The sequence below is a fragment of the Nycticebus coucang genome, chromosome 4 (assembly GCF_027406575.1).
Source record: "Nycticebus coucang isolate mNycCou1 chromosome 4, mNycCou1.pri, whole genome shotgun sequence".
NCBI classification, from domain to species: domain Eukaryota; kingdom Metazoa; phylum Chordata; class Mammalia; order Primates; family Lorisidae; genus Nycticebus; species Nycticebus coucang.
This window is the reverse complement of record NC_069783.1, coordinates 143,156,073-143,299,363: the sequence shown is the minus strand read 5'-3', so window position 1 is coordinate 143,299,363 and position 143,291 is coordinate 143,156,073. Positions and strand designations below refer to the sequence as shown.

Genomic DNA, 143,291 nt, shown 5'->3' with positions numbered 1-143,291 from the left:
TGTCTTTTTCTGTTTGTTTGTTTGTTTGTTTGTTTTATTTTGTTTTATTTAGCAGGTCCAGGCTGAGTTCAAACCCACCAACACCGGTACAGGGGGCCAGCACTCTAACCATTGAGCTATAGGTACCCAGCCAATTTTAAATAATTTTTAAAAATAGAGACAAGATCTCACTATGCTGCCCAGGGTAGTCTCAAACTCCTGGCCTCAACCAATATTCTTGCCTCAGCCTCCCAAAGTACTGGGATTTTGAAAAGTTAAGTGGATGAAAATATGGATATCTAAAACACTCCATCTTATGTTCTTATTCACTAAATTCTTCTACGGAAATGGTCTCAGATTTGTTCTCTGTGACATCTGTGAGAAAAATGACAGCAAATATTATTGTACGCATTTTGTAGGTGTAGAATGACTTGCCTCAGTTCACATAGAAAGTCTTTGATCCAGGTATTCTTTCTCAATTGTTTGCCTAGCATGCAGAATACTGATTATGAGATTTTTTTTTTTTTTTTTTGAGATAGAGTCTCAAGCTGTTGCCCTGGGTAGAGTGCCGTGGTGTCGTAACTCATAGCAACCTCCAACTCTTGGGCTTAAGTGGACCTCTTGCCTCAGTTCTTCTATTTTTAGTGGAGACAGCCTCATTTTTGCTCAGGCTGTTCATGAACTCGTGAACTCAAGCAATCCACCTGCCTTGGCCTCCCAGGGTGCTAGGATTACAGGCATGAGCCACCAAGCCCAGCCTGACTATAAGCTTTGAACACCTGGGTTCAAGTTCTAACTCAATCTCTTCAAGATTTTTTATGTAATTTAGGTTTTATAACCAGAGAGATTTGAAGATGGTTAATATTTCTAAGCTACAGTCATTTTCTCTGCAAAATGAAGTTAGTAATTCAACCTACCATATGGGAGATAATTGTATGAGTAAGTGAGGTGACAAATGCAAAAACTCAGAACTATGCTTACGTAGTAAACAGACAAAATATGTTAACTATTATCAGTGTTGTTTTCTACCTGAATAAATAGATAAATGAATTCTGTTGAAGAGAAAGTTTATTAGATTATGTTTTTTGAATCAAGAATTCAGTTTCAGCTTTCATTTCCGGCATTGATATTGGGTGAATGTGATTCCTATGTAGTACACATAATTGGCTGCTTTCCTGTGAGCTGTGAAAGTGGTTGTGCTATTGAATGGCACTGATTGTGTCCCTGTTGAGTTCTACAGCATTGTGACTGTTACAGGAAACTTGATGAACAGGAAGTGCCTGAACAGAATTGCTGTCTGCTTCGTAGCCCTGAAGGGTCAGAGACTGAAAAATCAGAGATGGCCCTGATAAGTCTCAGCCTTCCAACCTGGGCAGCCCTTCTACTGGAAGTCTTACTTCCCTGCTCAGCAGGTAGACTGTTTTAAAAGAGATGGCCCTGATAAGTCTCAGCCTTCCAACTGTCAAGTCTGAGTAATAACCTTCAAGCACCAGACTAGATGTTTGTGTTGTTTATCTCTCCCTAGTATGCAAAGATATCCCTCATACATACACAAAATCCTTAGACCAAAAGCCTATGGCTTTAGTTTGCCTTGAAGGAATTTGTATTGTCTACAATATATAGGCCAGTTTCTACCAATAAAATGTTCAAATGCTGTCTATCTGCGAAGCTTTGTATATTGTATTTGGTGGAATTTTGGTTCCCGGGGAGTCAATACTTGTCTCTTGCTTCTAATATGTCTACAGGGGTCTCTATCCCAGGTTTGAACTCACTTTGACCCTCATTTTGACCCCCATTTAATGCCTTACTATTTAATCATATGATGATTGAACTTTTTTATTTTGAGACTGAGTCTCACTCTGTTGTCCAGGCTATTGGAATCAGCCTAGCTTATAACAACTTCAAACTCCTGGTTTCAAATGATCCTCCTGCCTCAGCTGCCTAAGGAGTTGGGACTACAAGTACTGCCACAATGCCGGCTGGGTTGTTTTTTTTTTTTTTAATTTTTGTCTTTAGTAGAAACAGGGTCTCACTCTTGCTCAGGCTGGACATGAACTCCTGAGCTCAAGTGATCCTTCCACCTCAGCTTTCTAGAGTGCTAGGATTACAGGGATGAGCCACCATGCCCAGGCATGATTGAACATTTTTGTTTTCACATTTTTTATTTCCTATAAATTGTAAATTCCTTAGTTCCTGCCTGTAAGATCATAAAGTTTTTTGGACCAAACACAGTTGATACTTCATACATATTTTTAATAAATGGTTATTGTTGTGCCCAAGTCACAAGATCCCCCACATAAATCACCCGGAGACCAAGTCTTTATTTATAAGCTTGAGCCTGGGCTCCTTGGTCCTGGTGCAGCAGGAGAGCAGAGAAACCCTCATCTCGAAAAGGAGGGAGGATTTTAAGGGTACAGAAAGGATAGAAAAAGGAGGGGGTGTGAGGTGAGCTGCTGGGGCGAGCTAATAGGGGTCTAGGGGACTGAGCAGTATTTGTCCTTGGGTGTCTGGGAGAGTGTTGCTATCACTCGGAGCAGACATTATGCAAGGGCACAGATCATGGGGCAAGGACAGGGGGGCAGGGAAGGGAGCAGGTTGCCTAATGCCTTTGGTATGCAGCTGCAAAATGAAGACTGAGGGACAAGATGAAGTTAGTTTTAACAAAATGGAGTTAACTTGGTCGTTACAGTTATGTTAAAAATTAAAATGTGAGATGAGGAAATTTCCAGGAAAATGCCCTTATTTTCTGCTTTTAGAAATCAAAAGAATGTCTCATTATGGTGTTGGCCCTTTCCCCATAATTGCATTTTTTTTAATGATGCATTTTTCAAGCTCCTCCTCATATGGCAAGCAATGCATAACTGTATGTGAAGTCCCTTAATTAGGGACTAAGTTGCTAAAGTAATTTCTAAAGTTATCATTATTTACTATGTATGAGATTTTTTTTTAAGGAGCCAAAAATGTGTTTTGTGTCAGGGGAACTTAATTTGGGGCTAGGTTTTTGATTATTTAACTTGCTCCAGAGTTGCAAAGTGTTTTGTTTTGAAGAAGGGAGTGAAAGAGAAAGTGGTTGAAGTCTGAAAAAGTATTTGAAGTTTTATTCTATTTAAGGCAAATTATTATAATTCTATTTAAATAAAACCAGTAAAGAAAATGTCAAACTTTAAGAATACTAGTTTCTTCCCAGCTACTCGGGAGGCTGAGGTAAGAGAATCGCTTAACCCAAGAGTTTGAGGTTGCTGTGATGCCACGGCACTCTACTGAGGGCCACATAGTAAGACTCTGACTCAAAAAAAAAAAAAAAAAAAAAAAGAATACTCATTTCCTGTGAAATGTGAGAGGAAGGAAGAAAGTCAGCACCAATTTCAGAAATCTGATTCTAACAACAGGTCATCTCTAAATGAGGTAAATCTTGGAATCACCTCCAACTTTAAAACCATTACTGTGCACCAAGTCATATGCTAGATTCTGGGAAAAAGACGAAGTACTATTTTATCTCCAAGTGAGAGAGACAAACCTCTCTCCTGTGTCTGCACCCATATTAGAATTCTAACAGTCCTCACTTCTGCTCTCCAAACTTCAAATAAGGGGTTAGAGCCAGGAGCCAGGACTTTAGTAAAAGCACCAGAAATATTCTCAGAGTTCCACATTTTCCTAAGAGTGATACACACTGAAGAGTTGTGAAATAAGTCACTTGGGTTCTGTTATAGTAGTATTTGAAGATAATAATTTAACATGCTGACTTTAACACACTATGTGTCTTTCTCCATGTGTGCGTACAGGATAGACCTTCTAGATTATTGACTGTGTTTGCCCATTGCTGACCTAAAGGGCTATTCACTTGCAGCAATACCTTCTCTGCTAAGTTGAATTGCTCAACTCTTAAAACCCTTCCTACAGAAATTTCAGAGTCATCTCTGATTCCATGGCAGCCCCCACATGATAGAGTGGTGAATTAATTGTCAAACATGGAAGAAAGGATACTGAAAGTTGAGCAGAAATGGCAACATTTTGGAGTAAATATCCAATGGAACAAATGTGTGTTCTGCCTGCCGCCCTAACTGGTGCTCATTTTTTTTTATCTTTTCAGTGGGATTTATTTACGTTTAAGTAAAAGTAGCAAATGTTACATAAGTTATTTCTTTAAGAACATTTAATTTATACAACTACATTGTTATCAAGCAACATTTATGGAATGTGCCCTGGATCTGGGATATTGAACTTTGTAACTATTGTAGCATTCTCTTTTCCAAGTTTAAACATGACCTTGTGCAGTGAAGAAGCATGGCTTCTCATTGTAGAGTTATCATGTATGACAACCTGACCTGCAGGAAGGCTTTGGGTGTTTAATCTTCTATTGATTTACAAAATGATTTGTGTGTGTGATTATTCAACCCATATGATTGTTTCAACTCATTTTTCTTCTGCTGTGATTAAAATAAATCAGCTAAAACTAAGCTGTTTAGCAACATAGTCAACCAAATAGATATGACGTTATATCTTCTATAGGATGTCTTAGGCGATATTGATGTTTTATATTACACATATGTAGTTAATATACTTTGGGCAATAAAAAGTTAAAACATGTCTGGTAAACAAACAAAAAGAAAATTCTGAAAATCAATGCATTGTTTTAATAATCCCCCAAACCTGGATTTGTGTGTGTGTGTGTTAGAGTAGAGTCATATTAAAATATAAAAATCTTGACACCTGCAAGATTTTTTTCATATTCCTATTTTATACATTTTTAGATAATGGAATAATTCTATAATTTTATTGCTAAAATCTTACTACTTGTTAGTCATGATTATCAGATTTTCATTATTATCTGAATTTGCTGCTCTCATATTTGTGAACATCGATTATTTCACTGTTTACTTTTCCAAACATGTACTTACACTAAGATTCAAAAACTCTAAAGAGGAGTCATTGATAATAATAAATGTATAATGATCAGTTGGGACAATGAATAATCTTAAAGATTGAAATTTTTGTTGCTATGATAAGGATTCTGACTATCCAGTTAAGTTAGCTGTACAGAGTAGTATGGGGGGATCAGGAAATGCATGTTTCCAAAAAATGATATTGCACGCTTATTTGATTGGGAGAAATTCTCTGGTCTGATGCATCACTGGTATTTAGGAGGGATTCTACCTACATGCAGCTTCTTCAGCGAGCTTGTTGGTCCCTCAGGGAGCCCAGTGATGATACGATGTCTTACAGCTTGTCACTGCAGATGTCTGTCTCTGCTCACTGCCAGAAGGGTTGCAGATTCTCCACAAAATCCAATGCTAGATTTAGAACTGAAGGAGCTTTGTTACAGATACCTGTAATACCAAAATAATCTACTTAATATCCTGAGAGTTAGGATTTTTGCTTAAATTTGGCTTCTTGGTACAGTTGTTTAGCTTTTGCCCTATCATACTCCTAATTGAAACATCATCCATATTGGTAAATAATTGTTTTGTTACTCCTATGATTTCTTGAACTTCATTCTGATTCATAGCTGGTTTTACGGCTTTGTCCCTTGAAGTACAGGATTTTGTTCCCGTCAGGCTGTGTGTGGCCATATATTCATTTGTGTATAGCACTTGCATTAAGTCATTAATAAACTTCTGAGGCTTGCTCTTATTACAACGGGCAATCTGCCATTTCTCAATCTTGAACTGCTTCTTATCAGCCTGATGCTCTTCCTCAGCCTTCAAGGAAACTGGTGAACTGCAATTAGAATTAGAGTTACTGCATGTTGAAGTAAATGAATCTGGGGAGGAGTTGTTTGTTGCTCTCCAGGGGGTGGATGCAGACGTAGACGTGGTTCCTACACCTTTAAGCAGGGCTTCTGCCATACCAACCAGCTCTGCAAACTGGGTGACTGCCTGTGGTAACACTTGAAGCATGACCAAAGACTGTCCAAGTCCGCTGTTTTCTTTTCGTGTTTGTTAGTTTTCTTTCAGGCTTTTTATTTTGGTGCACAATTCCTCCTTAGACAGTTCTGCTAAGGGCTCTTCATCCTCACTGGAGATCTCACCGGGCAGAAAGGCATTTCCCGAATATGGGTCTCTCGGTCCTTTATCCAGGTCATTATTTGCATGTTCTGAGTTCATTGTCTCTGTCCTTTTCCTCTTTCTTTTTCTAAAAGCTTGAGTATTGGCAATTTCATCTGTTGGAAAGATCATCTGCATTTTCTCAATTTGTTATCAAAGATTTTCTGAGATGGTAGGAGGAAGGAATGTCCATGTAGATGATGCTATTCTGCACGTGGCCCAAAAGTTAATGTTTTCCCGGGCTGCCTGCTCCAAAGCCCCAGCCTCGGGGCTGGGCGCAGGGAGGTGGGAGGTAGGGGGAGCACCGCCAGGAGGCTCCCGCCAGTGCCTCGCCGTTCCCCCTGGCTCCGTGGCACCCCCTGACTCCGTACTCCCCAGCAGTTCGGCCTAGTAAGGCTGGACAGGCGAAGGCCCCCAGGTGTCCACGAAGCGAAGAGGTGCCTGGCCAGTGCACCTGAGGACAGTGCAGACAGGCCGGCGGCCCCGCGGGAGGGCACTGGGCGCTGGGCGCTCACTCCCGAGCGCAGCCCGCGGCCGCCGCCGCAGGTGCCGCAGCTGCCGCAGGCATGTCCGCGCACCCCGCAGCAGCCTCCTGGCCGTGCTGTCCAACTGGTGATCATTTTGCAGGTCAATTGTGTTTCTTGGAAGCAGTACTGCTGGGGGGAAGAAGAATATCTCTGGGATTTCAGCTTGGAGGAAGACGAGTTCAGGCTGCCAGAACTGAACTAGCACTTCTGAATGTGCCAAGAGGCGAGGCCCTGTGACGTCCTTGGGAAGCTCCGGGGCGCCCCTACCATAATGGGCTGCTGGAGTCCTGAGGCTACCCTAGTCTGTGGCCGAAATCTTGCTCTGCTAAGGGCGGGAGGGATGTTCTGGTGTGAGACAGTTGTATCTCTGTGGGGAGGGGGTTTGGGCTCAGGGACTGTGGGCAACAGCTCACCCTGACCGCATGGAGCCAGCCCCAGCATAATAAAGGTTGCTGCGTAAACAAAGGTTGTCGTAGATAAAGGGTGGGGGCGGGGCACACAGTTGCCGTGGGTGCTAGCGCTGCGGAGCTGCCATAAGAGTTCCGACTCTCATTGGCACCGGAGCCTCTGGACATTATGTCCCTACTGCGACTGTGGACCCCACGGGTCCTTCTCACGGAGCAATTGTTGTGGCTGCTGATACTGGCAGCTGCTATTTGGAGGTGGCCCCCTGACAGGGTCCAGCCTACCTCCGAATCCCCAGGGCCGAAAGAGCCCTGGTCTTCCCTCTCTTCCGATCTCTCACCCGAATCCCCTCATGTGCCTACACCCCCAGCAGATCCTGGGGACTTTGATTACCTGGGATCTTCTGCTCCTTCCCACTTGGTGGCTTCACCTCAGGAGTTGCCTGAGAATTTGGCTCCATTCCAGGACACTGATTCAGCTCAAGAGCTACCTCAAGGGCCAGATAGGGTTACTATTCTACGTCGTCGGCTTCTGAGGAATAAGCTAAGGAGACGACGAAGCCCTCCAGAGGTGGTTCCAACGCCCGGTTGGGATCAGAACCCAGTCCTAACTCTGCCTCCTCAACTCATAAGCAAGATTCAAACTGTAAGTCCAGATGAGGTTACAGCTCAGTGTCCATTCGTGGACACGAATTCAGCTCAAGAGGTACTTCAAGCGGCAGATAGGCTTACTATTCCATGTCGTCGGCTTCTGAGGAATAAGCTAAGGAGACGACGAAGCCCTCCAGAGGTGGTTCCAACGCCCGGTTGGGATCAGAACCCAGTCCTAACTCTGCCTCCTCAACTCATAAGCAAGATTCAAACTGTAAGTCCAGATGAGGTTACAGCTCAGTGTCCATTCGTGGACACGAATTCAGCTCAAGAGGTACTTCAAGCGGCAGATAGGCTTACTATTCCATGTCGTCGGCTTCTGAGGAATAAGCTAAGGAGACGACGAAGCCCTCCAGAGGTGGTTCCAACGCCCGGTTGGGATCAGAACCCAGTCCTAACTCTGCCTCCTCAACTCATAAGCAAGATTCAAACTGTAAGTCCAGATGAGGTTACAGCTCAGTGTCCATTCGTGGACACGGATTCAGCTCAAGAGGTACTTCAAGCGGCAGATAGGCTTACTATTCCATGTCGTCGGCTTCTGAGGAATAAGCTAAGGAGACGACGAAGCCCTCCAGAGGTGGTTCCAACGCCCGGTTGGGATCAGAACCCTGTCCTAACTCTGCGTCCTCAACTCATAAGGAAGATTCAAACTGTAAGTCCAGATGAGGTTATAGCTCACCAGGCATTTGAAATACTTGTTCCACCTCTAGATAGTCACAGTTCAAAACCAACAACATTCATTGTTTCACCAAAGAACCTGAAGGAAGATCTAGCTCAACATCCACAGGTCACTAAAGTGGTTGGAGCTCTAGACCAATTTGAATCAAAATCTCGGTCTTACAAACAAATTCTGCAGAATGACGATTATACAGATCAAAGTATGGATTTACTTTACCCTGGCAGCATACCTCTGGGATTTGTGAGAAACCCAGAGGTGGCTCAAGAGGCCCGTGCACAAGGTGAACTTTCTCAGGAGGAGACCCCAACTCAACATCTAGAACATCCTGAGGAGGAGAAACCTTCTGCCACCCCACAAGAGACCCCAACTGAGTCTCCAGGCTCTCCTGCAGAGGCTGGACATTGCCCCAGTGAGGAAGAGCAGCCACCTCAGCCTTTTGTGTCTCCGGGGGAGATTGAACCTTCTCAAATACAGCAGGAGGCCACAGTTCAAATATTTCTATAGAACAGATATCTAGAAATGGAATGGTTGATATGAGGACAATGTAGGTATTAAATTTTAATTGTCCTCAAAAAAGTTGTGCCAACTTATACTATACTCAACCGAATATGACAGCCTTTTTCCACTGAGTATTCTCCAACTCTTTGCTGATATGATGGGTGAACAAAAAGGGTCTTTTCTGATTACTCTCGAATTTAAATACCTTTATTTGTTAAAAGTTGGTGAACATTTGTGTTTCTTCTGAGTTTTCTGTCCTTTATCCATTTTCCTTTTGAATTATTTTCATCATTTTCTTATTAATTTATTAAAGCAGTCAATTTAGATTACATACATAAATACAGTAGTTTGTGTGTCATCAGTTCAACTTGTATAGGCGATCTCTGAGTTTTCATTTTTGAAAATAGAGATGTCATTTTATTTTCCATGAAAGTTTGTCCCCTTGTAATATGATTCCATTTATATAAAGTTCAGGAAGAGGCAAACTAAAGTATGTTGTGTGTGACTGACATGTAACAGGTGAAACTATATTTTGAAAACAAGGAAATTACTATAAAAGTTAAGATAGTGGTTATCTTCAGAGGTCAGAGAGAGGGTTGTGATTGGAAAGGGCCACACGAGCTTCTGGATGCTCATGGTACTCTTTCTTGACGTGATGATATTACATGGGTACCTGCTTTACAATTATTTAAACTGAACATTTAAGTTATATGCATTTTATGCGCATTGTATTTCTCAAAAAAAAAAAAAAAACAAAAAACATTTTTTAAATGCGGGGAAAAGCCTAATGACTTCACTTGTAGCCTGACATAGGTCCATGTGGGCCTTTAATAATAACATTTGGGGCTCGGTGCCTGTAGCTCAAGCGGCTAAGGCGCCAGACACATACACCAGAGCTGGCAGGTTCAAATCCACCCTGGGCCTGCCAAACAACAATGACAACTACAACCAAAAAATAACTGGGTGTTGTGGCGGGCACCTGTAGTCCCAGCTACTTGGGAGACTGAGGCAAGAGAATCTCTTAAGCCCAGGAGTTGGAGGTTGCTGTGAGCTGTGATGCCACAGCACTCTACCCAGGATGACAGCTTGAGGCTCTGTCTCAAAAAAAGCAACAACAACAACAAAAAAAAAAAAATTGGGGGGAAAGAGACGAGGAAATGGCAGTTCTGCTGGTCTTGATTAGAACGAGAGTTGGGTTCTAACAGGGTTGTTGTGATCTAGAGAGTAGGCATTAAATATAAAATTTGGTGGGAATAGTGGGTAGGGGTGTGTGTGTGTAGAGATTTGGACACAAAAAGGAAAATGTGAAAAAAGGTTTGAATGAAAACAAAGCAGATGTTGCCACCTTGAAATTAAATAAGAATGAGTGTATTCAATTGGCACCATTACCCAGGTTTCCTCCACAGATAGGAGTTAGTCCGATATGGCAAATTGTTTGCATTTTTATTTAGAAATAACCTCTTCCTTTACACTGTTGGTGGGACTGCAAACTAATTCTACCTCTTTGGAAAGAAGTATGGAGAATCCTCAAAGAACTCAAATTAGATCTCCCATTTGATTCCTCAATCCCACTATTAGTCATGTATCCAGAAGAAAAAAAAAATCATTCTATCATAAAGACATTTGTACTAGGTTGTTTATCGCAGCTCAATTTACAATTGGCCAAATTTGGAAACAACCTAAATGCCACCAACCCAGGAATGGATATACCAAACTGTGGTATATGTATACCATGGAATACTATTCAGCCATTAAAAAAGATGGGGACATTACATCTTTTGTATTAATCTGGATGGAATTGAAACACATTCTTCTTAGTAAAGTATCAGAGTGGAGAAGCAGGAATCCAATGTCCTCAATACTAACATGAGGCCAGTAGATAATCTGATACATTCCCACATAAGAGAAAAACTCAAATCAATTCAAGGTCTGGGATGGGGAAAGAGGGAGCAGGGAGAGGGGAAGGAGGAGGATGGAGGTGCTCCCACTCAATGGGCCCAAAGTTCGAGTGCATGGCACACTTCTTGGGGGCAGTACACAATTATAAGAGGAACTCTACCTAACTAATGCAAACATTGTAACCTATTTCTTTGTGCCCTCAGATTAACCCGAAACAATAATAAAATCTTAAAAAAGAAATAACAAATAACCTTATCCTTTTTCAGAATTCTCAGTGAAAATCATTTGACCGAATTACATAAAGATTCATTTGAAGGCCTGCTATCCCTCCAGTATTTAATCATATTTATTTATGAGCTTTTAGTGATATTATCTGTAAAGTGAATCAGGGGTTCAAATTAGATAATCTCTAAAACTTCTTTCAGCAATAAAATGCTGCAGTTCTCTAAATCCGTGTAGCGTTTTAGCCCGTCTCTAGCCCATCTCTGTGCATTTTTAGTTTTTAAAATCATATAGATAAGATACGGATAGAAAAAAACTTTGCTTATAAGGAAAAAGTGGTAATAACATCTGAGCATTATTGACACCCATTGAACCTCGTTTTATAAGTTTTATATATCATCTGCTTATATTTATATTTAGTCTACAACCCATAGAGCAAATCTAATCCACAGTCTGTTTTTATTTACAGCCTGTAAGTTAAGAATGGCTTTTACATTTTTAAAGGGTCTGTAAAAGAAAAAGAAAGACAAGAATATGCAACAGAGACCATATGTGACCTACAAAGCCTAAAGTATTACTATTTAGCCTTCAGAAAAAGGCTAAATTTGGGTGGCGCCTGTGGCTCGAAGGAGTAGAGTGCCAGCCCTAGGTGCCGGAGGTGGTGGGTTCAAACCCAGCCCCGGCGAAAAAAAATGCAAACAAAAAAAAAAGAAAGAAAGAAAGAAAAAGGATTTGAAAAAGTTGGTTTAGTAGCATGAGAAGAATTAAACTGTAAGTTGTTGCTCAAAGGAAAGGAAAGGAAAATATAGACCATCTACACTAGTTTGAATACCATTAATCCAGAAGTTTTTGATAATTTAATCTGAATTAATTAACATTTAACTATTAAATAAGCAGATGAATTATAAAGAATAAATACATTTAAGAATATAAAATATTAAAGAATATTAAATATTTAATATAAGAACATGATATTAAAATCATATAGAAATGATTTAATTTAATCATATATTAAATATATATATTTAAGAGAATAGGCTGGCAGTGAGGATTTCATAGCAGAAATTACTATACTCTTATTGAAAATAGTTGTTTAAGGACAGGTGCAGTGGCTCACACCTGTAATCCTGGCACTCTGGGAGTCCAGGGTAGGAGGATCCCTTGAGCTCATGTGTTCGAGTGCAGCCTAATTGAGAGTGAGACTCCCTGGGGAATCTTCCCTGGCAAGGGGAAGGAAGGAGGCGCCAATGTCTAGGGATGAAGGCATGTTTGTCCAAGAGCCTTGATGGATTAGTAGCAAGAAAGCCAGGCCAGGGGAGAAGGCTTGTCCAAATGTCCTGGTTACTGATTAGCCAAATCTCAGAGATTCTCTCTGCAAGGGGGGAATCAGAGGGGCAATTAACCCATTTGAAAGAAAGGTCAAGATAAATACTTCTCTAATCCTGCAGTTTAAAAAGATAGCAAGTTGGGTTTCTGGAGCCTTCACTGGCTTACTGGAGAGCAACCCCAGAGGATGGGACATGAAAAGGAAGGGCTAGAACAAGAGAGGCACTAATATTTATAGAACCCTTACTATAGAATCATAGGGATCCATCCACCAGCCCCCTAGAAGAGGAATTGTGACCCTCCCCCTTCCCTAAGCCCATTTTGTCCAGGGAGGAAATCTGGTCTCAGATAGGTTAAGTGCTTTCCCAAGGTCACGAAGAAGCTGCAAAGAAAAAGCTTTTTCTTCATGCAACAGGTACAGCCTTTTCCTTGCAAAAGGTAATGGCTGCTCCGGGCTAGAGAAAGTTCAGGCCTGACCGGCAGGAAGCCCTGACCGGCAGGAAGCCCTGTGACCTAGCGCCTGCGGAGGTCACAGGCAAGCCGGCTCCAGGACAGAGAGCAGGGTTTCAGGGCGCGGTGCCCCTGCTCCCAGACGACTGTGTGCCAGTAGGGTGTGAAAAGGTCAGGCTGGGGTGGGGGTCAATGGGCAGCTTCCCTTCCCAGGGGCCCACCCGTGTCCCCGGGCGGCGCTGCCACCCAGGCGGGGACCACGCCGGCCTGCCTGCACGCAGGCCACTGCCTGAATCCCAGCCGGGCGCCTCTGCCCACAGAAGACCAGCGCAGCGGAGCGCAGGCCTGATCCCGAGGACGCGGCCACAGCCCAGGCGTCGGGGACTCCAATCGCTGCCCTTCTCATGCCCCCGGTTGTCCCTGTGCTCCCTTCTCCCGGGGCTCAGTCTCGCTCGTCGCACTAACGCCCCACTGTCCACCTCCGGGGCCTTCAACCCGCACAGATGTCTAGATCCTAGCAGCGCCAAGCTGGGTATCCCAGATCCCCAGCGATCCCTCAGCTCCCGGCCACCAGATCTGCTTTTGGAATCCACTCTCAAGGATCAGACCGGCGTAGGAGAGACGGGGATCCTCTCGCTCCCCGCCCGGAATCACTCTACGCCCTCACTCCTGGCTGGGGATCCAGGGGGACCCCAGGCCGCCGCCGCCTGATCCCCTTCTTGGATCGACTCTCTAGTCGCCAGCCAGATGGCGCGGGATCCATTGGATGCCCTGTGCGGGATCTTCCCGCGGGATCCATTCCCAAGTCTCGGGAAACAGATTCTCTGACTTGCAACCAGAATCCTCCCTCCCAGCGGATCCAGAGCCCAGAGAGATCCTCCGGGTCCCCGCCTCTTCCCTGGCCAACTTTGCCAACTTTTCTCTCGGGGCCCCGGCCGAGCAGAAACTTGGCAGCCTTCCCCCTCGGCTGCCTCCCCTGACTCCTGGTGGGTCAGGACTGGGGGCAACTGGCCAGCCCCCACCCCCGGCGACCGCTGAGCAACCTACCCTGCAGCCGTTTCCGGCCCGCGCCGCGCCGCGCCGCCACCTGCCCGCAGCCCGCGGCACCTGCCCGCGCCGCCAGCGGCCCTGCGCAGCCCAGCCTGCTGGGGGCGGGGCCTGGGGCAGGGAAGCGCCCCCGTCGCCATGGGAACTGCGGCGGCGGCGCCTGCGCGGAGGGGCTCCGGATGGAGCACTGCTCATAGGACCCGAGCCACTGCCTTGCGCCTGGGCCTGGGGACTGTCCGGCGGGTCAGAGGTCGGGAGTCTTCCCGGGACACACCAGCCGGAAGCTCTCTCGCCCCTCGAATCCCGACCCTGGTGTGTCCGACTAGGAACGTCACTTAACGGTCCCCGGAGTATCCGCAGGCACCATCTAGGTCTGCGCCCCGCAAAGCCTAAGGCAGCCCGGCGCTTGGTAAAGTCTGATCCAGCGAATCGCCGGGGCTGCGGGCGCCTGCCCGGGAGCGGCAAGGTCTGCGCGAGGCGTTGGCGCCCCCTCGCGGCAAGCACAGGCGCCTACCGTGTGAGAAGCCTCCTGCTGTTGTGCTAGGGTAAGGGTTGTGGGGTCATGGCTATAGAGACTTGCGGACGAGTTGACAGAATCATAGGTCACCCCTGGAACAGAAAATGCCTGTTCTGATATCCTTTACAAATTTCATTCAACAGATCTTTATTAAGCACTTACTGTACATCGGGTGCTGGAGACATAGCGGTGAAGCTGCTGGCAAGATCCAGGCTTTGTGAAGCTTACAAATATTGAAAAAAACAGGGCGGCGCCTGAGGCTCAGTGAGCAGGGCGCCGGCCCCATATACCGAGGGTGGCGGGTTCAAACCCAGCCCCGGCCAAACTACAACAAAAAAATAGCTGGGCGTTGTGGCGGGCGCCTGTAGTCCCAGCTGCTCGGGAGGCTGAGGCAAGAGAATTGCCTAAGCCCAGGAGTTGGAGGTTGCTGTGAGCTGTGGCCATGGCACTCTACTGACGGCAATAAAGTGAAACTCTGTCTCTACAAAAAAAAAAAAAGAAAGAAAAGAAAAGAAAAAAACAATTGCATGAGTAAATGGAGTTGCATTTGTGACATGTCCTCCTAAGGAAGATGTGCAAAGCATGAATAACCAGAGGCCCTAAAATCATATGTGCCTTTATTGTAAGTCGGCTGGATTTCACTAAAGAGAGAGAAAAAAAACTTCACATTGTGTGGCTTCAGAATTGACAGGAGCCCTTTTGCCTCATCTTTCTCCTAAGTTGTTGAGGTATGTTGTGTGTGTGTGTGTGGCACAAGGGCGGCTCCCGTTGCACATCCTTTTCCACCACAACCTTTTTGAAGTTGGGATCTCCACCCCCATTTTATCAACAGCCTGAGGCTCCCTAGCAGACTCTCCCATAGTGATGAAATCCAGAAATGGTGGGGGTGGTGAGGCAGAGGCTTCATCAAGTCTTTTATGTTTTAGGACGGTCTCCTTTATCATCTGGATATCTTGAGCATAATAATGGATAGGACCAAACCCAGTGGCTTTTACCTATGACTGCCACTTCCAAGAGAAGTCTGTGAGGTCAGGAACGAATTGAAAATTAAAATCCCTCAAATCCACCTTAAGTGGTGCTTTTATATGGTACATGTATGTTAGTTACATGAGCAAAGATAAATCATTTATTGTCTGCTCTTCTCTCTAGAACTTCTCAAGGAGAGACTTTTGTCTCTTATTCACTCCCCTGATTTCCAGTGCCTAGAGCAGAGCTCCACACACAGTAGGTGATGGATGAATAGATGCTGGGTGCATGAATAACCTGCTGCTCCTTCTCCTCCCTAACTTTAGAGCAGGGGTGTCCAACCTGTGGCCCCTGAGCCGCACACTGATCTCGTGAGGACTTTTTTTGCTTGTCTGTGGTATTGCAAAGTATGCCGGACCTTTTTCTTTTGCTAATCAGCTCTCCCTAGTGCTTGTGTATATACTGTATGGCCAGAGAAGAAGTTCCAATGTGTAATAGAGAAAAGACAAGGTTGGACGCACCTGCTAGAGAACTTCTTATCTCTGGTGGGAAAATTCCCATGAACAAGAATAAGTGGGCTGAAGGTTCTGCTTAACTAAATATTCCATGTTTCTCAGACAACTGAGTTTTCTGTCATGGCACTTTCTATCTCAGAACATAAACACTGAAGGGAATTAGTCATCCTTCCACCTCTCCCTAAGGCCCATTCCTCACCCTTGCAAGGCCCCCAAACCCAGATGTGTCCCCAGCCTTGACCACCTGCCCAAAAAGATATCCTCCAGCCCAGTCCAGTGTTTCAGCTTTTCCATCCCTCTCCAGCTTTGGGTGGGTGTGTGTGTCCAGAAGTGCCAAACTACAACTCCCAGCGTCCTCCTGGCCCCAGAAAGGGTGGTTCTTCCTAGTTCAGCTTGGCCTTAGCGGGCTCCCCCTGCATTCCTGTGTGCTCCCTCTCAGTGATTGTACCCTGATCAAAGAGGTGTCAGGTTGTACACTGTTTCTACAGCCACTACCCCCGCCCCTCCTGTCAGCTCTGGATTTTCTCTTCCTGAGGACAGAAGGCAATGCCACCACCCAGAGCCCTTCCCAAACCTCTTTTCTATGCCCTTCTGTCCCCTTCTCCAGGAAATCTGTCCTGATTAGACTGCCTGTTCTCAGAATCTTTGGCAGCTCTGCCCAGTAGAATTTTCTGCAGTGATAGAGGTGTTCTATGTCTGCACAGTCCAACATTGCCCACAAATGACTATGGAGCACTGGAAATGAGGTCAGCGGAACTGAGGAAATAAATCTTAAATTTTGTTTCATTTTAATTAATTTAAATAGTCACATGCCGCCATAGCTACTGTATTGAATTGTACAGCTCCACAACCCACACGCTCCTTGGCAGAGACCACGTTTATGCATTTCTTTTCTTTTTTCTTTTCTTTTTTTTTGCAGTTTTTGGCCGGGGCTGGGTTTGAACCCACCACCTCTAGCATATGGGGCTGGCGCCCTACTCCTTTGAGCCACAGGTGCTGCCCGTTTATGCATTTTTGTTGGTGCATATTTATCCATTTTGTTTTTCCTGTAATTTACCTGGTTCATGAGAGGGAGAGCCAGTATATTTGAAATGTTTTCCCTCAACACAAATCCTTTGCCCACGCCATGCCCTCTGCTAATAATACTTTGCCCTGGGGCGGCACCTGTGGCTCAGTGGGTAGGGCGCCGGCCCCATATACCGAGGGTGGCGGGTTCAAACCCGGCCCCGGCCAAACTGCAACCAAAAAATAGCTGGGCGTTGTGGTCTTGTAGTCCCAGCTACTCGGGACGCTGAGGCAAGAGAATCACTTAAGCCCAGGAGTTGGAGGTTGCTGTGAGCTGTGTGAGGCCACTGCACTCTACCGAGGGCCATAAAGTGAGACTCTCTCTCTCTACAAAAAAAAAAAAAGAATACTTTGCCCTCTGCCTGTCCACCATCTGGTTAACAACTACATGTCCCTCAGACCTTAGATTCTTCCTCTGAAACACCATCCCTGACTACCAAGACTGATTAGGTGTCACAGCCTCTTAGTCTTGTGCACCCCCCTCCTCCATTAAACTCTGATTATACTGAGTATAATTTCACAATTACTTCTCTCTCACTTTCTAGGTCCTTGAGGGCAGAGACTAGCATAGTACCCGAAACCCAGTTGACAATATTCATGGCAATCAATGTTAAAAAAGTGTTTTCACATGATAGGACCTAGTGCCTGATTCAGTAATGATACTAATGAAAGTACTTAGCTTGTGCTGTCTTGTTAAATACCACAACACCTGTGAAAGATGCTGCACTATTATCTCCCTTTTATAGATGAAGGATCAGAAGCTCAGAGAGGTTAAGAAAGTTGCTCAAGGTCACACAGCTAGTATCTCAGTCTGATCCCTGGAAAACAGAGCCTAAGGCAATATGTGCTAATGCTTTCTTGGAGATGTAATCCCAGCCCAGCAAGGGTAAAGGGAGAGAAAAGAAAGGAGAGAAATACAAGACATGCCTTAGTGGGCTGGCCACAGTGTCTCCACAAAACACTGCTGGAGTTCCTCCATTCACGGTGTCTCTGGATAAGCCATGTGAAACAGACCACTGCAGAAATGAAGGGAAAACAGACTATTGCAGAGATGAAAAGTGTCATGGGCTGATACCTCTCACCACTTGTTCACCATTAGTCATGGTTGGGCCCAGCTGCTTCTCACAGCTGGGTTGCGTTGCCTTCACCTCCAGGAAGCCACAGGGATAGCCAGTTCCATGCACAGCTTCACCTGAGCCTGGAAGAGGAGGTTCTAAAGCTCCCTCCTTCAAAGGGTCCAGGCAGGTCAGCTTGGTTGACACCCGAGGGTGTTGGGAGCCTGAGCCATGATGCAGGCCACCTCGCTTCAGGCCTAGCTGGCCATGCGGCTGCAGCAACTGATCCAGAATGCCTGCAAGGGGAGGGGAGGGGAGGGGAGGCTGGATTGTGTCCAATGCTGCTGGGAGGCCAGGAAGGCCACAGCTGGGCACAGCTGAGTGGTGCACCAGTAAACCTGACACAGCTAGTAAACCTCAAAACTGACATGTGGTTTAGGCTGAATCCAAATCCCTTCAACAACAAATAGCGATTGAAAGGAGAAAAAATAAATGAATGATGGAATAAGTGGGAGGAAAAATTAATAAATGAATGATGGAATGAGTGGGAGGAAACCGTGACAGTCATCACTCCAGATGCCCTCATTTTACAGGTGGAGAAACTGAGGCCCAGAGAGGCAGAGATGCCCCAAACCAGGGCACACCGAATGTAGGTGGAAGAGCTGGGACTTGAGCCTGTGTCTGAGGCTTCACTCAAGTTTTCTGCACGTAACTTGCTGGAGCCTCCTGCTTCTGACAGCACCAGCTCAAGTCATACCACCATTTCCTGAACATTGTTCTCACCAGCCCCGCATCCATTCCCCCTCCTCTGCTAACAGCACCTCAGTTTTCTTCCTGGGAATGACCCCATTCCCCACACTCAGTCCATGTGGTTTAGGGAGGTGAGCCTCATGGCATTCCTATGCTACCAGAATTCCCAAACCTCAAGCCCCAATGCTATGCCCCAGGACCTAGGTCAGGCCAATCAGAACATCCCATTTTCTTGGACGCATGATTGGTCCATGGCTGAGCATGTGATCCACATCTGACAGAGTTCATCACAGCACTTGCTGTAACTGCAAAGAAGAGCAACCCTTTCTTTTCTCTAGGGTTGCTGAGTCTAGGAATGTCAGCCTGGAGCCACTGATGGCCAACACAGTTAGAAAGGATCTGCCTAAGAATAAAGCCAACCAAGCAAAACACAGAGCAGAGAGAGAGATCCTGAAGATATTGCTTATTTACCTGGATCCTGCTGTGCCTGAATCCAGTCATATCAGAGAATGTTCAGTTATGTGAGCCAATAATTTTTCATTTCTCCTTGAGCCAGTTTGAGCTGCACTTCATCTCTTGCAGTAAAAGACAAGACAAGCACCTGGTCTGTGCCAAGTATTATGTGGATGGATGCTGGGAATAAAGACGTTTAAGATACAGTGTCTGACTCTGGGAGTTCCATAGCAGGAGAAGCTTCAAGAAACTGGGTATAGGCGAAACTTACTAAATGCAGAATACAAATGCCTACTTATAGTAACTAAAAAAATGCCATGAAGGCTACGTTGAACAGTTTGATGAGAATTTTTCAGATTGTATATGAAACCATCACGTTGTACCCCTTGATTGTACTGATGTACACAGCTATGATTTAACAATAAAAATAAATAAATTAAAAAAAAAAAGAAAGAAATGCAAAGGTAGACTCAGCGCCTGAGGCTCAGTGGCTAGGGCACCAGCCACATACACCAGAGCTGGCGGGTTCGAACCCAGCCTGGGCCTGCCAAACAACAATGACAACTACAACCAAAAAATAGCCGGGTGTTGTGCTGGGCGCCTATATCCCAGCTACTTGGGAGAGTCGCTTAAGCCCAAGACTTGGAGGTTGCTGTGAGCTGTGACGCTACAGCACTCTACCTAGGGCAACATAGTGAGACTCTGTCTCAAAAAAAGAAACAAACAAAAGAAATGCAAAGATAAGTGCACGCAGTTCCCTGGACTAGAATTACCAGGGCGAAAGGTAGCGGAGAGAGTGGCAAAGTTTTCTCCAGCTGGTGCTTAATTGTAGCTCAGTTAATCCCTTTGTGTGACTTCTGCCCGGAAAACACAGTCTCCTCACCCCGTCCCCATTTGGGGCTGGCTTTTCCTTCTTTGCCCACCCAGAGTGAAAGGCTGGATTTAAGGAACTGGAAAGGACACAGGCACACACCCTCAGAACAGCTTATCACACACGCCCGGCTTTGTTCCGCAACCTGAATGTTTCCTCCAAAGGGAAAATAACCTTTTATGAGGTCACAGACTTGGGTCTAACGCCGGAGCCTGAGCAGGAGTGTCCACATTGGAGGGTCCTGACCTGAAGTGCGGGGAGTCTGGAGGGGAGAGTGATCTGCGCTCAGGATGGGGGAGGAGAGGAAACTGGAACAGCTCCAGGGGATAGTTCAAGGTCCATAATGGGCTGGGGGGGGGGCGGTCCATGAGCTCTGAAATTACAATAGTGTGTGTGTATGTGTGCACTGTGCGTTCTAATCTGCATAGGGAAAGCAAACATAGTTTTAAATCGTATTTTCAAAGGAAAGCACCACCTCCAAAAAATTAAGTCCCACGGGTCTAGGACATAGATTTAGTTCTGTACATGGGGAAACTGAGGCTCGGAGCCATCATAGAATTTGTTCCAAGGAGACACAGCCAACTTGTGACAAAGGCTGGAAGACAACCAGAATTGGACTGGCTGTGTAAGGGAGGCTCACACGAGAGGTGCAAGTCAATGTCCTCCCCAGGCCCAGCTTGGCCGTCTGTGGGTCTCAGCCTGGACAACACCTGGACCCCCCAGATTGGATCCAGTGCCCTTTCTCCATGCCTGCCCCCAGCATCACCCGGGCTTTCCTGTGGTCTGGAGCTGTGCCTGTATACATCTGTCCATACATCCAGACACGCACATACCTGCATACGACAGGCATATACCTGGACGTACCTGCTGATCAAAAGGCAGCAAAAGCACACAACTCAAGCTAGACTCATACCATGTCACACTCAGAGTCTCCCCCTCCCCTGGTGAACCCGTTCCTCCTGCAGGTGCCCCAGCTGGCGTAATGGTGGCTCCGCGGTCCCCTGTGCCCAGGTCAGACCCTAGAGGCGCGCTTGCCTCCCTGCTTTCCCTCCTGCCCGGAGCCACCCCGTCAGTACGTCTGGTCAACTTGACCTTTGTCCTTCACAATAGATTCAGAATCGGACCCCCTTTCCCTTGCCTGCCTTTCCTGCACCCTACTCTGATCCAGCCTTGTGGCTCACCTGACTTGACAAGGAGCTTTCTGAATGCTTCTCTCCAGCCTTCCCTTCTACCTGTTCCCCACCCAGGAGCCCGTCTTGTTCTGTCGCCCAGGCTGGAGTGGTGTTATCATACTCACTGCAGCCTCAAACTCCTGGGCTCAAGCGATCCTCTAGTCTCCTGAGTAGGTGGGACTACAGGTGTGCACCACCATGCCTGGCTAACTTTTAAAATGGTATTTTGTGTAGCGATGGGGGATTTTATTTTGTGTACGTTGTCCAGGCTCTCTCAACTCCTGGTCTCAAGTGATCCTCTCACCATGGCGTCTCAAAGTGCTGGAGTTGTAGGCATGAGCCACTGTGCTTGACGCAGAGTGCTCTCTCTAAAACTTAGGACAGGTCTCGTCATACCCCTGCCCACGACTGTCTACAGATTCTCCATCTCACTCAGAAATGAAAAGCCAAAGCCTGCAAGGCCCCCCGCTCTCTCAGTCCTCATCTTTTCCAGCCTCTGCCATGCCAAGCACCAGGGCCTTTGTACCTGCTCCATCTTCGGCCTGAAATATTCCTCCCTCCCTGACACCCCACCCTCAGGTCCCTGCTCAAAGTTCACCTTTTCTGTGGTTTTCCATGACCACTTCCCAATCACTCACTCTCTGCCTCCGTGCTTCATTTTTCTCTAGAGCACCATTAACATCCAGCATGTAATATACTGACTTGTTTATCTCCTTGCTGACTCTGTCCTTTGCTAGAAGGTAAGTTCCAGGAGGAGGGACTTTGTCTGTTTTCCTCACTGCCAAATCCCTAGCACCTAAAACAGTGCCTGGAACATAGTAGATACTCAGTAAGCATTTGTTGGATGGATGGATGGATGGACATATTGTTCTATCCTGTTTGTCTGTCTTGCCCACAAAACTCTAAACTCCTTGAAGTCAGGGACTACGTTCTGGTCATCACTGTATTCCCAGGGGTGGAGGGTTAAGGAGTCACACTGGGCTGGGCACGTCAAAGTAGAAGAAATGAATGATCAATCTGGTCTTTTAAAAACTGAGAACATGGAAGCCCAAGTCCCTATAGCAGCCACTTCTAAACTGAGTCACAGTTCTCCTCCTAAGATTCTGCCTGTAGCTGAATATGACTCTTCTAGAATCATCCATGCCCCCTAGACAGAGCGGGTGAGAGAGCTGACCATGTCGTAACCTTGGAAAGCCCTGAGAAACCACTGGAGTATTTGGCTTTTATTTTATTTTTTTTTTATTGGTATTTGGCTTTTAAATTAAACTTTAATACCACTTTGGGCTTAGGGCCCAGAGTTGGAGCCTGATTCCCTGAGTCCCAGCTCCACCACTTACTTCCTGAGCCTCAGTTTTATCATCTGTAAAATGGGAATGAGAATAACAGAATCTGCACTCATCAGGTGGCCATGAGGATTACATGCAAGAGGCACTGAAAGTGCTTAGAATGGGGCCTGTGAATGCTCAGGAATTGCTGACTGCTACTAAAAGTTAAGTACTGAGCAGGAGGAGAAAAGATTCAGTTCCTTTCAAGCTTCCCTTAGGTGGATTCCAGCTAATTGGAGCTTGGCCGGATGTGGTTTCAGGTTATTGCGCCTCATTTAGGTTTCTGGGCACCTGGACTGTTGGCATGATTTTCCCAGGTGACATTGAGCATTATCTAAAGAACAAAACTCCTTTCAAGGTCAGAAATGCCTAGAGGGCCACTGGTGTAGCCTGAGAGAGGCAAAACCACCAGCCTAGGTGTATTCAGCTATCCCCAGCTTCCTGGCTGGAATTACACCCCTCGGGATGCTACCAGCCCAAAGGAGAGGCTGATTTGAGTATAGAAGGGGAAAAAACAACAAAAACCATCCTCTCTCACTCAAGGGAGCACATCTCACTTGCTGGCAAGCAGCCAGGATGTTTTTCTAATCCCAGAGTAAAAAGCCCATGCAACTTGACCCTGACCTACCTTCTCAGGCTTATCTCTGCCCCTCTCCCTGCAACACACTTGCATTTTATTCCCCAGAACTATCACAACTCCCACTCCCATTTTCCAGAGAGTGTTAAATGGTGAGTATTCCCATTTTCTTAGCTCACACAGCTGGGAAGGGGACTATTCAGGCCTCTCTGCCTCTTTCCACCACATCACTCTGCTTGGTGATTCAGCCCAATACTCTCTGCCCCCAGAGATTTATAATCTTCTTGTACATATGGAGAAACTGAGGCCCAGGGCAATCTGGAACTTGTACCAGGTCCCACAGCTGGTAAATAAATAGTACAGGGCTGGTTGGCCTCCAAACCAAGAATTCTTGCCACATTTAAAGTGCTGGCCAGGCTTAGATTGATAAAGTGAAACCCAAGGTATATAACCCAGTGGTCTGGGAAGTCTGAGTGGATGCTCTTGGCATAGTTGGCAGGTAGCTGCTTTTGACCCCGGGAGTCTTTGGGCAGGCTTACCCCTCCAGGCCTCCCTTCCAGCCATCAATGACAGGCTTGCTGTTATCAAACTGCCTTCTAAGCTCAGACATGTCATTGGTGAACTGAATATTTATATCCTCCCCAAAATTTATGTGATGAAATCCTAACTCCTATGTGATGAAATCCTAACTCCTCCCCAAAATTTATGTGATGAAATCCTAACCCCTAAGGTTGCCCTTGGGCTCTGCCTATAGGAACCCGGACCAGGACGGGTGGAATAGGTATACTCATGACAACACAAACCCTAAAAACATTATGCTTAATGCCAGAAGTAGAAACCAAAGGTAAAACCTGAAGTCATACCATTTACATACGTGAGAAGTGCACATGTATTATACAACACCAATTTTGCAAAAATACCCCCAAACGCACATAAAAGAATTAACAGTGGTATTGGGCCGTGTGTGGTAGCTCACACCTGTAATCCTAGCACTCTGGGAGGCCAAAGCAGATGGATGGCTTGAGTTTAGGAGTTGGAGACCAACCTGAGTAAGATCAAAATCTCATCTCTACTAAAAATAGGAAAAAAAAACAAAACTAGCTAGGTGTAGTGGCACATGCCTGTGGTCCCAGTTCCTAGGGAGGCTGAGGCAAGAGGATTGGTCAAGCCCAAGAGTTTCAGGTTGCTGTGAGCTATGATGCCACAGCACTCTACCCAGGACAACAGAGTTAGACTCCGTCTCAAAAATAAAAAAAAGTCTTATTGATTAAGAGGCATTAGCTGTTGGACAGGGTGGCTGCTAGAAACAGCATTATGTGTGAATTTTAAAAAGGCATGCTCCCCCAAACCCCAGTAGAAGCATCCCTTTTGGGTAGAGAAGGCTTGATGGGCAGAAAGAATGAATGAATGAATGAAACATGAGAGGTGCCTTGTTGGACCAGTGATGATGATTTACCATGCAGAAGGTGGAGATCTGTTCAAAGGTCTGTAAGTGCTAACATTTATTCTATTCTACTTCCAGAAATTGTTAGGGCAAAGGGTCTCCCCCACCCAACTCCAGGCTCAAGGGGGAAGGGGGGGCTAATGTCCTAGGGTCTGTCCCTAGCAGCAGATTCCTGGCTGGGGTCAGGGGGATCTGCCAGTCCCTGTTTCACCTCTTGCCCTGGTGGTCTCTATTACTAATCTTGCTGGTTGAAACCTAGGTCAACAATACTCCCTAATGGTGAGCAGCGTGTGGGCAGCTCTGGGGCTGTCCCTTACCTGCATCTCAGCCCTCAGCCTCATCTCCCCTGCGTGGTTCCAGACACACACTTTCTCCTTTGGTGTCCTCACCTACTGCTCTTCGCCTCAAGGTGACAGCTGGAACCAGAGCTGTGTGACCTTCAGGTCCCTCAAGGATATTTCTGACTTTCCTTGGAAGGTGAGACCTGGGTTCACTGATTCCTGAGTCCTCTGGGGGCACAGTCCAACGCATCATGGGAGGGAAGCTCAGTGAATGGGATGTGAAGGGCCTTTCCTTGCTACCTGGGTGTCCCAGTGTCTGTGAACTCACCCTTAGTCTCTCCTATGAACTGAGACAGGTTCTCAAACCTGACAGCCTTTAAGAAACACCTGTAGATCTTTGCAAAAATGCCAAGTTCTGGGCTCCACCTGCATTCGCAAGGCAGTCACCTGCCCATACAGCACCTCTGTGCATAGGAAATAGCACCCCTTCTTCAGGACACTATACTGCCATCTGCTGGGAAATAGCTGTAATCAGTATGCAAATCTATGATAACCCCAAAGGTATCTCCTAGAGTTGCTCAGTGTACAACCTGTGCACACCTACCTGGCCACTGCTCTAAGCACTGTTAGGTTTAGAAATGAAAGCTAAGTCCCTGTTGTGATGCATGTTACCAAGAGCAACAATGGGGAAAATGGGTAAGGACTCCTAGTTTGGTACCTCTAAGGAAGAATGTATAGCCTTCAAAACTGATCATTGCAAAGGTGGTGTAACAACACCCACCAGGTGCCTTTCCTGGTGATCCTGACATGTAGCAGGTACTAAAGTTATGGTGTGGTAGCCAATCAGTCTGGATCTTAATTCTGGCTCTACCATTTAACTTGCTGTGTGTCCTTAGGCAAATGATGACAATTTCATGGACCTCTGTTTATATGTAAAATGGTTATAATAATAGAATAGACCTCATGGGGACATTGTGAGGACTCAGATGCTGGTCATTTAAGAAGCAGCAGCAGCATCCACTGGCCCCTGTCCCAGCAAAAACCCTTCCTCTTATTTCTCCCTGGCAGGTCTCAGCTGTGATGCTTCTCGGAGGCTGGCTGCTATTGGTCTTCAATGCAATTCTCCTCCTGTCCTGGGCCCTGGCCCCCAAAGGGCTGTGCCCAAGCAGGGTCAGTGGCCCAATGCCAGGGGTGCAGGCAGTGGCAGGTAAATACACCGGCACATATTTAAGTGCTGTAGACATATGGAATGAATGAGTGAATGAATGAATGAGCCTATGAACAGAGTCTGGACTTCTGGGTCAGACCTCAGAGATAAATCCGAGGATTGTCAACTATCTTGGTCCTGTAACAAGCCAGAAACTGAGGGAAAGAAGAGATGGCATCCCTAATGCCACCCATTCATGCCCTTACCCAACTCAGTCCTAATAATCTGTCCCCCTTGGGCCACCATGGTTGGGCAGGCATGTTGTGCACTACACAAAGATGCACATCCAAGAGCTCAGGAGATGCTCAAGCCTTGGCCATGCTGTACTTACTAGACTGTGAGCCTCAGGTGCTTTTCTCTAACTCACACATAGCTTTCGGATGCGGTGGCCTAAGTCTTGATTGCAACCCTCATTCAATTAATTCTCTCACCTGGATTATAGCAATACTCCACACGGGGCTCCCTGCTGCCACCCTTTCCCCCTGGAGTCTGTCTGCCACACGCTGGAAACTGAAATCGGATCATGCTAGTCAGCTCAACTTATCCACCCTCCAGTGGCTTCCCATCACCCTGAGAATAAAATCTAAACTCTTTTACCTGGCCTAAGATGGCTCACATGATCCTGCCCCCATTCCCTCTCCATCCGCATCTCCCCTACTCTGCCAGGCTCAGTGTGTTCCAGCCGTCCTGGTTTGCTCTGTTGTTCACACGCCCCATTTTTGCTTCCTCTGCCTGGAGTTCTCTTTCTCCAGATCTTCTCATATCTCACACCCCACTTCATTAAGGGCACTGCTCAGATATCACTGCCTCCACGGGGGGCTTCCGTGACCTCTAGTGAAGGGAGCTTCCCTCTCCTTATAATCTCCATCCTCTTACCTTGCTTTATCTATTTTTGCAGCACATCTTACTTACCTGAAATATCTTATCTACCTACTTGAATTTTGTCCACTCTTTTCCACTAAATGTCAGCTCCGTGAGAGTAAGGACATGTCTACGTGCCTTCTTATCACCAGGGCCTAGCACAGTGCTCCACACATCTTAGATATCCAGTAATTCCAAGTCACTGGAATTTGCTGAGTCAATGGGTAGAGATACGGTCCTTGCTCTAGGCTCTAGTGTCTAGTTGGCAGGGCTTGGGAGGATTAGGTGGTTACAACTCACTGGATATTTGGAACAACGTGGATGAGCGCAGGGTGGTAAGAAAAACTCCAGGAGGCATCTGACTCAGTGCATGCAGCATGTTGAGGCACGCTTCCTCAAGGAGGTATCTCTTGACCTGAGTGTGGAAGGATGGGTAGAAGTTAACCAGAGGACAAGGGCATTTCAGGTAATGGGAAGATCAGGGGCAAAGGCAGGGAGACAAGAGGGCAAGACATACACAGGGAACTGAAAGTGGGCCAGTGTGGCTGGAGACACCCGGGGAGGCTGTGGGGCATCCGACTCTTCTGTACCACCAGGAGTGCCTTGAGGCACGGAGGTGTCTGGTTCACTTCATTAGTATCATTAATGCCCACTACAGCACCGCTACAATTTTGAAGAATGAATGGATGAACTGATGGATGGATAGATGGATATTTTAGCACATGGATGGTGGGTGGATAGGGAAGATGGGTAGATTAGAAAATCACCAGATACATGGAAGATTAAGTGGGGGTCAAGTGGCTAAGTAGGCAGATGGATTAATGACCGGATAGGTGGGATGGAGGAATGGGGAGAAGTGGGTAAGATTATGGTTGAATGAATAGATGAGTGGATAGACAGGAGGGTAGAAGGGTAGCTGAGTGAGTGAGTGGATTGAAGGAGCGATGAGCCCCTAAATAAGTGAATGAATGGATGGGGAGGTGGTAGAGGGGTTGCTAGTGGGTGGATGAGTGAATCCTGGGATGGAAGGTTAGCCTGGTGCCCTTTGATTGACAACATAGTGGCTTTCCTTCCTGTCATTTTCAGCCACTGCCACCATTGCGGGCCTGCTGGTTTTCCCAGTCAGCCTGGCTTCCCCATTCGCCAAAGCAGTCTGTGAAGGCTCCTCTGTGTACCATGGTGGAAGGTGCCAACCAGGCTGGGGCTATGTGATTGCCATCTTCAGTGCAGTCCTGGCCAGCCTCCTGCCTGTGATCAGCTGGCCTCGTGTGACCATGACCAGCATCCAGGGGATGACCATCTTCTTCTCCAGCGACACAGAGAGAATCATCCTTATGCCGGAAATGAACAAATAAAAATCTCCCAGGAGAAGCAAAAAGAGTGCTAGATCTAGAGTTGTATGAAATGGTCACATAGCTAGTCTCAAATCCAAGCTCTACTGCTTCCTTGTGGTGTGACCTCAGGCAAGACCCTTCACCTCTCTGGACCCTAGTTTTTCCTTCTATAAAATCAAAGTTGAAATAATGCCTACCTCATGAGGTTGCTCTGAGAATTAACTCCAGTTTCTTTATATAAATAAAGCACTTCGCACCATGTCTGGCACACAACACTCAATAAATGTTAGCTACTATTATTATAATCTCTACCTCACAGGGTTGTGGTAGGAGTTAAATGTATTTATAAAAAGTGTCTAGGCCAATTCTGAGTATGTGGTTGTCACTTAAATATTTTATTTTATTATTTTACTTTCTTTTAGATAGAGTCTTGCTCTGTTGCCCTGGGCTAGAGTCCAGTGGCATCATCACAGCTCACCGCAACCTCAAACTCCTGGGTTCAAGTGATCCTCCTGCCTCAGCCTCCTCAGTAAGGATTCAGCTGGGACTAAAGGCGTGTGTCATCATGTCTGGCTAATTATTAAATCTTTTAATGGGAATGTACACTTTCTCTTTATCTTCCTTTCCTTTTTATAATGCCCCCTTTTTCTTGGAAAATTTGAAAATTATTCATTTCCCCATCAATTAGTAAGTGTCTATAAGTACAAGACTTTGTGTCAGTGTTGGGAAGGGGGATTGAGGAAGTTAAGGGCAAATAATCACAATGATGTGGAAACTTTTAGTTGGGGCACATGAAGCTCTTTACAGCCCAGTTCCAGCCACTCTCTTCAGCCTCTTTCTTGTCACCACCCAACCCCTGTGCCACTCCCTTCAGCCACAATGCACTGAGCTTTGGGAGGCCTCTCGATACCTCCGTATCTTTGCACGTGCTGCTTCCTCTGCCAAGGATGCTGCAGTCCACCTGTTAGTTTTGCCTGTCCTGACCCACTGCCCTCCTTTAGAAGTCCCAGTCTTCCCTGGGGGTTATTCTCTAGCCACAGGGTCTTTAAGGTGGACAAATGAACCCTCCAGGACATTCAGTCCTGGTCAGAATGATTGATTCATGGGCCCTATAGAAGCCTGCATGCCGGCATGGAGGAGAGCAGAACCATGAGATGGACCTCTAAGGACTGCATTTGAATACCTGGATCCAGCCATTCCTGAACTCTTCCTTGCAGGAGACAGGGTCATAGGCAGCTCCAGGCTGACCTCCCCCTAGCTTAACTGCCCCAGAAGAAAGAGTCAACTTCCTTTTCCTCTTCTGGTACATACTCATATAAGGAGGAGTCTGATTGGCCAGCACTGGGCATGTGCCCATCGCTGACACTGACTGGGAGAGGCATGCTGGCAGTCTCACTAGAAGGCCCATAATTATAGTGGAGTAGGTAGAGTTTCCTAAAGGGTGGGGGAAGGTGGTTGCTGGTACCAGAATTGAGGAAGGATGCTAAGCAGACAGAAGCAGTCAGTGGCCAGCTCTCTCTTTAAGGGAGGCTTTATTGTCCCTATTTCACAGAAGTGAAAATTGAGGCTCAGAGGTAAAGTCACTTGCCCTAGGCTGCACAGCAGATCAGTGGAAGAGCTGGGATGTGCACCCAGCAAAATAGCACCTGGATTTGCTCGCTCTGCCCCACACAACCAGCTCACCTTCATCAAACTCTTTTTGGCTTCAAATGCTCACCCAAGAATATCCATAAACACCCCCCGCCCCAGGAGTGATTCTATTACTCTGAAGACATACAAATAACAGAGAATGCACCTTGTATTTATCTTTCAGAAAGAATAATAAGCAAAAACAGAGTTTAAAAAAATTTTTTTGGTAAAGTAATAGAATAGCCAGAAAGCCACCACACAGCGTTCAAATGGATTACAAATGCAGCAGTTTATTTGGAATATCATTAGAAGCACCTCAGTGCAAATCGGTCTCATGAGGGACTGTTCCTTGAGCCCTAGGAAGTTTCCAGAACAAAGAACAGCAAGTGGAAGCCACCAAGTAGCAGCCCAAACTAAGGGCATGGTCACCTGTTGGCATTTGGTATGTGCTGCTTCCTCTCCTGTAATGGCCCCCGTGTTCCTTAATTTTCCATTTGAACTGTTTCAGCAATGCCAAAAGGTGTGATTCTCTACCCCATAAAGCAAAATCATTTACAGAAAGACTCCATCTTTATTTGGTAGTAGACAGAGACATTTCTCTATTATCTTCTTTTCATTAAAACAAGGGACACCTGTTGTTTGAAAGGAGCCCTGTACCTACAAAGTCTAGAAATCATCGTGCTCACAAATATGAAAAAAAAAAAAAAAGGCCAGGAAGATAGTGGAGGCTTCTTCTACCACATCCTAATGTAATGGAAAGTGTCCAGAACCGCACGCTCCTGTTACTGGAATTGTGCTAGGCTGACAGTCAGAAATGGATTATCAAGTTGGCACTTTAAAGAACCTCAAATTGTGTTCCTCTGGGGCAGTGTTTTTCAACCTTTTTTTTATCTTATAGCACACTTGAACCCTTAGTTAAACTTCCATGGCACACTTAAATTATGTTGATCCAAAAAAAGAGTAAAAAAAGAGAACACACTTATTGTGGTTTGAACTCCTTTCAAAAATAATTTAATGATCTTGAAAAATTTTTGAGGCACATCTAAGAAGCTTTCATAGCACACCAGCGGGCCGTGGCACACTAGTGGAAAATCACTGCTCTACAGTCTGTATCTGTCCTGGGAGCAAGCTGTTAATGTACCCAGTGGCTTGAAAGTAACGAAAAAAGGAGACCTGGGGGCCCTTTCCTGACTCAGCAGAATCAGAGACTCTGCAAACTGCAGACTCAGCATGGATGCTCCTCTTGCCAAGAATTGATGGCCTAACCACACCTAACTCCAGTGTTTCTTCAAGACTAGCCTTACAGGGCTCAGCGCTCACCCCCTTCTGAGTTCTCTGTAGTTTCAAAGACTCACTTTCTCTTAAGTTTCACAGATTCACCAGAATGGGTGGCACCAGTGCCTCAGTGAGTAGGGAGCCGGCCCCATATACCAAGGGTGGCGGGTTCAAACCCAGCCCTGACCAAACTGCAACCAAAAAATAGCCAGGCGTTGTAGTGGGCACCTGTCGTCCCAGCTAGGGAGGCTGAGGCAAGACAATTGCCTAAGCCCAAGAGTTGGAAGTCGCTGTGAGCTGTGATACCAGGACACTTTACCGAGGGCCACAGAGTGAGACTCTGTCTCTTAAAAAAAAAAAAAAGACAAAGACTCACCAGAAAACCTGAGATGGGAACTGTGGGGAAATGGGTTTCCAACGCTGTCCCCAGGGTTGCCGAGGGACCAGGGTTCCCCAGAAAAGGGGGCTTAGAACTAAATCCAGAACCAATGGAAGCGTCGTTATCCCATTTCATGGACGTGAAAACTAAGGCCACACAGCCATCGATAGCAGATCTGGAATCCCAAATCATGGCTCACCAAACATGTGGACAAGGATAAACAACATTTTAGTCAGTGCAGTGAGAAAGTCATTTTTATTTTAATTCTCCTTTAAGTCCTCCAAGAAGAAAGCCTCCTTGATTAATGGGTCTAATGTCTGTCAAACTCAAAAGAGTATCTGATAAGAAGAGAAGAAAATCTCCTTCTAGACACCTATAGTCCCAGCACTTTTCCAAGCTGACAGGGGAGGATCGCTTGAGGCCAAGAATTTGAGTCCAGCCTGGGCAAGATAGTGAGATTCCATCTCTATAAAAAAATAATAAAAACTAGCCAGGGGCAGTTGCACCTGTAGTCCCAGCAATGTGGGAGGCAGAGGCAGGAGGATGGCTTAAGCCCAGGAGTTTGAGGTTACAGTGAGTATCACTGCACTCCAGCCTGAGTGACAAAGTAAGACTCTTGTCTCTTAACAACCAAAAACATAAAAACCAACCCAAACTAAATTGCTTCCCACCACTGTTCCTGACTACACCCTCACCTCCCCTCCCCCTGGACTCCTGGGAGAGAAGGAGAGAAGGGAAGAAAGGCGATGAAAGAATATGGCTTACCATGGTTTCCACCCATTCTGCAATGGAAGGCGAGGGCCCCCCAAACTCTTTGTAGGAAAGGGCTTCTCAACTGCCCCATGACCCCCCTGTAAGCCAAAGGGAAAGCTCTAGTCTAGGCGAAAAGAAAGTAGATGGCTTAGAAGGGCCTTCCCCCTGCTGTCTTTTCCAAATGAAAACCAGCACAATTGGCTTGGTGCCTGTAGCACAGTGGTTACGGCGCCAGCCACATACACCAAGGCTGGTGGGTTCAAACCCGGCCCTGGGCCAGCTAATCAACAATGACAACTGCAACAAAAATTAGCTGGGCGTTGTGGCGGGCGCCTGTAGTCCCAGCTACTTGGGAGGCTGAGGCAAGAGAATCGCTTAAGCCCAGGAGTTGGAGCTTGCTGTGAGCTGTGATGCCACGGCACTCTACCGAGGGTAACATAATGAGACTATCTCAAAAAAACAAAAAAGAAAAGAAAATCAGCACAATTCAGGTAGAAAATGTGGGCACAAGACTCTATTCAAGTGCTCTTTGCTACAAGGAGAAGCAGAAGCAGGGGGAGAAGGAAGAGCAGGAAGAGGGAGGCAGTGGCGGCCACGACGCAGACGGCACCCGGGCACAGGACCGAGACCGCTCGATCCCCACTAGGTCAGGACAGTATGCCTCGTGAGTCAAGATGTATCTTCTCACGTCTACTTCAGATGCACGTGCTTAGGAAAGTCTGGACAAAAAGCAAAAATGTTCTCCTGGGATTTTTCCCTATAAAATACATTGTCAATAACCAGAGGCCAACAGTGCATGTAACCAGCCATTTGTGCACACACAACAGGTGCTCTGACGTTCCCCGGGTCTGGCAGTACCAGGTGGCTGTAAGCCATAGTGGAATCCTCCAGAAGGAGGGCCACATGGACCGAGTTAAGGATGAAGTCAGAGAAATGAGACTGGGGACCTCAAAGCACAGTCGGAACACCAGGACCCGTCTTTCTTCTGAGAAACTTCCCTCAGGAAGAAGCAAACCTTCCAACTAAGAGAGCCCCCAAATGGGCTGGATAAAGGACAAAGGCAAATCCCACTGGGCTGCTTCTGTGAGTGGCTTCACACTCAGCTCTGCTGGGAATCTTCCAAGAAAGCAGTGATGGGACACATCCAGGTACCTGATGTCATCTGTACATCTCTGCTACTTTGTAGGCATAATTTGGAAATCTAACTTTCTCTATATACAACCTGAAGTTTTGATGGGTGCTCATTAGATTAAATCAAGCTTTAATTTTGTAGTTGAAAACCAGACATTTCCATCAGGGTGGCCATATTTAGAAACTTCTGGAGGTGAAGATCCATACACAGGTCCCCATTGCCTGATGACTGTGGTTCTGAATGGCAGCCATGAGTCAGAACCAGAGATGCCTAGCAGACGGGTGTATGGTCTGTGGGGTGAAAGAGGTGAAAGGTGAGCTAGCTCAGCAGTCAGGATGCAGAGAGGCTACTTACGGGTATGCTCCCATGTCACATGACTGACTGACTGGGGACCCCCGTGGTACACTAGACCTTGGGGGATGTGGAAGACAGTTTACAAAAGTGGCCTCAATTATTTCCCTGCTTGTATCCATGCTCCTTTTCAATGTAATGTTTCAAAGCCCCCTATTAGGAAGTGGAATCTTTTTTTCCACCTCTAATTGTAGGCTCAGTTATGTGACTTGCTCTGACCAACAGAATGTGGCAGTCATGACTTTATGCCAGCGAGGCTGGGCTGGTAAGAGGCAGCGCCTGCTTCTGCTTCCTTTCATGCCATTTGTCATCAAAGCCATGCAAACAGGCCAAAGCTACCCTGCAGGAGGATGACAGTCACATGATCTAGTTTCTTCCACTGGCCCCAGCCAACAGCCATCAGAAATGGAGATGCCTATCTGTCCATCAGCTGACCACAGATGCATGAAGGAGTCTGTCTGAGACCAGAAGAACCTCCTAACTGAACCTAGCCCAGACTTTTGACCCATAGAATCATGAGGTAAATAAATGGCTATTTTAAACCACTATGTTTTGGGTGGTTTGTTATGCAGCATCCCTGTGGTAACAACTGACTGATACAAGGGATGTGGCGTGATTCACCTTTCTGGGGAAAGGCCAGACAACCGTCATGAGAAGCTGACCCCCATCTGGGGTCACTAAGGTGGAAGAGAAGGAACACAGTCTTCAGAAGCAAACATTTCTTTCTTCCCAATTAAAAAAAAAATTAAGAAAAACCCCTAATAATGAAACAACAACCACAACAAAAAAAGCAGATTGACATTATTTCTCTGTTTATATATATTTCTCTCTATATAGACACAACTCTTCAGCAAACATTTACAAGATATATGGGGCACGTTGGGAAAAAAGAGGGCACTCCATACACAGAACAATTCCCACGCATCCAATTCCAGGACACAGACACACACCATATACAAAAATCTGAATAAGCACGATAAACAAAATATATATGAATTATTCCAAATCACAATCACAGATGCTCTCCAGACACCACAGAAGGCAGAGAAGACATCTTGTGCTGTACTTTAAGACTAGTCTGTTAAAAAAATGAAGAAAGAATCAGAAGGTCTGAGACTTGGGTCTTGCTAAAATAACATCCTCTGTAGAGAACTGCTGAGTGGCAAAATAGGACTTTCATCCCGAGGGGCCTTTTGCACCTTTCTTCCTATCTGGGGAAGCTGGGGGGCCGGGGGGGCAGATGTAACTGTAACAGTAGCAAGAACATTGACCACGTCCCTTTCGCTTTGCTGAGGTGGAACGAGAGGTGGGACTGGTGAGATTACTGTAGCTTCAAGTCTCCCGGGGAGGGAGTTCTCTTCGAGCAAGGCCCCACATGGCCTCTGCCCACCTGCACCTCTCAGGGCAGAGGCTGGGGGTTCAGACGAAGCTGCAGTTGCTGCAGCAGAGAGAAAGCTTGACAAGCACACAGGGCAGGGATGCCTTCCATCCTGGTTTGCTCTGGGTGGAGGACTGCCCCTCTGCAAACACCTCAGGAGACTGCATTTCCTATCTCGTCCCCGCTCCAAAGTCCCACGTGACATTCTTTCAGCACCCTAGAGGGTCTATTGGGAAAGACCCTTCCCCCCTGGTGTCCACCATTTCCTCCTATTCTGGGTCCATTCTCAGAACAGAGGAATTGTCAAGACTGCTCTATTAAAGGGAGAGGAAGGCAGAAAGAGTAAACTAGTTCATGTGCAGTCTGTTTGTGGATTGGTGACTCTGTGTGAAGATGTGGAGGTGGCCGTTCCCAGATTTAGCTGTTCCCTGGCCCCGGTTCATCAGCAGGTGTTTCCTAAGGAAAACACATACCACACTCTACGCTGGCTGACCTCTGCCTTCCTTTTCCTTCTAGGTCCTGAGTAAGCTTAGAGAAAAGCCAGCCTCCTTGATCAAGAGGCTTTCACCAAACACATGCCTTTCCGAGACTCAGTATGTGGAAGAAGAGGCAAGGTCCTCCCTTGGACAAAGGCAGCAGGATGTGGATTCTGCCCTGACCTCTTTGGGCAGGACCCAAAGACAGTGGGGAGGGAGGTACATTTGTAGCCTTCCTCTAAGCCAGTGGTTCTCAAATAGGGGCAACTGTGCCCTGCAGGGGACATCTGGCAATGTCTGGAGACGTTTTTTTTTTTTTTTTTGTCACAACCAGGGTAGGGATAGGGAATGGTGCAACTGGCATCTTATAGGTAGAGGTCAGAGGTGCTGCTCAACATCCTACAATACACAGGACAATCCCTCTCAAAATAATCACCTGCCCCAAATGTCAGTAATACTGATGGGGAGAGACCCTGCTCAGAGCCAGTCTGTGGCCATGTTCTGGAACATCTCCCAAGGGCCCTTTCAGAGTGCAGAGAGTCCCATAGACTTCTTCTACACCAATTTCAAAGCAAAAATTCCCTCCCAAAGTCTCATCTGACAAGACAGCTCGGAAAGATGGAGAAAGAAGAAAAGGACATCCTTTTGGAGACCAGGAACGGCACCAACAACCCCCAGCTCCCACAAGGGAGAAATGCCAGACGTTTCCAGGCAATCTTTGGTCAAACCCCGGAAAGTTTAAGGCTGAACTGAAGGGATACCCCGCGACCCCATCCGCCCAGCAGCCAAAGTCAGGTTAGTTTCTCTTGCACAGAACTCAGTGCACTTGAACAGACGCCAGGCCCTGGCTTCAGGGATAGCCTCTGGCAGGGAAGAAAAGAGGGCAGGGGACGGGCAGTTGGTGGCTCGCTGGCACTGCCCGGGCGAGGTGCTCCTCACTTGTTCTGAATCAGAGTCTGCACTTTGTACACCAGGTCCCGGGCCAGCTTCAGGACTTGCTTGGTGTTGTGTCGCTCGGCCATTTCTGAAAGAGGAGAAGGTGAAATATCATGAGCCTCCTTCTGTGTGCAGCCTGGGGATACATTTCTAGCCCCTGGGGAGGGTATCTGGAAGCAGAGACTTTGGAGGAGGCCTGTACCTCCAGATCCCACTTTCCTCATCTGTAAAATGGGGATTGTCAGAAGAGCAGCTACATCTCAAGGTCACTGTGGGGATCGAATGAGGTTGGTTCACAAAACGTGCTTAAAAAAACATGACATCATTCCTCCCCTCTACTACAAACGGAACTTGTGAAAGCAATGCCAGGCACACAGCAGATGCATAAAGATACAAAAAAAGAGGAGGTAATAATGAGAGTAAAGGAGAAAGGAGGAGAGAGAAGGATGAAAAAGCAAAATAACAATAATAATAATAATAATTTTATCAAGAGTCACACAAACTACAGACCTGTAAACCAGAGAAATTCTAAATTTAAACATTAATCTTAAAGAAACTATTTTGTAGAGGGGGGAAAAAGCCCAAAACAGAACAACTAAGATTGTGGGTGCTGAGATACTTTAGAGTGCTACAGTGAACTCACAGGGGCACTGTGGAATATGTAAGTTTTGAGGGGAACACAGAAACACTCCACCTTTATTGAGCACCACATCAACTGCTAGCTGGGGTGAGTTCACAAAGGGCATGACATTCCTATCAATTCCCTTGCATTTTTGCAAGCTAGATTTTCAGTGGTCACTATGATAAAAAGCAAGCACTACGTGAAAATCGATATGGAGCAGAAAACGAAGGTGGTAGTGTTCAATCGGCTACCGAGGCTTGAGAAGTTATACAAACCTAACACGTGCGCACACCCCATTAGTAAGTAATCGTACTTATAGAAGAATAAAAGTGTTATTTTCCTTCAATGTATGTCTGTTTTCAAATGCCATTAAGTTGTTAGGACATATAAATACTTATTAAGAGGTTTGGACCTAACTGTTTACTAAATGCAACCTTTGACCTGAGGTGCTGTAAACATTTTATAGAGACACTAGGGATGCCAGGAATTGAGCAAGTTTGGGAACCTCTACACTAGTGATTTTCAACCGGTGTGCCACAGAACACTAGCATGCCATGAGAGGATCTTAGGCATGCCGCAAACATTTTTCAAGACCATTAATTAAATTACCTTTTTTTTTTTTTTTTTTGACTGGGGCTGTTTCAACCCACCACCTTCCGTATTTGGGGCCAGCGCCCTACTCCTTTGAGCCACAGGTGCTGCCCTAATTAAATTACTTTTGAAAGAAGTTCAAAGCATAGTAAGCATGTCCTTTTCTAATTCTTTGTTTGGATCAACATAATTTAAGTATGCTGTGGAAGTTTAAGTATAGGTTCAAGTGTGCTGTGAGATAAAAAAGGGTTGAAAAACACTGCTCTACACTAATATATGAATAGCCTTGGGTGCTCAATTACACCTTCAAACTGAAAACAACCTAGATGCTAATGATAAGAGATGGTTCAGTAAGCTATGGGACAGTTACGAGAGGTATATTCTATAGTCTTAAAAAGTTATCGTATGGACTCTGTCTCAAAAGAAAATTATTATATGGAAGACAATTTTTGAAATAGTAAAAAAATTGTAATAATAGTAAAAAAATAAGCTACATACATTTGGATTCTGTGATGGTAAAAACATAAAAATGTACATGACTGTGGTTTCTGGGAATGGATCCTAGAGTAGAAAAAGGTCCTTAGTAAAAAATCAGGTGAAGTCGAAATAAAACCTGTAGTTTAGTGAATAGTAATGTGCCAATAGTAATTTCTTAATATTGACAAATATTCCAGGATTGTGTAAAATGCTAACAGTCGGCAAGGCTAGGCAAAGGGTATCATTAACTCTCTGTACTATTTTAAATCTAAAACAGTTCTAAATCTAAAATTTTAGTAGATAAGGAAAATCCAAAATTATTTCAGAACAAAAAGTTTACTTAAAGTAAGAACCCTCATAACGCATCAAAAGTGCCATCAAAAGCGTGGTGGCTCACGCCTACAATCTTAGCATTGTGGGAGGCTTAGGCAGGTGGATTGCTTGAACTCAGAGGAGTTTCAGATCAGCCTTAGCAAGAGTGAGATCCTACTAAAATAGAAAAACTAGCCAGGCATTGTGGCTACTGGGAGGCTAAGGTAAGAGGATTGCTCAAGCCCAGGAGTATGAGGTTGCTGTGAGCTATGATGCCACAGCCCTCTATCCAGGGCAACACAGAGACTCTGTCAAAAAAAAAAAAGTGACATCACAGGTGGCCTTTTTCTTCTTTTGGTTTTTCTATAACCTTTTTCATTTTTTAAAAATGTATTTAATGCGGGCGCCTTTAGTCCCAGCTACTCGGGAGGCTGAGGCAAGAGAATCGCGTAAGCCCAAGAGCTAGAGGTTGCTGTGAGCCGTGTGACGCCACGGAGCTCTACCAAGGGCGGTACAGTGAGACTCTGTCTCTACCAAAAAAAAAAAAAAAAAAAAATGTATTTAATGGAAGGTTTTTTTTTTTTTTTTTTGTAGAGACAGAATCTCACTGTACCGCCCTCGGTTAGAGTGCCGTGGCGTCGCACGGCTCACAGCAACCTCTAACTCTTGGGTTTATGCGATTCTCTTGCCTCAGCCTCCCAAGAAGCTGGGACTACAGGCACCCGCCACAACACCTGGCTATTTTTTGGTTGCAGTTTGGCCGGGGCTGGGCTTGAACCCGCCACCCTCGGCATGTGGGGCCGGCGCCCTCCCCACTGAGCCACAGGCACCACCCTTAAAAATATATTTAAAATAGAGACAACAGTAGCAATAGCTTTCACTTATGGGGCCCCTCCCATGAGCCACGTGGTGCAACTTACCCATGTTGTCTCATTTAATCCTTTGGGCATCCCTGGGAGGGAAGTGGTGTTAGCAACATTTTATCTCTGAAGGGGCCCAGAGATGTAAAGTCATTTGGACGGGGTCACACAGCTCCTGAATGGCAGAGCTGAGATCAGAATTCACATTTGTCTGGTTTCAAAGGCTGTCCCTTTCTCATGCTTTTCCTATACATATCAACCCTCTGAAGCAGACGCTGCTACCCCATTTCACAGATGAGGAAGCGTGTGTTTAGAGAGAATGAAAATGTATTGTCCATTGGCACAGATGGTTAGTGGCAGGGCCAGGCTTTGTCCCTGAGCTTATTGATCCCTCTACCAGATGCCTGAGAAAAACATTTTCAGCATTACATAATATCAACTTATCCTTTTGAGAATAGTCAAATAGTCAATAAGAAGTGAGAAGAACCCTTATCATCCCCTTCACCATGAATCAATTTCAGCAACTGTCCAACCCTCATGAATGGGGCCATACAGAAGCGTGCACCCACCACAAGACAACCTAGTCATGCAGGTACCATTAAAGAATTTGATGATATCTGTGAAATCCATGTTGTTTTCCAAAATGATGTCTCAGTAGACTTCCACCAGAGCCAGTGCGATGAAAAGGACATAGTGGGTGGATGAGACATGTTTGGCTGCCCAGATAGTCTCCCAGACAGAGAAGACATCATCATAAACGAGTTCTATGGAAACACAACACACATGCATGGGGAGAGAGTCAGCAACAGGGCCCATGGTGCTGCCCTCCCTTGTGAAAATCATTCTGGGAAAATCCCAGGCCAGCTCTGATTTGTGCTTCTGTGCTGGTGCAACGGATAGAGCCCAGGCCAGGTCCAAGAGACCTGGACTCTGTCATTTGACAGAAGCCTCAGATTTACCCATCTGTAGAATGGGTTCTGTAAAGCAGGTGGGTTCTAAGTTCCTTCCAGCTCTGATACTCTGTGAGCAGAGGAACTTGGCGCGTCCAGGTTTGATTTACACAGACCTGTCCCTGCCCTGCCCTTTGACCAGAGTTCACCCCTAACCCACATCTCCATCTCCATTAGCACCTATGGAAGTGTCTCTAAACCTTGTCTCCCAAGCACATAGGCAGAGCTGGTGCTGCCTCTGATTCTAGTAAAGAGACAGAACAGAGCAGGGGTTAAAAGCAAGGCTTCCCATGTCCAGTAAACTCCTGTGAATCCTTCCTCCAGTACTCGCTAGCCAGGGGACCTCGGGCTAGTTACTTCTCTATTTCCCTCTTTCTTTCCTCACCTGGAAGGTGAGTGAAGCTGATAGTAGCAGAGAACCAAAGAGGTAATACATATAAATGGCTAAGCACAGTGTCCATCAACTAATAAACCCCTTCATATATATTAGATGTTATTATTATTACCTTCCCCTACGTTTGCACAATGGCAACAGCGTGCTGTGTGATATGCATCACTTCCAAGTCATGTTTGAAATGCGTACAGAATAACCCCTGCCCGGTGGGCTTTACAAGTCCCGGTCCCTGATAAGCATCATTACAGAAAGGAAGGGAAGAGGCTTTGGGAGTAGACAAAGGTGTATTCAGATCCTGGCTCTCCCAGTCCTAGCTCTGAATGTCATTCTTCTCAACAGCACTTTCCTCATTGGTCAAATTTGGATTTTTTTTTTAATTTCAGATTAATAGGAAGGTACAAATGATTAGGTTACAATGTTTGCGTTGTTAGGTAAGGTCCCTGTTATAGTTGTGTCCTGCCCCCAGGAGTTGGGTCATGCGCCTTACATTGTGCCCACTGGGGGGAGCTCACTGGTCTCCCTCCCCCTCCCTTCTTCCCCTTCCCTTCCTTTCTCCCCCAGCTTGAATTGAGGTTTTCTCATGTGTGGGCATGTATTAGTTCATCCACTGTCTTCATATCAGTATTTGATTACACTGGATTCTTGCTCCTCCATTCTCGTTATACTTTACTAAGAAGAATGTATTTCCATTCCATCCAGGTTAATACAAAAGCTGTAAAGTCCCCATCTTCTTTTATGGCTAAATAGTATTCCATGGTATACATATACCACAGTTTGTTAACCCATTCACAGTCAAATTGGGATCTTAACAGCACCTACGGCAGAGTGAATAGACTGTCAGAGCTCCACTCACGTGTGCCACTTTCCTCTGCTGCCTTTGCCCCAGCACCCTTCAGGCACAGCTCTACTATGTCTTTTCCCGTTCAGTTCTGCTATAAATAGTCTAGAAATAAAACCTCCAGTGTACCTCGCTTAAAATCCAGCAGGAACCAGCGATAGCAGAAGTAAAAGTGAGTGTAGTCCCCATTCTGATGCATCAGTTCAAATAGCTCTGAGTGCAGGATCTGTTGGAAGAAGGAAAGGGCAGCATCAGCCTCCTGAGAAAAAAAGTTGGAGCAGAGGGGACGGTTGAATAATAGTGGCACATCTGCACAACATATACCAGTGGGGTTAAAAACATGGGCAAAAGATCTGAGCAGACATTTCTCCAAAAAAGATTTATAAATGGCTAACAAGCACACCAAAGATGCTTAACATCATCAGTCATTAAGGAAATACAAATCAAAACCACAACAACATACCCACTTCATACTCATAAGCATGGTTAAAATCAAAATGATAGACAGTAACAGGTGTTGGCAAGGATTCAGAGAAACTGGAACCTCATGCCCTGCTCCCGGGAATGCAAAATGGTGCACCTGCTGTGGAAAGCAGTCTGGCAGCTCCTCAGAAAGTTGAACATGAAATTTCCATGTCACTCAACTCCTAGGTATAACCCCAAGAGAAATAAAAACATAGATTCACATAAAATTTGTACATGAATAAATGTGGGTAGCAGCATCATTTGTAACAGCCAAAAACGGAAGCAATTTGAATGTCCATCGACAGATGAATGGATACACAAGAAGTGGTATATTCGTATGATTTAATTCAATATGACCTGGTAATAAAAAGGAAAAAAATTCTAATATATGGAACAATGTGGATGAACCTTGAAAACATTACACTAAGTGAAAGAAGCCAGTCACAAAAGGCCATATATTGTATGGTTCCATTTACATGAAATGTTTAGAAAAGCTAAATCTGTATAAAGACAGAAAGTAGACAGCGGCTTCCAGGGTTTGAGGAGAGAGAGGAAGCGGAGAGTGACTGCTCATGGGTAAAGAGCTTCCTTGGTGGGTAATGAAGATGTTCTGAAATTGGTGATGTGTGCATAACTCTATGAATATACTAAATACCACCGAATTGTACACTTTACAAGGATGAATCGTATGATATCTGACTTATATTGCAAAAGAATTATTATTTTAAAAAAGGTGGTGGAAGAATGTCTCCAGCTAACAGATATGCTGTTAAGTGAAAAGATAAAAACAGCAGGTTCGAAATAGTATGCACAAAAATAAGGGGGAAATATGTGGAGTTAAGATTCTAATTATGGAAAAAATAGCCGTATAAAATGGCAAAATATATAATAGAACAGGTAATTCATCAGAATAGTAGTCCAAATAAACAAAAAAAAAGAAAAAAGAAAAGATATTCAGTTCTACTGTTAATCAAGAAAAACGCAAATAAAATCCCAACAGGATGTTCTAATCACACCCAAGATACTGGTGAAAATTAAGATGTGTGACAATATCAAGTGATGATGGATTGTGTCAAAAAACCCTTCCAACACTGCTCTTGAGCACAGAAACTGGTGCAGTCACTTTGGAGGCTGAGCGAGCTGTGTCTGCTGAAGATGCGCACGCTCTCTCTGACCAGCAGTTCCACTCCAGGGACCTGCCCTCTTGCAACACTCTTGCATGTATTCACAGAGAAATGCACACAAGTATTTCAGTACAGCACTGACCAAAAACAAAACCCCAAAATTCCCCAAAGCAAAAACAAAACAAAACAAAATGAAAACAACCTAAATGATCACCAACAGGATAGTGGATTCAAATAAAATGTGATATAAAGTGTTACACTCTTGAAGTGCATGACTGTACTTCCAGGAATTAATTGCACTGTTGGGAGTGAGCATCGCAAACCTGTTACTGAGTATAAAAACAAGCTGCAGAAGAATTTATACCATTTACAACTATTCATGTAAGTAGAGGAACTTGAGAAACAATATGTAGTATTAGATGTTATTTAGGATTATATGTGTATGCTTTAAAGAATTTTAAATAATGCATTTTAGTGATAAATGTCACATTCTAGAAAGTGCTTACCCCTAGGACGACAAAAGTAGGGGAAAGCCTACATGAAGGCTGAGAAATAAATCTGTAGTTAACGTTCTATTTCTTGGGCAGGTGCAGGTGGAAACGTGGGTATTCATTATATTACTCTTTCTACTTTTCTCAGGTCAAAAGGATTTAGTAACTTTTTTTTTTAACTCTACCAAGGAATCTTTCAGAGCTAATGTGATTAAGGATGTAGCTCCACTGCTTGTTCGTAGATCATTACGGGTCCCTATTATTTACTTGGGTTAATACATTTCCATTCCTTCCGCTCACAGGGGTGAATGTCTCAATTCATCTGGGAGCAGATACACTATAGATGCTAAAGAGCTAGCATTTATTATAGCACTTCTCAAACTTGAGCTTGCATCGAAATCACCTATGGAGCCTCAAATGGCATGGATTCCTTGGCCCAACTCTCAGAAATTCTAATTCAGTGGGAGACCTTGCCTAGTAATTTGCATTTCTAAAAGTTCTGAGGTGAGGCTGATAATGCTGCTCATGGACTAGACTCTGAGAGGCATTGCCAGACATTGGGCTAAGATCTATAAATGCATTAGTTTGTTTCATTTCCCTTGTAAGTGTAAAAATTTACTGGGAATCACATAAATAAGAAAATAAGCCACTTTTACAGATGAGAACGCTGAGGCTCAGGGAGATAAAAGCCTATGAGGCTGGACAGCTAGTGAGTAGCCGAAATAGGACTCAAACCTATTGAGTTGGCTCCAAATTGCTCACTCTTAAGCCACTAAGATACACTTACTGTTTCTCCAAAAAGTCCAAACAGGACTAGATACTGGCTCATACCTGGATCAGTGACCTCATGTTTGCAAAGTGCGTGTCCATGGCGCCTCCATGGGGGAAGTTCTGGTTCATCCTCTTCATGAGCTCTGTGAAGCAGCTGAAGGCGAGGGCTTCTTTTTGCCTTTTTATTTTTTTTATTTTTAATTTTATTAAATCATAACTGTATACAATGATATGATTATGGGGCATCATACACTCACTTCATATACCATTTGACACATTTTTATCACAGTGGTTAACATAGCCTTTCCAGCGTTATCTCAGTTACTGTGCCAAAACATTTACATTCTACATTTACCAAGTTTCGCAAATACCCCTGTAATATGCACCACAGGTGTGATCCCACCGATTCCCCTCCCTCTACCCACCCACCCCCCTTTCCCACTTCCCCCTATTGTTAAGTTGTAGCTGGGTTATAGCTTTCATGTGAGAGTCCCAAATTAGTTTCATAGTAGGGCTGTGTACATTGGGTACTTTTTCTTCCATTCTTGGGATACTTTACTAAGAAGAATATGTTCCAGCTCCATCCATGTAAACATGAAAGAGGTAAAGTCTCCATCTTTCTTTAAGGCTGCATAGTATTCCATGGTATACATATACCACAATTTATTAATCCATTCGTGGATCGATGGGCACTTGGGCTTTTTCCATGACTTAGCTATTATGAATTGGGCTGCAATAAACATTCTGGTACAAATATCTTTGTTATGTTGTGATTTTTGGTCTTCTGGGTATATGCCCAGCAGAGGAATTACAGGATTGAATGGCAGATCTATTTTTAGATCTCTGAGTGTTCTCCATATATCTTTCCAAAAGGAATGTATTAATTTGCATTCCCACCAGCAGTGCAGAAGTGTTCCCTTTTCTCCGCATCCACGCCAACATCTCTGGTCTTGAGATTTTGTGATATAGGCTAGTCTCATTGGAGTTAGATGATATCTCAAAGTAGTTTTGATTTGCATTTCTCTGATGATTAAAGATGATGAGCATTTTTTCATATGTCTGAAGGCCGTGCGCCTGTCTTCTTCAGAGAAGGCGAGGGCTTCTGAGGAAGCAGCACAGGACAAACAATCAGCTGTATCATTGCCCAGGGGACAGGGGTTCCCAAAGTGATGGTCTAAGGCCCAGAGCTGGTTCAAAGTCCACAGCCAAATACATAACTTATGGACAATGCAGGACCAAGAGTATTCCATTTCAAGGGATGCTTTCTAATCTTAAATTCATTACATATTTCTCACCTTGCAGGTTTTGAAACATCTTCTTTTAGGAAATGATGGCTAACAGCAGATGCTCTTGTGAAGAAGATCCTTATTTGCTACAATGAAAAACTGATAATGTTTTGTTGGTCCCAAACTTTCCCCCCCCCTCTTTTGCCATTCTATTGGTTCCTGAAATTCTCAAGTATGGGAACCATTGTACTTGCACAGCAATTGTCAATACTGGAAGAACTTTTATAGATGATAAGCAAAGAAAAGGCCAGATAACTTTGTGAAATGCTTAGAATATCTGCTGCGTCAGGAATCACTACATGTATCTAGTAAGTAAAGGTGCTGACAAGTCCTGCAATTTGTTTTGTTTAACTCAGTGTTTCAAAAACTTTTTGAAAATGGTATTTTATTTTCTCTTAGCAATTGATAACTTTGGAGAAAGCTACACTAGTCTGAAGGGTTCTCAAAGTAGGATATCATTTATTTTTTCAAAGTCATTTTTTAGAATAGTTTAAGTCTATAAATAATTGAGATGATAGTAGAGTTCTCACATACTTCACATCAGTTTCCTCTATTATTAACATCTTAATATTAGGGCGGCACCTGTGGCTCAAGGAGTAGGGCGCCGGTCCCATATGCCAGAGGTGGCGGGTTCAAACCCAGCCCCGGCCAAAAGAGACAAAAAAAAAAACAAAACATCTTAATATTAGCACTACACCTTTGTTACACTTAATAAACCAATGTTGATGCCCTTATTAACTAAAGTATATATTCAGATTTCCTTAGTTTTTACTGAATGTGCTTTTTCTGTTCCAAGATCCCACCCAAGATGGCACATATGCCTCCTCTTGGCTGTGGCAGTTTTTTAGGCTTTTCTTGTTTTTGATGACCTTGACAGCTTGTGGGAGTACCAATCAGGTATTTCTCTAGGATTTTCCACCATGAGTAATGGAATTTGCCTAATGTTTCTCTCACAATAAGAAAGGTTATGGGTTATTGGACAGCAGACCATGGAGGTAAAGTGCCATTTTAATTATATCACATCAAAGGCATATACTATCAATGCAATTTAAGATTGATGTTGACCTTGTTCACCTGGCTGAGATAGTGTTTGTCAGGTTTTAGAGCTTTAATGTTTCTCCCTCACCCATATGTCCCACCATTCCCACCATACTGGACTTTTTGAAGGAAATCACCATGTGCAGCCTGTGGCTGAAGAGTGGGGTTGTACTCCCATTTTTGAATAGTCTTAGTAGTTTTAATACATTCACAATGTTGTGTGAATTCACCACTATCTAGTTCCAGAACATTTCTTCACATTTCTTAGTCTGTTATTGGCTGTGTCAACATTGAAAGTCATATCTACTGTGGAAAGACATAAAGGTAAATCAGCAAATACACAGACTCTGAGTCTACTTTCAATGCTAATGTAAAGGCTCAAACATCTCATTCACGTATGTTTCTTTAAGCTACTCTTCTTCCCTAAATCAGAATTTTCCAGAAGAAACTACCCAGGATTCCTCAGTTAAGTCAGATTTCATATAGAGAATGAACATATTTGTCACAAGCATCTCTTAGAGTAGGTATTCTTTTTACATTAAGTTCTTTTTATTTTATCAATTTTTTTTTCCCTTTGGAGCATAAGATCCCTGAAGACAGAGACTAGGAATGTTGTTTACTCACAAAATTATACAACTTAACAAAGACTCAGTCCAAATATAGACAACTAACAAATATTGTGAATGATTAGAAAACAATTTTACTACTATAAAATAATAGGAAATATTAAAGTGTCAGAAATACTTATTCTCAGGCCAGCCTGGTCCTATAGACTCAGAATCTGTATTTTAACAATATCTCCAGGTAATTTAACACATGTTCAAATTTGAAAAGCCATATTTTGGGTCAGTCTTGCCCAAAGAAATACAATGAAAACCATCAGGAGGTGCCTGTGGCTCAAAGGATAGGGCGCTGGCCCCGTATACCGGAGGTGGTGGGTTCAAACCCAACTGTGGCCAAAAACAGAAATACAGTGAAAACCATGTATACTACTTAACATTTTTCTGTAGACATATTTTAAAAAGCAATAATATTTTCTTCGTGCCTGTAGTACAGTGGTTATGGCACCAGCCACATACACCAAGGGTGGTGGGTTCGAACATGGCCCAAGCCAGCTAAACAACAATGACATCTGCTACAAAAAATAGCCGGGCGCTGTGGTAGGCACCTGTAGTCCCAGCTACTTTGGAGGCTGAGGCAAGAGAATCATTTAAGTCCCAGTGTTTGAAATTGCTGTGAGCTGTGATGCCACAGCACTCTACCAAGGGTGACATAGTGAGACTCCGTCTCAAAAAATAAAAAAGCAATAAGATATGCAAAATACCTTAAATAACATATAAGGCCATATGTCAGAAATTATTGTCTTTTCCACATGGGGCACTACCCACATTTCAGTAGGCTCAGTAGCCCTTGGCGGCTACTATATTGGACAGCACAGGACTAGAACACCTAAATATTATATTTCCTTCAAAAACTCAAATCTGGCTCGGCGCCTGTGGCTCAAGTGGCTAAGGCACCAGCCACACACACCTGAGCTGGCAGGTTCGAATCCAGCCTGGGCCTGCCAAACAACAATGATGGCTACAACCAAAAAAACTCAAATCTATGGTCAGAATGAGAACTGTTCTTAGGGGGCATAACATTTTTAGGTGCTAGAACTCAGCTAATGCCCACCTATAATGCAGAATCTTTTCAACAGTTGTTTTTTCCAGGGCCATTGGTGGGGCTGAGAGCAGATTGCACAGATTTCTTACCGCAGAACTTCAGCATCCTTGGGTTCTGGTGTAGAATTGCTCTCAGCTAGAGCTCTAATTTCTTGACTTTGGAAACCATCCTCTTCAGCAGGTGATGGAGCCTGACATCATTCTTCTGAGAGACCACAGAACAGAAAGGGCATGAGACACCTTCCCCACGGGGTTCCTTCTGGAGTGAGCTGATGCATTGGAAGCAGCAGATGTAGCCACAATTTAGGTACACGGGGTTTTCAAGGTAAGATAAGCAGGCAGGACACTTGCTTCCTTCTTTAAATAGTTCAGCCATGGCCACTGTCTGTGGGAAAATGTACATGATATTGTAGTTCCACGAAGTGAATGGCAATACTCCTTGGGGCTCTTTCATCTTTACGCGAGTAGGCATCTCAGTGTCTCGTAATAGGTAATGACAGCATAAAAGACTCATGGGCCTGAACCTATGATATTTGGTCTGCTAGTCGGAACAAAGGACATGATTCTTTCTTTGGGAAGTTGCTGGCCAGCCCTTGGAATAGGGCTGATGGGAGTTGAGATGTGTTTCCCATGAGAAAAATGCACACTGGATTTCCTTTTTTTTAATGAGACGAAGTCTCACTTTGCTGCCGTGGGTAGTGTACCCTGGCATCGTACTCACAGCAATTCAAACTCCTGGGCTCAAGCCTCTTCTTGGCTCAGCCTCCTGAGTAGGTGGGACTACAGGTGTGCGCCATCATGCCCAGGTAGGTTTTTTTTTTTGTTTTTGTTCTATTTTTTTTTTATTTTATTGTTAAATCATAGCGGTGTACATTAATGCGATCATGGGGCACCATACACTGGTTTTATAGACCATTTGACATATTTTCATCACACTGGTTAACATAGCCTTCCTGGCATTTTCTTAGTTATTGTGTTAAGACATTTATATTCTGCATTTACTAAGTTTCACATGCACCCTTGTAGAGATGGAGGTCTTGCTCTTATTCAGGCTGGTCTCAAGCTCCTGAGCTCCAGCAATCCACCCTTCTTGAAGATTACAGCATGAGTCACCGCACTCTGCACATGATTCTTTCTTTGGGAAGCTGGTGTGGGGAACGGATCCAGACCCAGCTGTCCAGCCCTTGGAATAGGGCTTATGGAAATTGAGATGTGCTTCCTGTGTGGTGGGACCACACCTACGGTGCATCTTACAAGGATACACGTGAAACCTACTAAATGTAGAATATGAACGTCTTAACACAATAACTAAGAAAATGCCAGGAAGGCTATGTTAACTAGTGTGATGAAAATATGTCAAATTGTATATAAAACCAGTGTATGGTGCCCCATGATTGCATTAATGTACACAGCTATGATTTAATAAACACTAAATAAATAAAATGCACACTGGATTTTGAAAATATAATGAGAAAAAGAGAATGTAAATGATCTGATTAAAAACTTTTAGAGATTTTGGGCAGTGCCTGTGGCTCGGAGGAGTAAGATGCCGGCCCCATATGCCGGAGGTGGCAGGTTCAAACCCAACCCTGGCCAAAAACTGCAAAAAGAAAAAAACTTTTAGAGATTTCCATAATGCCACAATGGTATCACATTTTCTGTATTAAAATTCAATGCCCCCCCAAGTGAACGGGGTGTTAGAAAATGTGTAATTACACATATTTCTACTGGACAGCTATGGGCTAGACTCAGACACTGTCCAACACTCCTACCCCATACCCAAAGTGTTCTAATATTGCTGTGGCAAAAAAAAAAAAAAACCTTCCAGTAGCTGAAAGGTTGAATAAAAGGTTGGATAAATCAAAGGAGGAAACTTCCTTCATGATCTCATAGAACTGGCCAAGCTATGATTAAGGAAGTTGAAGACAGCAATTTCTCTAGGCTGGGTATTGAAAACCTAATTTCTTCTCCTAGGAGGGATCTAGTATCCCTAAGTCCCTGGCATTGAACTGGCCTCAAATAACAGTTGCTGAATTAATAACTACTCCATTGTTCAGACCGTACTCTCTAATATCTGTCCTTTGCAGTATTCTTTTTTTTTTTTTTTTTGTAGAGACAGAGTCTCACTTTATGGCCCTCAGTAGAGTGCCGTGGCCTCACACAGCTCACAGCAACCTCCAGCTCCTGGGCTTAAGCGATTCTCTTGCCTCAGGCTCCCGAGTAGCTGGGACTACAGGCGCCTGCCACAACGCCCGGCTATTTTTTGGTTGCAGTTTGGCCGGGGCCGGGTTTGAACCCGCCACCCTCGGTATATGGGGCCGGCATCCTACCGACTGAGCCACAGGCGCCGCCCCTCTTGCAGTGTTCTAATAAGCAAAGAAAGAAGTAACATAGATCAGACTCACCTCTTCTCCTTCTATGGTCTCCGACTGTTTTCACTGACAGCTTAGACATGGAGTAAGCTCCACTTATATAGAGCTCCGCCCTCTCCCACCCTATTCACATCCTGCTTGTCTTCCTTAATCAGGTTTTGATTTAATTATGCCACAAATCGGATTGTTCCTGATGTTGTAATCCAATTACCACAAACAAAGTGTATCACTTCGACTTAAGGATTTTTAAATTAATTACAGACAAATATCACCCTGTTATTATTCTATATTAGGGCTGTATATTATGTATGGATGTTGATAAGATTTAGGATTAAGGCTGTAACTATTGAAATGAAATATTGGGCATCAAAATCAAGCTATGAATGGAGATAGTTTCGAATGGTTCTTTACGGGCCGGGCATGATGGTTCACACTGATAATCCTAGCACTCTGAAAGGCTGAGGCGGGTAAATTGCCTGAGTTCAGGAGTTAGAGACAAGTCTGATCAAAATGAGACCTTATCTCTCCTAAAAAATGGAAAAACTAGCCAGGTGTCGTGGTGGGTGCCTGTAGTCCCAGCTACTCAGGAGGCTGAAACAAAAAGATCACTTGAACCCACGAGTTTGAGGTTGCTATGAGCTAGGCTGATGCCATGGCACTCTAGCCTGAGGCCACAGAGTGAGACTCCCTTCTCAACAAAAAGTCAAATGGATTTTATCACAAAAATAAAATCTCATGTTCTGATCAAGGAAATTAATCAGACTTATTCAGAAGTCTTTCTTAAAATCATGCTCATTAGACCAGTCATTTTATTCAAAAGGACTTTTTCTCCAAGATTGTGAAGATTCACATTCAGGAGTTCGGTTCAAAAAACCCTGAAACTGTCAGGTGTGATGGCGAGTGCCTGTATTCCTAACTACTCAGGGGGCAGGGGTGAAAGTAAGGATCTCTTGAGTCCAGGAGTTCAGGACTAGCCTGCGTAACAGAAGGAGACCCTGTCTCAAAAAAGACATTTTTTTTTTTCCTCAGTGACAGAGTCTTGCTCTGCTGCCCAGGCTGGAGTGCAGTGGCATGATCATAGCTCACTGTAACATCGAAATCCTGGGCTCAAGTGATCCTCCTTCCTCAGCCTCCTGAGCAGCTGGGTCTCTAGTCACAGGCACCACTACTCCTGGTTAATTTTAGTAGAGATGAATCTTGCTTTATTTCCAAGGCTGGTCTTCATCTCCTGGGTTCAAGTGCTTCTTCTTCCTTGGCCTCCCAAATTGCTCGGTTTATGGGAGTGAGCCACTGCACTAGGCAAAAAAAAAAACAACAAAAAAAACTCTTTTAATAAAAATGTTTGTGTCAGGCGGTGCCTGTGGCTCAGTGGGCAGGGCACTGGCCCCATATACCGAGGGTGGCAGGTTCAAACCCAGCCCGGCCAAACTGCAACAACAAAAAAATAGCCAGGCATGGTGGCGGGCATCTGTAGTCCCAGCTACTCGGGAGGCTGAGGCAAGGGAATCGCCTAAGCCCAGTAGTTGGAGGTTGCTGTGAGCTGTGTGACGCCATGGCACTCTACCGTGGGTGATAAAAGTGAAACTGTCTCTACAAAGAAACAAACAAACAAGAATATTTGTGTCATCAATGTAAATCCATGTTCAAATGATAAAAAATATTTTACCAATTAAAATCATTTTTGTTTTAGACAGAGTCTTACTTTATTGCCCCCAGTAGAGTGCTGTGGTGTCATAGCTCATAGCAACCTCAGACTCTTGGGCTCAAGTGATTCTCTTGCCTCAGCTTCCTGAGTAGCTGAGACTATAGGTGCCCGCCACAACACCCGGCTACTTTTAGAGATGGGGTCTCACTCTAATTCAGGCCAGTCTTGAACTCTTAAGCTCAGGTGATCCACCTGCCTCAGCCTCACAGAATGCTAGGAGTACAGGCATGAGCCATGGTGCCCAGCCCTTAATTAAAATCATTTTAATTTGGTTCTTTCTACTTTATTTATTATGGAAACTAGAAAATGTATAATTATATAGGTGGGTCACATTATATTTCTACAGGACATCACTGATCTAGGCTCAGGCTCCTTCAGCTCCACCGCTGGTCCAACCTGGCTGGAGGCACAAACCTACAGCAGCAGCTGCCAGGTTGAATGAAGTCATCGGGGAAAATTCAATTCATCATAGCCTACAGTAGCCCAAGCTGTGAATTGATTGAGAAGAGAAAGAACATGTCACATCTCTAGCCTGGGTTGGGGAATCTACCCTGCCTGTAGGTCCTGGAGCAAAGGACCCAGTGGCCCTAAGTGCACCTGCTGTGTTTGGCACTGAGTTGGCCTCAGAAGGCTCCTGCTGCATTAATAATGTATTCACTTCCTGAGAACTTGCCCTCCTACATTGAGTTTTTGTAAAAATATAAGAAGTAAAAACAAAATAAGATTGGACTCACCTCCCAAAGGTGGCTCAATTCTAAAGTGAGATTGATCTACATGGGGTTTTTATGTAGAAGGAGTCTTCGCCCACCCTGTTCACACCTGGCTTCATCTCTTTAATCTGGTTATAGTTTGGTTAAATTTCTGCAGAAACAAGATTCTTACTAATGATACAGAGGTTACTATAAACCTTGAGTCAAATGTTTTAACTCAACATTGAACCAAAATTTCAAAATGAATTGCGTTTTCAGAAATTTCTGGTTGCATACCCTTGAAATACTGTGAGTTTGAGTGGCAGGATCCATGATGTGTAGGTTTTTCTCCCCTCTGCTACCTATGAGACAGCAAGACCAAGCCCTCCTACTCCTCCTCCTCAGCCTACTCAACTTAAAGATGATAAAGATAAGGACTTTGTATGATGATCCACTTCCACTTAAGAAATAGTAAATATATTTTCTCTCTCTACAACAGGAATAATGGCCTGAAAATGGGTAAAAATGTTTTGTCTCTCTAAAACCTCCCCCACTGTTTTGGGGAATTAAAAGCTGCATCCCTACATCAGACAAGTGGTCAGGAGGGTCAGGAGAGTGTCCTTGTTCTTGTAATCTCAGAGATGGCTCAGGGGAATTGTCTGGGTGGAGGTTATGAGATTATCTTAGATGACAAAGGGATTAATCAAACCATTCCCTGTCAAACCTCCTGTTTCTGCCCAGCAGCGAGACATTGGTATTTTGAAGTCAGGAGTCTGACAATTTCTTCATTTGCCAGCAAATTAATAAACTTCTCTTTTCTCCTCAAACTATCCTCTTTCTTCTGATGCGGTCTTAGGGACAAGGGCCAGACTTTCTGTAACATTCCCTTTGATTTTTAAATAACATCTTTCTTCTCCAGATTACTTTATTGTAAGAATACTGTATATAATGCATATAACATACAAAACATGTGTTAATGGACTGATTATATCATCACTCAGGCTTGACCACACATGGGGTAGGTGCCCCTATTCCCACATTATTCAAGGATCAGCTATATTTATGAATCTTGTGAACATTGCTTCTGGTCAATATTGATAAATTTTCTCTTGGCTTTTAGAACAAATCCATTGTGTACATTTAACTTCATTAGTATTACTCTCTATATGTAAGTATATATAAATTAAATATCTAAGCCGACTGCTGTAAAATTTTATGTAGAATAAATTATTTTTTTTAATTGGAAGGGGAGAAAAAAAATGAGCTAACAATTTAACTCTAAGATATTGCCAATATTAACCACAAGGACATGGGTCACTACAAAAGTTTTGAGACAGACATGTTATGGTCCATTATTTCACTGCCAAGAAACACAGTCATCAGTGTCTTTTCTGATTCACCCGGGCACGTTTCAATTTTCTGGGCTTATTGGTATCACTGGGAGGGCTTCATTTGTTTCAGTCTGAGCAGATTACATGTTTCTTGATTTTTGTGTGTCTCAAAACTTCTATAATGCCACATATACCAGGTCATTTTATTCAGTATTCCTTAAAATATCATTTAAGAAAATCCTCTTAAAATGAGACCCTCTCCTATAGGTGTCCATAAAGTTCATGTGCAATTCAAAATAGACAACAATTTTAAATTATTTTTCCATGAGTGTAAAGCATCCTAGCCCTTTCCATGTGGCAGAGTAAGTCTCCATCCTCCCCTCTCCCGTCAGACAACTATTTTAAATTCCACATGAACTTTATGGACACCCTGTATTTAAATTTAATTTTATCTATTTCACCTAATAATATGCATTCTACTTGAGAAATTTTCATCTCAGATACAATTTACACTGCATTGCAACTATTACAGAATTCCCAAAATTGTCAAGAGGATATTCCAGAGAACATAATTTAACAACTGACTTTAGCAGACATGTCAGGATAAAGACCTCCAAAAAAAAAACTCTCTTCCAATAGAGAAGTGAGGAAACTGTTAAAAATTGTCACCACCAACATTTTCAGATATCTGCACACACTGTAACTTGTGGGAATGCAGAGAAAGTTGATTCCAAACAAATAAATAAGCAAAAACAAACCCCTCCAAATAACAAAAACCTGAATTGTAGTAAGAACCATGATTTTTGTGCTGTTTTAACTTGTCCTATCCTCATCCTTTGTCTTATAATCCCAAAGTAGCTTGAAAATTCAAGTGCCATGTTTATGATGAAAACCAGCAAATTGGCAGCCATCGGATAGAGCAGGATGGGGCTGGAACTCCCTCAAAGCCTTGTTTTTAAAGAATCTTCACTAAACAACCTGTCTGGTGGACCCTGTAAGATCCAACTTGCTAAACTGTATTTCCCCTGACTTTGAGCTTTCCTAGAACACAAAGCCTTTTCTCTAGCACAAATATATATTTTTTTAAATTACAGGCAATTGTTTGACTTTGTTACTGGTGGAGAATAGCTGAAACAATTGGCTAACAGAAAGCCTATCTCAGTTTAGTGAAAGCAGCCCCACTGGGCCTTCAGTGGGGCAAGGCGTATGGGAGAGTAGCCGAGGCTCAACCCTTGCATCTGGCCATGTGCTCTTTCTGATGCTGCCGAATGACTCCTGGGGACAGGCAGCATGTTTGCTTGACCGAGGATCTATCATCACGTGCAAACTTTGTTTGACTCCCTTATTAGCTTTTGCTTTTCTTTTTTTGCAACAAGTTACTAGAACCTCATCTAGAGGAGTCTCCTGCACTAAAGCAGGGCTTAGGAAGCTCTTGCCATTTGGCGTGTGTTTAAAATATACTGCACAGGCCGATTGTGTGGGAGTCATAGCTCTGTTCAGATGAGATAATGTAGAAAGTGTGGGAATAATCACTTCATTTAGTTAATGCAGAAAGTCAGCAAAACACAGTGACCGAGAATATGGGTGCTGGTGGCTGAGGACCTGAAATCACAGCCAAGTGTTCCTGGAAAGGTTCCTTAGCTCCTCTGCTCTGTTCCTTGTTCGGGGACATGGAAATGTGAACAGAGCCTGCTTATTACCATTATGTGATGCAGATGAAGCTTCAAGAAAATGGCATCTGCTTTATAAGTACTACTTACTAATTGTTCAATTTATGGATGAATAAGCTAGACACAGCAGTGGTGAACTCCAGAGGCGGGACATGGAAAGTGACAGGACAGGGGGAGCATGGAGACTTACTTTGCCACGTGGACAGGCTAGGACACTTTACAGCTCATGGAAAAGAATCCAGCTCGTATGACGTAGGGTGAGCAGAATAAGGGCTGTGACTTCCATTTTGTGGTTCAGAGCACTGAAATTTACAAGAGACTGACTGTCCCAGAGTCACAACACTGATAATTAATAGGTCTGAGACAGAGGATATGCTTGGTACCCTGGAGATCCCTGAACACCTGAGACCACTAGGACACTCCCTGGACACAAAACCTAGGACTCTGCTCACTCCCTTCCCCAAATCCTCCTCCCCCCAAGGATTATGCTGGGAAATAGGTGATGCTCTGCAGAAGGTGCCTGGCCCCAGAGAGTGGCCCAAATACTGACTCAACTCCTGGATTGACATTGCAATCCCTGACCCCAAATGCAGTGTCTTTCCCTCAACTGCAGCCCTGCCAAAGGACCAGGACCAATTTTGCATCCATCTCCCCAACACTTGACTCTGTCAACTGCCTTGTGGTGAGATTTCCCTGTGGTCAGGTGACCTCCTCAACTCCTTGACTCCCAACTGACTCAGAACCCAGGACATTCCAAACCAACTGCCCACATGACAGTTGCACAGAACCTAAGCAGTATGTTTAACTGACCAAACTGGGAAGATAAGCAGTTAAGATTATTTAACTGAAAAGAACTGGCCCATTGGGCCAGTGCTTAAGTCATTCAATGCACAAAGGCTCCGAGCTCCCAGAGTCTGTCTCTCTTACTTAAGTTCTACCAACTGTCTGAGCAGCCTGGACTCAGGCCTCAGTGAGAGGGGCAGTGGCTACACCAGCTCTGCGAGTCACCTTCCTGTTCACATCCTCAGTGCCTGCTATATAAACTATAATCCTGACTCTGGAATCTATTTAAGGGTTTCATTTCCACAGCACCTTTCATGGACCAGTTGGCAGGGGATGATGTTTGAGATTTTACCCTGTTGTGTGGCCAGATGGGGATTTCAATGCTGCTGATCCACTTCTGGGAAAGGACAGTGGATTCCCTTGAATACAAACACTTTTCTGTATTCAAATCCTTCGTGATTTTTTTTTTTAATCATAACTTTGAGGCAAGATCCTGCCCAATATATTCAAAATAGAGATGCCTGTTGACATCTTGTTGGCAGAAGACCATGGGAAGGTGTTAATAATAATCTTTCCCCAGGTCACTCTTCTGTTCATCACTTGCCACCGGAGTCAAAAGAGGAACCCTGCGGCATGGTCTGCACTTTAATGTATTTAAGGGGCTGATCGTGTGGGGAAATTACTCTCAAGAGGACATAATACAGAAAGACACAGAGCACAGTGGCCGATAGAAAGGGCCAGGTGCCTGCTGGACTGGGCTCAGGTCCTGTCACTAAACCAGCTCATGCCGGGGGAAGGCAGCAGACTCCCTTCTGATTTAATCTTCCCCAAATTTGTGACTCTGTGTCCTCACTGGGCCAGGATGGGATATGTCTGTCACCTTCTTCCCGTGTCCCGTTGTGGGAATGTACAACACAGACACAGGCACAGGGATCACTGGGGAGGCAGAGAGGGAGGAGAAGCTCCTTGGGGTGGGTGGGTGTGCAGGATGAAGAGGTGATAGGGAATCTAGTCCATGGGGTACTGAGGTCTGTTTTCTGCTCTCTGATGAGGGTGCTGTGTGTCAACAGAGTGTCTATAAACATCCTATTGGAGAAAATTAGCCCAGGCAGTGACTTGAGAAGCCTTCAGGTGACAGGTCCTTTGAATGGTGAAACAGATGCAAAGGAAAGGGGAGCTCTGTAGGATCCCAGGATGAAAAGGCAGAGTCCCCTCCACCTGGCCCTGTGAGGAGCAGGAGGTCTGATGACACAGGGGTGCGAGAGTACAACCAGACCCTCAACACGATTCAGCCTGCACAATTAGAAGACTTGCAGGGGAAATAAGAACTGCTTCCCGGAGCTCTTTGCTTCTGTTGCTAATTATCGTTATTCCCTCTAACGCCACTGCCATACCTCCCCTATGTCTTTCAATTAAAAGAATGCTAATAAAAAGTAAATTTTATGGGAAGGACACAGAAAACATTGCTATTTTGAAGCAATTACCTTTATTGATAAATTTGAGTTCTAAAATAAACACAAGTAACTTGAAATTCTATCAACTTAACATACCCCAAGAAAGCATTGATGAAATCATTTTGTGTGTGTGTATGTGTATATTTTCTTTGATTTTTATGTATATGTGAAAATATATAGAAGCTCATCTTGAAACATGGTGCTCCACAGAGGCTGGGGAGGATGGAGATGCTCCCACTCAATGGGCCCAAAGTTCGAGTGTATGGCACACTTTTTGGGGGCAGTACACAATTATAAGAGGAACTCTACCTAACTAATGCAAACATTGTAACCTATTTCTTTGTGCCCTCAGATTAACCCGAAACAATAATAAAATCTTAAAAAAGAAATAACAAATAACCTTATCCTTTTTCATAATTCTCAGTGAAAATCATTTGACCGAATTACATAAAGATTCATTTGAAGGCCTGCTATCCCTCCAGTATTTGTAAGTTAGTTAGTTAATCATATTTATTTATGAGCTTTTAGTGATATGATCTGTAAAGTGAATAAGGGGTTCAAATTAGATAATCTCTAAAACTTCTTTCAGCAATAAAATGCTGCAGTTCTCTAAATCCGTGTAGAGTTTTAGCCCGTCTCTAGCCCATCTCTGTGCATTTTTAGTTTTTAAAATCATATAGATAAGATACGGATAGAAAAAACTTTGGTTATAAGGAAAAAGTGGTAATAACATCTGAGCAATTATTGACACCCATTGAACCTTGTTTTATAAGTTTTATATATCATCTACTTATATTTATATTTAGTCTACAACCCATAGAGCAAATCTAATCCACAGTTTGTTTTTATTTAGAGCCTGTAAGTTAAGAATGGTTTTTACATTTTTAAAGGGTCTTAAAAGAAAAAGAAAGACAAGAATATGCAACAGAGACCATATGTGACCTACAAAGCCTAAAATATTACTATTTAGCCTTCAGGAAAAGGCTAAATTTGGGTGGCGCCTGTGGCTCGAAGGAGTAGAGTGCCAGCCCTAGGTGCCGGAGGTGGTGGGTTCAAACCTAGCCCCGGCGAAAACAATGCAAAAAAAATAAAAAGAAAAAGAAAGAAAGGAAAAGGATTTGAAAAAGTTGGTTTAGTAGCATGAGAAGAATTAAACTTTAAGTTGTTGCTCAAAGGAAAGGAAAGGAAAATATAGACCATCTACACTAGTTTGAATGCCATTAATCCAGAATTTCTTGATAATTTAATCTGAATTAATTAACATTTAACTATTAAATAAGCAGATGAATTATAAAGAATAAATATATTTAATATAAAATATTAAAGAATATTAAATATTTAATATAAGAACATTATATGAAAATCATATAGATATGATTTAATTTAATCATATAGTAAATATATATATTTAAGAAAATAGGCTGGCAGTGAGGATTTCATAGCAGAAATTACTATACTCTTATTGAAAATAGTTGTTTAAGGACAGGTGCAGTGGCTCACACCTGTAATCCTAGCACTCTGGGAGTCCAGGGTAGGAGGATCCCTTGAGCTCATGTGTTCGAGTGCAGCCTAATTGAGAGTGAGACCCTGTATCTACTAAAAAATAGAAAAATTATCCAAACATTATGGTGGGTGCTCATAGTCCCAGCTACTCGGGAGGCTGAGTTAGGAGGATAGCTTGGAGCTCAGGAGTCTGAGGTTGCTGTGAGCTAGGCTGACACCATGGCACTCTGGCCTGATGCAACAGAATGAGACTTTGCCTCAAAAAGGAAAAAAAAGTTGTTTAAATTATGGTTAAATGGTATAGCTAGAAATGTTTACAATGAATAAGCATATTACCAATGCTCCTAATTCTTCCCAAATTACAAAATGAACATTTCTCCTGCCTTATTGCCAAGGAGGGAATACTTGCATGGTATTTATTTCTATCTTTTTAAAGATAAGAAGATACTATATCCCTTGCTATGAAAGTCTGAGTTTTATCCTTTGCCCACGGCAAAGAAGTGTGGTCAAGAAGTGTGTACATCATTAATCTTTATTAAGCTCACTAATGTTGCTCTTTAGCAAATAGATTCTTCTTTCAAATGTAGAAGACTTAAGGGAAGTAGGTACATGGCACTAAAAATAGTCCTTTGAATGATCTAACCTTCTAGGCCTTAAAGGCATGACCACTTTTGTACTGGTCTTCTTAGGCACCTCTGCCACATTTGGGGAAAAAAGTAAATGACGTAATTGCTCAATGGAGTAGGCCCTTCCTTACTTCCACAATGACATATGCATATTTTGTAAGCTAATCTTTCATGTTAGGATATATTCTCATTCATTTAAAAAATGCCAACCAATTAAAAAAACAAAGAGAATATGCCAACCACTTTGCCTAATATTAGAGTCAGAGAGATGAGTAAGACAGGATTCCTACCCTTCTAAGAACTTAACATTTCACAGGGGAAACAAACATGTAAACATCAACCATAACGGGACACAAAGGGCTGGTTGCAAAGGCCCAGAAGAAGGATACAAAGTAATAAAATTGCATTTCTTTCAAAATAGTTTTTTTTTCTTCTTCTCCTCGTTCTCAGCTTTTCACTCATTTTATAAATACAGTAGAACCTCCATGGTTGACCACCTCCATAATTTTACCTCATTTTCACAGACCAGACATGCGCCACATGTGCTCAGTGGAAGTTCCTTATGCCGACCACCACTGTATGTTGCCTGGTTTGTTATAGTCCAGCAAGTGATCAGCTTAGAGAGGTTCTACTGTATTCTCATGTGTCAATTTTAAACACAGTGGGCTTGCAGATGAGCAAGACCTAATCCCTGCTTTCAAGGAGTTTATACTTAAAAGAAATGGGAGCAAAAATAACTACATTGAAAAGAAGACATAGCTATGGGCACTAAGAGGGACAAACTGCTTCTGGAGCACAGAAGGAGGAGAAAAGACTTGAGTTTGGATCAGAGAAGATGTTCCTAGAGCAATGCTGCTAGAACAGGATCTATCAGAAGGCCATCAGATACCCTTAGACAGATTTCCTGGGAGAGATTTGGGGGGAAATAGTCTAAACTTGGAAAAGGGAAATGGGAGAAAGGCAAAATACAGCAAAGTATTTGAGGAATGCTTTGAGTACCTGTAGAGTGCAAGGAGAGAGAGTAGGAGACTGGAGCCAGACTTTCTAGGGCTTTGAATGCCAAGCAAAAGCCATCGCAGGGAACCATGCTATACCACCATGCTTTACGCCCATCTTAAGTCTGCACCACAAGCACTTGGAGGTCTTGTTAGGCCTTGGTTCTGGACTACAACTCCACAGCTACTGATTCAGTCAGTTTAGAGTAAGGCCAAGGATTTGCATCTTTCATAAATTCCCATATGCTGGTCTTTGAGAATCACTTCTGGAGAGTTCATCTGGTCAATTGTGTGCAGGATAGTTTAGAACAATGGTTCTCAACCTTCCTCATGCCGCGGCCCTTTAATACACAGTTCCTGTGGGTCGCGACCCACAGGTTGACAACCACTGGTTTAGAAGGAAGAGATACCAGTCAGCATAGAGTGACAACAGCCAGGTGAAGAGCGAGGGACAAACTGGAGTCAAGAGAAATAGTCAACTATAGTTAAGGGGTGTTTTCAAATAAAAATCCAGTTCCGTGTTGCCTTTTGCTACGTCCCATCACTGTACCACCGAAAAAATTGCTTTCATGGAATATTAAGGCAATATAAAACCAAAATGAATTTCTATTAATATGGTATAATTCTGAATTAGTTCAAAGTTATGTATTAATTAGAAGGGTAACTTCCTTTCAAAGGATGTGAAGGGATAGCTTTTATCTCTTTTGGTATTGATGTAGCTTAGAAAAACAGAATTAAACCAGAAAGGTGTAAAATGTGAGGTTATTCCTTTTCATATTAAAAATTATATAGAAAAATAAAAACTTGAAGCTTCTAATCTAGAATTTGATGAGGCTACAAAAGATTGTTTAATCAAGTCTCCTGCTGCCCAGGGAAAGATTACATCCAAAATCTTTTAAGATCTACAGTTGCATATTTTTTTGGTGAAAATCATGAAATACAGGGAGCATTAGGGGGCTATGGAAAGTTCAAATACAAGTCCAAAAGTTTAGAATGTAGACAAAAGCTACATATTCATTATTATCATTCTAAACTCTACTAGTTGTTCCTACTAATTTGGTATCGAATCAAGGCAATGTCTTCCTTTCACTTTTTCTAGAGATTTATCCTGCAATAAAATCCAATTTATTGAAAGACGTACCTTTGAATCACTACCATTTCTGCAGTATGTGTAAGTTACAAATAGAACTTCATTACATTTAGAACTTTTATTAAACTTATAAACCCTCTGCTATTCACTTTGAAATATGATTAAAATTTTACTAGTAGAAAGTTAGTAAAATTATATAGCAAATTCATTTAATCTCTAGCAAAGATTAGTGTGAGAATTATTACACAGATCAGAGGGGATCATAATAGAACAATGGTCTCAACTAGTGGGATTTTGTACCCAGACGACATTTGGCAATGCCTGGAGACATTTTCAGTTGTCACAACTGTGGGTATGTTACTGACACCTGGTGGGCAGAAGCCAGGAATGTTGTTGACCTACAATGTACAGGACAAATCCCCCAAAGAATTATACAGCTAATATATCAATAGCACTGAAGTTGCAAAACTCTGTCGTAGAGAAATAAAGATCTCTTAACACAAATATTGGCTGAGCATTCACTGGTTTGTATCTACACATTGCATGTATAGTAAATACGAAAGTATAAATCATGAGCCAATATCTTCTACAGCGAAATTCCCTTCGTGTACGGAGAAAGTACTGAGGTTATGTTTTGTCATATAGAAGTTAGAATCACTGCCAAATGATAAATGCTCTGAAAGAATATCTTTTCTTCTTCTTTATCGGCTTATGTCTTTCCTTTTTCTTGTTGTTTTTTGTAGAAATCTTGGTTGCAATTTAATCACTGAACTGAGCTTCGGAACGTTTCAGGCGTGGCATGGAATGCAATTTTTACACAAGGTGTAAGTTAAATAGATGAACACATAAAAAGCTATGTGTAAAAGCATCATTCAGTTATCAGTTAACTAGGTATAAGCTCATTATGAACTCTGAATAGCATATCTTAAGATCTATCCAATTTTTCTGTTTTAATTTTTTTTAAAGTTATATTTATATTTCAGAGAAAGGATCCATCCATTTTTTTCAGGTGAGGAAACTAAGGTAATAAGGGGCCAGGAGACTTGTGTAACTTCCATATGACATGCTCTGCTTTCCCTAGAAATGATCTTTGGTATGGGTGATAAAAGATGTCAAGCAAGTAATGCTCAAATTAGCATTGTCTTGGGAGCCCTAGCAATGCTGCTTTGATATGTGAATTGTCCTTGAAATCCTACGTTTGAATATAACTTTGATTCCTACTCATGTACAGAGTTTCTAACCGCTGAAATGTATATACAGCATATAGCCACAAAGAAGGAAGCGTAACACAAAGTCCTCCAGGGTGCAAAAGGGGAAGGATGTTTTCTCAGAGTCAGTTTCTTTTAGTTTTTTATTTATTTAGTATTTTTTTTTTTGATAGAGACAGAGTCTTACTTTATTGCCCTCAGTAGGGTGCTGTGGCGTCACACTGCTCACAGCAACCTCCAACTTCTGAGTTTAGGCGATTGTCTTGCCTCAGCCTCCCAAGTAGCTGAGACTACAGGCGCACGCCACAACGCCTGGCTCTTTATTTTTGTTGCAGTTTGGCCGGGGCTGGGTTTGAACCCGCCACCCTTGGTATATGGGGCCGGTGCCCTACGCACTGAGCCACTGGTGCCACAGAGAGTCAGTTTCTTTTAAATGGTAAACCAGGGTGGCGCCTGTGGCTCAAAGGAGTAGGGCGCTGGCCCCATATGCCGGAGGTGGCGGGTTCAAACCCAGCCCCCGGCCAAAAAACCTGCCAAAATAATAATAATAATGATAATAAATAAATGGTAAAGCAGAAAGAATTCCAGAAAATCTGCCATAGGGCACTTCTCTCCCTGTCACCACAAACCTTATTTTTTTAAAAAATACATACCGATGAAGAATGATCTGTGGGCATCTTTGCACTGTGGGGGAAAATGGTGTTCATGTAAAGCTATAGTGCAAATAATGTTCAGAAAGAAAATACATTACTTTAGCCTAATTCCATATACTTGCTTTCCTGACTACCCTTCAACAAGTAATGTAGAGGGGCCAGGCACAGTAGCTCACACCTGTAGTCCTCGCACTCTAGGAGGCTGAGGCAGGTGGATTTCTTGAGCTCAGGAGTCCGAGACTAGCTTGAGCAAGAATGAGACCCTGTCTCTAAAAAAGAAAAAAATAGCCAGGTGTTGTGGTGGACACCTGTAGTCCCAGCTACTTGGGAGGCTGAGGAAAGAGGATCACTTGAGACCAAGTATTTGAGGTTGCTATGAGCTGTCTTGCTATGGCACTCTACAAAGGGCAACAAAGCAAGACTTTTTCTCAAAAAAAAAGAAAAAATGCTATGTAGGTTTTATTTTCTTTCAGCTCAAAATTCAATAATTTCTCTGTGACACAAGCAGATCATGGTAGGTATATATGATCTGTGGCCTGAAGGAAATTTTAGACTCAAGGTGAAGATCCTCTTCTAAACTTGACTTTGGAAAAGACTGTCCACCTGTCTTGAGGTTTGGAAGTCTAATTTCACACCATTCATTTTGGGTTAGAGGGAGGGGTTTAGGGTGTGTGTGGAACTGATTAACAATTTCTACAGAGGCTGGTCTTATAGGAACCTCTTCTCTTCCCTTGTTAATTTACTGATGCCTTGCATAGAGGAAGAACCACAAGGGTCTGTTTTTCTTTTGCCCTCACACCAAAGAACCAGATTCCTTAGATCCCTCCACCAAGAGATTTAGGTGGCATCAGTACAAATGTCTTGAACTCACCACCTTCACTGAACATTGTCAACAGAAGAGAAGGCAAACTCTGTAAAATAATTTGAAGAGGTCTATTCTAAGAACTGAATTTGAGGACCATGGCCTGGACCCATGCCCAAGAAACCTTGAGCAAGTGGACTCACTGTGACTGGATTAGTTTGCTTCTATTCAATTCAGGGAGACAGGAATTGCATGTAAAGTCATAAATCAATACAAGGCAGGGTGTAAGTTGGTTTGGCCTAAAAAGGTGGGACATCTCAAAATGGAGGTTTACAGGTTATAGGTGGGTTTTAAAACTCTTTGATTTGTAATTGGTTAAAGAAATGAAGCTTTGTCTAAAGCAGGCGTCCTCAAACTTTTTAAACAGGAGGCCAATTCACTGTCCCTCAGACCGTTGGAGGGCCAGACTATAGTTCAAAAAAAAAAAAAACTATGAACAAATTCCTATGCACACTGCGCAAACTTTTTTTTTTTTTTTTGTGGTTTTTGGCCAGGGCTGGGCTTGAACCCGCCACCTCTGGCATATGGGACTGGTGCCCTACCCCGTTGAGCCACAGGCACCGCCCTCACACTGCGCAAACTTTATTTTGAAGTAAAAATACAAAACAGGAACAAATACAATCACATGGCCTCTTGTGGCCCGCGGGCCGCAGTTTGAGGACCCCGGGGCTAAAGGCTTGGGATCCTTTAAGTTAAGGACATCTGTTAATTAGAGACAACACATCTGACAAATACCTAGACTCCAGTGAACTGTTAAGTAAGCAGAGGACCTACAGGTTTGTCCTCTATAGCCTCAGGCCTGTTAAGGAGTCTCCCAGAAGGGAGGGGGCTTGATGAGGCATTTCTGACTTCCACTCTTAGGGCCAGCAACTCAGTCCTTTGGCCAAGAGGGGGGTCCAATTAGTCAGCTGGAGGGGGGAGCCTTAAGATTTTATTTTTAGTTATTTTTTTTTTTTTTTGAGACAGAATCTTACTTTGTCGCCCCTTGGTAGAGTGCTGTGGTGTCATCTCATCTCCGCTTACACCTTTCACTGGTAACCAATAGAACAAAGTAAGAGTTTGACCATCGATGCTGCCTCTGGCGGATCTCGGCCAAAAGGGGAGTTGTGAACTAAAATAAAATCTTACAAACCACAGCTCCTTAGAAGGCCTCACCTGCCGCAGCCGAGCCGGGCACGCGGGTTACCGGTTGAACGGAGCTCCCGGAAGCCCCGCCCCCGCCGCCGGCCCGCGCGCGCCCCCCACCTCCGCCCCGCGCGCTGCTGCGCTCGGCCCTCCCCTCCCTCTCCCGCCGTCCGCCTTGTTCGCGCCTGAGCTTGCGGGTCAGCAAGAGCCTCCAGCGTGAGCGTGCGGCTGCAGCCCCGGCCACCCAGCCCTCTCCCCCTCTTTTCTGCCTGTCTGCCTCTCCTCCCTGTCGCCGTCTCTTCCTCCCGCGCTCTCGGTCTGTGAATCTCGACCTTCATTTCTTCCACCCCGCCCTGCCGGGTCCCTCGCGTGCCCAGTCACCAGGCCGCGTGGGCCCTGCCACGCCTCCTCCCCTCCCCCAACCGCCACCCCCTCCCCGCAGGCCACACGGGGGCCGCAGCTGGGCCTGCTTGGCCTGGAGCCCGTCTCAGCGCCGACACTTCTCCAGGTCAGCGGGCCTCCGACCCGCCGAGCAAAATGGGAAATGAGGCAAGTTATTCTTTGGAAATGTGCTCAAACTTTGGTGCAGATGAAATTAAAACGTTAGGAAAAAGATTTAAGAAGCTTGATTTGGACAGTTTTGGTTCTTTGAGTGTGGAAGAGTTCATGTCTCTGCCTGAGTTACAACAGAATTCTTTAGTACAGCGAGTAATAGATAGATTCGACACAGATGGGAATGGAGAAGTAGATTTCAAAGAATTTATCCAGGGAGTCTCTCAGTTCAGTGTCAAAGGAGATAAGCAGCAGAAGTTAAGGTTTGCTTTTCCTATTTATGATATGGATAAGGTGGCTATATTTCCAATGGGGAACTCTTCCAGGTGTTGAAGATGATGGTGGGGAACAATCTGAAAGATACACAGTTACAGCAAATCGTAGACAAAACCATAATAAATGCAGATAAGGATGGAGATGGAAAAATATCCTTTGAAGAATTCTGTGCTGTTGTAGGTGGCCTAGACATCCACAAAGAGATGGTGATAGATGTGTGACTCTTTTTAAAGAGTACCACCCAACACTTTTGCTTTCTTATCCATCTCTGAAGATCTGCTCAAGATGCCCAGCAATGCTCTCTGTGTATTTAAATGGAAGTATTTTTCTCTGTGAAGCCACGTTTTCCAACATGAGCCTCATGAAGCCAACCAAGTGTTATTGAACTTACTCTCTGAATAACTCAGTGTAGCACTTTAAAGTCTGAAGAACAGCAACATGAAAAGAGCATATCAGTGTGGTGGAGAAAGGGAAGGGGTTGGCTTTTTAATTTATTTTTCTTCATGTTTTATAACAAGAAAGTATATATACATATGTAAATATTTATATGTAGATATATGTAGCTTTCTAGTATGTAGCAGGTTGCCTTTAGTTTAATATACTTTGATTCAGAAACAAAATAGAGTAAAAGTGCCAAGCAGAACATAAAACATCCTTACTTTTATTTCACACAGTTTTTTTGTTTGTTTGTTTGTTTATGTTTTTATTTCACACAGTTTTATATATAGATAGGAGATTGACAATTTGAGCCCGGTGTTAGGCCAGCTGTTTTCCTTTCCCTGTGCTCTCTCCTTTGAGAGATTGACAAAGCATTTGTTAATGTCTTATTATTTACCTTAATTACATTTTTGTAACAAAGGAGTCTGTAACTTTATTTATACTTAAGAATATATTTCCAGGGACTACGTCTCACTGCTGAGCAGCTTTTAATATGCCTCTCCTTGAGGAGAAAGTATAGTTCAGCGCTACTGCCAAGAGCTAGTTCTCGTGTGCACGTGATAACTGCACAGTGCTTATGGCTGCTTCATTCTGTTACTTTACAACTAGGAGCCATCGCATTTATTGAATGTCCCTGAGTAAGTGTAAGTTACTAGTTGTGATTTTATACATAAAGGCCAGAAGCTAGCTTAGGCAGTCATGATTTATTATATGCCTTACTTAATGAAGAATACCTGAAATAATCATGTAAGTGCTTTGGATATCCATCTGTTTCATTAAATGGATAATTTGTCATTAAACTTGTGTTTGAACCATGAATTTCCCTTTATGTTTCAAAAGACTTGCAGCAAATAAAAACTGGGGACATTTAATGTGCATATATGTACTAAACACCCATATATATTTGTGATTAAAATGGGAGAAATCTTGCTAATTATATGTCACAGAAGAGCAAAATTCTATTCAAATTTGTACCTCTCTTTACTGTAAGGCATAGAGAATGCATAACGGTTTTCCTTGATTTGCCCATATAATTGGTAATGGGTAATAACTTAATAGATGTGTGTGATATAAAAGTAGTATATCCTGTTCTACCACTTGATGTTATCCCTTCCCTTTTCTGCAAAGGTACTATTGGCTGGAAGAAAAACGTTTTGGGTAGCTTTGTATGACAGTATTTCCTGATATAGTTTTTCTGTAAAAACTGGTTTTATAATCATGAGTGGAAAAGGGCAGGTTGAATCGAGTTGACTGAATCTTTTTTTTTTTTTTTTTTTGGTAGAGACAGAGTCTCACTTTGTCACCCTGATAGAGTGCCATGGCGTCACACAGCTCACAGTAACCTCCAACTCCTGGGCTTAAGTGATTCTCTTGCCTCAGCCTCCCAAGTAGCTGGTACTATAGGCACCCACCACAATGCCCAGCTATTTGTAATTACAGTTTGGCCAGGGCCAGGTTTGAACCCGCCATCCTCGCCATATGGGGTGGCCGCCCTACCAGCTGAGCCACAGGCGCCGCCCAGAGGTGGCTGAATCTTAAGCTGAGCGCACCTCCTGCCATGGCTGTTCCTTCAACTGAGTGCTGCACATCGTGGGCTCTGCCTGTGAGAGAAAAATCCCGGTGCTTTGTATCCTCGCATGACATGGAATTTTGCATGTAGATCAATTTAAAATGTACCTCTTGTTTACATAATTTGCATAATTTTAAAAGACAATGTTGCCAAACTTTGGAAATGTTAATATTCAAACTGGAAATTTCCACTTCATGTAACATCTTCCTCTGGTTTATAATCGCAGCCAGTGGTTTAATCTGTTCCAGTGTCAACTGCCATGTGCTCTGCTTCAAGGGGGAACCTAGTCTTTTGTGAATTTTTTGCACATTAGTATTTGTTACAAATATTTTAGCAAATGCTTTCTATTTCTCTTGGTTGTGCATATCTTGGCTGGCGTTACAGAAAAATAGTGCAGATATTATTTCCTTACTGGGGAATACGTTTGTTTCCTTTTCTTTCTTTTTTTTTTTTTTTTTTTTTTGGTTTTGGCCGGGGCTAGGTTTGAACCCGCCACCTCCGGCATATGGAACCGGCGCCCTACTCCTTGAGCCACAGGCGCCGCCCTTTTCTTTCTTTCTTTTTTTAGTTTGTTTGTGGGTTGGGTAGGGGAGCGGTGGTTTATGTTGAATGTTTAGTTTTTCTTCTGCATGGTACATCATGTTGTGGGATCTTTAGAAAAGTTCATACTGTATGAATACGAAGACAAAATATTTGAAACTTGAAAAAAAAAATCTTAAGCCAGCACGCCTGGTTTAAGTATTTTATTTTGGTTCACAATTTCTCCCTTTGGCCAAGATCTGTGCCCCCACCCCCACCCCCCCGGCTTAAGATTTTATTTTGGTTCACAATTCTTCCCTTTTGGCCCAGATCCACCAGAGGCACCATTGATGGCCAGACTCTTATTTTGTCCCATCCCGAGAGCAAGACTGGATGTTCGGGCCAGGTTTGTTAGAAGGGAAGGGTGACTCACCTGGGCAGTGCTCAGGGGCAGTTAGAGAACTCTTTCAAATACAGGGGTGTAGGGTAGCTGGTAGGCAAATTCTACAGCTTGCCAAGAATGTTAGGGTCCTTTGGTGTGAATTTCTGAGGGGGTGTGGGTAACTAGACCCTTTGTGTCTTTGTCTTAGGAGGAAAGGAGGAGGAGGAGGGTCAAGGGTTTGTGTGTGGCTATGTTAGGCTCCAACAGCTGGGATGGTATGGCCCCTGCCCTGGTTCCATCTAGGCCCTTGGTGGGACCCTCATGGCCAAGAGAACTGAAGAGCCAAAAGGACTTACATCCATGAAGTGTTTTAGGCCAGATGGGACTGGAGGTGGATAGGTACTCATGGAGGCTTTTAAACCTTCTAGACAACATGAAGGTAAAAATCAAAATGTTAAAGGCAAGGCTACAAAATTAATTGATCTGTGTTGTGCTACTATATTTTGAGGTTTAGTTGCAGGCTTGTAACAAAAAGGCCAAGGAATTTAGAAACTTAGTTAAGCTAAGGAATTTAGAGACTTTTGTTGTGTCACCTTATTTTAGTCTCTTTAGTGATTTGTCCTAAGGTGGCTAATAAATTTCCTGTTACATCTCTTTTTGTATAAACCCCATCCTGAGGACAATTATGCTCAGGATGGATGTTTGGACCACATGGCCCCAAAAGGCAAAGTTTCTCATTTAGTATTTGTTTAGGTTTCTGTGTACCCATCCTTGATCTTGATCTACTTTAATCTATAGAACTAAATGTTTTCCGTATGTCTTTGAACATTTTTCCAATAGTTGAATTAAATTCTTGTCTAGTAAGCCCAATATCTTGACTTCCTCAGGGACAGTATCTACTGATTGCCAACCCCCACACCCACCCCTGTGCATGGTTTCTTTGTGCCCCTTATAAATTGTGTTGAAAATTGGATATTTTAAATAATACTACATATAAAGTAACAATTCTAGAAATCAGATCCCTGCCCCCAGGGTTTGGTGTGTACTGCTGCTTATTATAGTAGTTATTATTAATTTATTTAGTGACTTTTTGGAACTAATTTGGTAAAGGCTTGTACTTGTTGTCATGTGTGGCCACTGAAATCTCTACTAGGTTAGGTTAGTCTGCTGATGAATGAACAGAGATTTCCTTAAAAGTCTAGAACCAGTAAGTCTCCGAGATTTTCCCAAGGGGCTTGTGTGCGTGTTAGGGCGTACCTTCAGCACTCAGCAAGATGGTTTTATAGCTCTACCTTAGCTTTCATTTCCTGCTTTGTGCAGAACCTCAGAATCAGACATGGATGAGAGGTTAGGGACTTCTCTGATGTTTCCTGACAATGCTCGCAGTCCTAAATATGTATATGACCTTCCAGATTTCAAGGAATATGACTCATGGTCTTCCAGTTTAACAAGGAAATGTTGGAGTATTTCAGAGTTCCTATGGATATCTCATTCCTAGGCCTTTTCTATTAAGTTTTGTTAGTTTGTTTGTTTTTGAGGCAGAGCCTCAAGCTGTCACCCTGGGTAGAGTGCCGTGGCATCACAGCTCACAGCAACCTCCAACTGCTGGGCCCAAGCGATTCTCTTGCCTCAGCCTCCCAAGTAGCTGGGACTACAGGCGCCTGCCACAACGCCCAGCTATTTTTTTGGTTGTAGTTGTCATTCTTGTTTAGCAGGCCTGGGCTGGATTTGAACCCGCCAGCTCTGGTGTATGTGGCTGGTGCCTTAGCCGCTTGAGCTGCAGGTGCCAAGCCATCTATTGGTAAAAGGTGCCAACTTTTACCCATCGCCTCATGTAGCTGCCATGTTAAGACACTTCTTATAATTGTCTTCCACAAACACCCTTTTAGGTCAAATAGAAGCAAGCCTTTCCAGGAAGGTCTTCCACGTAACTAACAGGTCAAATAATGACAGTTCAATTGTGGCTTTGAAAGAGCTCTGGCTCCATTTTGCTCCCTCTGGTACTAGAGATGTGGGCTACTTTTTGTTGTTGTTGTTGAGTCTCACTTTATTGTCCTTGGTAGAGTGCTGTGGCGTCACACAGCTCACAGCAACCTCCAGCTCCTGGGCTTAGGCGATTCTCATGCCTCAGCCTCCCAAGTAGCTGGGACTACAGGCGCCCGCCACAACGCCCGGTTATTTTTTTGTTACAATTTGTCTGGGGCCGGGTTTGAACCTGTCACCCTCGGTATATGGGGCTGGTGCCCTGCCCACTGAGGCACAGGTGCCACCCAGATGTGTGCTATTTTTAAGGCTACTACTGAGCTGGGAGCAAAAGATGGTCTAGGGTAAGCTAAAACAACACAAATCTCACTGTTTTTACTTAAATTTAGCCATTTTTCCTGAATAAACACTCCTTGGGTTGCTGCATTGTGACTTTGATTAAATTTCTAGAGTTCTGAAAACATTGATTCTGGACATTTTGGCCATATTTTTGTTGTTTTTATGAAGGGATGAATTTTCAGAAGTCTTTACTCCACCATTTTCACTGCTGTCACCTACAACATGGTTTTGTTCCCTTTTTTTTTTTTTGAGACAGAGTCTCACTTTGTCACCCTCAGTAGAGTTCCCTGGCGTCATTGCTCACAGCAACCTCAAACTCTCGGGCTCAAGCGATTGTCTCAGACAAGAGTACTTGCCTCCCGCGTAGCTGAGACTACAGGTGCCCACCACAACGCCAAGTTCTTTTTTAGAGGCAGGGTCTTGCTCTGGCTCAAGCTGGTCTTGAACCTGTGAACCTGTGAGCTCAGGCAATCCACTCACCTTGGCCTCCCATAGTGCTAGGATTACAGGTGTGAGCGACCATGCCCAGCCTACAATATGGTTTTAAATCTCTAAAGTCTCCATGGCCATGGGCTAATTAAATATTTAATCACGGGAAGTGACTGGGAAATGGAGTAAAAAGAGAAATGTCATTCTCAAGAGGTTCTCCCAGATGAATAGATGAAGTTTAGAAAGGTATTTTATATTTAGTTGTCACAGAATTAAGGTTAAAGTAACAGCTATTTTAAACCTTTTTTCTTCAGAGAAGATAAACACAGGCTTTGCAATCAGAACTATAAATTTCAGCTTTGCTTCTAACTATCTTAGTGGTCTAGGACAAGTTATATAAACTGTGCCTCGGTTTCCTCATTTATAAAAGATAATATTTACCACGTAAGCTTATTGTGAGGACTAAATGTAAAATGCTGATCACAAACGACCGGCAGCCCAATAGATATTAGCTATATAATTGTTATTTTTATAATGTTCTGCAGAAGTACACTAATAATTGTTCAGTAGAGTTAACCTAAAGGCAGATTTTCTTTTCTCCCTTGCTATTTCTTTCTTTTGTTTTGTTTGTTTGCTTTTAAGAATGGAAAAGAAAATCTGTTCCAGCATTTTGGAATACAAATTTGCGTCAAAATTAATTTATTCGTTTCACTGATATTTAAATAAAATGATGTTTTCAACAAACATTGATTAAATATCTAGTAAATTTCAGGCACCATGCCAGGCACAGGTATGACAATGTCACTAAGTTGTGGTCCCCACTCTCGAGGGGCTGACAGTCCAGGAGACTGACGAGTGCCCAGGTGATTACAAGCACAGTAACAAAGGCTGTGATGTGATACAAAACTATCAGTGCAAGTGTGTGACAAGAATTCCCTTCTCTCAGATTTATCCCTTTTTCTTTAGCTCTAAAGCCAAGGATTTGGTCCATTTTTTTCTTAATCAGATAAATTAAACCACGGATTTAAAAAAATTTTCAAAAGATGAAAGACAAACACCTCAGATTATGGAGGGTAACTGGCATAATAAACCTGGGTTGTTCCCAAAGGAAAAGTGCTTGGCAGAGTCTTAGGATGATTTAAGGGAAAAGTAGAAAATGTTTTTATTTTTTTACCTACAAGTTTGATACTAAAAAACGACTATAAACTCTTTGTGGAGTTACATGTACATTGAAATGCAGGTAATTTTAATTCAATTGCATTTTTCAGAATTCTCAATCGTAATCCTCTGACAACTGTTGAAGATTCATATCTTTATAAATTGCCAGCATTAAAATATCTGTAAGTATTGCGGTCATCTCATGAATCATGAGATTATTTCTGCTGTTATTTTTTATTTTCATCAAAGATTAAGTATGTTGAATTTAGGCTAAAATGTCATAATTTAAACTTTAACTGGTTATTAAAAAAAGGTTATTGGCAAAGAAAAGAGATTAAGAATGGATGTGTAATGAATGGGCAAGACAGCCAGCAGGGAAAGAGAACAGTAGTATTGAGGAATGTAGATAAATATAATATATATAGATGCATGTAGGAATATGATTTATCCCAGAAAGCAAAAAAGAATAGATGCTTCTATTTTAAAAATAAAAAATAAAGGGCTGTGCCTGTGGCTCAAAGGAGTGGGCGCCAGCCCCATATGCTGGAGGTGGCGGGTTCGAACCCAGCCCAGACAAAAACTGCAAAAAAAAAAAAACACCTCCCCCCTAAAAAAAAAAATAAAATAAAGTAATCCAGGGAGGTGAATCCAATAAGAAAATGGGAAGATAAATGTTAAAAAGTGTATACATTCCATTATTCGATGTCATTAATTTGATGCTGCAAATGAAGATAATTACATTTCTTCAGTAAAAGCTCTGTAATCATCTTCTATGACAAATAAACTCTTGAGCTGGCTTGTTTTATATAGAAACAAAAATTGAAGTGCTGACATGTCCTTGAAATATCTTTTTAAGTACAGAATTTTTCTATTGGGGTTAATATCTTGATTCTTCGGACTTTCTCCTTCAGAGACATGGGAACAACACAAGCCCCACTTACAACAGTCGAGAACATCCTCATGACAACTCTTGAGTTGGAAAAACTGTAAGTTATTTTTTTCTTAGCTTTATTTTCACTTAGTACTTTTTTTAGGTTTATATTTTCTTAAGTCAGTTTTTGTGAGGTATAATTTTTATGCAGTAAAATTCACTCTTTTTAGGTGCACCAATCAATGAATTTTGACAAATGTATAATTATGTAACCACCATCACATTCCCCAAATAGAATGTTTCTGGCGCCCTAAAAAAAGCCTCTCATGTTCCTCTGCAGTCGGTCCCCTCCTCGCACCATCAGCCCCTGGCAACCACAATCTGATTTACATCCGCATAGTTTTGCCTTTTCCCGACTGTCTTAGAAATGAAATCAGATGTGGTATGTAACCTTTTGTGTGACGCTTCTTTCACTTAGCATCATTGTTCTGATATTATATTACTATTCATGTTGTATCTGTCAGTGCAGTTAGTCCTCTCCTCATTCACAGCTTCAACCAAGCACAGCTGGTAAATATTTGGGGTGGGGTCGGGGGGTGGGGGGAGAATAAACTATAAAAACTAATATGTGTTAAAATACAGTACAGCAACAATGTACATGGCCTTTACACTGTGTTACATAATATTCTAAGAGTAATCTAGAGGTGATTTCAAGTATACTAGAGATTATATGCAAATATTATAGCATTCACAGATTTTGGTATCTGCAGAGTCCTGAACCAGTTCCCCACAGATAGCAAGGGACAGTGTCGTATGGCTATATCAGCTTATCCTTTCACCAATTTATGAACAATTGGGTTGTTTTCAATTTTTTGGCAATTATGAAAACTGCTAAGAACACTCATACTCATGTCTTTGTGTGAAATACGTTTTCATTTCTTTCAGGTAAGTACCTAGGGTGGGACTACTGTATCACATACTAAGTACATATTTAACTTTTTAAGAGACTGCTAACTTCTTTCCTAAAGCGGCTGTACTATTTTGTATTCCCACCAGCAATGTGAAAGTTGCAGGTGCTACAGGTATTCAGCTGATCCTTATTTCAGTTTTCTTGAAAAATCTACTAGTAGATGTATAGTGGAATCTCATTGTGGTTTTAATTTGCATTTCTGTAATAGTTAATGCTGTTGAATATCTATTCATGTGTAAATATCTTCTGTACTGAATTATCTGTTCAAATCTGATCCTGTATTTTAATTGATATTTATCTTCTTGTTTAGTTTTAAGAGTACTTTTTATTCTCTAGATACAAGTCTTTCAGGTATGTGTTTAGTAACTATCTTTTTTCTTTTCTCAGGTTGTGGTTTGCCTTTTCATTCTTTTTAAATTTTATGTATGTGTGTGTGTATGTATGTATGTATGTATGTATTTATTTATTTTTTGAGACAGGAGTCTCACACTGTCACCCTGGGTTGATTGCCATGGTGTTATAAATCACAGCAACCTCAAACTCCTGGGCTCAAAACCAGAAAACTGAAATATAAGGATCTGCTGATCCTCTTGCCTCAGCCTCCCAAGTCGCTGTGTACCCACCACCATACCCACCTACTTTTTCCACTTTAGTAAAGACGGGGTCTTGCTCTTGCCCAAGCTGGTTTTAAACTCCTGAGCTCAAGCGATCCACTCACCTTGTCCTCCCAGAGTGCTAGGATTACAGGCGTGAGCCACTGTGCCTGGCCTGTCTTTTCATGCTGTTAAAAGTATTTGAGCCCAGGTTTTGTAATTTGTAATTTGAGGTTACAGCACAGGTTTTGTAATTTGTAATTTGAGGTTATGGCAAGCTATAAAGATGCCACCACACACTAGCCTGTGTGAGTGAGACCCTCTCTCAAAAAGAAAAATAAAGGAAAAAAAGGAAAGAAAACAGTAGCTGTTGTTTAGTTTCCAAATATTTGGCGATTTTTCAGATCTTTCTCTTGGTTTCTAATTTAATTCCATTATGATCAGAGAACACATATTGAATGACTTGAATTCTTTTGAATTTATTCAAATTTGTTTTATGGCCCAGAATATTGTTGCACAGCTCATTGATGCTCTGTTCATGTTTTATTTTGTTTCTCCTTGTGTTTCATTTTGGGAAGTTTTAAGTTTTTGAAATAACGATTTTAATGTCCTTGCCTGCTCCTTCTATCCATGTAGGTTCTGAGTTGTTTCTTATTGATTGCTTTGTTTCTTTACTATGGGTCATATTTTCTTGCTTCTTTTCATGTTTGGTAATTTTCTATTGGATCTTGGTACGTGTTGCCCCATGGTTCATGAGAGTGTCCTATCTAGCTTATGCTAACAGGCAGTCTTCCTAATCTTGAGCGACATCTAATTATTTTCTGATACTTTTGGGTGGTTCTTTTCCTAGCCTCAAGTAGTTTCCTCATACACGTGCACCAATCAGTACTTTGCTGAACACTCAAGAGCTCCCTCTGTGTGTCTCCAGAGTTCATGTTCTGTGTGCCTCTTTTCTCTCTAGTACTCTGCTTTGAGACTTCTAGCCACCTTGGTTTTCCCAGACTCGCAGCTCCATTTCCTTAATCAAAGAGTCCACCAGTTTCCTTTCCTAGCACCATGACCTGGAAACTCTCTCAAAGAAGTAAGCTAGGGCAGTCACGGGGCTCACTTCATTTATTTCACATCTTACGGAGATCACCGTCCTTCATTGCCTGATGTCCAGTGTCTTTAAAACTGTTGTTTTGTTTCTTTTATCTGGTATTTTGGTTGTTTCTGGCCAGGGGTGCAATGTCCCTGTTATTACATCTTGGCCAGAATCTAATAATAATCTTTAAATCTGTTTTGTTTTGATCCAGGATCAATCAGAGATCAGGCATTGCTCGTTATGTCTCTGTTTCCTTTAGTCTAAAACATTTGTCTACTTTTTCTTGGTCTTTCATGCATTGAAGAGTCTAACAGGGTTGTTTTGTAAATTCTCCCACAATCCGGATTTGTCTATTTCCTCATGATTAGATTCAGGTAAAACATTTTGAGGAAGAATACTATTAATAAATAGACGATGTGTTCTTCCTACCTCATGACTTCAGATGGCCCATAATGCTAAGTTTGATCACTTGATTACAGAGTGATATCTTCTAGAGCTCTCCATTATAAAGTTATTTTTTCCATTGTTAATTAATATGTGTAAATACATTTGATCTTAGACAAAAGTCCAAGAAGAAACAATAATAAGTATAAATAATCTCCGGGGTGATGCTTTGAGATCAGTGAAGATCCTGCTTTCAAAACATGTTTTTACCCAACTGTGCATCAGTGAGGCAAGAGAATCTCTTAAGCCCAGGAGTTGGAGGTTGCTGTGATCTGTGACGCCATGGCACTCTACCCAGGGCGACAGCTTGAGGCTCTGTCTTAAAAAACAAACCAACCAACCAACCGTGCATCAGTGATAATCACTATCCAAATCCATTATTATCGTGTTTGCAAAATGACACTTTTCTAATTATATCATTCCTTCTACATAGCTGGCATTATTCTATTAATATTAAAGAAGAGCTGGCCCTCTTTTCCTTTTGTGAATTCATGGATTCTTCTTCTGTGAATTCATGGATTCTTCTTTATAGTAATTATGTTGTACCTGATTATCATCATTATTATTTTGAAGGCTGAAATTGTCCACATTTGGCCAATGTAATCTTCATTGTTCAACCCTCTAAAGTGGTTTAAACTAAGCTATCATTTATGCCCAGAGTAATTTCTAATATTTACCACTCCCAAGAGTAATTGAGAAAGGAATTCTAGAAGTTTGGGGCCTCCAGACTCTTCTTAGAAGTCTGCCTCCTGTGTCCTCTCAACCCAAAATGAGACAGATTTTCTTCTTCTATCTTCTATGGGAGAAGATAACTTCTGAATGAAACTACAAATCAGTGTCACCGAATTCTAATTCCTTTTTTAACAATTTATTATTTTAAGAGATGAGGTCTTACTATCTTGCCTAGGCTGGTCTCAAAGTTCTGGCCTCAAGCAATCCTCCCACCTTACGCTCCTGAGTGGCTACAACCACGGGTGCACATCACAATGCCCAGCTAATTAAAAAAAAATTTTTGTAGGGGCAGGGTCTTGCTATGTTGCCCAGGCTGGTCTCAAACCCTAGCACCAAGCAATCCTCCTGCTTTAGCCTCCCCTGTAGCTGGAATTACAGGTGAAAGCTACCATACCTGGCACCTCCAATCTCTATCACGTTTACTCTAGGCATACCATAAACACTGCCATGTTCACCCATCTCTCTGTCTCCTTTCCTTTTGGCTTTCTGGTTCCTACCCAACAACTGACCAGGCCATATGCCTCAAGAACTCTTTTTGCCTAGCCCTGCGGTAGTTTCAACCTCCCTCTTCTACCAACTGAAGTCATCCCTTTACCATTAATTTAATTCTCTGTGTTTTCATTTATAGGATCTTACCTAGCCATATGGCCTGCTGCCTCTGCCAATTTAAAAATAATATTGAGGTTGTCTGCAAGACAGTGAAGCTACATTGTGATGCATGTATAGGAAACAGCACAGAAGATTGTTGTGAGTTTAAATTGCTTAATGATAAATTTTTTTAATTTTTATTTTGTTTTTTAAGTTTTTAATTTGAGAATTTTTAAGCTAATGATGAAATTGCTTTATTCTTATTTATTTGTTCAGAGTTAAACTCCCTGTATTTCTGAACTACTCCTTGGCTGAAAGTCAGGTTCTCAATTATTATTACATAATTTAATAATGTAACTGTTCCACATCCATAAAGGACAGAGAGGAAGGAACGGAAGGAGGAGAGTATAACATTAGCGGCCACATACTCGGTACTGTGTCTCTGCTTGGTGTTTTGCCCCCCACCAATAACTTGTCTATACAGCTCCTCAAAGTTTGTAACTGGTTTTATATCCATTACGTCTCAAGAGCTCTTTGCCTTATAGGACAGGTATAGATCGGGTTTTGGTTCGTTTATTTTTACAAAGAGTAGAAGTGATATTTGGAGCCTGAGAGTTTCCAGTTGCATGAGCAGAAATTGCTACCTGGCCCTTCTAAAGAAACAGAGAGCTTTTCTATTCTTAGACTCTCCAACTCTGAACTTGCTCTAAATCTAAAGCATTTATATCCACAGAACAAACACTCGGGTGCTTTTTAAAGTGTTTTTCTCATATTACGTTTATTAGCACTAACTTCATCAAAATGTGACTGCTTTCATGTCCACACAATTTGAATACAGATCTCTACCCGTGATACTAAAGTTGCATACTTTCCAAAACAATTTTTCACATATTATATTATATTGTATTAGTCTCTTCTCCCCTGAAAGTAGGCAGAACAAACATTTTTAATCTTGTTTTACAGATGAGGAAAAACAAGATCAGAGGCGTTTAGTGCTGTAGCCTATTCTCAGGCCTTCTGTCCCCAAATTTGGGTTCTCCATAGCCCATGTTCCTCATTTCTCATGATGCTTACCTACTTCTCTGACCTTTAACCACTACCACCGAAACTTTTAATTCTGGACAGGAACCCAGCTACACAATGGTACACTTGTTTTTCATGCAGTTAGAAGCTTTGGATGGTTCCACAAGTAAAGCTGGGAATTATAGAAATGAAACGAAAGCAAAGTGGGCATCTGACAAAAGTTGCTTTTTCCTTTCTGCATTTTAGGAAGTCAAGTAATGTTTATCTAAAATTGCTGTTATTCCTTAGATTTATTGAACACGCCACATAAGCATATAATCTGGAAATTAAAAACCTCTTAACCTCCATCCCAGATCCCAGCCCAAATTGAGGAAAGAACCAGAATCTACCTCGTGTTTTTTCTGTGCAGAACCTCCTATTATCCGGGCTAGGATACATGAGAGCAGGGGCCAAGAAGAGGAACTGGGTGGGGAGATGACAAGGCCATGTCCAGATAAGGACGTCTTAGCAATAGGATTGGGGCCTCCACATTAGCATCTCTTCTCTTGGTCCCCTCAGGGAACTGTCTTTCATCAGAGTCATCTACAAGCATGCCCCCTCTGCATCTGAGGCAGGACAGTCTGGGCTGCAGAAGGGCTGGTTCAGCCAGGAGCAGGGAGCAAGGGTCTCCCATCTTGGGGATTTACTGAGTGCTGGGCGAGTGGATTTGGGGAACCAGTGGAATAACCCCAAGTAGAGTAACTATATGTCACATTATGGAATGTTCTGAGTAGGTAGCCACTTTTCCCAAAGATATTTTTCTCCTTTTATTATTCCATTGTATAGGTTTAAACTGGGGTTTCTTTTTTTCCTCTCTAAGTGGCATTCTTCTGTTTGCTGACTCCTAATTTCTTTGACTGGGTTATATGGCTGTGGATTGGCAAAAAGCTATGCCATCAGCCTTCCATCGTCAAAAGCAGTCTCTTCTTTTTTGACAGTTGAAGAAGCAAGTGTAGGAAATGTGGAGGGAGCACTCATGAAGGTATTACAGGCCCGGAAGAAGCACACGAGCACCGAGCTGACCATTGAGCCAGAGGTATCCGCAAATAAAAATGGCGTCTGCTTGTCAGGCTTCACGAGCGACCAGATGGACTTCAATGATGAAAGCGATGTCATTAGTGCACTTAATTACATATTGCCTTATTTCTCAGAGGGAAATCTAGAAGATGTAGAATCAACATTATTACCATTCATTAAACTGCTTTTCTCAAATGTGCAGGAAGGAGAGAAGCCCCTAAGTCATATGAAAAACAATACAAAGGCTCAGCCTCTTGAACCTGGACCCAGCAATTCAGCTTACAAAAATAAACTGAGGAAGCTCTATTTCCTGGAAAATTTGTTAGATGCAGAAATTCAAGAAAAAATCGACGAGGTTAAAAAGAAAGAAAAAACTGCCATGCTTATGCAGTCTGGCCTTTTAGGTCCCAAACTTAAACGCCAAATCTTTCCCAAAAAAGTGGCAACTGCTGAATCACAGGAAAATAGCGTGACAGAGAGTGAGAGTGGAGACAGGGGGCTGAAGAAAGTGACGCTATTCCTCAAAGGGCCCAAGCGCCTACGGAGAAAGCTCTTACAGGAGGCAAGAATCAAGAGGAAACAGGGTACCTGGCCGACAGCGAAGAAAGTGGCCGAAGAAAGAACGCTTGGGAAACCAATCCCGAGTGAAATGACACAGTTTGACGTGGTGCAGAGGCCTCGGAAGTTTGTGGGAAGCTCCTTCCACCCCGAGCCTTCCTTCACGCAGACGCACAAGGGTGCGGTCTCTTCTGTCTTCAAACAGTATATTGGCATGCCTTCTCCTTCTGCCACCTCAGAATCCCTACCTGAGGTTAAAAAACAATCAAAAGACATGAGCGACACCATTTTTGTTTTAGAAGATGCAAATGCTAGAGTTAAAAGTATGGAAGCTGGTAAACCAATTGTACATTCTAGAAGAAAATACCGCTTTCATAAACCTCATTCCCATGTGGCCCACAGAACACCTGCGGCCAAACTAAGACAAAAGTTTAAAAAAGAAACAGTGTTCCATGGACAGATGCCTGTAAAGCGGCCTCCATTCTGTGCAGTAAGGAGCCTTATAAATTCCCCGTCACATGGGGTTTTTCCACCTTCAGAAGAGCTGAGTCCTCAGGAGAATCCTTTTCCAGATTCACTTGCTCCTTCAGAATCTGTTACAGAAATCACGACTGTATCCCCTCTAGGAAATGGTATTGAAGAAAACAGTTTTATGGAAAACACTGCTATACCTGAAGAAACTATCTCTGAAAGTACAAATGATAAGAATCCTTCCGCTATAGATTCCACTGGGACTGTGTTCTTAATACCGAATGTTAAACAAATCAGTGAAACTCTGTGGGAATACCACAACACGGGCACTGACTTACCCAACATGGAAAAAAGCTTCACGTACCCATTGCTCGCGTCCCCGGGTGATCAATTTGAAATGCAGCTAAACCAGCAGCTCCGATCCCTCATCCCCAACAACGACGTGAGAAGGCTCATTTCTCACGTTATCCGGACTTTGAAAATGGACTGCTCTGAGACCCATGTGCAACTGGCCTGTGCCAAGCTCATCTCTAGAACAGGTCTCCTGATGAAGCTTCTCAGTGAGCAGCAAAAAGTAAAAGTATCCAAGGCAGAATGGGATACGGATCAGTGGAAGAGTGAGAACTACATCAACGAGAGCACAGAAGCCCAGGCTGAACAGAAAGAGCAGGAGTCAAGTGAGGTAAGGATAACTACGGGAACATGAGACCTGGACTTCTAGATCAGTTCAGGGGTGTCCAGCCTACAGCCTGTGGGCCGCATGATGATTTTGTGAGGACTTTTTTTTCACTTACATGTGGTGTCAGATATCATGAAAACTATGCACAGACACCCCCTCCTTTTTTTTTTTTTTTTTTTTTGGCTAATCAGCTTTCATTAGTATTTGTGTATTTACTCTGTGGCCTAAGACAACTCTAATTCTTCCCATGTGTGGCAGAGGAAAAAAAGGTTGGACACCCTTGGTTTAGGATATACCGTGAAAGCATCCATGCAGCAAGGCCCGGGTAGACAAGTCCATATTTTATCTTGGCCATGTAATTTTGGCCATGACAGTGATCTCCCACTTTGCTCATTTAGAGAATAAAGCGACAGAACACTCATGATAAAGAAGATGTAGAACAAAATGCTCAATAGTAAGATTATGTCACACATTAGATTGGCTTTGTTCTTTAAGAACCTATAAGCCACTTACTTGGGAGGGTGGAGTTTTGAATAGTTAGATTTTATTCTTTCCATCTCTTTGGCTGTTTTTTAATTATTCTTTCCCTTTTTTAGCTCACTAAAGGAGTTCCAGGATATGGCTATAACAACAAACTCATCTTGGCGATATCTGTGACTGTAATAGTGATGATTTTGATTATAATTTTCTGTCTTATTGAGGTAAGGACAATCATTCAGGTTTCCAGAATAACATCCTTGCTAATAGATTCAGTACTCATGAACTGAAAATCAAAGCCACTATCCCATCTACTATTACTTGACATTCCTCTTCAGTCACTACGACTAAGGTATGCATTGTTCCTTACTGTAATATATACCAAGGATTTTTTTAAAGTAACCCCTCTCCCAGGAGATCGCTATAGAACTGAAACCAAGATAACAAACCACTAGATTATTTGGAGAAATTAAGTTTAAGAAAGCCAAAGTTGAAGTGATAGGAAAGTTTTTCCAACCCAAAACTGTCAATTTTATGTACTCACCAATCACTCTCATTCTACCACTGATTTATTTCCTTGTTGGTGAAATGACAAGAGATGTATTATCTCCACCCTCACGGAGCTGTCATCACCCTGGGGAGAAAGGACACAGCAAGAGATAGAGGTGTCATCTTATAGATTCATTAGATTCAGGTGGCATCCTCCTTCTCCACTGTGCAAGGCATTGTCTAAACAGGTTCAGTTAAAGCACCTCAGCTAAACCTTGCACCTGGCTATTCCAAAGTGTGTCGTATTTACAGTGGCCTGTTCCTGGAGCTTGCCTGTGTTTACCTTTTGTTCATAGGCCATTTTATAATGGCCTATTACTTTACCCAACATGTAGGTGCTAGCATATTAAAAGAACGGTTTAATAAGCTGACAATCATGATTTTACCCCACCATCCAACCTAGTTTACCTTATTTGATTTACTTTTTCTATTGTGGCAACCCTCTGTTCTAGCCAAAGCAGCCCACACCATACCCCAGTCACATCAAGCCTATCCCTGCTTTCATCTGTGCCTTTACCCATCCAGAATTCTCTTACTTAACTCTGCCCATGGAAATCCTGTGACTCTGTTAAAATTCAAGTTCGTCTTTCTTTCTGATGACCTTCTCTGAATACTCCAGACTTCCTGGGCCTAGTCCCTCTGTGAGTTCTTTCACCATTTCTTGGAGGATATAGTGAAGCATTTTCCCTCCCCTGAGAACTTAAAAATGTGGCAAACCATTTTCTTAAAGATGCTATCCAAGAAAGAACACCAAGGTCAGGACAGAATGAAGCAGAGGAGAGCTGTGTGGACCCAGTGGCTCCTGGTCTATCAGATGGGAGCAGAACCTGGCTGATATGCAGATTAAGTGGCCCTTATCTGGATGCTTAGGATCAGAAGTGTTACAGATATCAGATTTTTTTTCAAATTTTTGAATATTTGTATTATACTTAACCAGCTGAGCATCCCTAATCTGAACATCTAAAATCCAAAATGCTCCAGTGAGCATTTCCTTTGAGTGTCATGGTGGTGCTCAGAAAGTTTCAGATCTTGGAGCATTTTGGATTTCAGGTTTTCAGATTAGGGATAATCAACCTGTTAGTACAGGGACTTTGGCATCCTTGGATTTGGGTATGTTAGGCTGAGGGGAGTGGATCCTGGAACGAGTTGCCTGCAGATACCAAGGAAAGAGCCAAAGAACCATTAAACAGGATAGAATTTCTGTCTTCAGACCAGGTGCGATGGCTCATGCTTATAATCCTAAGGATTATAAGGGAGGATTATCATTGCTTGAGCTCAGGAGTTGGAGACCAGCCTGAGTGAAAGCGAGATCTCGTCTCTACTAAAAGAAAAATTAGCCAGGTGTCATGGTGTGCACCTTAAGTTCCAGGTATTCTAGAGCAATGATTTTCAACACGTGTGTCATGGCAGGATCTTAGGTATGTCGTGAAAAACTTTTTAAAGGTCATTATTAAATTATGTTCAAAAGAAGCTCAAAGCACAGTAAGTATATTCTCTTTTTACTCTTTTATTTGATCAACATAATTTAAGTGTGCTGCCAAACTTTAACTGTAGGTTCGAGTGTGCTGTGAAAAGGTTGAAAAACACTGCTCTAGAGGCTAAGACAAGAGGATCAGTTGAGCCCAGGAATTTGATGTTGCAATGAGCTATAGTGATGCCACTGTACTCTAGCCAGGGCAACGGAGTGAGACTGTCTCAGAAAAATAATTTATGTCTTCAGAAAATATATCTTTTAGCCAGACATGGTGGTACATACCTGTAGTTCCAGCTACTAAAGATGCTGAGGCAGGAGGCTTACTTGAGCCCAAGAATTTGAGGCTACAGTGAGCTATGATCATACCACTATACTCTACGCCAGGTGACAGAGTGAAACCCTATCTCTAATAAAAAAATTATAGATAGCTGGCTCGGCACCTGTAGCTCAAGCGGCTAGGGCACCAGCCACATACAGGAGAGCTGGGGGGTGGGGTGGGCATGGGTGGGAGGGGGTTCGAATCCAGCCCAGGCTCGCCAAGCAACAATGACAACTATAACCAAAAAATAGCCAGGCATTGTGGTGGGCACCTGTAGTCCCAGCTACTTGGGAGGCTGAGGCAAGATTTGAGGTTGCCACAAAACTTAAGCCGAAGAGTTTGAGGATGCTGTGAGCTGTGACGCCACAGTACTCTACCCAGGGTGACACCTTTTGTTTTGTCTCAAAAAAAAAAAAAAAAGAAAAGATAGATAAATAGAAGTTATCTCACTGGGTAGGTAAGACTTAAAAGGAATGAATAAAGATTTGGAGATACTGGTCATTATGATGGATAATCATGATTGTTTTCTTCCAAAACAGATTTATTCTCATAGACGAGCAGCAAGGACAGATGTAGAATCAGGCACAACCCCAAGGAGGTAAATATTGGTCTGGTGATTTAAATTAGAATTTTAGAACTAGAGAACTTAGAACTCATCTATTTCAATCCTTTCGTTTTATAGTGAGGAAACTGCCAGAGGCAGGAAGAATACTTACTTGCCTAAGTGCTTTGCCTGGATCCAGCAAAATTAGCTCCCCAGACAAAGCTGAGTTGGACAGGAGTGGCAAGGACGAATCTGCTGCCACCAGTCCTTCAAGGGAAGGCAGGGGCGGGGGTTGGAGTTGTGCCTGTTCCTTCCGGTGGTGGGCATCGGGCCAGGCCAGAGGCCTTTTTGGAGACTCTGGGGAAGGGGCAAGGGAGCTAGTCTCCTTCAAGGCTCCTTCAAGAATATATGACTCCTTCCTCCAGAGTGGCAGGAAAACCTACCTTCTCATTCTACTTGCTTTGGGGTCTCCAATCTCTATTTATCCAAACGTCAGAGAATTTTAACTAGAAGAGACCTTAAATAATACTTTGCCTCTTCCTTTTATAATAAGGAAACGGAGACAGAGAAAAGGAAATTACGTTGCTCCATTGTCCCAGTGCTAGTGTCAGAAAGAGGGTGGTCCCTTTCCAGCTGGGGACTTCTCCATTGATTATTCCCTACTTGGGCTGTGAGTCACATTTTGTATCACAATTCAGTACGCACATGCTGTGTAGACATGAGTAGATGTGGAAACAGTGCACTCTGATTTTTTTTCTATTCTGCTCATATTCAAAAAGGATATTTTGTCCTTTAAACTGATTTTACAACTACTCAGTGACAGCCTGCAGTATGAAAATAATTTTTGTAGCTGGACCAGGCATTTGCTTGACGGGACTCGCCTGATAGGATAAAGCTTCTAGGAGAATAGAAGCACTTTATCCTTCACCCACCAGCAAACGCTATCTGTGGTACTAGGTTTGAAAGGGACTGATGTCAAATGCTTCTGGAGAGTGAAGTACTTCTGGCCTGTGTGTTTGTACACTTTGTTCACTGTACAAGGGACCTTGGCCAATGGGGTAAGTGGGGCTGAAAATCCTCCCTGTACCTCCCACCAAGCCATGCGCAAAGGTCCCCCCAGTGACATTACGGGGCCCTCTTAAACAGACGTGGAGAGCTTCTGGAAGTCTCTCCATGAAATGATTTTCAGGATTCCAGGTCCATAATGATGTTGCCCACTGTGATTATGGACCGAACCACAGATTTAGTCCCAATAAAATGAGAGGTGTACATCGTGGGAGACCTGGGAAATGGCAGGAATCACTAATTGTCTTGTGTGTGTGTTTTTTCCAAGGGGCTTTTTTGAATTTCTGCATAGGAGATGCTCATCGCAGAGTGAAAGCCAGGTAAATTTGAGGAAGATTCAGTGCTGTGGCCAGAGAAAACAGGAGAAATGCAGAATTAATACCTGCCTTTCTCTTTTCTAGGAGGGCTTTTTCTGGTTAAGGTGTCCACTTTGGCTTAGAGATATGTACAGACCTCTCAATGCCACACGCAAGAAAAACATGGCCCAGAAGCTTCACGACAAGGAGTCTTCTGATGAGGAAGAGATTTACAAGAAGGATGCAGGGTAAATGACTGGGAACAATTTAAAATCTCATCTACAATGGCCGGGCATGGTGGCTCACGCCTGTAATCCTAGCCCTCTGGGAAGTTGAGGCAGGACGATTGCTTGAGCTCAGAGTTCAAAGCCATCCTGAGCTCTACTAAAAATAGAAAAATTAACTGAGTGTTGTGGCAGGTGCCTGTAGTCCAAGCTATTTGGGAGGCTGAGGCAGAAGAATCATTTGGACCCCATAGTTTGAGGTTACTATGAGCTGCTCACAACATCTAGCCAGGCCAGACTCCATCTCAACAAAAAATCTTATCTAAAATGAGGGGATAATGAGAAGTTTAATTGCTCCTATTTTTTCTATTTTTTATTTTTATTAAACCATAGCTGTGTACATTAGTATGATCGTGGGGCACCATACACTTGGTTCATAGATCGTTTGACACATTTTCATCACATTAGTTAACATAGCTTTTGTAGCATTTTCTTAGTTATTTTGCTAAGACCTTTACATTCCACATTTACTAGGATTCACATATACCCTTGTAAGATGCACCGCAGGTGTAATCCCATTAATGCCCCTCCCTCCCCTCCCTTTCCCTTTCACATGAAAGCTATAACCCAGTTAATTGCTCCTTTTAAGAGTAAAAGCCTTGCCATTGTCTTCGTATTCCAGGGAGCCCATATCAACAGCAACACCTGTGGATTCGGCTGCTGAAGGTGGTGAGGAAAGTGAGACCGCGACAAAGGGGGAGGACGAAGAGTGATCCAGCCTGCCTAAGGCCGCCTGCAAACTGTACATTCTAATGTTGGCATCTCGGCATTGCTTGTAAGATACTTATTATTCACACACAAAAAATGTATACAATCTATTGTCAATTCCAGCCAGCTGGTAAGAAACTTAAACGTTAATAGTTAAATATTTATACACGCAAAACAAGGGCCAGAGAAAAGAAAAGCAGGACTGAAGCCAGAGACTGTCAAGCTGGCCAACACCTCCACAAGCGGCATTGTGGGCAGAGGACACACGGGGGCTCCCCCACCTCATTTCCCAGTCTAGTCAGTCTCCGGGAAGCTGAAAATACATCATCCTGGAGAGAGGGAGCCAATTTTTAAATCATACAGTTGTTCTGGGGCTCTCTCCCCTTGTCCATTAAGAACCAGTCCTTTACAACATACTTGACCTCTTGCCCTGAGGGGACCTTCCACCTGCTGCCACCTCTCAGAGGGTGGGTGGGGTTGCCAGAAATGTTTGGATCACTAAGCCGACCTGCACTCTTGCATCAAGTCCTCTGTTTTCTCCCATGCTCCCAAATTCATGCGTGAATGTGTGTCCTTTACCCTTTAAAGCTGGTGGAAAATTCAGAAATTTTTTTTGTTGGTTTTTTCTTTTTAAAAATCTCAACCCTTGGATAGCTATTAGGCCAATTCACTGTCCCTCAGATGGTTGGAGGGCCAGACTATAGTTTAAAAAAAAAAAAAAAACTGAACAAATTCCTATGCACACTGCACATATCTTATTTTGAAGTACAAAAACAAAACGGGGACAAATACAATCACACCGCTTCTTGTGGCCCACAGGCCGCAGGTTGAGGATGCCTGGTCTAGGGAGATAGAGAAGTAGAACCCATGCTTGCCAGTGAAGAGTCAACAATGACAATAATACTGGGGGTGATGGCTGCTACGGTTTATTAGGCACCAGCTTGGGCCAGCATAATACGAAGCTCTTTAGTTGCACTGTTAAGTCACAAGGACCAAAACACCACATGCCAGCTCAAACTCTGCAAGGGGGTGGGGTGTTATGAGTGTTGGACATAAACAGGAAGCTAACAGTAAACCAAGACTAGAGATCTTGTACTGCTGGACCTCCCAGACTCTGGGCCAGGATTCCAGGCAAATCCAGGTTCCTATTTTGTCATAATTACGTTATTTCCAATTTGGTACACAAAGTGAGACTTATGTAAAACACTATCTCAACTTTGTACAATACTTGTTAACCTCAAATGCTACCGTACTGTACTTCTATTTTTTGTTTTAGAGATAGAGTCTCACTTTGTCACCCTTGGTAGAGTACCATGGCATCACAGCTCACAGCAACCTCCAGGTCTTGGGCTTAGGCGATTCTCTGGCCTCAGCCTGCCGAGTAGCTGGGACTATAGGCACCCGCCACAATGCCCGGCTGTTTTTTTGTTGCAGTTTGGCTGGGGCCGGGTTCAAACCCTCCACCCTCGGTATATGGGGCTGGCGCACCCCCTACTGTACTTCTAAATTAAAACTCCCCAAAGTGAGATTCTACTTTGCCCAGCTCTTCAGTGAGACCTGAGAGGTAGAGAGAGGGGGACACAAGGTCAACAGCTACTAAATGAATGAAAATCCTCACTGATTCCTATGAAAACTGTCAGAGAAATGAGAAATTTTATAACAGATGAAGAAATGAGGCAATATATGATTAGAGCAAAAATAATACGGAAAAGAAATGTAGCGGTTCAGAAGAAAGAAGGTTACATGGCCTAGGGAAAATCCTTGAAGAAAATGGAATTTTGCTGGAGGATCCGTCTTTAGGTAGTTCACTCACTCACACACTGGTGAGTTCTCGGAGGCTTCAGTTCCTCCCCCAACGGGCCTGTGCACACGCTATTGGATTGAAGGTTCTCATGACTTGATGGTGGGCCTCCTCCAGAGTGAGTGGTCTAAGAGACAGAGACAGAGCCAGGCAGAAGTTAACCTTTTCATGACCTAGCCTCAGAAGACCTCTGCTACATAACATGAATAGAGGTCAGTCCCTAAATGCGGCCCACATTCAAGGGGAGGGAATTTAGACTTCACCTTTCGGAGAAAGAAGAATCAAAGAGCTTGTGGACTATATTAAAACTACTTGCATATACAAAAAAGCAAAAAAAAAAAAAAAAAAGAGAAAGTATCCAATGTACTCAGCCCTACTGTGAAACTAATTTATGGCTTTCACATGAAAGCTATAACCCAGTTATAACCTAAGAATGGGGGAAAGGGAGGGGACGGAGGGGGAGGTGGGTGGAGGGAGGATGACTGGTGGGATTACACCTGCGGTGCATCTTACAAGGGTATATGTGAAATTTAGTAAAGGTAGAATGAAATTGTCTTAACACAATAACTAAGAAAATGCCAGGAAGGCTATGTTAACCAGTGTGATGAAAATGGTCAAACGGTCTGTAAAACCAGTGTATGGTACCCCATGATCGCGATAATGTACACAACTATGATTTAATAAAAAAAAAATAGAGTAGATGGATGTGGCTGTTTGACAAGCATGGAGGAAGCTTCTTCTGCCCCACCCTCCTTCATGGACCAAGGAAGGAAGAGAAGAGCAGCGAGAACAAGTCTTTGGCTCTCCAGGTAAAGGTATATGAAAGCAATAAGAAATAATCAATCTCCAAAGATGAAATAGTAAAATACATGCTACATAGGATTAAAGAATGGAGTCCATCTGTCACTGGGCTTTAGCCCATTTTGCAGCCTACCAAGTCCCACCACCTTCCTGACACCCGCCCAGCCTCTGTCACCCTCCATACACCCACATGTGCTACTGCTGCATTTATCACGATGGAAGTAGGAGTCATGAGTGTTCTTGAGTTAGGATCAGGGTTGATAGTGTAAATGTTCCACTTATTAGGAGGATGGATAGTAGAATGACGGCCAGGGTTACTTCATATGAGATAGTTTGTGCTACCGCTCGTAGTGCTCCAATTAGTGCACTCCAATTTTGAGTTTGATGCTCATCCCGATCACAGGATTGAGTATACAGCTAGGCTGGATGTGGCTAGGATAAATAGTACACCCAGGTTGATGTTGATCAGGGGGTATGGGATTGGTAGTGGGGTTCATATGATAAGGGCAATGGATAAAGCTAGGGTTGGGGCAATTACATATAGTAGGGTTGAGGATGTTAGGGCTTGTAGGGGTTCTTTGATAAATAGTTTTATTGCTTTGGCAAATGGTTGGAGGAGGCCGTTTGGGGCAACAACGTTGGGTCCTTTACGAAGTTGTATGTAGCCCAAGATATTTCATGCAGGGTGTTGTCTTTTCAATTGTGGATATTATACTGGGATTGATCCATGTCTCTACTGTTTATGCATTCATACCTTCTTGCTATAAATAAAAGGTACTGTTTCCCTGTAACTTAGAAAATGACATAATCTGATATCCTAATGTTAGTTTAATTCATAACTTCCCAAACAAATTAAGTTTATCTTACAGAAATAAATAGAAAACCATTTAAAAATTGATCTGGGGTCAGGCACACTGGCTCACACCTATAATCCTAGCACTTTGGGAGGCTGAGGTGGATGGACTGTTTGAGCTTGTGAGTTTGAGAACTGACTGAGCAAGAACAAGAACCCTCCCTACTAAAAATAGAAAAACTAGCTAGCCCTGGTGGTAGAAGCCTACAGTCCAAGCTACTCTGGAAGCTGAGGCAAGAGGATCACTTGAGCCCGAGAGTTGAAGTTGCTATAAGCTATGACACCACAGCACTCTACCCAAGGTGATACAATGAGACTCTGTCTCCAAAAAATTATTGTTATTATTATTATAAAATAAAAATTAATCTGGGAGCTTAAAACATATTAACAGTAAAAGAAATATAAGCCTGAGACCAAAAGAGTATGAATATGATTTTAGTTAATATTTATAATATAATTTAATTTCTTATTTAGTTATGCTTGTGATTTATAAAGAGCTCCATAATTGTCTGTGGTTACTTTGAAGAAAATGTTTACTAAGTGGAAAAGGTCATAAACATGAATAAAAAGTAATTTCCAATAATAGTTTTTGGTGTTCTTGGTTTAACTGGCCCATTGTGGGCTATGCTAGAGAAATAAGATGCTTGGAGAGATGTTGCTCAATGTGAAGACGTGGGTCCAACCCCCCCTACTCTGGAACATTTGGAGTTAGCTGAGCAACAGACAACAGGAGGGGTGGGGGAGGGGTGTTCCCTGAGGTCCAGTTGAGGAAGTTGAGGAAGGCATAGAGATTGTCTTTCCTCTCCCATAGTAGACTCCTACATTATAAGAGTTCACCTCTCTTTTTTTTTTTTTTTTTTTTTTTTTGTAGAGACAGAGTCTCACTGTACCGCCCTTGGGTAGAGTGCCGTGGCGTCACAAGGCTCACAACAACCTCTAACTCTTGGGCTTACGCGATTCTCTTGCCTCAGCCTTCCGAGCAGCTGGGACTACAGGCGCCTGCCACAACGCCCGGCTATTTTTTTGTTGCAGTTTGGCCGGGACTGGGTTTGAACCCGCCACCCTCAGCATATGGGGCCGGCGCCCTACTCACTGAGCCACAGGCGCCGCCCAAGAGTTCACCTCTCTTTACAATATATCCTTCTGTTATGTAAAAAGGAAGTTATAAGTGCTGGAATAAAGCCGATGCTGTGGAAAGTCATCTCAGAGAAAGGAAACTATTGGAAGGACAACAGAGTCACCAGAAAGACTAGGAAGAGGCTCAGACAGAAGGCTGTCACTTTAGGAGGTAGGCAGTGGACACTGTTCACGCAGCCAGCACAGGTCTGAGGCTAGTTCCTGTGTCTGACGGTCCGTGTGTCAGGAAGAGCTGCTGCTGCTGCTGGACACAGGCCTGCACCATCAACTGATTCACTAAGGCCATGTCAGCAACAGGCTCAGTGAGAGATTCTACCTCCTTCCTGTCTGCTGGACAGAAACTCCTTGCAGTTCTCTATGAGGCTAGGAGAGTGCTCTGGACATGGGCTCTCAAAATGAAAGGTTTGGAGCTGGGGCTAGTGCCAGGACTTCCACATACCAGGCTGGGGAACATGTTGCTCTTGGTGATGATTTTTCTCCCAAGCATGTACTGTGACATGGGATCAGTATATTACTCTTCGTATGAAATAGTCATCCCAAAGAGTCTGACAGGCAGAGGAAGTGAAGACCCCATGGGAAAGGCATCCTATATGCTAGTTATGCAAGGCCAGAAGCACCTGGTTCACCTGAAGGTGAAGAGAGATTATTTCGTGAAAAATTTTCCAGTCTACAGTTACCACAACGGTGTCCCGGGGCAAGAAGTGCCTTTCATTTCACATGACTGTCATTATGAAGGCTACATAGAAGGAATGCCAGGTTCTTTTGTTTCTGTCAACACCTGTTCAGGCCTCAGGGGCATCCCGATTAAGGAGGAGAAATCTTACGGCATTGAGCCTGTGGAATCTTCAAAGCAATTTGAACACGTACTGTACACCATGGCACATCAAGCGCATGTCTCCTGTAGTGTGACTTCCAAAGACAGCCAAGTGGTGTCTACCAGCTGGCAACAAGGGAGCAGGAAGCCTCAGAATCTACAGGCACTGTCCTACTTGTGGTCACACACCAAGTATGTGGAGATGTTTGTCGTAGTCAACAACCAGCGGTTCCAGATGTGGAGTGGTGACATCAATGAGACAGTCCAGAGAGTAGTGGACATCATTGCTCTGGCCAACATCTTCACTAGGGGAATAAACACAGAGGTGGTGCTGACTGGAATGGAGATCTGGACTGAGGAGGATCTAGTAGAAGTCCCAGAGGACTTGCAGGTTACACTCAGGAATTTCGATAGCTGGAGAAGAGAGAAGCTCATCCATCGTGTGAAGCATGATGTTGCCCACAGGATCGTTGGGCATCATCCGGAAGGGAGTATGGGTCAGGCGTTTCTCAATGGTGCCTGTTCAAGGGGTTTTGCTGCTGCCGTTGAATCTTTCCACCATGAAGATGTCCTTCTGTTTGCAGCACTCATGGTCCATGAGCTCGGGCACAATCTGGGCATTCAGCATGACCATTCGGCCTGCATTTGTAAAGATGAGCACTTTTGTCTCATGAGTGAAAGTATCACGAAACATGGTGGCTTCAGTAACTGCAGCTCTGACTACTTCTACCACTTCCTTCATGAACACAAAGGAGCCTGCCTATTTAACAAACCATGGCACAAAGGCCGCAAGCGTAGGGAATCCACTTGTGGAAATAAATTGGTGGAAGAACCTGAGCAGTGTGACTGCGGTGATGCTTGTGCAGAAAATGAATGCTGTGATGAACACTGTAAACTAAAGGGACAAGCACAGTGTGATGGAGGACTCTGCTGTTCTTCGTGTAAACTTAAAATTAAGGGACAGACTTGCCGTGTTGCTGAGCGGCCATGTGACCTCCCAGAATATTGTGATGGTGTATCTTCCTCATGCCCTGAAGACAGGATTATGCAAGATGGCTCAATTTGTAATAAAATGTACCTCTGTATTGAAGGTTACTGCATGGATCCTAATATTCAGTGCGTGGAAGTATTTGGGTTGGGTGCAAAATCTGCATCAGAAAGCTGTTACAATTTAATAAACAATAAAGGGGATCGGTTTGGAAACTGTGGCTTTGGTGGTAATGATCGTATTATATATAGTAAGTGTAGAGATGAAGATGTATTCTGTGGGAAAATTATATGTTCACGTATTAAATCTTTACCAACAATCAAAGTCAATTATACAATGATCCAGGTCCCTCATGAAAATGACTGGTGTTGGAGTGTGGATTATTTTACCACTAGCGACATGCCTGACGAGGGCCAAGTGAGGAGTCACACTTACTGTCCCCCAAACAAAGTCTGCATGGATACTGTGTGCAGAGATTACAACCCAAGCAGAACTGCCTGCAATCCAGAGAAAACATGTAATGGTAAAGTGCCGCACCCACGGCATATAGCCGTAGTGAGGCAGTGCTGTCCGCGTTACAGAACGACGGGAAGGTGGTTTGTGCTCCCCGGAGCTTTGCCCCCAGCTGCCCCCAGTATGCACAGCATCAGAAATGTTGCCTAGCATACTCAGTTACCCGCTTAAGTTTAAAGATTGTGGCGTCTACTCATGTGTTTGTCATCCTGTACCAGAAGTCTGTTTGTTCTAATAAATTGTCAATATGTACTTTCCTAAGAATGAGCACAATGCACTACTAATCCAGATAGAGCACAGCCTTGTGAGCTGCTAAACTCAGTGACACCAACAATGAACACATAAAGATGTTTTCCCACCAGTGAGCTAAGACGATAAGCCCAAGGACATGAAATACAAATTATCTACATAAGTTACAAAGTCACTGAAACACATCCACCCACCATAAAATCCTGTTCAGAACATCTTGTTTCACCAACTGTCACGCATAATAAAAATCAATAGGAAAAATAATACTTGTCAAGAAATTTACTCTAAATCAAAATTATAATTATCAATAACAATAAGATCAAATAGTAAATGTAGAATTAGTCAAGCATTAACGTAAAGAAGATGTTAAGCTGTTCTAAAAAGATAATAAGAAACTGAGATAGGAGGAAGCGGGCAGAGTTGACTAATAACCACCACCCTCCGGAAGCGGAACTTTAAAACATAACAATGCATGATAAATCACACTTGTAAACGCAAAGATAACCCGCGCACGTAAGCGGAAAGATTGCATTATGTAAGCTCTGTAAAAATGTATAAATACCAACATGTGAACCCAGTAAATTCACAGCTGCATACTTCACCCGTGGTGTGCCAGACTGTCATTCCTGCGCCGACCTCTCAACTTTCCTCGTTCCTTCTCCCTGCACTCCCTCGGACTGAAGGCCACCGACAGGGCGGTCCGTAGCAGGTGGCGCCCGAACAGGGACCTGAAGGACAGGCCACCGACTGGGCGGTCCGTTGCAGGTGGCGCCCGATGTATTAGAAGAAGTAGTGTTAGCTTTAGGTCAAGATATTAAGTATATACAGCAGAAACTACAAACAAAGTGTCATTCAGCATTTCAGGCCATTTGCATTACACCTTTACCATACAACATGTCTGAATCATGGAGTAAAGTGCAAGCACATTTACAAGGTGTTTGGAGAGACAATGATATAACACATGATTTACACGGCTTACAACAAGATATTACAACCCTAAGTCAAGCTCACTTACCAGTAACTTCTCTTAATACATTAGCCCAATCTTTAACTAATGGGTTTAAAGCACTCAATCCTCTTAACTGGATCCAGTATGTTGTGCTCATAGCTATTATTAGCTGGCTATTATTTTGTGTTGTGTTGTTGTTACCATGTCTCATACGGTGTCTGTTTTCCTCTATTATCTCTATACGCCAAGAAGTCTTTGAACTGCGGTTTAAAAACAAAAAAGGGGGAAATGCCGCACCCACGGCATATAGCCGTAGTGAGGCAGTGCTGTCCGCGTTACAGAACGACGGGAAGGTGGTTTGTGCTCCCCGGAGCTTTGCCCCCAGCTGCCCCCAGTATGCACAGCATCAGAAATGTTGCCTAGCATACTCAGTTACCCGCTTAAGTTTAAAGATTGTGGCGTCTACTCATGTGTTTGTCATCCTGTACCAGAAGTCTGTTTGTTCTAATAAATTGTCAATATGTACTTTCCTAAGAATGAGCACAATGCACTACTAATCCAGATAGAGCACAGCCTTGTGAGCTGCTAAACTCAGTGACACCAACAATGAACACATAAAGATGTTTTCCCACCAGTGAGCTAAGACGATAAGCCCAAGGACATGAAATACAAATTATCTACATAAGTTACAAAGTCACTGAAACACATCCACCCACCATAAAATCCTGTTCAGAACATCTTGTTTCACCAACTGTCACGCATAATAAAAATCAATAGGAAAAATAATACTTGTCAAGAAATTTACTCTAAATCAAAATTATAATTATCAATAACAATAAGATCAAATAGTAAATGTAGAATTAGTCAAGCATTAACGTAAAGAAGATGTTAAGCTGTTCTAAAAAGATAATAAGAAACTGAGATAGGAGGAAGCGGGCAGAGTTGACTAATAACCACCACCCTCCGGAAGCGGAACTTTAAAACATAACAATGCATGATAAATCACACTTGTAAACGCAAAGATAACCCGCGCATGTAAGCGGAAAGATTGCATTATGTAAGCTCTGTAAAAATGTATAAATACCAACATGTGAACCCAGTAAATTCACAGCTGCATACTTCACCCGTGGTGTGCCAGACTGTCATTCCTGCGCCGACCTCTCAACTTTCCTCGTTCCTTCTCCCTGCACTCCCTCGGACTGAAGGCCACCGACAGGGCGGTCCGTAGCAGTAAAGGAGTCTGTAATGATTTATCACACTGCCACTGTGATCGAGGGAATGCACCCCCCAACTGCAAAGATCCAGGAAATGGGGGTAGTGTGGACAGTGGCCCTCCTGGCTTAGTGCCCTCAGAAGATGAAAATAGTAAAAGGATATTTTCTTCAGATGTAATTGGAATTCTCATCTCTGTTATTTTTATAATATTATTGATAGGTCTTCTCATTTGCCTTTTTTGGCTTTGTAAAAAAGAATCGAAGGCTGCACCAGAACAGGCTGCTCCAGAAGAGGCTGAGGAAGCTGCAGGAGAGGAAGCTGCAGGAGAGGAAGAATCAAAGTCCTAAAACAAGCCAAATATATCTACCTTGTCAAGCACTGATTAGGAATAAGAGCTTCAATGAAGCAAAGGTGAAGTGGAAACAGATGGCTCCACTGGCTCTGCCTGGGACTCTAAAGTCTACAAAAACATACAAATATGGGAGGAGGAATTCCTCCACTTTTATTATTCACTTTAGTAACTCAGTTTATATTTATTTAATATACTTAATATCTTGTATCTTTTACTTTTTCACATTTCATTCAACTCTTTTTTTTTTTTTTTTTTTTTGTAGAGACAGAGTCTCACTGTACCGCCCTCCAGTAGAGAGCCGTGGCATCACACGGCTCACAGCAACCTCTAACTCTTGGGCTTACGCGATTCTCTTGCCTCAGCCTCCCGAGCAGCTGGGACTACAGGCGCCTGCCACAACGCCTGGCTATTTTTTTGTTGCAGTTTGGGGCTGGGTTTGAACCAGCCACCCTCGGCATATGGGGCCGGCCCCCTACTCACTGAGCCACAGGCGCCGCCCTCATTCAACTCTTAAAATGCATCTTTGGAGATCAATGTCCTTTTGGGTCTATTTTTTCAGTCACCAGAAACTATTCTTTTAGGACATGCTATCTTCCATGTAAATTGTTTGACATGCAGAACTATATATAATTAAATTTATTACTACCACTGGATTTTCATTTTAAGTAACAACTACCTTTTATGTGAGGACAATTGTTTACATGATTGGTTGTTCTAACTTGCCCTACTAATGTATATCCATAAAAGAAAGGGTTTTTTTTTTAAAAAAAAGAAAGGGTTTTTAAATACAAAAATAAATAAAACCCTATTCATATTAGAAATCTCTTCAGGTTCTGTTTGCTGTACTTATTGAGGTCACTTTGTTCTGGGGCTCTTGGGGAGAAGCTGTACATAATAAGAGAGAAGACCCTGACTGTCTCTAAGTGAAGTCATCCACTGTGCAAATCTGGTAGATGTTTTACACAATGCATGTACATTCGATTTATTCTCAGTGTTTCTAGGTGCTTCCTACACCCATACTCTTTTTACATGAAAGGTGTTTTTTTTTTCTTACAGGGCAGCTTTCATAGCCTTGTTCTTTTTTTTTTTTTTTTTTTTTTTTTGAGACGGAGTCTCACTTTATCACCCTCGGTAGAGTGCCGTAGCGTCACACAGCTCACAGCAACCTCCAGCTCTTGGGCTTAGGCAATTCCCTTGCCTCAGCCTCCCCAGTAGCTAGGACTACAGGCGCCTGCCACAAAACCCAGCTATATTTTGTTGCAATTTGTCCCGGGCTAGGTTTGAAACTACTACGCTTGGTATATGGGGCCGGCGCCCTACTCACTGAGCCACAGGCGCCGCCTCCCTTGTTCTTTTTAAATAATTTTGCTAGGATGAATTTCACACCCACAGATAACTCATTGCAATGAACATCACCTAGATTTAGGAAATTATGTTTATACAGATTTTCTAACACTATAGGGACACCTCCTATAGTACTAAGTATAAAATTAAAATAATTTCTATTTTTCTTTTTCTTCTTCTCTCTTTTTTTTTTTTTTTTTTGGCAGTCTCACTTTCTTGCCCTCTGTAGAGTGCTCTAACATCACAACTCACAGCAATTTCAAACTCTTGGGCTTAAACAATTCTTTTGCCTCAGTCTCCCAAGTAGCTGGGACTACAGGCACCCACCACAATGCCCAGCTATGTTGTTGTTGTCGTCATCATTGTTTGTTAGTAGGCCTGGGCCAAGTTCGAACCTTCCAGCCCTGGTATATGTGGCCAGCGCCCTAGCCACTGAGTTACAGGTGCTGAGCCTCTACTTTTCTTTCTTAAAAAACTTATTTTTTCAGACTATCAGAAGGAACCTCTCTATATAGGTAACATATCTCTGGAGGTGGTAGTTACTTCTGTAGAAAGAGAGCACAGAGTAAACATAATAACACTATTCACTGTGTGCCAGGCCTTGTGTTAAATACTTCACGTTCGCTGTTTTAATTCAATCCTTCCAAGTTCCTAATGAAAACTTTATATTGTACGTGAAGAAACAGAGACCAAAGAGTTTGCTCCAGAGCTAACTAGCAAGTGGTACAACTTCATCTCCACCCAGGTATGACAGAATCTATATTCTCCACTGCCTCAGGAGCCTTTTCTTTCTTTTTTTTTTTTTTTTTTTTGTAGAGACAGAGTTTTACTTTATTGCCCTCGGTAGAGTGCCGTGGCGTCACACAGCTCACAGCAACCTCCAACTCCTGGGCTTAGGCGATTCTCCTGCCTCAGCCTCCTGAGTAGCTGGGACTACAGGCGCCCGCCACAACTATTTTTTTGTTGCAGTTTGGCTGGGGCCGGGTTTGAACCCGCCACCCTCGGTATATGGGGCCGGCGCCCTGCTCACTGAGCCACAGGTGCCGCCCTCAGGAGCCTTTTCTTTCAGTAAAAAAAGTGACAAGGAAGACCTTTTACATGTCCTTAATTGCCCAGAACACAGCTTCTTCCTCAGTGACTCTAATGAAACAAAATCATTTTTTTTTTTTTTTGAGACAGCATCTCACTATGTCGCCCTTGGTAGAGTGCCATGGCATCACAGCCCACAGCAACCTCAAACTCTTAGGCTAAAGCGATTCTCTTGCCTCAGCCTCCCAAGCAGCTGGGACTACAGGCGCCGGCCACAACGCTCGGCTATTTTTTGTTGCAGTTTGGCCGGGGCTGGGTTTGAACCGGCCACCCTCAGTATATGGGCTGGCGCCCTACTCACTGAGCCACAGGCACTGCCCTGGCCTCAGTTTTTCTATGCTTAATAGAGATGGGGTCTTACTTTGGCTCAGGCTGGTCTTGAACTTGTGAGCTCAAGTAATCCACCTAACTCGGCCCCCAGATGGCTAGGATCACAGGCATGAGGGATGGTGTCTGGCCTAACTCTGGATCTTTTTTTTTTTAATGAGACAGAATCTCACTTTCTTGTCCCTGGTAGAGTGCTGTGATGTCATAGCTCACAGCAACCTCAAATTCTTGGGCTCAAGAGATTCTCTTGGCTCAGCTGTTGCAGGAAGACGAGGCCCAACGGAGAGAAAGAGCACCCAAACACTATGTTCATAAGAGGAAGGGCTTTATTCACCAGGAGGGAGCTTAAGGCATAGAAGAATTCCAAATGGCTGCGCTCTCTGACTGGCTTGGTCTTTCCCTTTTTATCAACAGTCAAAAAGTTCTACCCCATAGGTACCCTTCTCATTGGCCAGTTTGAATCAAGCGGGAGATGCTATTCCTGCCCCTACAGAACTACTGGATTTCACAGAACTTGGAAATTTCCAAGTTCTAGGACATTAAGTCTACAAATTCTCAAGAGCTGAGTCACCATGGAGAGGACCCTGCAGGTGTATCCTTGTGGTCTCCTTGAGAAGACCTGTTCTCCCAGACCTCAATCTTCTTGGGTATCCCCTCTCACAGCCTCCCAAGTAGCTAGGACTACAGGTGCCCACCACAATGCCTGGCTATTTTTAGAGATGTGGTCTCGCTCTAGCTCAGGCTGGTCTTGAACTCAAAAGCTCCCCTCAATCTTCCTAAGTGCTGGAATTACAGGTGTGAATGAGAGTTTTGCCCAGCAGGCATGGTGGCTCACACCTATATTCCTAGCACTCTGAGAGGCCAAGGCAGGGGGATTGCTTGCCATTACCCTTTCTTCTGATTTCCTCTCCTCTCTCCGGTGTGTTTGAGGGATTATGAGTAATGCTTTCCTACTATTAATCTGTGTTAGTAGTCCCTGGTGACCAGGCAGGCACTGTCCCAGGAGATTTATTTGGGGCACTCTTGTCCTCTCTTAGGTCAGCAGAGACCTAGGCTCTTCCCTACATCCTCAAAGCACAGCTAACTCCAGGCTCTAGATTTTTCTTTTTTCTTTTTTTTTGAGACAGAGTCTCAGTGTATTCCCCTAGGTAGAGTGCTGTAGCATCACAGCTCACAACAACCTCCAACTCCTGGGTTTAGGTGTTTCTTTTGCCTCAGCCTCCTGAATAGCTGTGACTACATGCACCCACCACAAGGCCTGGCTCTTTTTTGTTGTTGTTGCAGTTTGGCCTGGCCAGTTTGAACCCACCACCCTCAGTATATGGGGCCACGCCCTACCCACTGAACCCCAGGCACTGCCCCAGGCTCTAGATTTCTACACAGACTTGGAGAAAGAAAGGAAAATTACAATGTGAAAACACTTTTGAAAGGTGCAAACGTTAACGCTCTTGTAGTCCAGGGGTTTCACCGATCCCCAGGGGACATGGATCTGCCCTCAGTCCGGCTTGGACCCAAACTGACATCTTTTAATTCCTTCAGAAGTGCTTGATGGAATGTCTCATCTAGTCCAGAGTCAAACTTCACTGACTAACAGGGAAAATAATTTAAAAAGATAATTCATGGGTGGGGCCATAGCTCAGTGGGTAGGGCACCAGCCACATACACCAGGGCTGGCAGGTTAGAACCCTGCCTGGGCCTGCTAAAACAATGACAATTACAAGGAAAAAAAATAGCGAGTCATTGTGGCGGGCGTCTGTAGTCTCAGCTACTTGGGAAGCTGAGGCAAGAGAATAACTTAAGCCGAAGAGTCTGAGGTTGCTATGAGCTGTGACGCTATGGCACTCTACCCAGGGTGACAGCTTGAGACTCTGTCTCTGTTGTGGAGTGAGTGAAATAACCACCAGACAAATATAAGTGTTAAAATCCCAATTAAGGAGCCTTTACGGCCAGTTGGCTGACCTCTTCAGTGAGAGCAGCCGAGAACAGCCTAGAATCGGAGTTTTTATCAGCTGGAAGCAGGCAAGCAAGCCGGCAGCCAGTTATCGTGACCGACCTCCTTTACAGAAGCAGATCTAGCAATTAGCAGAAAGGTAAACCATTCTCACAGCACTAGCTTGTTAAGTCCTTATCTCGCTCTGCACCAGTTTGGGGGTGACGGTGCCAGGTTCCATCTCAGAGCAATAATATTCATTTTTTTTTTTTTTTTGAGACAGAGCCTCAAGCTGTTGCCCTGGGTAGAGTGCCATGGCCTCACAGCTCACAGCAACCTCCAACTCCTGGGCTTAAGCGATTCTCTGTCTCTGCCTCCCAAGTAGCTGGGACTACAGGCGCCCGCCACAACGCCCGGCTATTTTTTTGTTGTTTCAGTTTGGCCGGGGCTGGGTTTGAACCCACCACCCTCGGCATATGGGGCCGGCGCCCTACTCACTGAGCCACAGGCGCCGCCCAGAAAGGGAACATTGTTGATTTCACTATCTAGATTGTAAGCTTTTTAAAAGCAGGGACTCGGTTTTTCTATTTTTCTTTCCTATCCTACCAGAATATCTTAAGTATAGTAGGCACTCCAAAGTATTTCTTAAATTTAATACACACCAAGAACAAAATGGAGTACTACCCATCTTTTTCTATATTGTATAATGGCAATGTCCTAAAATGGTATAATATTGGTCCTAGAACTGTTCTCAACTTTGTATAATTTTAGCTTCTTTCAAAATAAATAGTTTGAAAAGTGGGAAAAAAAATAATAATAATAATTCAGGGCCAGGTGCGGTGGCTCACACCTATAATCCTAGCACTCTGTAGCAAGAACTGAAGCAGACAAAAGACCCCAGTCAGCAGTTGGAAGAGGAAGCGGCTTTATTCCTGGGCCGGGAGACTCAGCGGACTAGTGTCCTACAAACCAAGCCCACTGACTCAATCTCTGGCCTTCCTTTTATATATTTAGGGCTTAGGTGCATGTGAAAGTCTTGTGATTCAGGGAAAGGTCAGGTTGGCCTGCACCCTTGGTATAGGGCCACCTGTCCTCAAAGGTAACAGAAGGTTAGGGAAGTTACAAGGTTACTACATAGTAAAGCGTTGTGCCCTAAGGGGAGACGCACCATACCCGCACAACACACAACGACCCCCTCCCCTCTCCTCTCCTCTGAGCCCTACTGACCCCATAGTCCTTGTTCTTTTTTTTGTTTGTTTTGTAGAGACACAGTCTCACGGTACCGCCCTCGGGTAGAGTGCCGTGGCGTCACACGGCTCACAGCAACCTCTAACTCTTGGGCTTATGCGATTCTCCTGCCTCAGTCTGCCGAGCAGCTGGGACTACAGGCGCCCGCCACAACGCCCGGCTATTTTTTTGTTGCAGTTTGGCCGGGGCTGGGTTTGAACCCGCCACCCTCGGCATATGGGGCCGGCACCCTACTCACTGAGCCACAGGCACCGCCCAGTTCTTGTTCTTAAAATATTTTTGCTAAGCTAGTTGACCAGTAACTGCCAGTATCCGCAAGTGTCATAAAACTGCTTCTGTATATACTGGATTGTGAAATCCAGTAGCTTGCTTTGCTTGCTCGCTGATAGCTATTTTTAGCTCCATAACTAACTCTGTCCTTAGGTTGGACGGGGACAGGGCTGCCCCTTCTAATTTTCCATCAGGTAAACACTACGCTGAATGGGGATGTGAGACTTTAGCTTCACAGAAAAACAGCGACCCCTAACCTGTCCCTGACTCGAAGATGAAGACGAAGAACATACAACAAGGCAGGAACCTGTAACCCAATGACAGTAAAAGTCCTCAAATGGCATGAAGAGGGGCAGAGATGCAGGGAGGCTGACATATGCAACTCTTTTTTTTTTTTTTTTTAGAGACAGTGTTTCATTTTGTTGCCCTCGGTAGAGTGCTATGGCATCACAGCTCACAGCAACCTCCAGCTCTTGGGCATAGGCGATTCTCTTGCCTCAGCCTCCCAAGTAGCTGAGACTACAGGCACTCACCACAACGCCCGGTTATTTATTTATTTATTTTTTATTTTTTTTTTTTTTTGTAGAGACAGAGTCTCACTGTACCGCCCTCAGGTAGACTGCCGTGGCGTCACACGGCTCACAGCAACCTCTAACTCTTGGGCTTACGCAATTCTCTTGCCTCAGCCTCCCGAGCAGCTGGGACTACAGGCGCCCGCCACAACGCCCGGCTATTTTTTGGTTGCAGTTTGGCCGGAGCTGGGTTTGAACCCGCCACCCTCGGCATATGGGGCCGGCGCCCTACTCACTGAGCCACAGGCGCCGCCCTATTTATTTATTTTTTTGAGAAGCAAGCACACACCTAATTTTAATTCCCTTTGTTCAACAGTCTGAGGCGGAAGGAGCATAGAAGTCAGGGTTGCCCCCCAGAACCATCAAGGAGGGGTCTTGAGGGGTCTTTAGTAAATGAGCCTGGGTGAGAGACCCCTGTCCCCTTCCTCTGGCTATTTTTTTTGTTGCATTTTGGCCAGGGCCCAGTTCAAACCCGCTACCCTTGGTATATGGGGCAGGCGCCTGACTCACTGAGCCAACAGGTGCTGCCCTAGATTACACAACTCTTGGGGACAGGACCCAGGAACACTGTTTACTATCCAGCGGTTCGCACCAAAAAGAGAACTAAATCCTATTGGGCTGAATGGGCTTCTGTATCCTGAACTCCAACCAGTTCAGCCTTTCACTGGGTTCAAACCCAGCCTTTCCATGGGCTATTCACCCACAGGGGTAGTCAGCACTCCCTCTCCCATTACTGTTTTTCCTCAGAAAGGACTCACAGAACACCCAGTCCTAAATATGCTGAGTGCGGTTTCCAAAGTTGGTTGCTGGCTGGCCAGTCTTAAATAAAAAGACTCCTATTGGCCTTTTCAATTTGTCTGGTGGTCATATCTCGTGCACCATAACAATAGGTCCAGGACATACCCTGCAAAGGGCAAATAGTTAACAGAGACATCTGCTGCAATGGAGGTAGTAAATAGTGGCTTTCACACATGTCACAAACTGTATGGCTAATGCCTAGAGCTACTAGGACAGAATCTAGCTCTGCTTTACTCTCTTGCCTCAGTTCAGGACCAGCCTGAGCAAGAGTGAGACTCCCACCCCAATCTTAAAAAAAAAAAAAAACAAAAAACCAGCCCAGCATTGTGGCAGGCATCTTTAGTCGCAGCTACTTAGGAGGCTAAGGCAAGAGAATCACTTGAGCCCAAGAGTTTGGGGTTGCTGTGAGCTATGACTTCACGAGACTCTACCAAGGGCAACAAGTGAGACTCTGTGTCAAAAAGGAATAAAATAAAAATAAAAAGATAATTCATTGAAAACGCAGATCACACCATCATAACCTCACATGTGAGTAATTTTATCTACAATGAAGACAGAGTGTTACATTGATTTATTTAAAAAGTTTAGCTTCTTTTGTTTTTTTATCTATAAAGGTTTTATCGTGCACAGAGGTTTTACTGTGCTTCCTTTTAGCACGGATGTGTATCCCCACTCTTTTCTTGATGAACTTGAGGGTCCATTTGTTCTTGGAGACCTTGAGCAGCTCCATGGCATGCCGCTCATATGGGGCAACACTTCTCGGATCACGTCCCGCACGAACGTCGTGTGTTTGGTTAGGCACCCGCAACGGCAGCTGTGCCTCGGTTTGCTCATGTTCTTGGTCACCTTGTGGCCCTTGTTGAGACCCACGGCCATGGGGTAGCACAGAGCCATGGCTGCAACAACAGCGTGAAATTCCGATGAAACTCCGATGGCTGCCGTGGCGGAAGGGCAGCTTCTTTTTTTTTTTTTTGAGACAAGAGTCTCAAGCTGTGGCCCTGGATAGAGTGCTGTGATGTCACAGCTCACAGGAACCTAAAACTCTTGGGCTTAAGTGATTCTCTTGCCTCAGCCTCCCAAGTAGCTGGGACTACAGGCACCCGCCACAATGCCCGGCTATTTTTGTTGTTGTTGTTGTTGCACTTGTTTTGTAGGTGGCCTGGGCCGGGTTCAAACCCGTCAGCCTCGGGGTATGTGGCCGGCACCCTACCCACTAAGGTAGACGTGCTGCCAGCTTCTTGTTTCCCCCAAACTTTTTTTTTTTTTGAGACATGGACTCACTTTGTCACCTTGGTAGAGTGCTGTGGTGTCATAGCTCACAGCAACCTCCAACTCTTGGGCTAAAGCAATTCTCTTGCCACAGCCTCCCAAGTAGTTGGGACTACAGGCGCCTGCCACAATGCCTGTATATTTTTAAGAGATGGGGTCTAGCTCTTGCTCAGGCTGGTCTCCAACTTGTGAGCTCAGGCAATCCAACCACCTCGACCTCCCAGAGTGCTAGGATTACAGGCATGAGCCACCACGCCTGGCCTCAAACTTCATTCTTGAATAGAATTTTTTCATTTTGTGGGGAATTGTGTGTGCCAAAAGTCTCACTGAAATGTTTTCTCAAAAGAAAACAGCTATTTTCCTTCATTAATGAAAATGCAAAATGTTAAACAACAATAAAATAAGTTTCACCCTGCTTCTAGACATAAAGCTTTCAATATTTTTGATGTCTTTTATTACAGCCACATTTTATATGAAATATAGCCCCAGGTAATTGTTCTTTAATAGGAAAAAAGAATCTTCCATAACCCTCCCAGACATAAATATGTTCACTCAACCATTTCATATATATATATATTTTTTGTTTTTGTTTTTTTTGCAGTTTTCGGCTGGGGCTGGGGTTGAACCCGCCACCTCTGGCATATGGGGCCGGCGCCCTACTCCTTTGACCCACAGGCACCACCCACCATTTCATATATTTTTATGGAAAATCTATTTCTTCTTTTATTTATTTATTTTTTTTTGAGACAAAGCCTCAAGCTGTCGCCCTGGGTAGAGTGCCATGGCATCACAGCTCACAGAAACCTCAAACTCTTGGGCTTAAGTGATTCTTTTGCCTCAGCCTCCCACGTAGCTGGGACTACAGGCACTCACCACAACGCCCGGCTATTTTTTGGTTGTAGTTGTCAATGTTGTTTGGCAGGCCTGGGCTGGATTCGAACCCACCTGGTTGAGCTACGGGCACCGAGCCAAATCTCTCTATTTCTATAGGGCTGCTGGGAAGTCTCTAGAAATACTCTGATCTTGACCCTACCTATGAGATAGATCCTGAGGCTTTGAAACCTGTGACATAATAATCTATAATTGTTAACAGTTAAAGGCCTTAGCAGTAGGCTGGGTACGGTGGCTCATATTTATAATCCCAGCACTCTGGTAGGCTGAAGTGGGTAGACTGAGCTCATGGGTTCGAGATCAGCCTGAGCCAGAGCAAGACCCCATCTCTAAAAATAGTCAGGCATTGTGGCAGGTGCCTATAGTCCCAGCTACTCAGGAGGCTGAGGCAAGAGAATTGCTTGAGCCCAAGGGTTTAAGGTTGCTGTGAGCTATGATGATGTCACTGCACTCTACCCAGGGTGACAGAGTAAGACTGCCTCAAAAAAAAAAAAAAGCCTCAGCAGTTTTTGTTTATTCAGAGGTGGAGGCAAAATTTGCCTTTATTTGTGGGAGAACCTTTTAGTGAGATTTTATTTATGCAGAGGTAAATCTCAAGTCTTACTACTGATTGGAATGGTTGAGAACAGAATTTATGCGGATTGAGTCATATGTAGCTGACTTTTTTTCAATATAGGCAAAGTTATATTCAGACAGAGATTGCTGTGATGTTGACCACTGAAAAGGAAGATTTTGGGCGGCGCCTGTGGCTCAGTCGGTAAGGCGCCGGCCCCATGTGCCGAGGGTGGCGAGTTCAAACCCGGCCCCGGCCGAACTGCAACCAAAAAAATAGGCGGGCGTTGTGGCGGGCGCCTGTAGTCCCAGCTGCTTGGGAGGCTGAGGCAAGAGAATCGCTTAAGCTCAGGAGCTGGAGGTTGCTGTGAGCTGTGTGAGGCCACGGCACTCTACTGAGGGCCATAAAGTGAGACTCTGTCTCTACAAAAAAAAAAAAAAAGAAAGAAAGAAAGAAAAGGAAGATTTTTTTTTTCTTTTTTCTTTTTTTTGCAGTTTTTGGCTGGGGCCGAGTTTGAACCCACCACCTCCGGTATATGGGGCCAACGCCCTACTCCTTGAGCCACAGGCGCTGCCCCAAAAAGGAAGAATTTTGAGTACATGGGATGCTTCATTTTCCATTCTTGTAATAAATAGGAGAGAGTTTTCCAAATCCAAGTTCTAACAAAAGATACAAAATCTCCATCTTTTTTTTTTATTCCCTCAGCTCTAAAATCTCTATCTTTTTTTATAGTTGAATATTCCATGGTATACATATGTCACTGTTTATTAATCCATTCATGAACTCAAGGGCACTTGGGTTGTTTCCACATACTTGCAATTGTCAATTGGGCTGCTATAAACATTCAAGTGCAAATTTTTTTTTTTTGCTCAGTTTTTGGCCGAGGCTGGGTTTGAACCCACCACCTCTGGCATATGGGTCTGGCGCTCTACCCCTCTGAGCCACAGGCACCACCCGCAAATGTTCTTATAATAAAATGACTTTTTCTTTTGGGTAGATACCTAGTATTGGGATTGCAGGATCAAACAACAATAATGTACACACAGGAGAGAAAAAGTCAATTAAGTTCAAGAAGGTGGGGTTAAGGGGTTTGGTAAGTTCCAACCTAATGGATACAATGTACAGGTAAATGGCATTCTTCCTGGGTGAAGGTTGCAACTATAAGTTGCAATACATCTTATAAATACAAACAATGTAACCTAATCACGAGTACCCTCCTATTATTCCAAAATAAATTTTTTTTTTAAGAGACAGTCTTATTTTGTCACCCTCAGTAGAGTGCCATAGCATCACAGCTCACAGTAATCTCTGAGCAGCTGGGACTATAGGCGCCTGCCACAATGCCCAGTTATTTTTTTGTTGCAGTTTGGCCAGGGCTGGTTTTGAACCCGCCACCCTTGGTATATGGGGCCGGTGCCCTAATCATTGAGCCTCAGGCACTGCCCCAAAATAATTTTTTTTAAAGGAAGAATTTTGATAAAAGAAAAGTTGGAAGTTGAGGCCGTAGGCTTTGTTTAAGGCAGTCCAGGTAAAAGACTAAGGTGCAATAATGCTAGAAGGTAACTCTCCCAGCAGATCATGACCTATGGAGTCTTTTTTTTTTTTTTTTTTGAGTCAGAGTCTCACTTTGTTGCCCTCAGTAGAGTGCCATAGGGTCATAGCTCTCAGCAACCTCAAACTCCTGGGTTCAAATGATTCACTTGCCTCAGCCTCCCGGAGTAGCTGAGACTACAGGCACCCACTACAATACCTGGCTATTTTTAGAGACAGGGTCTTGCTCTTGCTCAGGATGGTCTTGAATCCACACCACTCAGTCTCCCCAGAGTGTTGAGATTACAGGTGTGAGCCACGGCACCTGGTCAAATGGCCTATTAAGTCTTGAAGTATTGACATTAAGTATTCATTATTTCCTATTTTCTTCATTACTATCCTTGCTATTTCAGAAAACCCATATATTAATGCTTCTACAAAATAGGATCCTATCCTACATGCTCCTTTTATTTTGGATGCTCCTCCCTTTAATAAAATGCTGTGTTGGTGGTGGCACCTGTGGCTCAAAGCAGTAGGGCACTAGCCCCATATACTGGAGGTGGTGGGTTCAAACCCGGCCCTAGCCAAAAAAATAATAATAATAAAATAAAATGCTGCGTTCATTTCTTTCTACCTTTTTCACTGGCTGCTGCTCTCAACACCTTTGTTTTTAGAAATCACTGTGAGTCTACGGCATAGCTTTCCATGTCCTTTTTTTTTTTTTTTTTTTTTCTTTTTTTTAGAGACAGAGTCTCACTTTGATGCCCTGGGTAGAGTACTGTGGCATCACAGCTCACGGCCACCCCCAGCTCTTGGGCTTAGGCAATTCCCTTCCCTCAGCCTCCCAAGTAGCTGGGACTACAGGCGCCCGCCACAATACCCGGCTATTTTTTGTTGCAGTTTGGCCGGGGCTGGGTTGGTATATGGGGCCAGCACCCTACTCACTGAGCCACAGACACCCTATAGTGGCTTATCATGCTTATATAGTTACATATAGGTGTTGGGAGATAATATTTTAAAATTTTACAACCCTTTGAATCTTGCTTTTCTCTGTATAGTGGCATACTCACCAAATCATTCTGTATACTTCCAAATTATTCTTTTTCATGACTGTATAGAATTCCATGGCATATTGGTAAGTATATTCTATAGTTATTTTCACCATTTTTCTGTGCATGGATATGAATTTTGTTTCTGGAATTTTGTTTTGTTTTTAGCTACCACAAATAATACTGCCAACAAAACACTTGTAAATATATAAATCAGAATATAGTATGTCCAGGATTTTCTTCTATGACCTACCTCCACCTGTGTTGTCTGCCTATTATTATTTTCCCTTCTCTACCACTACCATTGGCAGAATTCTGAAGACTCTCAAAATAATGACTGATAGGGCAGCGACTGTGGTTCAGTTGGTAGGGCGATAGCCCCATATACCGAGCGTGGCGGGTTCGAACCCAGCCCCAGCCAAACTGCAACAAAAAAATAGTTGGGCATTGTGGTGGGTGCCTGCAGTCCCAGCTACTCGGGAGGCCAAGGCAAAAGGATCGCCTAAGCCCAGGAGTTGAAGGTTGCTGTGAGCTGTGATGCCATGGCATTCTACTGAGGGCAATAAAATTAAACTCTGTCTCTAAAAAAAAAAAAACAACAAAAACATAATGACTGATAAGCATGTTCAAGAAACTCACAGACCAATATCCCACTTTAGGTAATCTTTTTGCTGAGTTAATTCAAGTTCTGTTTGCCTGTTTCCTGCTTGGTTAAGGGAGACAGTAATTTCACTCCTAGAATTTGTCACTGTTAGCAATGGATGAGGCTAACAAGATTTATGGAAACCTGCTCCTCTCTTTTAAGGTCTGGCAGAAGTAGCTGCACTCTTTCATAGAGCTTTAATCTATGAGAGAAAATTATTAAGATATTTTCCTAGATACAGGATTAGGGCTTAGGGATAGGTTTTTTTAACCTATTTGGCCTCCTGCCCCTTCAATTCACTCCAGAAGAAGAAATCTAAACTGTGAATCCAGAGATGGCACTTCTCATATCACTGGCCAACCCTAGGGCCAATAAGGAAGTTTGGCCAATGCATTTGGCTTTGAAGTCATAATAATTTAGATTAAATCTCTAGTCATATTCCTTAGCTCTGTGACTTCGGGAACCTCATTTTTTACTCCATGAGCGCCTGTTTTCAGCCATAAAATAGAATAAAACATAAATACTTGTAGGATTACTGTGAAGATTACTAATAGACTGCCAGAGCAGTTCATGCCAAGAGTTGATGGCGCGGTGCAGAGCTCTAAGAATCAACAGCTTGGGCAAGGGTAATCAGTTCACTTCCCCCCTTTTCCCACTTATTCTAAGTACTTGGGATTGCCACAGAGCTTCCAAACCTGATGTGGGTACTTGGTCATGGACCTTCCCACCCTGCTGCTCTACTGCTCCCAGTGCTCCTGCACCTAGACTAGTATTGGTACTGTGACTTGCAGGGTCTGCCATTGAGCCCAAGCAGATGCTGGAGGGAAGATGCAGCTTACAGAAAATTCTCACTCTGAGTACGATCTCATAGACAACATCGAGAGGATAGTAGAAAATGAGAAGATTTACTTCCCTAAGTTCTTCTATGCCAAAAAAGAGAGAGAGAGAGAGAGAGAGAGAGAGAGAGAGATTAATGCAGAAAAGTCATCAAAGCAGAGGTGGATCTATAATGTTTGCCAACTTGTGCCTATCTGGATCAGACTGTTATGCCTATCTTAATACAGGGATTTGCTATGCTTGCAAAGGAAAGACCACAAATCCTATTGAAGTTCTAGCATTTTATCTTTTAAAAAACAAGGCACAGTTTGAAGATTGAAACTGACTTACTGGAAAGAACAGAAAAATTTGATTGCTACTGTAGATTTACATGATTAAGAGGCAGCTTTAATTGCCATGATTATTTCCCCTTTGTGGAAGTATAAGAACTATCAGTACAATAGAACTTATTTCCGGAGTTGTAGAAGAGAACACATTTCCTTTAATTTGATTTAATCATCCTACTTATTTAATGAGGGCATTCTGTGCAATTTTTTCTCAGATTGTCTTTGTTTTTTTTTTTTTTAATGGTTTTATTTGCAACTATTTATTTTCTTTTCTTTTTTTTTTTTTACAGTTTTTGGCCAGGACTGGGTTTGAACCTGCCACCTCTGGCATATGGGGCCGGTGCCCTACTCCTTTGAGCCACAGGAGCCACCCTTTAAAAATGACCTTCAGGGCAGTGCCTGTAGCTCAGTTGGTAGGGGCTGGTGGTTTGAATCCAGCCTGGGCCAACTAAAACAACAATGACAACTGCAACAACAACAACAACAAAAATACCTAGGTGTAGTGGCAGGTGCCTGTAGTCTCATCTACTTGGGAAGTTGAGGCAAGAGAATCTCTTAAGCCCAAGAATTGGAGGTTGCTGTGAGCTGTGACGCCACAGCACTCTACCCAGGGTGACAGCTTGAGACTTTGTCTCAAAAAAATAATAAATAAAATGACCTTCAAAATAAACTCTCAAAGCACCATTATTTAAAAAAAAAATACTAATAAATAAAACTTTTAGATTACTTCCTAGAACAAAATAAATATTCTGTAAATATTTGTTCCAGATATTACTGTCTTCTTTGTTACATATCAACCAATTAAGCCATTATAGGGAAGAAGTATTTTCTGCTCATCTAATATCCTTTCAATCTCCACAAATTACAAAGCTCCAGAAATTCCTATTCAGGGTCTACCCCTGAAATGAGGACCCAGATTATGTTTTACAAAGATTACACCTAAATTTAAGAGGATCAAAATCTCTTCCTCTTTCATTTGTTTGTTTATTTATTTATTTATTTATTTTTGGGACAGAGTCTCACTATATCACCCTTGGTAGAATGCCCCACGGCACAGCTCACAGAAACCTCAAACTCTTGGGCACAAGAGATTTCTCTTGCCTCAGCCTTGCTAGTAGCTGAGACTACAGACGCCCGCCACAATGCCCCGCTATTTTTTTGTTGTTGTTATGATTGTTTAGCAGGCCTGGGCTGGGTTCGAATCTGTCAGCCCCCGTGCACATGCCAGTGCCCTAACCCTTGAGCCATGGGCACCGAGCCACAATATCCTCCTCTTTCTAATACTTATCTTACTAAATGAACACTGTGTGGAAAAAAACCTTGTTAGGAAATTATATAAGAAGGAAGAACTGGCTCGGTGCCTACAGCCCAAGCAGCTAAGGTACCAGCCACACACACCAGAGCTGGCGGGTTAGAATCCAGCTTGGGCCTGCCAAACAACAATGACAACTATAACCAAAAAATATTCGGGCATTGTGGCAGGCGCCTGTAGTCCCAGCTACTTGTGAGGCTGAGGCAAGAAAATCACTTAAGCCCAAGAATTGGAGGTTGCTGTGTGCTGTGATGCCATGGCACTCTACCCAGGGCAACAGCTTGAGGCTCTGTCTCAGAAAATAAAAAAAAAAAGAAGGAAGAACTGGCAGAAGAAGACTCTTCAGAGAAGAAAAAGAAGGAATTAAATTAGCCTCAGGGAATGTGGTTTTGCCTAGACCTTGGTGGTCAGCAACCATTTACTGAACATCTAATCTGGGCCCAGCTCCGTGGTAGAGCTGTTTGGATATATTCCTGACTACCCATTAGATGTCACAGACAGGTACTTTCACAGATCTTACATTATTAACAATGTAACTATCCTGTAAGGTTGACAGAAGTATCTCCACTTTAAACAGAGAAGACAATTGTTTGGCAATGCCACCCAGCTAATAAGCAGCAAAGTCAAGATTGGAATTTTTTTTTTTTTTTTGTGGTTTTTTGGCCAGGGCTGGGTTTGAACCCGCCACCTCCGGCATATGGGACCAGCGCCCTACTCCTTGAGCCACAGGCAGGGGGTAATGGAGGAGCAACACTTGCAACCCAGCAACTGGGTTAGAATTTTAGGTCATCTGATTTATAGTTACTTTCCTTCTCTCTCTTTTTTTTTTTTTTTTTTTTTTTTTTTTTTGAGACAGAGTCTCGGGCAGTGCCTGTGGCTCAGTGGGCAGGGTACTGGCCCCATATACTGAGGGTGGCAGGTTCAAACCTGGCCCCGGCCAAACTGCAACAAAAAAAATAGCCAGGCATTGTGGCGGGTGCCTGTAGTCCCAGCTATTCGGGAGGCTGAGGCAAGGGAATCGCCTAAGCCCAGGAGTTGGAGGTTGCTGTGAACTGTGTGATGCCACAGCACTTTTCCGTGGACGATAAAGTGAAACTCTGTCTCTACAAAAAAAAGAGAGAGACAGAGCCTCAAGTTGTCACCCTGGGTAGAGTACTGTGGTGTCACAGCTCACAGAAACCTCCAACTCTTGGGTTTAAGTGATTCTCTTGCCTCAGCCTCCTAAGTAGCTGGGACTATAGGTGCCTGCCACAACGCCTGGCTATTTTTAATTGCAGTTGTCATTGTTGTTTAGCTGGCCAGGCCAGGTTCAAACCCACCAGCCTTGGTGATAGTGGCCAGTGCCCTACCCACTGAGCTACAGGCACTGCCATGGTTAATTTCTTTCTATTAATGATATGCTGAAGCCAATTCCCTGCTTATGAGAGCCAATTGTGACATATCTTCCCAACTCTGTGTTCAATGATGTGACATTAGTAGCTATAGAATTGGTCATGGCAGTGGAGCATTCAAACTGCAGAAATAGCCAATGATACAAATATCAGCTTACAAACAAAGTAGTGTACTAGTTGTGAAAACTTATTAGCACACCACTACAATTATTTCTGGTAACACAAAGAAATGACAAATCATGTTCCCTGAATAGAATTTATGATTTATCTTTAGGCATAACAATATTATATAAACTCTATTGGTGGTGATTATGTATAAGTTCATTGATAGAATAATATAAGTTCATAGCTAAATGTAGGAGATAAATCCATGGAATTTGATCTATTCTATAATACTGATTCAACTGATGACTAAAATTGAGAAACCAATGGTCAAAATAAGAACTTATTTTTACTATGATTTGCTATTAAATAACAAATCTGACCTCAGTTCATTTGTTCATTGATGCATTCTTTAATTCATTTAAGCATTCACTTTTTTTTTTTTTTGAGACAGAGTCTTACCTTGTCACACTTGGTAGAGTACCATGTTATCATTGCTCATGGCAACCTCAAACTCCTGGGCTCAAGTGATTCTCTTGTCTCAGCCTCCCAAGTAGCTGGGACCACAGGTGTCTGTCACAATGCCTGGTTATCTTTTAGAGGCAGGGTCTTGCTCTGGCTCAGGCTGGTCTTGAACTTGTGAGCTCAGACAATCCACCCACCTCAGCCTCCCAGAGTGCTAGGATTATAGGCATGAGCCACCACTCATGGCCTAAGCGTTCACTTTTAAGAAATATTTAGGCTCAGCGCTTATAGCTCAAGTGGCCGGTAAGGCAACAGCCACATACACTAGAGCTGGCGGTTGAATCCAGCCCAGGCCTACCAAACAACAATGACAACCTCAACCAAAAAATAGCCAGGTGTTGTGGCGGGTGCCTCTAGTCTCAGCTACTTGGGAGGCAGAGGCAAGAGAATCGCTTAAGCCCAGGAGTTGGAGGTTGCTGTGAGCTGTGATGCTACGGCACTCTACCCAGGGCGACAACTCGAGGCTTTGTCTCAAAAAAAGAAAGAAAGAAAGAAATACTTACATGGGTCAGCGCCTGCGGTTCCCATATACCGAGGGTAGCGGGTTCAAACCTGGCCCCAAGCAAACTGCAACAACAAAAAAAAATAGCTGGTGTTGTGGCGGGCACCCATAGTCCCAGCTACTCAGGAGGCTGAGGCAAGAGAATCACTTGAGGTTGCTGTGAACTGTGATGCCATGGCACTCTCTCTACCCAAGGCAACAGTTTGAGACTCTGTCCCCCCCCAAAAAAATATACATACAGTATTGTCTTATACATCTAAATGAAAGTATGTTGTAAATAGTATTATGCCTTTTTATTTTTTATTTTATTTATTTATTTATTTTTTTGAGACAGAGTCTCAAGCTGTTGCCCTGGGTAGAGTGATGTGGTGTCACAGCTCACAGCAACCTCCAACTGCTGGGCTTAAGTGATTCTCTTGCCTCAGCCTCCCAAGTAGCGGGGACTACAAGTGCCTGCCACAACGCTTGGCTATTTTTGGTTGTAGTTGTCATTGTTGTTTGGCAGGCCCAGGCTGGATTTGAACCCGCCAGCTCCAGTGAATGTGGCTGGCGCCCTAACCACTGAACCACGGGCACCGAGCCTATTATGCTTTTTTTTTTTTTTTTGGCCGGGGCTGGGTTTGAACCCGCCACCTCTGGCATATGGGACCGGCGCCCTACCTCTTGAGCCACAGGCGCCGCCCTATTATGCCTTTTTTAAAACACTGATTATGTCTTGGAGATGGGTCCATGTTATATATAAGCTCCTTAAAGGAAGTGATTTAGTGGAATCTTAAGGATTATAAATGCTTACTACAGTTGATGTAACCCAAAGGATATTTGGGGAAAGGCACAATCATTTCTCTAAGAGGACCTCATGCCTGGTTAATTCACTGGTCTATATGATGAATTAAATATCTCTAGTGATACAGTGGGAACTTTGCTCTAATAATCTTCAATTAAAATGATTTTTATTGACTGGGCACGGTAGCTCATGCTTATAATACTAGCACTCTGGCATTCTGAGGCTGGGGATTGTTTGACCTCAGGAGTTCAAGACCAGCCTGAGTATGAGCAAAACTCCATCTCTCTCTCTCTCTTTTTTTTTTTTTTGAGACAGAGACTCACTATGTCACCTTTGGTTGAGTGCCATGGCAACATAACTCACAGTAACCTCAAACTCTTGGACTTAAGCGATTCTCTTGCCTCAGCCTCCAAGTAGCTGTGACTATAGGCACCTGCCACGATGCCCAGCTATTTTCTGTCACAGTTGTTCTTGTTTAGCTGGCCCAGGTAGGTTCTAACCCGCCAGCCTTGGTGTATGTGGTGGTGCTACTGTGCTATGAGCATCAAGACCCCATCTCTTAAAAATAGCCAGATGTGGCTTAACACCTCTAGCTTAGTGAGTAGGGCACTGGCCACATACACCGAGGATGGAGGGTTTGAGCCCAGCCTGAACCTACTAAACAACAATGAGCTGCAACCCAAAATAGCCAGACCTGTGGCGGGTGCCTATAGTGCCAAAAATGGCCAGACCTGTGGTGGGTGCCTACAGCTACTTGGAAGGCTGAGGCAAGAGAATCGCTTAAGCCCAAGAGTTTGAGGTTGCTGTGAGCTGTGATGCCATAGCACTCTACCAAGGGCAACATAGTAACACTCTGTCTCAAAAAACCCCAAAAATTATATATATAGCCAGACATGGCAATGCCCCTAGCTCAGTGGATAGGGTGCTGACCACATACACCAAAGCTGGTGGGTTGGAACCCGGCCTGGGCCAGCTAGAACAACAACTGAAAAAGTGACAACTGAAAAAAAAAATAGCTGGGTGTTGTGGTGAGTGCCTGTGGTTTTAGCTACTTGGGAGGCTGAGGCAAGAGAATCGCTTAAGCCCAAGAGTTTGAGGTTGATGTGAACTGTGATACCATAGCACTCTACCTGCAGCGACAGTGTGGGACTCTGTCTCAAAAAAAAAAAAAAAAGAAAGAAAGAAAAGAAATAGCCAGATGTTGGCTTGGCACCCGTAGCACAGTGGTTATGGTGCCAGCCACATAGACGGAGGCTGGCAGGTTTGAGCTACACAACAGTTGACACTGCAACAAAAAACAGGGTATTATGGTGGACATCTACAGTCCCAGCTACTTGGGAGGCTGAGGCAAGAGAATTGCTTAAGCCCAAGAGTTTGAGGTTACTATGAGCTGTGATGCCATGGTACTCTACCAAGGGCAACATAGTAAGACTCTCTCTCTCAAAAAAAAAAAGAAAGACAAAAATAGCCAGACGTGGGAGGTGCCCATAGTCCCAGCTATTCAGGAGGATGAGGCAAGAGGATTGCTTGAGCTGAAGAGTTTGAGGTTGCTGTGAGCTATAATGCCACGGCACTCTACCGAGGGCAACAAAATAAGACTCTGTCTAAAAGTAAAAAAATATATTTTTTTATTATCATAATTTTTTGTAGAGACTCTTGACATCAAGCAATCCTTCCATCTTACCCTCCCAAAATGCTGAGATTACAAGCATGAACCATCATGCTCAGCCTTATGTCTATTTATTAATTTCTTCCTTGATTTCTTTCATAAGTGTCTTATAGTTTTCATGATATAGGTCCCAGATCCTTCGAAGGCTGAGGCAAAGGCTAAGGTTTGAACCCAGGAGTTTGAGGTTGCTGTCACCATAGTACTCTAGCCTGGGCAAGAGAGTGAAATTCTGTCTCAAAAAAAAAGTACTGAGGTAGAGAAATTCTGCTTTCAGTTATAAAGCTTATGTCTCGCTGTTTACTCTCACTTTATTAACTTAGTCATATCTGGACTCAAATTCCACCAAAGGAAACAAACATTAGGAAAATGTGAATCACAAGATGTTTGATTTGAAATTACTTTGTCTGGCAATGACAACACAGTATAAAAATATATACTTTCTAGGCTCGGCACCTGTTGCTCAGTGGTTAGGGTGCAAGCCACATGCACTGGTGCTGGTAGGTTTAAAACCGGCCTGGGCCTGTTAAACAAACAAAAAAAAATGTAGCTGGGTGGGGTGGTGCCTGTGGTTCAAAGGAGTAGGGCACCAGCCCCATATGCGGGAGGTGGCGGGTTCAAACCCAGCCCCAGCCAAAAACAGCAAAAAAAAAAAAAAAAATAGCTGTTGTGGCAGGCACCTGTAGTCCCAGCTACTAGGGAGGCTGAGGTAAGAGAATCACTTGAGCCCAAGAGTTGGAGGTTGCTGCGAACTGTGACACCATAGAACTCTTCCAAGGGTGACACAGTGAGACTTCTGTCTCAAATATATGTATATTTTTTTTCTCTAGTTCTATTTGCATAGTCAAAATCTACTATGAAACATCAAAATTCTCTTTTCGTTTTTTTTTTTTTTTTGAGACAGGGTCTAACTTTGTTGCCCTTGGTAGAGCTCTGTGGCATCACAGCTCATGGCAACCTCCAGCTCTTGGGCTTAGACAATTCTCTTGCTTCAACCCCCCGAGTAGCTGGGACTATAGGCCCATGCCACAATACCTGGCTGTTTTTTTGTTGCAGTTTGGCTGGGGCTGGATTTGAACACACCACCCTCGGTATATGGGACTGGCAACCTACTCCTTTGAGCCACAGGCGCCACCCCAGAGACCCTGTATCTTAAAAAATAAAAACAGGCGGCCCAGCAACAAAAAAATAGCTGGGGCTCAGTGCCTGTGGTTCAAGCGGCTAAAGTGCCAGTCACATACACCTGAGCTGCCGGGTTCGAATCCAGCCCGGGCCCGCCAAACACGATGATGGCTGCAACCAAAAAATAGCCAGGTGTTGTGGCAGGTGCCTGTAGTCCCAGCTACTTGGGAGGCGGAGGCAGGAGAAATGCTTGAGCCCAGAAGTTGGAGGTTGCTGTGAGCTGTGATGCAATGGCACTCTACCCAGGGCAACAGCTTGAGGCTCTGTCTCAAAAAAAAAAAAAAAAAATAGTTGGGCGTTGTGGTGGGCGCCTATAGTCCCAGTTACTTGGGAGGCTGAGGCAAGAGAATCACCTAAGCCCAGGAGTTGGAGGTTGCTGTGAGCTGTGTGACGCCACGGCACTATACCAAGGGCGATAAAATGAGACTCTGTCTCTACAAAATAAATAAATAAATAAATAAATAAATATAAATATAAATATAAAAAAATAGCCAGGCATTGTGGCTGGTGCCTATAGTCTGAGCTACTCCAGAGGCTGAGGTAAGAGAATCACTTGAGCTCAATAGTCTGATATTGCTGTGAACTGTGACACCATGGCATTCTACCAGGAATGACAAAGTGAGACTCTGTCTCAAAAAATAAATAAATAAATAAAAATTTGTACCTCGTATTAATTTGAAAATTTTTTTAAAGTTTACTTATTTTGCAATCAATTCTTGTTAACCAGGTTGGCCACTGATTTTCAGATTTATCCCTCAATCCATTATTTATTCCTATTGTTGTTTATGTTGTTACAATTTATTTGAAAAAATCAAGACAGTAAAGAATATTATTTATCTCTAACTAGAGTAAAAGGCAAATTTTCAGGAGAAAAGTGTAGAAATTATGGAATTCTCTAATTTTGCTTTTAGTAGTGTAGTCATATTAGGAGATTAAATAAACGTACCTCCAACAGTCATGACAAATTGTATCCACGGTATTGCAGAAAAAAACCTAAGTAAAACAAGGAAGAGAGAACAAAATTAAACTTTTTACATTAACAGTTGCACACTAATGCACGGAGAAAGGGACTGACCCCACCAAAGGGGTTTTTATACACTTGTTTAAGCAGGACAACCGAACATGAGAAAACAAATCTCACTCTAATTTCACTATTTATTCACTGTACAGCATCTAGTAGGAAAGCCATAAGGACTTCAGTACCAACTACTTTGAGTAGGTGATCCTGAGAAGGATCTCCAGGCATGGCACAAGTGTCTCTCCACCCCTAACCCAGCTGGGCTCCCACCTACCTAATCCAGCTCTGTACCTTGAGGGCAAGGAGAGAGGTGGTGATTAGTAAAGGAGAAAGCCAAGCAGAAAGAATGAAAAAGGAAGAGTGGGTATAAAGAAACAAAGCTATAAGGAATATTAGGAATTATAAGGAGGGGCAAAAGGCAGGAGTCTTCAAAAGTACTAGAAAGAAGGAGTCACAGTGAAAAGGTAAAACAGAGTCACAATAAAGAAATAGGATTGATGGGTGGCGCCTGTGGCTCAAGGAGTAGGGCGCCGGTCCCATATGCCGGAGGTGGCAGGTTCAAACCTAGCCCCGGCCAAAAGCCACAAAAAAAATAAAGAAATAGGATTGAAAAAAAGAGGAGAAAGAAATGGGGTACAAAGGATATCCGCCACTGTTTAGACTACAGAAACATGTGATGGCTCAGAGGTTGTATCTTCACTCAATTAGTAAAGCTTTTGTAATACTAGTGAAAAGCTAAGAAGAGGTTATTAACGTTTATCATATTTAATGCTAACATCTTAAAAACTCTGAATCCAAAATTCTACCAGAAATATAATTATTATGCTATTCTTTTTTTTTTGTACTTCATTCCTTGTTTTTTTTTTTTTTTTTAGAGACAGAGTCTCACTTTATCACCCTTGGCAGAGTGCCATGGCGTCACAGCTCACAGCAACCTCCAACTCCTGTGTTTAAGTAGTTCTCTTACCTCAGCCTCCCGAGTAGCTGGGACTATAGACACCTGCCACAACACCCAGCTATTTTTTTTTGTTGCAGTTTGGATGGGGCCGGGTTTGAACCCACTACCCTCAGTATATGGGACTGGCGCCCTACTCACTGAGCCATAGGTGCCACCCATTCCTTTTTTTTTTTTTTTTTGAGACAGAGCCTCAAGCTGTCACCTGGGTAGAGTGCTGTGGCATCACAACTCACAGCAACCTCCAACTCATGGGCTCAAGCGATTCTCCTGCCTCCACCTCCCACGTAATTAGGACTACAGGCAACCGCCACAACACCCAGCTATTTTTTGGTTGCAGCTGTCATTGTTGTTTGGCAGGCCTGGGCTGGATTTGAACCCGCCAGCTCAGGTGTATGTGGCTGGCACCTTAGCTGCTTGAGCCACAGGCGCCAAGCCAACTTCATTCCTTTTTTATTTGAATTATTATTATTATTATTATTTTGAGACAGCATCTCAAGCTGCTGTCCTGGGTAGAGAGCTGTGGCATCATAGCTCACAGAAACCTCCAACTCTCAGGCTGAAGTGATCCTCTTGCCTTGGTTTTTCTATTTTTAGTAGAGACAGGGGTCTCACTCTCTTGCAGGCTGGTCTTGAACTTGTGAGCTCAAGCAATCCACGTGTCTTGGTCTTTCAGAGTAATTAGGATCACAGGCATGAGCCACCACACCGGGCCATATTTTGATTGTGGCTAAATGTCTTATAACACAATGTTTCAAAGTTCTGGGTCTGAGTTTGACTAAATTCGAAATTTGGTACAATCCATCTTAAGTGCAAAACGATTCTGCGAGAAAACAGACGAATCCAAATGGAAAAAGTTTAGTACTGTTTGTGCTTGCTAAGTCATGACAGACAGTTCAGAAAGTGTTGGTGTTGGTGGTGTTGAAAATTTTAGCATTCCAGCTCAGCGCCTGTGGCTCAAGCGGCTAAGGTGCCAGCCACATACACCTGAGCTGGCGGGTTCGAATCCAGCCTGGGCCCGCCAAACAATGACAGCTGTAACCAAAAAATAGCTGGGTGTTGTGGCGGGCACCTATAGTCCCAGCTACTTGGGAGGCGGAGACAGGAGACTCGCTTGAGCCCAGGAGTTTGAGGTTGCTGCGAGCTACGATGCCATGGCACTCTACCCAGGACAACAGCTTGAGGTTCTGTCTCAAAAAAAATAAAAAAGAAAATTTTACCATTCCATTAGCTTGTTACATTTCTATTTTCACTAATGTCACCCAGTTGTTAGCAAACTAAGCAAGGCTAGTCCGTTTGGAAGACTTTTTTCCCGAACGAACAGGTCAAAAACCTACTGGAATTCTTTACTTCAAACATGTTTAAACAAATGAGCAGATGTTGTTTCCAAATATAAGTATACATGGTATCCATGGGGATTTCATTTGCTTAAAATATTACCTTGAAAAGAAAGATTAAATACGCTTATATTTCTTCAAAACCATCTAAGTAACATGTAACATTCTATCACAAGGCAGTGAATCTGGATTTCTATCATTGTAAGATAAGACTATGGGCGGTGCCTGTGGCTCAAGGGGTAGGGCGCCGGTCCCATATGCCGGAGGTGGCAGGTTCAAACCCAGCCCTGGCCAAAAAAAAAAAAAGACAAGACTATTAAATCTTTAAATCTGGGCTTGGTGCCTGTAGCTCAAGCGGCTAGGGCACCAGCCACATACACCGGAGCTGGAGGGTTTGAACCCAGCCTGGGCCTGCCAAACAATGACAACTACAACCAAAAAAAAAAACAAGTCAGGCGTTGTAGCAGGCACCTGTAGTCCCAGCTACTTTGGAGGCTGAGGAAAGAGAATCACTTAAGCCCAAGAGTTTGAGGTTGCTGTGAGCTGTGATGCCATGGCATTCTGCTAAGGATGACTTAGTGAGATTCTGTATCAAAAAAGAAAAAATAAAATCTTTCAATCTGTATCTTTTCTCTTTTTTCTTTTTTTTCTTTGTAGTTTTTGGCTGGGGTTGTTGAACCCACCACCGCCGGTATATGGGGCCGGTGCCATACTCACTGAGCCACAGGCACCACCTTTTTTTTTTAGAGACAGTCTTACTTTATTGCCCTTGGTAGAGTGCTGTGGTGTCACAGCTCGCAGCAACCTCCAACTCCAGGGCTTTGCCAACTCTCTTGTGCTCAGCCTCCCAAGTAGCTGAGACTACAGGTGCCCACCACAATGCCTGTCTATTTTTTTTCTGTTGCAGTTGTCGTTGTTTAGTTGGCCCGGGCTGTGTTCGAACCCACCAGCCTTGGTGTATGTGGCTGGTGCCATAACCACTGTGCTATAAGCATCAAGCCTATTTTCCATAAGCTTAAAGAGGACAGAAACTGTTGTTTTGCATCTACAACGAACAACCTTCCAAAATTATGTAATTTGATATACCTGTTTTTCTAACACTTCAGCAATGTCCTCTGTGTGACTTACCCCTCAAAAAAGTTTACTGACAAAGGAATTCACATTACCATAGTGTTCTCTAGATATGATTTCAGTCATTTTCTTGACAAGGTCAGAAGAAATCTGTTTCCCAAATGGTATGGTTTAATTTCTTTCTTTCTTTCTTTTTTTGAGACAAAGCCTTGAGTTGTCACCCTGGGTAGAGTGCCGTAGCATCACAGCTCACAGCAACCTCCAACTCCTGGACTTAAGAGATTCTCTTGCCTTAGCCTCCCAAGTAGCTGGGACTATAGGTGCCCACCACAACACCCAGCCATTTTTTGGTTGTAGTTATCATTGCTGTTTGGCAGGCCCGGGCTGGATTTGAACTTTCCAGCTCTGTTGTATGTGTCTGGCACGTTAGCCACTTGAGCTACAGGTGCTGAGCCTTTTTTTTTTTTTTTTGAGACAGAGTCACACTGTGTCACTGTGTGAGCTATGAGTGCTGTGGCATCATAGCTCACAGCAACTTCAAACTCTTGGACTTAAGCGATTCTCTTGCCTCAGCCTCCCAGGTAGCTGGGACTATAGGCGCCTGCCACAACACCTAGCCATTTTTTTTGTTGCAGTTGTCACTGTTGTTTAGCTGGCCCAGGCTGGGTTTGAACCTGCCAGCCTCAGTGAATGTGGCTGGTGTCATAACCACTGTGCTACAGGTGCCAGGTTAAGGTATGGTTTAATTTCATTATTTCATTTTAAGGTAGAAATTACAAATAATACTTTAAAATATTATTTAACTTAGGAAATGTCTTTTTTTATTGTTGGGGAATCACTGAGGGTTTAATTTAGGAAATTTCTATGCAATAATGTTTATCATGAGTTTTGACATTTCTGGAAATGTGGCAGAAGTCTGTCTTTATTTTATTTATTTATTTTGTAGAGACAGAGTTTCACTTTATCACCCTTGGTAGAGTGCTGTGGCATCACAGGTCACAGCAACCTCCAGCTCTTGGGCTTAGGGGATTCTCTTGCTTCAGCCTCCCAAGTAGCTGGGACCACAGGCACTCGCCACAAGGCCTGGCTATTTTTTTCTTGCAATTTGGGCGGGGGTGGGTTCAAGCCTGCCACCCTTGGTATATGGGGCTGGCACCCTACCCAATGAAGCCACAGGTGCCACCCAAGTTTGTCTTTATTAAGAAAATCTTTAGGTTCGGCTCCCATAGCACAGTGGTTACAATGCCAGCCACATATACCGAGGGTGATGGGTTTGAACCTGGCCCAGGTTAGCTAACCAACAATGACAACTGCAACAAAAAATAGCTGGGCGTTGTGGCAGGTGCCTGTAGTCCCAGCTACGTGGGAGGCTGAGGCAAGAGAACTGCTTGAGCCCAAGGGTTTGAGGTTGTGGTGAGCTGTGACGCCACGGCACTCTACCGAGGGCAACATAGTCATACTCTGTCTCAAAAAAAGAAAAAAAGAAAAGAAAAAGAGAAAAAAGAAAATCTTTAATTTTTAAATGTCTTGCTTACTATGAAGTCAGAGGATACTAGAAAATAAACACATTATGTTACTAACATTTAGTAAACAAGTTGAACTTGGTAGCCTCACTCTACTTGGTACATATATTTTGAGGATGCAATATTTGATCGATGCAAATTTCTATTTACTTATTTATTTTATTTTATTTTGTTTTGTGCAGTTTTGGCCAGGGCCAGGCTTAAACCCTCCACCCCTGGTATATGGGGCCAGTGCCCAACTCCTTGAGCCATAGGCACCATCCATTTTTTTTTTTAAACAGAGTCTTACTTTGTCACCCTGGGTAGAGTACTGTGGCATCATAGCTCACAGCAACTCAAACTCCTGGGCTCAAGTGATTCTCTTGCCTCAGCCTCCCAAGTAGCTGGGACTACAGGCGCCTACCATAACGCCTGGCTATTTTTACTGATGAGGCCTCTCTCTGGCTCAGGCTGGTCTTGAACCTGTGAGCTCAGACAATCCACGGACCTCGGCCTCCCAAGTCTTGGGATTTCATGTGTGAGCCATCTGGTTTGGACTGATGCAAATTTCAAAGTACATATACACTTATAGTAGTTAGTAATAGTTTATGCAATCATAATTCTAATAATATTTGCTAATTTCATTTTTTGGTCAATTTCTCATTGACTTGTGACTAAGTTGTCATTTTCTTCTACCCCACAATATGACTGAGAAAGAGTTTGTACTAGGAAAAGGAACATCAGCTTAGCCAGTTTCTTTCTTTCCTTTTTTGAGTCAGTCTCACTTTGTCACCCTTGGTAGAGTAATGTGGAGTCATAGCTCACAACAAACTCAAACTCTTGGGCTCAAATGATTCTTTTGCCTCAGCCTCCCGGACTACAAATACCTACCACAATACCCAGCTATTTTTAGAGACGGGGTCTCGCTCTTGCTCAGGCTGGTCTCGAACCTGTGAACTCAGGGCAATACACCCGCCTCGGACTCCCAGAGTGCTAGGCCAGTGCACCCGGCCCCAGCTTAGCCAGTTTCCTTTTTCTCATACATTTGCACACTTTGCTTTTCTTAAACTTTTTGTGCTATGTACTGTTTTATGGAAGATGTTTATAGTACTCTATAATATATAACACTTATATAACACTGCAATCTCTGTATCTATACACAAGGAAACCCTAATACATCAAACAAGTGAAAATGAAAGCTTCGGAACCCGTAGCTCAATGGTTAGGGCGCCGGCCACATGCACTGGGGCTGGTGGGTTCGAATCCAGCTTGGGCCTGCTAAAAACAACAATAACAACCACAACAAAAAATAGTTGGGGGCAGTTCCTGTGGCTCACTGAGTAGGGCGCCTGCCCCATGTACCAAAGGTGGTTGGTACAAACCCGGTCCCAGCCAAACTGCAACAAAAAAATAGCTGGGCATTGAGGTGGACGCCTGTAGTCCCAGCTACTCAGGAGGCTGAGGCAAGAGAATCCCCTAAGCTCAAGAGTTGGAGGTTACTGTGAGCTGTGACGCCACAGCACTCTACTCAGGGTGACAAAGTGAGACTCTGTCTCAAAAAAAAAAAAAATAGCCAGGCTTTGTGGTGGGTGCCTGTAGTTCCATCTACTTGGGAGGCTGAGGCAAGAGAATCACTTAAGCCCAAGAGTTTGAGGTTGCTGTGAGCTGTGAAACCACAGCACTCTACTGAGGGCGACATAGGGAGACTCTGTCCTCCCCCCAAAAAAATTTCTGTAAAAAAAGAACATGAAGGGGCGGCGCCTATGGCTCAAAGGAGTAGGGCACCAGCCCCATATGCCAGAGGTGGCGGGTTCAAACCCAGCCCCAGTCAAAAACTGCAAAAAAAAAAAAAAAAAAAAAAAAAAACAGCACTCAAAATAAGGCAGACTTAAAAAGAACGAACGTGAAATGCTTAGTGTAGTAGGAACTGTGTATTTAAGTTATCCTCACCTATGAAAACCAGGTTTCCGTAGTTCTCTAATATGACATCCTGATACAAATTCTTCTGATCAGGGTTCAGGAGGCCCACTCTTCCATAGAGAATTCTACAGATATGTCCTTGAATGTCAACAATCCCTGAAAAAAAAAAAACTGGCACACGAAGCTCAGTGGGTAGGGTGCCAGCCACATACACCAAGACTGGCAAGTTCGAACCTGGCCCTGGCCAGCTAAAGCAATAATGACAACTGCAACAACAACAAAAATAGCCAGGCATGGTGGCAGGTGCCTGTAGTCCCAGCTACTTGGGAGACTGAGGTAAGAGAATCACTGAAGTCCAAGAGTTTGAGGTTGCTATAAGCTGTGACACCATGGCCCTCTACTGAAGGTAACATAGTGAGACGCTGTCTCAAAAAAAAGAAAAGAAAAGAAAAAGAAAGTGAAGGAAAAAGACTGAGTATGTCTTTGCACTGATCAAATCTTGACCTTCCCTCAGAAGTCCATATACCAAATGGACTGAGTGAGACTTCCAGAATCAACTCAAGACATTTAATATTTGTAATGCTTAATGTATTTCTTATTTACGTGAAACAGCTGAAGAACATCTTGCAGATTCTGATACAGCAGGCTTTGAGCTTACATTTTACAAGCTCTTAGAGGACTGAGATTTCTGGACCATACTTGAAATAATTAAGTCTTGTAACACCCCAGTGCATCCTCTTACAAACACATTAGGAAGTTTGTTTCCAACTTGAAGACAGCTGTAGACAATAGGGTATCATTTAAGGGTATCCTCAATAGTTAAGGCACAGTAATTAGCCTTTGATCACACATCTCTTGCGCAGTGTGGTTACCCATGGACAAAACTGGAGCACAATAGAGGGGTCTGTTGTCTTTGAAATTACAGACTTCTGCCAGTTCTCTGGCATGTAACCAGATGGCTTTTTCCTCCTGTATGAGGTGCATCTGAAGGCGGTACCACTGGTCTAAAAGTGCAGGAAGATGATCACATCATCATCCTTCACCTGGAAGCCCAGGGAATGCTCCAGCCCACCCACTGAGATGGAGGACTTTTCCCCCTAGGGATGGTTGGGCAATTATGCCCCAGGGGACCTTCCTCTTCCACTTGCCTTGTGGCAGGGAGAGCGACTTCCTGAACTATGAGGATCAGCCTGGTCCAAATTCCCTGGCTGGCTGACTTGGCCACCTTTCCTACCCCTGGCGGTGCCTTTAGATTAATGACCTACTGTCCCTGGTTGCCCACATGGTGCCTCTGCATTATTCATTTAATAAGCTGATGGACCAGTTGTGGTGGTTCATGCCTATAATCCTAGTACTCTGGGAAGCCGCAGAGTACACTCGCCGCAACACTCAACCAAGGGTAACAAAGTGAGACCCTGTCTCAAAAAAAAAAAGATTAATCACCTGGAGTGGAAGACCACACATTGTTTTTTTTTTTTTTATTTTTGAGACACAATCTCACTTTGTCACCCTCCATAGAGTGCCATGGTGTCATAGAGCTCACAGGAATCTCAAACTCTTGGGCTGAAGTGATCCTCTTGCCTCTCAACCTCATAAATTTCTGGGCCTACAGGCGAACAACACCCAGCTAGTTTCTCTATTTTTTTTTTAGGTAGAGACAGAGTCTCGCTCTTGCTCAGGATGGTCTCAAATAATCTACCATCTTCATCCTCTGCCTCCCAAGTGCTAGGATTACAGGCGTGAGCCACTCTGCCAGGACTGGGATAGACCCTTAATGGGCTTCCCAGCCTTCAGCCTTTTCTCCCTCCCAATCAATTCCCTTCATTTCTGAGTGATGTTTTCCACACAAACCTGGTTAAAAACCTAGTGGTACCAAAAACACAAAAAACAAAACAAAACAAAAAAACAACCTCTAGTGGCTCCAAACCTTATATCTTGGGCAGACTCTAAAATCGACCCCACTTCACGTTCTTTACACAGATTCATCTCGATCAGGTCCCCAACATGCCTGTGCATGCTTTTTCTCTTTGCCACATGTACGCCTCCTCATCTTTCAAGATTCAGCTCAAAAATCATCTATCTATAACTCTGACACCACTGAGTAGGAATACTGAATCTCCATTTGTGTTTTCATAATATCCTAATAGACTCTTATTTTATAGCAATTACACTGTGCTGGCTGTATCCTTATTCCTATGTGCCTCCTCCTCCCCAACACCATGAATTCCTTCTTGTTTACCTCTACTGTGTATTCCCACAGGCAAAGCCAGGATCTGGCATAAACTATGCACTGAACAAATACTCTGCTGAATATAATTATTAGATTTTTTTCTTGCCAGTGTCTTCCTCCCTCCCACCACAGTAACAGCCGAGTGCGGCCAACCAGCCAGGTGAGCCCTGAACAGCTGAGGGGAGCGGGAGACTTGACTGACAGACTAACCCAGGGCAGTAGCGGGTCCCAATCACTTCCTGACGGACCAAAGGCAGGAAGAAATGATGCTGGCCTTCTCATCTCCAAAGAGGAGGAATGACAGCAAGCAATTGCTGACGGTCCATCCACGCGCTTCGTGCCTCGCCTCACGAGGAGGAAGACGGTAGCAGGACTGGCCCGGCTCGAGTCTCGCCAAATGCGCGTGCGCAGCAGCCCCAGTCTCCATTCCCTTCACGCGGTCCTGCCCCTCCCCCAAGTGTTGTGCGCTTTGCCTAATGCGCGTGCGCGGAAGTCTCTTCTCCCTGGCCCCTCCTGCCCCCCACGTGGCCCCTCCGGGCTTGTCCACGTGTGCGCGCACGCTCACGCCCTCTTAGTCACGTGATCTCTGCCTCTGGCTTGTTCTCGCGCACAGATTTTTTTTTTAACCTCTAGCTCCCGGAATCTGGTGTTATGGCTTCTGTCTCTCCGGTGGTTTTCCTTTTGGGCCTTCTGATCCTCTGTACTCCGCATGGCGGAAGCGGCCTGCACACCAAGGGGGCCCTTCCCCTGGATACAATCACTTTTTACAAGGTAAGTGGGGAGGAGGACATTGCGCACAGGTGTAACCAGGGCCCGGGTGGGAGAACGGTGGACACCGAGGGCTGGCAAGAGGTAGTTTGTAGTAACGACTCTGGGACTTCCCGCTATCCTGTAGGCCTAGTCTAGGCTTCTGGGCGGGGACATATTGTGACCACGGGGAACACAAGTTTCGGAGTCTTGGCGCACTCGTTGCCTTTGCAGCGTTTATACTTCCTCTTTTGCAAAGATGCAGCTGAGGGACCTGCGTGCCCCGTCCCTTCACCGGTGAGAAGAGGATGGTGCTGGGCGAGATCCAACAATCGAGTCCCAAGTGGGAGACCTGGAGGGGTGTGCGAGGTCGACGCCACCTGGCTCCCTGAATGTAGTAAGGGAGGGGAGTGGTGGGGAGAACTCCGCGCGTTAGCATGCATTTCTGTGCCCCTCTTCTTGACTGTGGATCGTAGCCTGCTTTTCTTTTTTCTTTTTCTTTTCTTTTCTTTTTTTTTTTTTTTTTGGTGCAGTTTTTGGCCGGGGCTGGGTTTGAACCAGCATATGGGGCCAGTGTCCTACTCCTTTGAGTCACAGGCGCCACCCCGTAGTCCGCTTTTCAATATGCAAACGATGATCAGGTGTTATGCATCTCCTTGAAAATTGCAAATGTTAAGAAAAAGGTTCGTAGCCGGGTGTTGTGGCGGGCGCTTGTAGTCCCAGCTACTCAGGAGGCTGAGGCAAGAGAATCGCCTAAGCCCAAGGGCTGGAGGTTGCTGTGAGCTGTGATGCTATGGCACTCTAGTGAGGGCGACAAAGTGAGACTCTGTCTCTTTAAAAAAAAAAAAGGGGGGGGAATAAGGTTCTGGTCAACGCTCTGTATAAGCCTTATACATTACTCCTTATACTATAAGAGTAATGAATAATAACGGATCAAAGTATGGAAGAACTTGCCACAATTTCCCCCATCTCATTTTTACAGAATTTGGGATCTAGGTAACTGGAAGGTTGGAAAAATTGTGCAACACCATAGTTACCTCATGTACCTGTCTTCACCCACTAGCAATTTTTAACTTTCTTAAGGAGATGAGCAAGTTAAGTGTTTCCAGAGCCACCGTTTTATTTTCTTGGTTTGTACTCATCTCCGGGAAGTGAAACCCTCAAGTTGAGCTCTGTATCTGTCTTGAATGGTTGAATCTTTTATTTTCAAGTGTTCCCTGTTTTGAACTTGGCACTTGTAGCTCATTCAAGGCAAAGCTTCAAAAATTTTTAAAGTGTTAAGAATGGCTGTTTCATTCGTTGTCAGACACACCCCACTATTCTTGTGGGGCTTTTGTTGGCAAAGTGACACCCCTGCCCTACCCTGCTCAAAGGGAAACCACACACCATAAAGTTTAGAAGTATTTCTTACTATGATCTAAGCTAGGCTGGATTTCTTACTATGACATGGTCTAGGCCAGGCGTCCTCAAACTGTGGCCCGTGGGCCACATGAAGTGGTGTGGATTGTATTTGTTCCCATTTTGTTTTTTACTTCAAAATAAGATATGTGCAGTGTGCATAGGAATTTGTTCATAGTTTGTTTTTTTTTTATAAACTATAGTCCGGCCCTCCAGCAGTCTGACGGACAGTGAATTGGCCCCCTGTTTAAAAAGTTTGAGGACACCTGCACTAAGCCCTACAAGATCTGATCCCTTGCTTCCCTCTCTTCTACACATCCTCCTCTGTCCTTTGAATTTTCCTCACTCATACTGCCTTAGGGCATCAGCACTTGCTGTTCCAGGTAACTGAAATATTCTTTGCCTGGTTAGGGCACCAGCCACATACACTGGGCTGGTGTGTTGGAACCTATCTCGGGCCTGCTAAACAACAAAAAAAAATTCAAGCATTGTGGGGGTTGGGGGGGTGGCGCCTGTAGTCCCAGCTACTTGGGAGGCTGAGGCAAGAGAATCACTTAAGCCCAAGAGTTTGAGGTTGCTGTGAGCTGTGACACTACAGCACTCTACCCAGGGTGATATAGCGAAACTGTCTCAAAAAAAAAAAATACATTCTTTGCCTAATCTTTGAAAGGCTGGTTACTTCTCACCATTCAGGCTTGGTTAAGTGTTACCTCCTCAGATTTTCTCTTTTATTTCCCTTCTTTCCAGTCTAAAGTGCCAGTCATAGCCAGGTATGGTGGCTTATGCTTATAATCCTGTCACTTTGGGAAGCCAAGACAGGAGGATCACTTGAGGCCAGGAGTTCAAGACCAGCCTAGGAAACATAACAAGACCCATCTCTACAAAAAATAGAAAAATAAGCCATGCATAGTGACATGGGCCCATAGTCCCAGCTACACCAGAGCCTGAGACAAGAGGATTACTTGAGCCCAGGAATTTGAGGCTGCGGTGAGTTCTGATGATGCTATTGCACTCTAGTCCAGGCAACAGAACAAGACCTGTTGCAAAAATAAATAAAAATGCTTGGCGCTTGTAGCACAGTGGCTAGGGTGCCAACCACATACACCGGAGCGGGCAGATTCGAATCCAGCCCGGGCATGCCAAACAATGACAACTACCATCAAAAAATAGTGGGAATTGTGGTAGGTGCCTGTAGTCCCAGCTACTTGGGAGGCTGAGGCAAGAGAATCGCTTAAGCCCAAGAGTTGGAGGTTGCTGTGAGCTGTGACACTAAGGCATTCTACCAAGGGTGACGAGTGGATTGCTTAAGCTTAGAAGTTCCAGACCAGACTGAGCAAGATTGAGACCCTCTCTACTAAAAATAGAAAAACTAGACAGGCATGGTGGTGCATGCCTGTAGTCCCAAATGCCCTAAGCTACTTTGGGAGGCTGAGGCAAGAGGATTGCTTAAGCCCAAGAGTTTGAGGTTGCTGTGAGCTAAGACACCATGGCATTCTACCTAGGGCAGCAGAGTGAGAATGTGTTTCAAAATAAGGTGCTCGATAATTTGTTTCATAAGTGAACAAATGTTTTCTCTAGTCTTACTCTAAATCTCAACAAAAGGGGAGTTTTTTGTCTTTCAGTGATTTCCAACATATTTTTTGGTTTGTTTCTTGCCCTTCACCATCACTAGATAAAGAGGCCCTGTTTTGTTTTATGCTGTGTCACTTAGAATAGTGTCTGGGATACAATAGGCTTTAGTAACTTTTTTTTTTTTTTTTTTTTTTTTTTGAGATACTCTCACTCTTTTGTCCCAGGCTAGAGTGCCATGGTGTCAGCCTAGGTCACAGCAACCTCAAATGCTCTGATCCTCTTGCCTCATCCTTCCTAGTAGCAGGGATTATAGACATTTGCTACAATGCCCAGCTAAGTTTTCTACTTTGAGTAAAGACCGTTTTGCTCTTACTCAGGCTGGTCTTGGAACTCCTGAGTTCAAGGGATCCTCCTGCCTCAGCCTCCCAGATTGCTAGTACTACAAGTGAAAGCTACTGGGTCCGGCATTTTTTTTTGAGACAGTCTCAAGCTGTCACCCTGGGTAGAGTGCTGTGGCATCACAGCTCACAGCAACCTCAAACTCTTAGGCTTAAGCAATTCTATTGCCTCAGCCTCACAAGTAGCTGGGACTACAGATGCCCGGCACAACACCCTACTATTTTTTGTTGAAGTTGTCATTGTTTGGCAGGCCCGGGCTGGATTCAAACCTGCCAGCTCTGGTGTATGTGGCTTGTGCCCTATAGCCACTTGAGCTATAGGCGCTGAGCCTTTTCTTTTTCCTTAAAAAGATGAGTTCTCACTATGTTGCCCAAGCTGGTCTCAAACTCCTGGTCTCAAGTGATCCTCCTGCTTTGGCTTCCCAAATTATGGGTGCATGCCACCATGCTCAGTCTAGTAACTTTCTATTCATTGAACAAATGAATGAGTAATGAATTTACCTAGGTTTGAAAAAAGTTGCCTGAGTTAGTTAATAATAGAGCTGATTCCTACTTACTGGCTGCTGAGAGCTGGCAGGAAGTGAATGAAAGAACAGAGATTTCTAAACAGACTAAGATAACAAGAAAAAATTCTTCATGCAAATGTCTGCCATTCAAAACTATTCTGCTTCACCCTGGTAGCTAAGGATTGTGAAAGTAGAAAATGGAGGTCTCAAATTCCATTCTCCAGTGTTAGACCACTGTATGATTATTAATACTATTCCATACTATGAGTGTATATTTTTAGAGCATCAGCTAGGCACTGTTGGGCCTAAGAATATAGCAGAAAACAGGTCAGACAAGGTCCTTCATCTCATAAATGTACATTCTAATAGAGCGGAAAGAATAATAAGCAAATAAGGATAATTAATGCAATGAAGAAAATACAGCAGGGTAATGATACCAGCGTATGATAGAAATAAGCAATATTGGCTCAACTCCTGTAACACAGTGGTTACAGTGCCAGCCACATAACAGTGAGGGTGGCAGGTTTGAACCTGGCCTGGGCCAGCTAAACAACAATGACAACTACAACAAAAAACAGTCAGGCGTTGTGGTGGGCCCCTGTAGTCCCAGCTACTCGGGAGGCTGAGGCAAGAGAATCGCTTAAGCCCAAGAGTTTGAGGTTGCAGTGAGCTGTGAACTAAGGCACTCTACTAAGGGTGACATACTGAGACTCTGTCTCAAAAAAAGAAAAAAAAAAAAAGAAAGAAAGAAGCGATATTAGATGGTCCGATAGGAGGAGTCTTCATTAAGAAGGGACATTTGAACTGACCTAACCCTAAACTTCATGAGCCTTGAATGATAAAGACATGACCATGGCCGCGCCTGTAGCACAGTGGGTAGGGCGCAAGCCACATACACCCAGGCTGGCAGGTTCAAACCCAGACTGGGCCAGCTAAACAACAGTGACAACTGCAGCAAAAAAAAAAAAAATAGCCGGGCATAGTGGCAAGCTCCTGTAATCCCAGCTACTTGGGAGGTTGAGGCAAGAGAATTGCTTAAGCCCAAGAGTTTGAGATTGCTATGAGCTATGACACCACGGCACTCTACTAAGGGCGATATAGTAAGAATCTGAAGACATGACCATGGAAAAGACCAGGGAAAGGGCATTCCAGCCACCAGAGAGCAAATGAAAAAGCCCTGAGTTGAGGATAAATTTATTGTGCTAGATTGAGATACAAGTTGGGCCAGAGGGATATGATCTGATTTATATGTTAACTCTCTGCTTTTAGGCCCTCAGGCTTTTTGGCATCTGAAGATGACCTGTTGTGGTGGTTTCTCCTCCTAGGCAGTGTTAAAATACTTTTTAAAAAGTAAAGCCAGTGAACGTCAATATACAGTTAAGGACAAGGACTAATAAAAGCATTAACTTTCTTTGCCTTGAGTTAGAATTATCTCAATCTGACATAATTCTTTACAGTAATGGCTTGTGATGAAGAAAAACTTGACTACTGATTACTTGGTTTGGAGAAACAAAAAACATTGAAGATGGAGAAGGCGGCTGAACCTAAAGGAAACTTGTTAGATGAGATTTGTGCATTGGGTGAACTCATTAAAAGGAAGTCCTTGAGTTCTCAGTAGGTTAACCTAGACTGAGCATATGAATGCGGCAGTTCTGCTGTTAGGTTTTAGCAGTTGAGTGCAGGTGTTCAAACAAAAATGTACTTGTGGATGTTCATAGTATTATTCACAGTAGCTAGAAGGAGAAACAACCCAAATGTCCATCAACTCATGACCTGATAAACAAAATGTGGTCTATCATACAGAATATTTGGTCCGAAAGAGGAATGAATTGCTAATAGTTGCTGCAACATGAAGGAACCTTGAAAACACGCTAATTGAAAGAAGCCAGATAGAAAAGACACATAGAACTGACAAATCTATAAAGCACCCAGATTAGTGTTTTCTGGGGCTGAGAGGAGGTCTGGGAGGGACTACTTAATGGGTACAGAGTTTGTTTTGGGGGTGATAAAAATGTTCTGGCACTAGATAGTAGTGTTAATGCACTAAATCCCACTGGATTGTATACTTTAAAATGGTGGCTATTGTGTGAATTTTACTACAGTCAAAACAAATGTCTTAGTCCTGACAGTTTAGAACCCAAAAGATCTAGCCGAAGAGAACTGTGTGTCTAGAGAGAGTATATTGTCTAAGCCTGGTCTCTCACCAACTTTCCGTCAGCCCTGAAATTGCTGGATTTAAACTCTGGCCTTCCTAGCCAATGTGTCCTCCAGGGTGCCAACTCTGTTTTAGATGGTTTTGTTTGTATTTGTCAGATTTCTGGTTCAGTTATTAGGACTTCCTGGGATCATGGGCATGACAGGAGCCAGTATAGTGTGCTGAGTCTACTTAGCCTTCTTGAAAGGAACACCGGAGGAGAAGGGCTCAGTACATGTGCTGCTTTGTTCATTCTGGACAGGGGCTGTAAATATCTGTGATTAGTGTGAACAAGTACTCCTGCACATAGTAGGCACTCACGAAATTGTTACAAAAATTGCAAATCTGCCCATAAGGATTACACTACCATTATTTATCAGGAAGTTAAAGATAATGGATTAAACAAAGAAATTCTAAGTGGCAATTCCATGCAAAATCCCTTCAATTTCTCCCTCAAATCCTCCAATCTCTGGCTCTCCCAGCTGTATATCCATATTCTCCTGCACTTCACTCCAGGTTTCTTTCAACTTCTCTGTAGAAGTATTTACTAACATCCTGTTCACACAGTGGAACTCAAAGGTTCTTTACAATATGCCTCTTTCCCTTCACGCTTCTCTGGACAAGTAAGATACCATCTTACCTACAAACCTTAACTTCCATAAATATGGAGAAATCTCCCCAACTGATCAGCACATATTCTGCTTGGCTGTATTAAATTAGCTATTTACATGTCTTCTCCTAAGTGTGTGTATGTACAAATAAGTCCAGTTATTACTTATTCATTCAGTAAGAATCTCTTAGGCATTTACGATGTGCCAGTCATGAGAATAGAATACAATGCCTGTAGGAAACTTGCAGACTAATAGGGGAGAAAAGTAAACAAATACATGACAGAAATAAAAGGAAAGCCAATAAATTATAAGTGTTTGCAATTCTCCTTTTCTCTCTAGCACATAAAAAACAGGGGGCCAGATTTTGCTACATCAGCTCCTAAACTTCTTTTTTTTTTTTTGGCCGGGGCAGGGTTTGAACCCACCACCTCCGGCATATGGGACCGGCGCCCTACTCCTTGAGCCACAGGCACCGCCCGCTCCTAGACTTCTTAATGGATAATATCACAGTAATTAGAAGATGACAACAACAAATAAAAGAAGCTAGACAAATTAATTTAAACTACACAATAAAGAGTGAACCAAGGCCAGGCAAAATGGCTCATGCCTGTAATCCTAGCACTCTGAGAGGCCGAGGCAGGAGGATCCCTTAAATTCAGGTGTCTAAGACCAGCCTGAGCAAGAGTGAGACTCTGTCTCTACTAAAACTAGAAAAGTTAGCTGGGCGTTATGGCAGGCGCCCACAGTCCCAGATACTTGGGAGGCTGAGGCAGGAGGATCGCTTGAACTTAGGAGTTTGGGGTTGCTGTGAGGTAACCTGAGGCCATGGTACTCTAGCCTGGAGCAACAGAGTAAGACTCTGTCTCAGGAAAAAAAAAAAAAAAGGTAAATCAGAAAGGAGAATGAAGAGAAAATAGCTAGTTTTGTAGTGAATATAAGGAACCTTAGAGTTGAGTAAAGCAAATTCAACAAGTTTTACCTAAGCGTTATGAATAAACTTTTCTTAGAATTCTTGTAAGGATTTAGTTTAGAAAATGATCCAAATTGTTTTACTTGCTTTATCTTTATTCTTGTGAAGACAGGGTCTCACTCTGTCACCCAGGATGGAGTGCAGAGGCACAATCATAGGTCACTATAACCTCAAACTCCTGGCTTCAAGTGATTCTCCTGCCTTAGCCTCCCTTAAGTGCAGGGATTTATAGGCATGAGCACCCTGCCCAGCCTAAATTGCTTTTCTTTTTTTTTTTTTTTTTGGCCGGGGCTGGGTTTGAACCTGCCACCTCCGGCATATGGGACCTGCGCCCTACCCCTTGAGCCACAGGCGCCGCCCCTAAATTGCTTTCAATTAACAAAAAGCAAAAGGAGGAGTTAAATTGCAGGTATAAGGTACCAATTATCTGTTCATTGTTGGAAAATGAATCTTGCATATCATTAAGGAAAATCACATCTTTTAGCAAGAGAACAAAACCATACCTCAACAAAGAAGACTAGGTTTTCTAAAAGAGTAGGATGTGTTTTCAAGTTACCATCTTTAACTTCTAAGAGGTCACCTTTACATTTACTGAAGACATCTGAAAACAAAAAATATTTTATGGTTTTATTCAGCTTTGTTTCAATACTGTTTTTAGAAACATAATACACAATCTAATAAAGAATAAGCAAATATAAAAGCTTATTCCAGAAAGCTTTCCCCACCTCATTTCTCATAACAAACCAAACTCTAAAGGACACAATATCTATCTAAAGCTCTTTATTTATTTTTTTTCTCTGTCCCATGTGATCTCTAGGAATTATTTCAAGCTCTTTATTTCTCACTCTGTTACCCAGGCTGGAGTGCAAAAGCATAATCATAGCTCACTATAGTCTTGAGCTCCTGGGCTCAAGTGATCCTCCTTGCTCAGCCTCCCAAGTAGCTGAGACTATAGGTGCCCAACATTTAGTCATAGTATTTTGTATTAGGTATCTACTACTTTTGTAATCAAAATTTAATTCTCAATGGTTAACATGTATTTTAAAACCCCCAAAGTTATGCATTATTATTTTCAAATCGCCTTGCAAGTTTCTGTAGGGAAAAAAAAAAACTTGAGATAGTGCCAGACAACCAGATACAAATATAAACATCCACAAAAAGAACACTTACCTTTTAATTGTTCCAGTAAAGACTTAAGATTATTTTCTATTCGCTCCTGGATCTCCACTGTATCATCTAAAATTAAAAAACAAAAAATAAAAAACTTTCATTTATTTAGTAAGATAAAGCAAGATCAACACCTACAAGCAGTTCATGAGCAAGGATACTTTTTCTTCACTTAAGACCCCTTGGCTGGGTACAATGGTTCATGCCTGTAATCGCAGCATTCTGGGAGGCCAAAGTGGGGGGATTGTTTGAGCTCAGTAGTTTGAGACCAGCCTAAGGGAGAGGGAAACGCTGTCTCTACTAAAAATAGAAAACCTGGCTGGGTGTCATGGCAGGCACCTGTAGTCCCAGCTACTCGGGAGGCAGAGGTAAGAAAATCGCTTGAACCCAAGAGTTTGAGTTGCTGTGAGCTATGATGATTTCACAACACTCTCTACCCAGGGCAACAGAGTAAGACTGTCTCAAAAAAAGACCTCTTAGCCTCTTAAGTCCTTGATTCAGAGATAGAGAAAGAAAGAGAGAGAGAGAGAGAGATGAAGGAAAGGAAAACGAAAAGTATTAATTACCTTTTTGCCAAAGGTACTACCTAAAATTCTTTAGGAGGCTGGGCACAGTGGTTCACACCTATAATCCTAGCACTACGGGAGGCTGAGGCGGGTGGATTGCTTGAGCTCATGGATTTGAGACCAGCCTGAGCAAGGGTGAGACCCCCGTGTCTAAAAATAGGTGGGTGTTGTGGCGGGTGCCTGTAGTCCCAGCTACTTGGGAGGCTGAGGCAAGAGAATCGCTTGAGCCCAAGAGTCTGAGGTTGTTGTGAGCTATGACACCAAAGCACTCTACCGAGAGTGACAAAATGAAACTCCATCTCAAAAATAATAAAATAAAAACTCTATCTCAGCACTCGTAGCATAGTGGTTATGGGGCAGGCCACATGCACCAAGGCTGGCGGGTTCGAACTCAGCCTGGGCCAGCTAAACAACAATGATAACTGCAATAAAAAAACAGCCAGGCGTTGTGGCGGGCAGCTATAGTCCCAGCTACTTGGGAGGCTAAGGCAAGAGAATCGCTTAAGCCCAAGAGTCTGAGGTTGCTGTGAGCTATGACGCTACAGCACTCTACCGAGGGCAACATAGTGAGACTCTGTCTCAAAAAAATAAATAAAATAATAATAATAATGAAATAAAAAAATAAAATTCTTTAGGAGGATTTGAAATCTATGTGCTTTAAATATTCTAAATAACAGGATCTACAAACCTTATGATTTAAAAAGAAATGGTCTATGGAATGTTTATGATTCTCACTGGGTTGACGTCTTCCCAAAAACTCTCTTCTCCAGAAAGTTTAGGGCTTGATTTTTAAAGTCCAACAATATTTCAACAAATGAAGGATTTAACTTTTGAATGTAACATGAAAAGGAATTAAGCTTCTAAAACATTACTTTGTAACCTATAAAATATCCTCTTGTATACTAAATCAGACATTTCCAGAATAGCTTCCAGCTTTTATCTATTCCAAACTTTTCCAAATGGGTGAGGTTATAGATATTTTATTGCATTTATTAAGTTTTCTTTGTTTTTTTTTCCTTCAGATTAATGTGAGGGTACAAATAACTAAGTTACAATGTTTGCATTTGTTAGGTAGAGTCCCTTTTATAGTTGTGCCCCGCACCCTAGAGGTGTACCATATACCCTTACATTATGCCCATTAAGTAGGAGCACACCAATCTCCTCCTTCCTCCCCTCTCCCCCATTGATTAAGTTTTCAATGACAAAGACTCAGTAAGCACACTTCCAAGTATACACTTACCTAAACCATTGGTATCCAGCTCATAAATATCATTAACAAGATAAAAAGAGCTTATCTGGCACAGAGAACAGCCAGAATTAAAGAATCCACCCATTCTGGTAGGTACAGGACCAAGGAAAGGATACTGGGGGGAGGGAAAAAAGAAAAAAATTATTTCCTACCCATTTAAATTCATACAAAAGAAGAAAAAAGGCATTTTAACTACTGGATAAAAACCAGTGATTTAGTTAAAAAAACATTAATCAGCAAACTATTAACTGGATCATTATTTATTTATTTATTTATTCTTGAGACAGAGCCTCAAGCTCTCGCCCTAGGTAGAGTGCCATGGCATCACAGCTCATAGCAACCTCCAATTCCTGGGCTTAAGCAATTCCCTTGCCTCAGCCCTCCAAGTAGCTGGGACTATAGGTGCCCGCCACAACGCCTGGTTATTTTTTGGTTGTAGTTGTCATTGTCGTTTGGCAGGCTGGGCTGGGTTCAAACCCACCAGCTCTGGTGTATGTGGCTGGCACCTTAGCTGCTTGAGCTACAGGCACCGAGCCTATTTATTTATTTTCATATTGAGACAGTCTCACTTTGTCACTCTTTGGTAGAGTGCCGTGGCTTAGTAGCTCACAGCAACCTCAAACTCTTAGGCTGAAGTGATCCTCTTGCCTCGGCTCCCAAGTTGCTGAGACCACAGGTGCCTGCCACAATGCCTGGCTATTTTTCTTTTTTTTAAGAGACGAGGTCTCACTCTGGCTCAGGCTGGTCTCAAACCTGGGAGCTCAGGTAATCTGGACTGTTATGTTAAAAAATGCTCTATTAATATATTGCTAACTATTACAATTTTCTATTGCAAAGAAAGCTATTTTGTGGCTTGGTGCCTGTAGCACAGTGGTTACGGCGCCAGCCACATACACTGAGGTGGCAGGTTTGAACCCGGCTAAACAACTGCAACAAAAACATAGCTGGGCATTGTGGTGAGCGCCTATGGTCCCAGTTACTTGGGAGGCTGAGGCAAGAGAATTGCTTGAGTTTGAGGTTGCTGTGAGCTGCAACGCCATGGCACTCTACGGAGGGTGACATAATAAGACTGTCTCCCTCCTCCCCAAAAAAGAGCTATTTTCCTTGATCTCCCTATCCAGTCTAGATATTTAAGAAGGCGTTGCAATTCCTTCTGAGTTAACAGTAGTCTTCTTTTCCCCACAGATGCAACAAAACAGTACAAAACACTATTCCTTACTACTCACTCTGATTTTTAAAAAAACAGTTGCTGGGCGCGGT

At 43.4% G+C, this 143,291-nt stretch overlaps 5 protein-coding genes, 1 long non-coding RNA gene and 4 pseudogenes across 7 annotated transcripts in view; 6 read left to right on the top strand and 4 right to left on the bottom strand.

The window, feature by feature from the left end:
• The window catches only part of LOC128584250 (uncharacterized), a 3,696-nt gene extending 1,739 nt beyond the window's left edge, over window positions 1-1,957 (top strand). Inside the window, exon 3 of the long non-coding RNA XR_008379667.1 lies at window positions 53-1,957. This is a non-coding gene — a long non-coding RNA (uncharacterized LOC128584250). The remainder of the gene's footprint in view (window positions 1-52) is intronic.
• Window positions 1-28,452, top strand: part of LOC128584234 (LHFPL tetraspan subfamily member 7 protein-like) — a 169,789-nt gene extending 141,337 nt beyond the window's left edge. Inside the window, exons 3-5 of the mRNA XM_053589294.1 lie at window positions 24,696-24,913; window positions 25,786-25,924; window positions 27,872-28,452. Of these exons, the coding sequence (XP_053445269.1) occupies window positions 24,696-24,913; window positions 25,786-25,924; window positions 27,872-28,140 (626 nt within the window). The 3' untranslated portion in view covers window positions 28,141-28,452. The remainder of the gene's footprint in view (window positions 1-24,695; window positions 24,914-25,785; window positions 25,925-27,871) is intronic.
• LOC128584232 (BEN domain-containing protein 6-like) lies at window positions 5,296-6,328 on the bottom strand (annotated as a pseudogene).
• Window positions 28,453-36,416: 7,964 nt separating the features above from the next.
• Window positions 36,417-46,010, bottom strand: LOC128584243 (small G protein signaling modulator 1-like). Of its 2 annotated transcripts, none has more exons than XM_053589303.1 (4): window positions 45,619-46,010; window positions 44,384-44,493; window positions 41,602-41,731; window positions 36,417-36,516 (listed from the first exon to the last, which is right to left on the bottom strand). In XM_053589303.1, exons 1-4 carry the CDS (start codon window positions 45,635-45,637, stop codon window positions 36,428-36,430), a joined length of 348 nt encoding a protein of 115 aa, XP_053445278.1. In that variant the 5' UTR covers window positions 45,638-46,010; the 3' UTR covers window positions 36,417-36,427. The 2 variants fall into 2 exon arrangements, with proteins under 2 accessions (XP_053445278.1, XP_053445277.1); XM_053589302.1 differs by lacking the exon at window positions 36,417-36,516 and adding an exon at window positions 39,870-40,054.
• A 20,477-nt stretch (window positions 46,011-66,487) lies between these two features.
• Window positions 66,488-91,042, top strand: LOC128584219 (leucine-rich repeat-containing protein 37A2-like). Its single transcript, XM_053589267.1, has 10 exons — window positions 66,488-66,693; window positions 74,134-74,205; window positions 74,935-75,009; window positions 79,346-79,464; window positions 81,306-83,095; window positions 83,689-83,793; window positions 86,451-86,509; window positions 87,789-87,840; window positions 87,922-88,064; window positions 88,723-91,042. The coding sequence occupies exons 3-10, from the start codon at window positions 74,939-74,941 to the stop codon at window positions 88,811-88,813; spliced, it is 2,430 nt and encodes an 809-aa protein (XP_053445242.1). The 5' UTR covers window positions 66,488-66,693; window positions 74,134-74,205; window positions 74,935-74,938; the 3' UTR covers window positions 88,814-91,042.
• LOC128584240 (calcineurin subunit B type 1-like) lies at window positions 66,685-67,426 on the top strand (annotated as a pseudogene).
• Window positions 91,043-93,684: 2,642 nt separating the features above from the next.
• Window positions 93,685-103,316, top strand: LOC128584484 (disintegrin and metalloproteinase domain-containing protein 1a-like). Its single transcript, XM_053589410.1, has 4 exons — window positions 93,685-95,730; window positions 96,659-96,662; window positions 98,153-98,301; window positions 103,191-103,316. Exons 1-4 carry the CDS (start codon window positions 93,685-93,687, stop codon window positions 103,314-103,316), a joined length of 2,325 nt encoding a protein of 774 aa, XP_053445385.1.
• Window positions 103,317-106,547: 3,231 nt separating this feature from the next.
• LOC128584245 (60S ribosomal protein L36-like) lies at window positions 106,548-131,033 on the bottom strand (annotated as a pseudogene).
• Window positions 112,577-113,149, top strand: LOC128583463 (protein dpy-30 homolog; annotated as a pseudogene).
• An 8,477-nt stretch (window positions 131,034-139,510) lies between the features above and the next one.
• Window positions 139,511-143,291, bottom strand: part of LOC128584483 (N-alpha-acetyltransferase 25, NatB auxiliary subunit-like) — a 6,261-nt gene continuing 2,480 nt past the window's right edge. Inside the window, exons 4-6 of the mRNA XM_053589409.1 lie at window positions 142,023-142,146; window positions 140,220-140,285; window positions 139,511-139,650 (exon numbers count right to left, since the gene is read on the bottom strand). Coding sequence (XP_053445384.1) covers window positions 139,511-139,650; window positions 140,220-140,285; window positions 142,023-142,146 — 330 coding nt within the window. The remainder of the gene's footprint in view (window positions 139,651-140,219; window positions 140,286-142,022; window positions 142,147-143,291) is intronic.

Bases quoted from the DNA above. Each gene is read 5' to 3' on its own strand.
- LOC128584243 (XM_053589302.1), bottom strand. The intron at 41,732-44,383 runs GTATGAGCCAGT...TTTTTTTCTCAG, and splicing joins ACATGAGGTCACTGATCCAG to GAGGCTGATGCTGCCCTTTC. The intron at 40,055-41,601 runs GTACACTGGAGG...GTGTTTCCATAG, and splicing joins CCTGCTGGATTTTAAGCGAG to AACTCGTTTATGATGATGTC.
- LOC128584219 (XM_053589267.1), top strand. From the start codon at position 74,939: ATGGGAACAACACAAGCCCCACTTACAACAGTCGAGAACATCCTCATG. The intron at 83,096-83,688 runs GTAAGGATAACT...TCCCTTTTTTAG, and splicing joins AAGAGCAGGAGTCAAGTGAG to CTCACTAAAGGAGTTCCAGG. The intron at 88,065-88,722 runs GTAAATGACTGG...TTCGTATTCCAG, and splicing joins ATTTACAAGAAGGATGCAGG to GGAGCCCATATCAACAGCAA.
- LOC128584484 (XM_053589410.1), top strand. From the start codon at position 93,685: ATGTCAGCAACAGGCTCAGTGAGAGATTCTACCTCCTTCCTGTCTGCT. The intron at 98,302-103,190 runs GTAATTGGAATT...CTTTACGGCCAG, and splicing joins AAAGGATATTTTCTTCAGAT to TTGGCTGACCTCTTCAGTGA.